This window comes from Alternaria infectoria (assembly GCF_024043175.1).
Source record: "Alternaria infectoria strain BMP 0036 chromosome Unknown scaffold_17, whole genome shotgun sequence".
NCBI classification, from domain to species: domain Eukaryota; kingdom Fungi; phylum Ascomycota; class Dothideomycetes; order Pleosporales; family Pleosporaceae; genus Alternaria; species Alternaria infectoria.
In genome coordinates, this window is record NW_026250706.1 from 235,818 (window position 1) to 339,892 (window position 104,075).

At 52.5% G+C, this 104,075-nt stretch overlaps 34 protein-coding genes and 1 non-coding gene across 35 annotated transcripts; 16 read left to right on the forward strand and 19 right to left on the reverse strand.

Moving 5' to 3' along the window:
- Positions 1–7,572: 7,572 nt before the first annotated feature.
- On the reverse strand, positions 7,573–9,567 carry J4E92_008519 (uncharacterized protein; the record flags this gene model as incomplete). The annotated part of the gene is made up of 2 exons (XM_051499871.1): positions 7,573–7,603; positions 7,895–9,567. 2 exons carry the CDS (start codon positions 9,565–9,567, stop codon positions 7,573–7,575), a joined length of 1,704 nt encoding a protein of 567 aa, XP_051349884.1.
- Positions 9,568–11,069: 1,502 nt separating this feature from the next.
- J4E92_008520 (uncharacterized protein) lies at positions 11,070–15,117 on the reverse strand (the record flags this gene model as incomplete). The annotated part of the gene is made up of 3 exons (XM_051499872.1): positions 11,070–11,319; positions 11,375–11,538; positions 11,590–15,117. 3 exons carry the CDS (start codon positions 15,115–15,117, stop codon positions 11,070–11,072), a joined length of 3,942 nt encoding a protein of 1,313 aa, XP_051349885.1.
- Positions 15,118–15,914: 797 nt separating this feature from the next.
- J4E92_008521 (uncharacterized protein) lies at positions 15,915–16,919 on the forward strand (the record flags this gene model as incomplete). Its single annotated transcript, XM_051499873.1, has 3 exons — positions 15,915–16,051; positions 16,102–16,742; positions 16,795–16,919. 3 exons carry the CDS (start codon positions 15,915–15,917, stop codon positions 16,917–16,919), a joined length of 903 nt encoding a protein of 300 aa, XP_051349886.1.
- A 373-nt stretch (positions 16,920–17,292) lies between these two features.
- J4E92_008522 (uncharacterized protein) lies at positions 17,293–17,916 on the reverse strand (the record flags this gene model as incomplete). The annotated part of the gene is made up of 2 exons (XM_051499874.1): positions 17,293–17,796; positions 17,896–17,916. The coding sequence occupies 2 exons, from the start codon at positions 17,914–17,916 to the stop codon at positions 17,293–17,295; spliced, it is 525 nt and encodes a 174-aa protein (XP_051349887.1).
- A 333-nt stretch (positions 17,917–18,249) lies between these two features.
- J4E92_008523 (uncharacterized protein) lies at positions 18,250–19,212 on the forward strand (the record flags this gene model as incomplete). The annotated part of the gene is made up of 5 exons (XM_051499875.1): positions 18,250–18,343; positions 18,391–18,525; positions 18,579–18,940; positions 18,989–19,052; positions 19,133–19,212. The coding sequence occupies 5 exons, from the start codon at positions 18,250–18,252 to the stop codon at positions 19,210–19,212; spliced, it is 735 nt and encodes a 244-aa protein (XP_051349888.1).
- A 1,075-nt stretch (positions 19,213–20,287) lies between these two features.
- Positions 20,288–21,958, forward strand: J4E92_008524 (uncharacterized protein; the record flags this gene model as incomplete). The annotated part of the gene is made up of 4 exons (XM_051499876.1): positions 20,288–20,291; positions 20,417–20,424; positions 20,447–21,883; positions 21,938–21,958. 4 exons carry the CDS (start codon positions 20,288–20,290, stop codon positions 21,956–21,958), a joined length of 1,470 nt encoding a protein of 489 aa, XP_051349889.1.
- Positions 21,959–24,356: 2,398 nt separating this feature from the next.
- Positions 24,357–26,297, reverse strand: J4E92_008525 (uncharacterized protein; the record flags this gene model as incomplete). Its single annotated transcript, XM_051499877.1, has 3 exons — positions 24,357–25,987; positions 26,036–26,167; positions 26,219–26,297. 3 exons carry the CDS (start codon positions 26,295–26,297, stop codon positions 24,357–24,359), a joined length of 1,842 nt encoding a protein of 613 aa, XP_051349890.1.
- A 1,325-nt stretch (positions 26,298–27,622) lies between these two features.
- On the forward strand, positions 27,623–29,385 carry J4E92_008526 (uncharacterized protein; the record flags this gene model as incomplete). The annotated part of the gene is made up of 3 exons (XM_051499878.1): positions 27,623–27,686; positions 27,746–27,785; positions 27,846–29,385. 3 exons carry the CDS (start codon positions 27,623–27,625, stop codon positions 29,383–29,385), a joined length of 1,644 nt encoding a protein of 547 aa, XP_051349891.1.
- A 265-nt stretch (positions 29,386–29,650) lies between these two features.
- Positions 29,651–30,163, reverse strand: RPB10 (DNA-directed RNA polymerase II subunit L; the record flags this gene model as incomplete). The annotated part of the gene is made up of 4 exons (XM_051499879.1): positions 29,651–29,702; positions 29,810–29,896; positions 30,019–30,077; positions 30,128–30,163. 4 exons carry the CDS (start codon positions 30,161–30,163, stop codon positions 29,651–29,653), a joined length of 234 nt encoding a protein of 77 aa, XP_051349892.1.
- A 275-nt stretch (positions 30,164–30,438) lies between these two features.
- Positions 30,439–33,531, forward strand: J4E92_008528 (uncharacterized protein; the record flags this gene model as incomplete). Its single annotated transcript, XM_051499880.1, has 2 exons — positions 30,439–32,277; positions 32,338–33,531. 2 exons carry the CDS (start codon positions 30,439–30,441, stop codon positions 33,529–33,531), a joined length of 3,033 nt encoding a protein of 1,010 aa, XP_051349893.1.
- A 520-nt stretch (positions 33,532–34,051) lies between these two features.
- Positions 34,052–34,141, reverse strand: J4E92_008529. The gene has a single exon. It is a non-coding gene; the product is annotated as a tRNA-Thr (tRNA).
- Positions 34,142–37,266: 3,125 nt separating this feature from the next.
- J4E92_008530 (uncharacterized protein) lies at positions 37,267–37,820 on the forward strand (the record flags this gene model as incomplete). Its single annotated transcript, XM_051499881.1, has 3 exons — positions 37,267–37,300; positions 37,399–37,497; positions 37,594–37,820. 3 exons carry the CDS (start codon positions 37,267–37,269, stop codon positions 37,818–37,820), a joined length of 360 nt encoding a protein of 119 aa, XP_051349894.1.
- A 3,708-nt stretch (positions 37,821–41,528) lies between these two features.
- J4E92_008531 (uncharacterized protein) lies at positions 41,529–42,581 on the reverse strand (the record flags this gene model as incomplete). The annotated part of the gene is made up of 2 exons (XM_051499882.1): positions 41,529–42,319; positions 42,395–42,581. 2 exons carry the CDS (start codon positions 42,579–42,581, stop codon positions 41,529–41,531), a joined length of 978 nt encoding a protein of 325 aa, XP_051349895.1.
- A 737-nt stretch (positions 42,582–43,318) lies between these two features.
- On the reverse strand, positions 43,319–47,089 carry SDS23 (cell separation during budding; the record flags this gene model as incomplete). Its single annotated transcript, XM_051499883.1, has 6 exons — positions 43,319–43,737; positions 43,796–43,912; positions 45,336–45,987; positions 46,040–46,157; positions 46,207–46,679; positions 46,727–47,089. The coding sequence occupies 6 exons, from the start codon at positions 47,087–47,089 to the stop codon at positions 43,319–43,321; spliced, it is 2,142 nt and encodes a 713-aa protein (XP_051349896.1).
- A 676-nt stretch (positions 47,090–47,765) lies between these two features.
- J4E92_008533 (uncharacterized protein) lies at positions 47,766–48,683 on the reverse strand (the record flags this gene model as incomplete). The annotated part of the gene is made up of 2 exons (XM_051499884.1): positions 47,766–48,549; positions 48,610–48,683. The coding sequence occupies 2 exons, from the start codon at positions 48,681–48,683 to the stop codon at positions 47,766–47,768; spliced, it is 858 nt and encodes a 285-aa protein (XP_051349897.1).
- Positions 48,684–50,230: 1,547 nt separating this feature from the next.
- J4E92_008534 (uncharacterized protein) lies at positions 50,231–50,775 on the reverse strand (the record flags this gene model as incomplete). The annotated part of the gene is made up of 3 exons (XM_051499885.1): positions 50,231–50,352; positions 50,400–50,499; positions 50,557–50,775. 3 exons carry the CDS (start codon positions 50,773–50,775, stop codon positions 50,231–50,233), a joined length of 441 nt encoding a protein of 146 aa, XP_051349898.1.
- Positions 50,776–50,937: 162 nt separating this feature from the next.
- J4E92_008535 (uncharacterized protein) lies at positions 50,938–51,702 on the forward strand (the record flags this gene model as incomplete). Its single annotated transcript, XM_051499886.1, has 1 exon — positions 50,938–51,702. One exon carries the CDS (start codon positions 50,938–50,940, stop codon positions 51,700–51,702), a length of 765 nt encoding a protein of 254 aa, XP_051349899.1.
- A 635-nt stretch (positions 51,703–52,337) lies between these two features.
- Positions 52,338–52,938, reverse strand: J4E92_008536 (uncharacterized protein; the record flags this gene model as incomplete). The annotated part of the gene is made up of 2 exons (XM_051499887.1): positions 52,338–52,615; positions 52,674–52,938. 2 exons carry the CDS (start codon positions 52,936–52,938, stop codon positions 52,338–52,340), a joined length of 543 nt encoding a protein of 180 aa, XP_051349900.1.
- A 454-nt stretch (positions 52,939–53,392) lies between these two features.
- POL2 (DNA polymerase epsilon catalytic subunit) lies at positions 53,393–60,141 on the forward strand (the record flags this gene model as incomplete). Its single annotated transcript, XM_051499888.1, has 2 exons — positions 53,393–54,003; positions 54,054–60,141. The coding sequence occupies 2 exons, from the start codon at positions 53,393–53,395 to the stop codon at positions 60,139–60,141; spliced, it is 6,699 nt and encodes a 2,232-aa protein (XP_051349901.1).
- Positions 60,142–60,852: 711 nt separating this feature from the next.
- Positions 60,853–62,208, forward strand: J4E92_008538 (uncharacterized protein; the record flags this gene model as incomplete). Its single annotated transcript, XM_051499889.1, has 3 exons — positions 60,853–61,524; positions 61,603–61,781; positions 61,845–62,208. 3 exons carry the CDS (start codon positions 60,853–60,855, stop codon positions 62,206–62,208), a joined length of 1,215 nt encoding a protein of 404 aa, XP_051349902.1.
- Positions 62,209–62,574: 366 nt separating this feature from the next.
- Positions 62,575–63,181, reverse strand: SMD1 (mRNA splicing protein smd1; the record flags this gene model as incomplete). Its single annotated transcript, XM_051499890.1, has 3 exons — positions 62,575–62,906; positions 63,067–63,116; positions 63,168–63,181. The coding sequence occupies 3 exons, from the start codon at positions 63,179–63,181 to the stop codon at positions 62,575–62,577; spliced, it is 396 nt and encodes a 131-aa protein (XP_051349903.1).
- Positions 63,182–63,520: 339 nt separating this feature from the next.
- J4E92_008540 (uncharacterized protein) lies at positions 63,521–65,314 on the reverse strand (the record flags this gene model as incomplete). Its single annotated transcript, XM_051499891.1, has 2 exons — positions 63,521–65,255; positions 65,310–65,314. The coding sequence occupies 2 exons, from the start codon at positions 65,312–65,314 to the stop codon at positions 63,521–63,523; spliced, it is 1,740 nt and encodes a 579-aa protein (XP_051349904.1).
- Positions 65,315–66,394: 1,080 nt separating this feature from the next.
- Positions 66,395–66,918, forward strand: J4E92_008541 (uncharacterized protein; the record flags this gene model as incomplete). Its single annotated transcript, XM_051499892.1, has 2 exons — positions 66,395–66,718; positions 66,781–66,918. The coding sequence occupies 2 exons, from the start codon at positions 66,395–66,397 to the stop codon at positions 66,916–66,918; spliced, it is 462 nt and encodes a 153-aa protein (XP_051349905.1).
- Positions 66,919–67,287: 369 nt separating this feature from the next.
- On the forward strand, positions 67,288–67,941 carry J4E92_008542 (uncharacterized protein; the record flags this gene model as incomplete). Its single annotated transcript, XM_051499893.1, has 1 exon — positions 67,288–67,941. One exon carries the CDS (start codon positions 67,288–67,290, stop codon positions 67,939–67,941), a length of 654 nt encoding a protein of 217 aa, XP_051349906.1.
- A 364-nt stretch (positions 67,942–68,305) lies between these two features.
- On the reverse strand, positions 68,306–69,154 carry J4E92_008543 (uncharacterized protein; the record flags this gene model as incomplete). Its single annotated transcript, XM_051499894.1, has 1 exon — positions 68,306–69,154. One exon carries the CDS (start codon positions 69,152–69,154, stop codon positions 68,306–68,308), a length of 849 nt encoding a protein of 282 aa, XP_051349907.1.
- Positions 69,155–71,139: 1,985 nt separating this feature from the next.
- J4E92_008544 (uncharacterized protein) lies at positions 71,140–72,760 on the reverse strand (the record flags this gene model as incomplete). Its single annotated transcript, XM_051499895.1, has 2 exons — positions 71,140–72,611; positions 72,661–72,760. 2 exons carry the CDS (start codon positions 72,758–72,760, stop codon positions 71,140–71,142), a joined length of 1,572 nt encoding a protein of 523 aa, XP_051349908.1.
- Positions 72,761–73,439: 679 nt separating this feature from the next.
- Positions 73,440–74,339, reverse strand: J4E92_008545 (uncharacterized protein; the record flags this gene model as incomplete). The annotated part of the gene is made up of 1 exon (XM_051499896.1): positions 73,440–74,339. The coding sequence occupies one exon, from the start codon at positions 74,337–74,339 to the stop codon at positions 73,440–73,442; it is 900 nt and encodes a 299-aa protein (XP_051349909.1).
- A 1,722-nt stretch (positions 74,340–76,061) lies between these two features.
- J4E92_008546 (uncharacterized protein) lies at positions 76,062–77,081 on the forward strand (the record flags this gene model as incomplete). The annotated part of the gene is made up of 1 exon (XM_051499897.1): positions 76,062–77,081. One exon carries the CDS (start codon positions 76,062–76,064, stop codon positions 77,079–77,081), a length of 1,020 nt encoding a protein of 339 aa, XP_051349910.1.
- Positions 77,082–77,438: 357 nt separating this feature from the next.
- Positions 77,439–79,856, reverse strand: J4E92_008547 (uncharacterized protein; the record flags this gene model as incomplete). The annotated part of the gene is made up of 2 exons (XM_051499898.1): positions 77,439–79,454; positions 79,506–79,856. 2 exons carry the CDS (start codon positions 79,854–79,856, stop codon positions 77,439–77,441), a joined length of 2,367 nt encoding a protein of 788 aa, XP_051349911.1.
- A 1,193-nt stretch (positions 79,857–81,049) lies between these two features.
- Positions 81,050–81,607, forward strand: J4E92_008548 (uncharacterized protein; the record flags this gene model as incomplete). The annotated part of the gene is made up of 3 exons (XM_051499899.1): positions 81,050–81,183; positions 81,234–81,374; positions 81,424–81,607. The coding sequence occupies 3 exons, from the start codon at positions 81,050–81,052 to the stop codon at positions 81,605–81,607; spliced, it is 459 nt and encodes a 152-aa protein (XP_051349912.1).
- Positions 81,608–81,971: 364 nt separating this feature from the next.
- J4E92_008549 (uncharacterized protein) lies at positions 81,972–84,267 on the forward strand (the record flags this gene model as incomplete). Its single annotated transcript, XM_051499900.1, has 8 exons — positions 81,972–82,059; positions 82,115–82,202; positions 82,254–82,329; positions 82,381–82,674; positions 82,725–82,997; positions 83,048–83,459; positions 83,507–84,018; positions 84,067–84,267. 8 exons carry the CDS (start codon positions 81,972–81,974, stop codon positions 84,265–84,267), a joined length of 1,944 nt encoding a protein of 647 aa, XP_051349913.1.
- Positions 84,268–84,543: 276 nt separating this feature from the next.
- On the forward strand, positions 84,544–85,734 carry J4E92_008550 (uncharacterized protein; the record flags this gene model as incomplete). The annotated part of the gene is made up of 1 exon (XM_051499901.1): positions 84,544–85,734. The coding sequence occupies one exon, from the start codon at positions 84,544–84,546 to the stop codon at positions 85,732–85,734; it is 1,191 nt and encodes a 396-aa protein (XP_051349914.1).
- Positions 85,735–86,754: 1,020 nt separating this feature from the next.
- On the forward strand, positions 86,755–88,638 carry J4E92_008551 (uncharacterized protein; the record flags this gene model as incomplete). The annotated part of the gene is made up of 3 exons (XM_051499902.1): positions 86,755–86,874; positions 86,929–87,622; positions 87,671–88,638. The coding sequence occupies 3 exons, from the start codon at positions 86,755–86,757 to the stop codon at positions 88,636–88,638; spliced, it is 1,782 nt and encodes a 593-aa protein (XP_051349915.1).
- Positions 88,639–88,963: 325 nt separating this feature from the next.
- PRF1 (peptide chain release factor 1) lies at positions 88,964–89,815 on the reverse strand (the record flags this gene model as incomplete). Its single annotated transcript, XM_051499903.1, has 6 exons — positions 88,964–89,077; positions 89,128–89,464; positions 89,525–89,592; positions 89,640–89,680; positions 89,733–89,743; positions 89,790–89,815. 6 exons carry the CDS (start codon positions 89,813–89,815, stop codon positions 88,964–88,966), a joined length of 597 nt encoding a protein of 198 aa, XP_051349916.1.
- A 3,537-nt stretch (positions 89,816–93,352) lies between these two features.
- Positions 93,353–99,934, reverse strand: PKS1 (Type I Iterative PKS; the record flags this gene model as incomplete). The annotated part of the gene is made up of 3 exons (XM_051499904.1): positions 93,353–93,397; positions 93,451–99,610; positions 99,657–99,934. The coding sequence occupies 3 exons, from the start codon at positions 99,932–99,934 to the stop codon at positions 93,353–93,355; spliced, it is 6,483 nt and encodes a 2,160-aa protein (XP_051349917.1).
- Between the last annotated feature and the right edge of the window lie 4,141 nt (positions 99,935–104,075).

Sequence of the window (104,075 nt, forward strand, 5' to 3'; positions counted from 1 at the left end):
GCGCTTAGCAAAGGCCGCGGGGCACGGCAACCAATGACGCACCTCGGCAGGCGGGCCCAAGCGTTTATCACAATAACGAACGCGCTGGAACGGCGTCACGCACTGGCTGCCAAGACAAGCTTCCACGCCAATTGCCGATTGCACCTCTCAGTGCGTCTAAATACCCGTCTTACTCAGATAGCGCCACTCTCTACTCTCGGAAGCCGCCTGCACCCTAAAAATATCCCGACATCTTCGCCCCATGAAACAGTGGCTGCATAGAGGTAGTACAGACAATGGCTCATTTCGCGCGCCCAGCGACTGTGGATTTGCGGCACGGTTGGGGGATGCCATAAACTGCGTGTTTCTTTGTGTCGCAGGTACCCGTATCTCTTCTTTCGTCTATTGCTCTACGCGTCGTCATTCGTTTCAACATTTCACTTTGAGAGATGTTCAGGTTGATCATCCTTGTCGTCTTGACCTCTATGGAGCTGGTTTCTCCAAGCCCTGCCATAATTCGCAGCCGAATCGGGCCCTTAGGACCAAACGCGACAGAGCTAGCATCTCACGCTCACGAACGGATGTTTGAACGACAAGCCTTCGCACCTATCACTACTTGTGGCTACGTTGACGGCGATGCCCAGAGTCCTCGAACTGCTGACCCCGGCTATGGATGCCGTGTCGACACCGCGAACGGCCTCTGGGGATTTTGTCCAACGAGTGTGATATCGGCCAAAGACTGCGGTTTAGCTGGCATGTGCGTAGATGAGCACTCTTGTACGGCTGGTTGTGGAAGGCTATCTGATCGATCAGATATCACCACCTTTTCTTGGTCAGTTGCTCCATGGCTTCAGAGATAGTGCAAGGAGGCCCTCTAACACAGTGTTCTAGCGAAGCCAAGCAGTTTTGTTCTACGGTGCTCTTGATTAATGGCCCAGATCAATCATTCGAATACATTGCCTGCGGAAATAAAGCGAGGACAGACAGTCTTCTCGCCGTCCCGAACGCGGTGGAAGCAACGACAACATCCGCTTCCAGCACGAGCAGCAGCATCTCCTCTGTTGCTTCAACATCGCCACCATCGAACTCCGCTATCCAGAGTACCACGCCCCTCACTTCGAGCGCCAGTATCTTATCCGACTTACCTTTACCGTCATCAACATCGAATCCGACAGCCCCGGCTTCCGAACAAAAGTCAACAAGCATTGGGCCGATAGTAGGAGGAGTGGTAGGAGGGCTCACAGTGATCTGTTTGACTATCCTTGGTGTCGTGCTCATTCGGAGGAAGCGTGGTGCTACAGAACCGACGGTACAGCCCCCAGGATACATCTACGATCCTCACGATGACCTCACACACAACGCTGAATTGAGCACACACAATTCGCGATATATACAGAAGGGGTATCAATGGGACAGCAGCCATGGTCCAGTTGAGATATCTGAAGGACATGCTGTGAATATGGTGCCTGCTGAGCTGCCGGGGAAGGTGTGATACCCACATCGTGTTAGGAACGTAATGGAGGGCCCCGAGAGATGATCAACCAGGCCGCGGTACGATAGTAACTGAAGATACTGAGAAATTCTTATAGTCAATAGATAACTAATGCTAACGATGGATGAGATCTTACGCTTGCTTAAAACAGGCCGCAAACTCATTCCAGTACACTCAAAAATATCATACAAAAGATTCCACGGTGAAGCTCTCAATCTGGAGTACGGAGGACCACACATCAATTGGGCGGGTTGATGTTCAAAGCGACTGGCACCTAGCATACTGGGTTGTCACTATCATGTCGTGATATTTGAATGCTGTCATGGAAGGTCAACATAGCGAGTACAAGATCGATGTGCGATTGATATGTAGACAGTATGCACTGTGGGAGTCTTAACCAAGAGACTTAGGCGCAATGGAAATCGGTCGTATGGACAGTCTGAGTTGAATGCGGGCCTTCTCGCGAAAGCCATCAGATTTGACCTCATTGTACTAGGATAATCCCAGACTAGCGACACCTAGAGGGGAAACGGAAAGCAATGCAACGGGCTGGCAAAGCGATCGCATGACTGTCAGTGTCGCTTTCAGTATGACTGCTTTAAACAGTCATAATAGAGGGCAGGTTGTTACTCTGCGGGAGTCAACGCTGGTGACATTGTGGTACATGCGGGACAATGAGGCTGTGCGAGAACACAAGTGACTGTGCCGCAACTTAGAGCTCAGGATACAGGGAGAACAATGGGGTTGCGTACCGCCTCTAAATAGAGAGCATGAGGATGAATTCCGAGTTCCTGTGCATATATACAGCATGCTAACACAGAGTACTTGTGCGTATCCCTAGACCTGCGCCTGGGGGTGAAGGCAATGGAAATCCAGGCGGCGTTAAACCACAGTTACCTACTGCAAACCAACCTTGGAATGGCCGAAACATATCCAAAGCCATTAGAGTAGTATTCCTGAACGCAAAGAGGGAAGTGTATTAAAACCGAAGGTATGGAAGGGCTGTCGGCCACATTTGTCGCGACCTCGGGAGTCTGCGGTTGGCGGTGGGTCCTGACGCTAGTGCACCCGAGCCAGGCCCCGGTTGGCCTGGTCATGAGCTCCTGATGTCGATCGCGTTTGTAAAGACCCTACATCCATGGAAGCGCCTACTCTTATGACTAACTCTACGGCTACAGTCAGTGATAAAAGCCTTCGCAATGTTGATAAGCTTGTTCTCTCGATCAGCTTTTCATACACGATTTTGCTTGCCTCGTCGCTTTGCATGCAACATATTCACTGCTTTACACACTACTTCTCGAAGGTACACATCGTCCGGCGATTATACAGAACCAATGTCGGATCACGAGCCTAACCCAGAGTCTTCCTTCCCGAGGTACAAGCCAATGGAAGATATCGAACCCTTCGAGCGTTACACTGTCGGAGATTACTATCCGGTGCGAATTGGCGAGCGTTTCTGCTCAGCCCGCTATCACATCGTGCATAAACTAGGCCATGGGTCTTATTCAACTATATGGCTAGCACGTGATGAGATTCTGGCAAAGTATGTTGCTATCAAGTTCTGTGTATCAGGGCTAGACCGTCCGTCCGAGAGTACCATCTTGAAGGCTTTGTGGGACGAGGGAAGACGCGGTAGCGAAGAACACATCGGTGCTACCCTGTTTCCAGAGCTTCTGGGTGAATTTGAAGTGGAAGGTCCAGAGATACGTGGTACGAAGAGAAAGCACCGCTGTCTTGTCACGACACCTGCAATGACAAGCATTGCCGAAGCGCGAGAGGCGTCCCCTTACCGTTATTATCAGCTCCCAGTAGCTCGAGCGATAGCTGCTCAGATTGTTCAGGCAGTCGCATTCATGCACTCTCGTGGGATAGTTCATGGAGGTATGTGATGGAATAGATAATATGGGTAGCTTATCAATTTGCTGACGGTGAATCTAGATCTGCATGAAGCAAATATCCTTCTGCGCCTTCCCAATACCATCGATAATCTTACACCAGATCAAATATACGAAAGATATGGAGAACCCACGCTCGAAGCGGTTGAACGGGTAGATGGACGACCTCTGGATCATTGGGTGCCTGACAATGGTGTCGTACCAATCTGGCTTGGGGGCCGCAGTGACAAGCTCTCGCTCGCCGACTCCCGGATTTTCCTGAACGACTTTGGCGAATCCTTCCAGCCAGGATCTCACGTGCAAAAATCGTCCCACACACCCTTGATGCTAAGGCCTCCAGAGATGCTGTTGGACCCAGTGTCGCAATTTTCATTCCCTGCAGAGATATGGAGTCTCGGATGCGCAGTGCTCAGCATCATGGGTCAACGTGCCCCGTTCTATGAATGGTTCCCGAGTAACGACCAAGTCTTAGAATATCAAGTCGCTGCTTTGGGACAGTTACCTCAAGACTTGTGGCTGAGATGGGCGAATCGCAGCCAGTATTTTGACGATCAACTGCGAAGCCTTAGAGGATTGAATTATCAATCATTGGAAGATCTTCTGGAGCAGTTAATACAAGAACCAAGAAACAAAAGAAAGGTGGTCGTGATGGACGAGGAGGAGAAGGAGTCTTTCGCCAAGCTCATGAGGTCAATGTTATCATTTCGACCACACGATCGACCTTCAGCGCAACAGGTCCTTGAGTCTCACTGGGTGCAAAATTGGGCGAAGCCGACCTACGAGTCTGCTGAGAGCTTACACATTACTTAGACACATCCTAGCCAGACAACCCACTGTTGTTTCCGACTCTTCTTATGAGAATTGTTGCATTGGATGGGTAAAGGGGGCCAATATTCTAGATGTCAACGATACGTATTCCACGATCGGGTTTGGAACTATGTGTATAGGCTTTTCAACTTAATGTGTATCGCGCCTACTAGCAATCGCGCCTACTAGCAACCACTTCTACTCCTTGAGAGGTAGCTAATCCCTAATTCAAGTCGATTTCTCGGCCTGATCGGCCTATAATGAGCCATCTTAGTGACATCGGTTAGCGACTGATGCCCATGTCTACAAAATCTCAGTAGGCTAGATCCATGTACATACCTATCGTTCGCTATCACAGTTCGGTGAATGTCGTACGTACACAATTTGCTTCGCAACGACCTTGTGGGAACCGCGCGTCAAAGGTCTGCTGTCACATTGTGAACCACACACCGAACGAGCTATCACTGCCGTCTCCGGTGACCAATTCATGAGTCCAGCAGATACACGTGTATCTGCATGAGCCATGTACGGATATGAGCCATATGTGGGTATGTACGTGTACATATGTATCTCTGAGCCATGTACGAGTGTTTATATGCATTCATACCTCTATGAGCCATACATGAGTGTGTAAATGCATATGTCTCCGTGAGTCACGTACACATATATATTCAGTGTATGCGAGTGTGTTGTACAGGCATATCCCTCGATTCCCGAACAGAACATCCTACATACACATCATCACCGTCTCCCTTCCATTGACTATAACAGCTTTCCGAGCGTCTAAAGCCCAAAAATGTCTGCCATCAACACAGTCAAGTTCTTCTTCCTGGAGGGGAACAAACCTACCAGTGAAAAACTAATCCAACAAATGACGACCCTCGCCTACCAAACTGCCACAAAACAAAATATATACCCCAAGCAAATTTTGCTCCGGTGCGTATATTCACTTCGCACCATACACTTCTATTGTCATGCTTATTTTGCTTACTTCGATCTCGTGGCTTTGGACACCATTCATATAACACCTCCTATCATCAAACAAGCGAAACCAAAGATAACACCTATCACTATACCTTTTGCTACAAAAGCGAGGAACATGTTGAATCCGGAACCAACGTTGCTTGTCATGGTTATACAGAGGGTCCTAACGACTACTCGCTCAGAAAAGCAACTTTCGCTAAAGCAAAGCCCGATTCGACCATAAAGAAAAATGGGCAGCCCGTATGGCCAGCTGAGGAGAAGCTTCTAGCTGGCCCGGAAATTTTTTACGACACGAAATAGCTGTCCAATTTCGACATGTTTCAGGTCAGGAGCTAAGTGTGGCAGTGGAGTTTGGGAAGTGTTGAAGCTATCGCGATTCCCGATCATGTATACTATGTATGGCTTTAGCAGTGTTCCAATTCATTCGTTTCCAGGACAGCGTAGCACTCAACCTACACTCGATGATTTCCGCAGGCCTGGTAATATGCTTGCTTCATACCAGGATCCTAGAGCACTTACATTCTGCGAGAAGTATACAATCGGTAGCAGCTTAAGGTTTGGCAGCAGATAAGGATCACGTGTAGCAAGTTCGAGGAAATGTCATCGATGTCTTGTCTAGCGAAAGTAAGGACTCGCGTAACCGCTTTCGCTGACGCAGTACATTGCAAGGACACCGAGAAATTCCTTCCTGAAGGTATGGAACCCTAGAGAGTCCGCTCGTGTGTTTCTACCCAAATAGATAACGGACTTGGAGGCTATAAGAAGCTGATAAGAATTTGAAGGGTTAGATATGACAGACAGCTCAAAGACGTAAGAGAAAGGATGTGATGGTATACCTACAGTGTGATCGATGACTGTAAGCTCTCGTGCGCTGCGATGTGACTTTCTCCATTTCGCACGATATGCGCAGCCCCCCCAAGAACCTTGCGACCGTTGCTGATGTGCAAGCAATCTCTTGACTTCCTCAATTCTGCCCTAGATATACCAAAGAGTGAGAATGTATAGTACCTACCTAGGTAGGTATGCTGTGCTTCACGCACTGTGTATACCTGCAGTGTGTGGTATGTTTGGGGTAGGACTTCAGAAAAATGAGCCTTTCGTGTACGCTTACAGCATTATCGATTTGGGTAACGCGAATAGTATGCGTGATTGAAACATCAATGAAGCGAAAGGTTGCACGTATATAGGCAGAGCTAAGGCAGACAAATCCAATAGTGCTTGGAGTGAAAATCATAGAGGGCGCTTACTTGATAAAGCGCGACATCAAAGGTTGGAAGTAGAACCGGGTTTAGAGGTGGGGGCAGAAGTAGTTCGGCTAGAAGCATCTTACTTAATGGTAAAAGTTCGAAACCCCGTGGCGACTGTCACAGCTAAGAACTGTAAGCTCGACCCATAATTAAGCTACAGTATACTATTACACTACGCAATGTCTCTGAGCAAAGGTCCGGACCACTGACTTGAGATCTCTTAAACCTACACAGGAATATAAACTTGAACTAAATTGTTATTAGTACCTAGTAAACATTGCACGCAGGATCGCTTTCTCAACTTGACGATGACGCTCGCTTGGCCGCGCTCTCACTGAGCTCGATAAGGGAAGCCATGGATGAGCCACAACAATCCAATGTCCAAGCGGTCTGAAAGTAAGGTGGTTCTGGGAGGCCATGTTATTGGTAATATATCGATCGCTAGTATGTGTACAGCTAGTGCTTTAACATGTTATCAGATAGATCCTATAGGTAATGCGGTCTCTTGAGAAGATCGCAACAGAGCGGGGATAGTATTGCGAATTTTCTCTAATACTTTTTGTGGCTTTAGATATATGGAGAATAAGTGCTTAGTCCTGGTCAGAGGGATACTATTCAGTCATTTCTCTCATTCGCAAATACTCTAGTATCTACAAAGCAATCTTCCCCTCATCTCTAGCAAAAGCAGCCCCGCTAAAATCGACACGATAGAAACAACGCCTGTCAAATGCAAAGTGTACTCCTCACCCTTCGTTACAGCATGCCTTTTTTTCGAAAACCGTCCTGAAGAAAAGTTTTCCCACAAAGGCCAGGCTGGCACCTGGGTCTAAAAAAGCCATTTGAACATGAACCGCGGCAAGCTCCGGGTCCTTCCTGAAAGGGGGTAATCGTTGAAGAAGCGAAAGAACAAATCATAGCAAACGAGATCTTCGTGACGTAAAATAGTGCAATACACATAAAGGAAATAGTGCCTCGTGATGCCGAAAGGCATGTAGACGTGAGGACTGGTATCAAATTCTGGCCATGAGCGAAGGGTATCTGGTGGTATTGGAAAGTCGTGAGCTTAATGTGATGTAAGCGTCTCGTCCTCCTAGTGGGAGTTGGTGGTAGGCTGAGGTGGAGGCGTAGACAGGATCGAGATGCCCATGGTAATTATAGCAATCAAGAGTCATAGGATACTGCATGCGCTGCCCGAAGACCTATCGATACGTTGTCAGCTACTGCACCGGATATATCTTTGCGTCGAAAGTATCCAAAGCCAATGGCATGGACGGGAATGTGTCACTGGACACTCATACGGTATCTCTATCGTCATAGTGATCAGCGCACAAGCAATGATCCACGTCTCTCCGCGGAAGCCATGCTGCACGACGGCGGGACGATCACCGTTTGTGATTGTGTCACCCAAGACTTAGTGCATGTGCCGGGTTCCTGGTGCCGAGAGCCGAGGGATTGGGGAGATGATTAGATAGGAAAAGGTAGATGCTTACCATCTTTGCCCGCGGATCCTGCCAATCCACGAGTAAACAATCTTCAGACGCTCGCGAACCCTTTCTGTTTGTAATAAAACATATTTCTCTTCTTCCACGATTGGGACGACAGAGGCAAACCAGTATGGAAATATCGCGGGGTCCTCAGGTGGTTCACCGTAGACTTGGATGATGCGCTCACGAAGCCAAGGCGCGCTAGCCTCTCTCATTTCCCGCACAAACGCTGTGCAACTGTCGAGTAGTTGTTGCGTAGAAAGGGTCTCAATCGCGACTTCCGCAGGGAGCTGGTTCTGCGGGTGGTCGCGGAAAAATGCTTCCGCATAGTCCCGTGCCATGGTGGTTTCGCGCTGCTCTAATATGGCTTCTTCGGCAAGAGAGACATCTTCAACGCGCTCGATGCGGCTGACGTTGTACCCATCAAGCAAGCCATGAGCCCTCACCTTGAAACGACCGATACCACGTGTCTCGATAAAGCTACGCCCATCACGGAGTAGCTCGTAGTTGACGATCTCGAGTAGCGTTCCGTATTCCAGAAACGGGGTCGGACCAAGATCGCCTTGTGGGGCGTGAGTGCGATTGTACATGACCATGCCGAATTGTCTGCTGCCTTCAATGACACGTCGCATCATGAGCCGATAGCGGGGCTCAAACACATGAAGGAAAGTCGGCATTGCAGGTAATGACAGAGTGCAAATGAAGAGCGGAACGTTCAAGACGTTGTCCCCGGCCTGTTCTTCCGCTTTGAGAGCATCGGCACGAGCACTGACCATATCTGGACAAAGCCCATTCAACAAGGAGTTGAGTATGACGTTGCTAGATTGATTCTGCAAGGACGCAGGCACATGCAGTCCTCTGCGACAGAAGGGGCAAATGCTACTGTGGTCCATGACACGACCGAGGCAGCGGCGGCAGAATGTATGACCGCACGAAGTCGTAGTCGGGTCGAGCATCAAGTTGTAACAGACAAGACAGTCTAACTCCTTGTGGGTTACGTCGCGCAAGCGTTCCAGCAGCGTGATGTCAAGATGGTCGTAGTTGTCCCCGCTTGCCGATAACGACTGGTAGTGGACTTCGGAAGTGTACCGAAGTTTGCCGATCTCAGCCATGGTGAACGTAGACACGAGACGTCCGCCATGCAGTTCCTCCTGGTGCCCAGGGTGACTAGGCTTTTCCTTCTCTTTCTCGTCCATGGGTGAATCTTCATGCTGGGGTATCTCGATCAGAAGCATCGGAGTATTTTCCGCAGATGGTCTATGCGCGACTATCTCGGCTTTTATCAAGTCCATCAACTTGGTCAACGTCACGTCGACAGAGCACTCAGCAGAAGCGTGTTCGGCCCCGCAGCCCATTAGCGGACACGCGATGCCCATGAGGCGATCCGGCGTGTTCGGGTAGGATATGTTGGTGCGAGGTTGCGGGGCAGGCAGGCAGCCGCGACAGACGGTGTGGCCGCAGGGCAGTGTGACGGGGACACTCAGAGGTTTCGAGCATCGCGGGCACTGGACCAGGCGGACCATCTGTCGGGCGTCGCGGTGGGCGTCGAGGGCGACCGCCTCCGAAGCCTCTGCCGAGCGCTCATTGTCGCACATGAAGGCCTGTGCAGATAATTGAGGCTCAAAGGAATGCTCAACGCTTTCGACGATAGAGCACCCTTTTGTCCGTTGGTGATTCATGTAGATTCGCTATGTTGTGCAATGACTGCGGCAGCCATGTACAGTCGCAGGCCCGTCGGTGGGTCAGGTCGCGGTTTTGGTTGGTTCCGAGGTGGTCAAGCGGATGCGCACTGCAGGTGTGCAGGGAGGGAGGGCGGTTATGTAGTCGATAGCGAGGCTGCGTACTTCAAAGATAGTCAAACCTTCGAAATAGGCAAGAGAGGGTTGAAACGTCTTTCACGGAAGGGTCGATGCTTTCGGACGCTGGGTCGAGGCGGATCAGCAACGCGCGTGCTGATGCAGGGACGGATGACGACAGAGGCTGCCGAGGGTGCTGATATTATCGGGGGCAGACAGTGTCGAGGTTTATAGGAGCACGCGGGGTGGCAACACGAGAGCTCGCGAGTGGGAGGAGGTGGTGCAGTCTAGCAGTAGAGCGCAGAGCGGACGAGGGCCATGTTCAAGAGAGAACAACTTGAAGTGGTCATCCATGCTGGACGGATAGTTAAAGATCGGCGATGTTGCTCTGCGCCCCGTATCAGTCATGGAAGGCTGCCACCCGATGTCTGTGTTCAACGCTGGGATGCTCGGATCGAGGCTAAGCCTATCCTGGCCCCATGAGAGAACGGCACGGTCCATACGCAGACAAATGTCCACGCAGCCAGAGACAACGCAAAGCCTTGCTTGTTCCCACACCAGACGCGCCTCGAACCGGTATCCCGAGCACTGGGATGACTGCCGCGGCCCATTGATTGCGCCGCGTATCCGGAGTGGACACGGTAAAGGCGGTGATCATGTAATTCCAGCCAAATCAATGCCTTTCGAGCGGCATGTCTTTGCCAGGCCCATCTTCGTTACCAGCAGCGTAGCCGCGCGAGCCCAGCGCAACAGCAGGTGCGTCTATCTGCAAGAATTCGTGTCTTTCTATCGTTGCTCGGCGGTAATACATGTAAGAAGCGAAAGTCGTCGTCGTCATGGATCACGTCTACGCAGCCAATCAACAGCGGGTCCGCTCGCTGTCATTTTCCCATGTGTCTCGCTCGGAAAAGACTAGCCGCCACAGAAGACCCTGTAAATCTGGCAAAGGACACCATGAGGGTCCGATTGTGGTGACGACTTGCATTTCACCATTGAGGGCAAACAATGCTTGTGCCTCGTGTCTCACCCACACTGCAAGCTACAACGTCTGTTAGTCGCGGCTACACAGACCGTGGATATCCAGGCCACCCATCAAGTCTGGACCTTTTTGTTGTTCAATTCAATATCGCTCGACGCTCTTGTCCCTGGCTGCGGTTCCACCAGCTTCGCCAGACACCTGGGCATAACCGAATGAAGCGCTAGACTAGTGGACAATCTTCGGCAAGCCTCCCAAAACGTACCAGGGAAACTCCATATGCAAAAGAAACCTCTCCACGCACGCTTTGGCTCGGCTCCACCAACACAGAACATGACTATTGTACATTGACATCCCTGTACATAACGCTCCTCAACGCCCGTTTCCGAAATCTCGGATTCGTACCAGTTCACGGTGCCCTGGGCCCACCGTTTGTCCCTGGCTGTTCCGCCTCTGAGTTGATGTCTGATTCAATGCTCGACTCCTCTTCCTCGTCGTCGTCTTCTTCCTCCAGCACAATTTGCTCGAGAACCCGTTTGTCGAACAAGTCTAGCATGAACCGGCACGCTGGGAGACGGAAGTGATGTGCTTCCAGAATCTGCATCACCTTGTGGAAGATCGCAGGCTTGCTGAAACCGGGTGCCTTTCTAGCTTTGATTCTAAGCCGCATACATTAGCTCGTAACTTTTAGCCCTCGAACAAGGGACTACTTACGCCTGCAAGTCGTTTGCTGCCTTTTTGGCAAGCACGGTATTGCCCAAGTCAGTCGCGAGCTTTAAGATGCGCGCGTTTATTGGATCCCTGTCGGTGACCGCAACCTTAATCTCTGCATTGGGGTTCCAGCTCATGTCTTCCGCCTGGGCAACCCAGGGTCTCATCTATAATGCATTAGATCATTGTCCGAGGCGAAAAAGAAATCAAGTACTGACCGCAAAGAGCTTGTTGAAGTTTAACGGCAGGCAAAACCCTAGTGCCTCGCCAGAGTCATTGACGACGCCGTCCCATCCATATTCCAGCAGGATTTCCTGGCCATGGAGACTTCGGGAGATCAGGCCCAGTACGTAGAAGGCTGTGCCTCTAAGTGACATGACTTCTGACTGCTCGGCAATCTGCACGACCCACTTGACCACATCTGAGCTCTCAAGGAATGGCGCCCCCAATTCCATTGAGCCCACGTTGCCAACCGCCCATAAGCAGCCCTTGACCTTGAGAATTATCTCAGGGTCGTCATTCTCCGACGCAAAGTCTCGAATGGTCGCGGCGAACTCGTCAAAATGACCTTTCTGCTTCAGTAGCTTGCATCCTTCCTTGGTTCTGGTCAGTTCCCGATAGAAGTGCGGTGGCACGAGGCCGTAGTCCGTTGGTTCAGGCGTGTCGTCGTACGTCAGTTGAGTCGACGGCTTTTCGGGTATGTCCGCGAGTGCGCGAGCCATGGAGGCTTCGATCAAAGCCACGTAAGTATCGTTTCTTCCCAGGAACCAGTCGTCCATCTCTCTCGTGATGTAATCCAACCCATCCAGGTAGTGGTAGCCTACCGAAGTTGAGAGGAACCGGAGCAAAAGTGGAGCACCAATTTCGCCCAGATGATCCAATGCCGGGCGGCATTTCACGACAAATTCCAACGACTCTTTCTGGTTGCAAGCCTCTTCCAATATCTTGATTGCCACTTCACACACTTCCACATCCGGGTCGTACAGCTGCGTCACAAGGAGCCTGATAGCCCATTCCGCTACACTGGTAGAGCTGCTCACTCCCATAGGCTTTGTCGCATACTTGCGCAACAATCTGGTTGCAAAAATACGAATCTCTTTGGAGCATGATGTCATGGCTTTGGAGATGATGATGCGTAGATGACCGTCCAAAGTGTAGTCCATATTGCTCAACAGAGTTCGGATCAGGTCGTCGCGGTCATTGAGCTCGATGATGTGGTAGAACATATTGATCACTCTCCATCTTTCTAGAATGTGGATTCCTCGAGAGTCTTTAGTCAAAGCACCCAGAAGCGCAAAGTAGCCGCCAGTGAGCGTTTCGTTCATCCGATCCGTCTGAAAGATAGGCGACTCAGATGTTAGCCCGCTCATCCGGTCGAAATGCGACAAACACTCGGCAAGCTGTCGGATAAATTTGCTCTCTGCCAGATACTTGACGCCTTCTGGGTTTTGCAGGAGACTTTGCATCAGGGCGCATCCGGCTCGCACGTATCGCTGGTTCGGTTTGGTATTTTTGATCTCAGAGAAACGGTACTTGAATGGACGATAGAACCCCAAGACACGATGGATGAACTTGGTTACTTTGATAGCCTCGTCCAGGCGTTTGGGATTGAGTAGAGGGCCTTCGATGATGTTCAGAATCAAATCCCACTTCCATTTCGTGAACGTGACCGTGTTCAATACTTGGGTCTCGACCATGAGGTTGCGAAAGTGGGCCTCGTCCACCTGCATGGCGGCTTGTAGCTTGGCCGCATGGTCAGATTGTCTGTTTGTCGATGTGCTATCGGAGAGCGCAGTGCTCTTAGTGGTATACAGAGACGTAGGTCCGGACCGATAAAGAGTCCTGTTGATGCTGTCCACTTGATATATGGTACCAATAGCGACAAAGCGGTCTTCTGAGTCGAACCGCGCCGCTGAGTGCAAAAGTTGTGGGAGTACTTGGATCTGCGCGCTCCACGATGGGGGTAGCAATTCATTGGCCATTTTCAAAACTTCCCCAATTAGAAGGGTTGTCTTGCGCTTCAACGGCAATGTCAGAGACTCTTCTTCAGCCTGTAGCAGTGCTGGCATCAAACCTGCATGTAGAAATGCAGCCAGAACTACAGAGACATAATGGTCTAGTAAGCTCCACTTGGTGGTGTCGTCCTCGGTGCTACTGGAGGTTGAAGTCTCTTTGATCTGCTGGTTTTTTAGATTCGTGACGCGGCCATAGGTAGTCAAACGCCGACCAGCAAGGAAGGAGGATGACCAGGAGGGAGGCTTGATCCTGAGAAGATCGAATAAAAGTTCCAAGATGATGTTCCGAACATGAGGAGTAGGAATCTGTAAGGACCAAAGTAAGGATCGAAGGGGCAGAAAATTGTTCATGGAAAGGGTAAGTAGTCCAGGCCAACTTCGGAGTAAGGATGCTATGACCTTGGCATTGACCTTCAGTTTCTCTTCGTGCAAATGTCCATGAGTGGTATTTGCGTCCGTGAACATGGCGAAGGGAGCTTCCAGCTCGCGCCCGGAGCGCAAAAAGCGGCGTCGCCTGGGAGTATCCAGTAGATAGAGGAACGAAGTGCCAACACTTTCGGCCGCGTGATAGCTTCCTTCCCCAAGAGCATCAGCCAAAGCGCCCATACCTCCGGCTGCAACCAGAAGAGATGGCTTCCGGACAAGAATCTCGGCCAAAGTCAGGGTCGCAATATTCCTCAGTCGGTCTTCTGCGTGCTCGGCCACTGCAACGATGATACGAACTACAGCGCGGGCGATTTCCTCAACGCCTCCCTTGACGTCGAGGAACGCTCGGACAAACTTTAGTGCTTGTTCACGTTCCACACTGGCTTTGGACTCTTTTACTAATGACAAGATGACAAGATGGTCTGTATGAAGAGCCCGTATGATCCGGAGAGATTTGCGATCAGTGAAGGAATAGCGCATGACTCGATATGCTGCTGCAACAACTTCGCGGCTGTCGCTCAGGAGCATGGTTTGCATTCGTAGTCCGAAAATGGACCAGGCTAGGTCGTACTTCAGCGTAGGGTGTCGCTTGAAGAGAAGGACCAGAGAGTTGGCTCTCTCTACATAGTATTCCGGTTGCAAGCCCTGAACTTCCAGGGCCTGCAATATCTCTGCCAGAACGAAGGTCGGCGATTCAGTTTCCTCCTCCTCTCCCACTTCTTTCTCAACGATATGCCGCGACGGTGAACGTGAGAGATTCCGTCGGAAGAGATATGAAAGTCTGCTCTGTGGGTCCGCTGGTGGTGACTTGACTTCCTTTGCTCTCTGTTTCTCCGCAGCCAATCCCGACTGCAACTGGGCCAATTTCCTGTTCGAAATATTGAGCTGTTCCTCGACCTGTAGCCTCTGGTTCTTGCTGTCTTTTGCGTTCTTAGCGTTCAATGCCTCCAGCAGGTTCTCCGAGCCAATCTTGATTTTGGTTTCCTTCTCGATCTGATCCTGCAGCTCTGCCTGCCTCTGCTCAGTGGTTGTGTTGTCATTGTCCCCCACGGTAATTGCGTGCATGTCGAAATCGGGACGTATCCGACCGTCTTGCGCCGTCGAGGGCCGTACCAAAGCGGTGTTGAAGCTGCCAGGGCCTGTGTTGGCGGTTGCATACGAGGCATACGAGGCCTGGCCTCCCCGCGAGCTGGCCATGCCGACCGACGACGCAGAGCGCCCATCTCTACTCGTCGTAGGTGCAAGGAGAGACGTCTGGTCGGCGGCATCGGCCTGTGTGTTTACGGAGCGAGCTGATGGCGTCATGAGCGCGCCTTAACCGTGTTCCCGCCAACCGCATCGCATATCTGTCTTTCGGCGGTGCCCTCCTCTTGCCTCATGAGCATTCGCGGGCCCAGGTGAAGTCGCTGTCGCTGCGGTGCCTAGCCAAAAACGGAAATGTGGCGGAGGTTCGGGGAAGGAGCGGCTGGGGCAGAGGCTAGGGAGTGTGGAGCTGGTGTAATGACAGTGTGAGTGAATGGTGCATGGCGCGCAGCATCGCCATCTCGACGTGTTGCGGGCAGCAGCCGCTGAGCGTGGGGACGTGCACATTTCCCTACCCACCTACCCTTGCAACGCTGAGCTCGCGTCCATCAGATCCACCGCCCTGCACCTCACCATCATGGCCTGACATGCCGCCGAAATCCATGTGCCGACAATTCAGGCCCCGTAGTCCCATGGCGCCTGCTGCATCTCCGGGCGGAGAGCGGTTCTGACGCCGTCACGTGCGCGCCCTGCGCCGCTATCCAGGGCCTCTTCTCTCGATCGGAGCTCGCCGATGGCCATCTCAACGAATGGAAACGCGTTCTGGCCGCCTCTTTGCCGACGCTCCATAGCTTGCTCGTGCCTCAATCGCAAACCGCTCCTGTACAGTTCGGTATCCTCCGTGTGCCGTCCATCAGATAAGGTGCCGTTTCATAAGTATATCTAGCTTGATCGCCCTTCTTGATAACTCTATCCACTCACCTTCAGCTTCCAACTGACCCTCGCCTAATCACATACACCTCGCGCCCTTATCTGAAGCATTCCAGGCTATTATCCTCATCTGCACAGCTTCGCTCGCAATGTCTCAGCTTACTCACGCCCGCTACGGCAAGGACAACGTCCGTCTCTACAAGGTCGACAAGGACCCCAACACCGGTGTCCACACCGTCGTTGAACAAACAGTCTGTGTCCTACTTGAGGGAGACATTGAGACTTCGTACGCTTCTCCACCGAGACTCTAGCATACCCTGTATTAACGATCTCCAGCTACACCAAAGCAGACAACTCTGTCATAGTCGCGACCGACACGCAAAAGCAAACAACCTACATACTCGCAAAACAAAACCCTATCGACCCGCCCGAGCAATTCGCTGCCATCATTGGCGACCACTTCGTTAAGACCTACCCTCACATTCACGCCGCGCACGTTAAGATTATCCAGCACCGATGGACGCGCATGACTATCGACGGAAAAGCACACCCACACTCGTTCTTCCGCGACGGCGAAGAGACTCGCGTGGTCGAATCCGTGACACGCGAGAACGAGGGTGTCTCTATTCGCTCCAAGATTGAGAAGCTCCTTGTTCTGAAGAGCACAGGGTCAGCATTCCATGGCTTCCACCGTGACGAATACACGCGTCTGCCCGAAACATGGGACCGCATTCTGAGTACAGAGGTTGAAGCTGGCTGGCAATGGAAGCTGTTCAAGAACTTGGATGAGGCCAAGGCCGTAGACTTCAACAGTGCCTGGACCGCGGCAAGGGATATCACCATGAAGGTCTTCGCCGAGGATGATAGCGCCAGTGTACAAGCAACTATGTACAAGATGTGCGACCTGATCTTGGCCGCTGTTCCTCAGGTGGATGCTGTCGACTATGCGCTGCCCAACAAGCACTACTTTGAAGTCGGTACGTGGGACCAATTGTCTTCTCCTGCATTCATTCGCTAACATGGCACTAGATCTTTCGTGGCACAAGGGCATCAAGAACACCGGCAAAGACGCCACTGTCTTTGCTCCTCAATCTGACCCCAACGGTCTGATTTTCTGCACTGTTACTCGCAAGGGTACCAAGTCGAAGTTGTAGATGCAGTAGCATCATGCCGTCGCACATTGGTTTTTTGTACATTTCTTTGGGTCATCGAGCGAGTTTTGGAGAGATTGTCAAAGGAGAGTAGAACATTATACCACCATTTCTTTTTGTTCGTTGGGGACGAGTGAGAGTAGTATACCATCTTACGAGTAGAGCGAATGCAACCGTTTTACTCACTCTCGCGGCATATGATGTGACAAATCAGAGATCCATGAGATTATCGAATCGACGTCAAACCCAGTAACCAAGTACATGTGGCCGTAGAATATGAAATACGGCTCAAGGACAATTATGTAGATTTACATGTCTTATACACGCACCCTGATGCTATGGTATATCTTCTCTTGACCCCTTTGACCACCTCTCGTCATGATACTGGTGCCTCCGCATTCTGTGCCTTGACCTCTGCAAACGTCTTCTTGACCTCATCGTGCTCCACTATACTCTGTCCACCACCGTTTCCCACCTTTAGGATATTCTCCTTGTAAGGGTGCGCTCTCCCCTCGAACGTCTTTAACCTCGCCAGCCTGTCCTTCCGTAACCTGTTCTTGGGCAACATGCCGCTGACCGCCTTCCTCAAAACCTCTCCTCCTCCCCACTTGGCGATCATCCTGTCCATGGAGAGTTCTTTGAGGGAGCCCGGACGAGTCGTGTGTGTGCGGTAGAGTTTCTGGAAGCGCTTCTTGCCAGTGGTGTGCAATTGTGAGCAGTTTGTGGCTACAACGTAGTCGCCGCAGTCGGTCGAGGGGTCGAAGATGGGCTTGTGTTTTCCCATGAGGGTCAGGGCTATAGCGGAGGCGACGCGGCCGAGCGCGCGTGGGTCGGAGCCGATGTCGAGATGGTGCCATGAGCGGGCGTAGGCCAGACGCGTCTAGATAACATATTAGCCCTAGAAATAGCACGTCTCGCGATGGTGACTTTGGCTGCGATCATGGAGTTCTGAGATGCGGAGGTCTGACAGAATACACACCTTTCCTATGACTTGCGACATGGCGGCTGCGAAGTCAATGACCTAATAGGCCAAGTATAGTCGGGCGTCGGTATTGACCTGGACTCCGGGGTTCTCGCTCGGGAGATACTGGCGAAGCTACGAGCGGCGTTGGCTTGTCGGCGTGGATGGAAGTCGATGCCAAGCCTGGGATCCAACGTGGATTGGCGATAAAATATGGCCCGGGGACGGCCGCCCGCCCTGCGCCACACCATGGTTAGGTGGGGCCTCGATTTCAAAGCGTCCCAAAGGCGAAGTGGCATGCTCGCAACTTGACCATTCTACCAATAGCACAGGGTTTCAAACAACATTACACTCGAATTCACAATTTTCAACATGACTGTCCCGTCGTTTGAAACCATCTTCGCGGTGCCTATGACCTGCCAGTCGTGCATCAACGACATCGAAGGCTCCCTCCAGCAATTGGGTGGTACGACTGATCCCGATGCACGTCATCCGGCTTCTAACAGCATGTAGGTGTCAACAAAATCACTGCCAACCTTAAAGATCAACTGGTATCTGTCGAGGGCACAGCAGCGCCATCGGCCATTGTTGAAGCTATTCAAGCAACTGGCCGCGATGCAATTCTAAGAGGATCTGGAAGATCAGACAGTATGCTCCATCTTGAATAGTCGGCATGTGCGTCGATTCTAACGTCCGAACAGGCGCCGCAGTATGCATCTTAGAATCGCACGCACCTAATGTAGAGAACAAAGTTCGAGGATTAGTGCGCATGGTTGAAGTAGCTCCGAGTATGACTATCATCGATCTGAGCATAAGGGGATTGTCGCCTGGAACGTACCAGGCCACAGTTCGCGAATCTGGCGACATATCCGACGGACCAGAATCTACCGGCGCCATCTGGGAGTATCTCAAGGCCAAAAAGGAAGACAAGCCGTGTCGGGGCATCTTTGGAACCGTCCAGGTAGGAAAGGGTGGAGTCGGATCTGTGTTCCTGGACAAGCCCATCCACATCTGGGAGATGATCGGACGTAGCATCGTGGTTGCGCGAGAGCAAGACGGCAAGGTATGCGAAACCGCTAGTTGATCTGAGATCTACTCTGACCTTGCACAGTTTGACAAGAACGATCCGGATACGCTAGTGGGTGTCATCGCACGTAGCGCTGGTGTTTGGGACAGTGAGTGCTCTTGGTACCCCACGTGTTCTGCGCATGGCGTGTGGTACTCTTCGCGTGCGTATGTGCTAACGGCTGTGCAGACGACAAGACGGTATGTTCATGTTCGGGCAAGACGGTCTGGCAGGAGAGGGAAGAGCAGCGCGATCGCGGTATGCTATGAGTTCAAGAGACACCAAGATAGACCAAGTAATAAAGTGCCGTCGAAATGCCGTGTTGGTTTGGTGACGAGAAATAGGGCTTGCACCTTGAAATCTAGGCCGAAACTAAGACTGCGCGAACACGGACTTTGCGAGGCCTGGAATCGTCATGCGTTCATGCCTGAAAACGCCAGGCGACGGGATGAGTGGCTGCGGAGAGGCTGCGTCACGTGGCTGTCTCAGTCGGCGGATTTGCACGTTACAGACCTCAAACGCCATCACTCGATGATCGCAGGGGGCCAGCAGTCCGATGTGCGCCGCGGTGGGTTGCTGGCAGTGAGCCTCACGAAGCGAGGCTATGGGGACTGCAGAGGCGCTTGGGAGAATCGCTAGGCTCTCGGAGCATCGCAGGACGGTGGTGTCATGCTCGAGTCGGCCGGGTTGAGGCGTCTTGGACAGGCGCGTAGCGCTGTGGCTCTCGGGCTTCACGGTGCAGGGATCCAATCACGGTGCCGGGTACCGTGTCGGCCAAGGCTTGTCTCTCAAACGCGCTGGACCTCAGAATTGGTCTCCCCACCGGTAGCCCTCCTGCAACCGCCCGCCAAATTCCCACCGTGTCCCTGTCTCTTCCGAGCATTGCCCTCGAAACCTCCTCCTCTCTCTCCCGGTTTCCCAACTGTGCCTTAATTCCCACACCTGTACGATCGTTAACTCCCCCGCGCAACCCACCGCATCTTGGTGTACCTCGACGACTTAATAGCGACACACACACCTACTGGACACTAATTCACCACGTCGCGCACACCCACAAGCCCCGGCGGCTACTCTGTAATCTGGTGGAATTGAGACGAACACATCCGGAAGTTTGCGCGTGAGAAGGAACACGACCCCTCGTCCAACGGTGGAGTGCTAGGAAAGGCACTACCTTGAGGCTTGACGACACCATACTGCCGGGTAACAAGTGAAGATCACTCGTCATGTCTCTGAAGCAGGTGCGCTCCTTCCTCCCGCGCGTCGCCGCTCCTGCCGAGTTCAATTACTGATAGGTGGGGTAGGAAATCGAAACCTGGGTGGCAGCCCTCGCCAGCTACGACAACAATGAGTTCGACGTCGCATTGAAGGTCTTTGACACAATCTCCGATACGTCCAAGATTCTGTTCAACTGCGGCGTAATCCATGCCACACTTGGCGAGCATGAGAAGGCGGTAAGTTGAACAATGGCTCCAGTAGTAGGAGTACGTGCTGATGGCTACACAGGTCGACTGCTACCAGCGCGCTGTGCGTCTGGACCAGTACCTCGCAGTGGCATACTTCCAGCAGGGTGTGTCAAACTTCCTTATGGGCGACTTCGAGGAAGCCCTCGCCAACTTCAACGACACACTCCTCTACCTACGCGGAAACAACAACATCGATTACGAACAATTGGGTCTCAAGTTCAAGCTATACTCCTGCGAGGTACTGTTCAATCGCGGTCTTTGCTACATCTACCTCCAGCAAAGAGACGCCGGTCTACAGGATCTGTCTTTCGCAGCCAAGGAGAAAGTGGTGCCCGACCATGATGTGATCGACGAGGCTATTCGGGAGGAAGCAGAAGGCTACACTGTCTTCTCCATTCCCGTCGGCATTGTCTACCGTCCCAACGAAGCCAAGGTCAAGAACCTGAAGACAAAGGACTATCTTGGAAAAGCCCGCCTGGTCGCTGCTTCAGACCGGGCCAATGCCTTTACTGGCTTCGCTGGCGCCGAAATCAAGAAGGGAGGCCAGGCCGCAAAAGATGACAGAACTGAGGATAAGATCTCGTACGCGGCGACCAACCTTGTCAAGCCAGAACTTCAGAGCAGAGCACGCCAGCAGTCAGAACCACCAATGAACCGTAACATGTTCCCACCCACACCGCCACCGGAGGCAGACAGAAGGTCTGGTGACAGGAGATCTGGTGGAGAGCGGAGACCTGCCGCCGATGCTCCCATGAGCCGCGCGCAATCCGTACGAGGCGGTGGCCCTAAGCCTCAGCCTCTGAACCTTGGACGAGCTGCCTTTGATCAGCAAAGCAACAACGAGCCGCCTCGTCGCCAGCCAACACAGCGCTCCGCCTCTGAACGTCCACCACCAAGTCGTTCAGAGTCAATGCGAGACCGAGGGCAACGTGATCAGCGGGATCAGCGAGACCAGCGAGACCGTGACTACAGGCCACGTCGCCGTGGGTCTGACGATGATATCATTGACGACTACTACGACAATGACCCCTACCCGCCTTCTCGTGGGAGCCGCGGGGCATACGCTCGCTCAAAACAGAGCAGGCGACCGGCTTACATTGAAGAAGAAGACGAAGACGACTACGATGGTAGTGATCTTGATGATGCCGAATTCGAGATGATGTCTCGCACAAAATCCAGGAGACGATCCCCCGCCCGCTCCGCCAGATCTGGTGGTAGCACCCGCGGTGCAGGCAGCAAAGTCAGAGTGAAGGTCCACTCTAGCGACACACGTTACGTCTTTATCAGTTCCGATCAGTTAATCACTGAATTCTGGCAACAGATTCGGGAGAAGTTCGGTGTACGAAATAAGTTCAAGGTGGAGTTCAAAGACGATGGCGACATGATCACCATGGCCGACCAGGACGATCTTGACATGGCCATTCAGACGGCGAAGAGTGTTGCAAGGAAGGAAGGCAGCGATATGGCCAAGATGGAGGTAAGTTCTTCGTTCACTTTCACCTTGAAGACTACGTACTAACTACTTTATCAGGTTTGGGTTAGAGAAGTATAGACTAGAGATACCCCAGCATCACGCATTATTACGATCCACATTACATTTCCTTTCATCCTCGCGAACGCATATTGACTGCTTCGGCGTACTTGCTTTGACAGCGCTCGATCTTGCTGTATTTGTAGCGAGCATAATTGCTGGTTTTTGCTGGCATGCATAAACACCTGTACACTCTTTTTTCACAGCCGGACTGTTGATCCGCTATTAGAGTCGGCTTTGCATGTATGAAAGGCGTAATTGAACCTTACGAATGAAGAACTACCACCAACAATTGTTTCTGCCGCAATGTGATATCGTGTAAATACCTGCATTGATACCCGGAGTACCTGCAGTAGATAGCTACCACGCAGTTTAGGCCTTCTGCATGCGCCACCAGCGCGTGGAAGTACCAACAACCAGGTTTTCAGACTACCATTCAAGTTACTTTCGCTGCGCCGCAGACCAACTAGTCCTTGACGCCACCGTGCCGTATGAAAGTAATCTACCGAGTACGAATCACCATCGTTGTTGCAATTTGCCAACAAACCCAAAGCCTGTCTCGGCGAACTGACTGGCGCGTGCAATGGCAACAGACAGCTCATGAGCGCCAAGGCACACTTCACGATAGCCAAACGATACCGTCCACCAACTTGTTCATCTCGACGTATGTGCATACGCCACGCGTGTGCTTCCGATACGTCCGATTACGCGCCCGAAACAGCTCGTGACAAACCCGCGGGAAATCCGGACGGCAAATAACAAATCCGCGTCTCCGATCTCGCCATCGTGCAAAAGAAAGGACGTCACACACCGTTCTGTCAAACTCAGCAGCCGACGCGCGTATTCTCGCCAATAACGTTAGTACTCGTAAAGGAAGCAGAGAAGAATCTCAACAAGGCGAAGTGAAACTCGAGCCAAGCTGAGACTGCGTCTCTGGAGACGTGAAAAGGAAGAAAGAAGAAAAGACGAACACGATGCGGTTCAATCCGAAAAGTCTTTTTTGCTAAGCATTTCTGTGACAGCAAGACAGTGCTTGGTATGTTCCAGTTGTGTGGGTTACAGAACCTTCATACGCGTCGGTGCGGGTGACGCGCATGGTGTTTCGGATCTTTGTGTGGAGAGAGCAGTGACGTACTGCGATGACTGATGGCGAAAGATGTGAGGTGGTGAGACGAACTGCCAAAAGTCTAATTGAAAGCACTGCAATGACAAACAGAAAGGACAGAGTATGTAGCCGTGTTCTCGTCATTGTTATACATAATGTTACAAGATCGTTATAAGACCGTTTTTAGAGAAGACTTTGGGGATATTGTTTCACACTACTGGTATGTGTGCTTTCGTGCCTGAACGCCTTCTTTTTCAACGCTCTTCCTCAAACCAGAGTTTGCTTCTTTGTACATGGCGTCGAGAATCGTTCGTTGCCCTGCGATGGCTACTCGCATTTCCGCCTAACTCGTTCGCCTGGCGCTGGCGCATTGTCTCCTTGTATGAGATCGATTCGGGTTTACGCGGGAAGTAGGATCTCGGCCCAGCTGCTGTGCAAAAAGGTTACGCCAATCTACACGCGGTCATTAGCATTTGCCCTTGCCTCTGTTTTCCTTCTCTATCGTGCTCTATCCTTCATCTGATATTTTCGAGAACCCAGGGCGACTTACAGCGAACATTCCCGCGGCAGTAACGATACTCCTGTTATCCTTGCTCGTAAAGGCTGAGATGGTGCTGGACGCGAAGCTGGGCTCGTTGAGGGTACGGCCCTTGCCTGTCATCTGCTTGGGTGGCATCGTTGCGGAGACGGGTGAGACGCTGCACAATCCGTCAGTCTCGAATAGTCTGGGTATTTATCTGCGGAGGGCGTACGGAGTTTGCGATCGCAGAATTGGGCTGTTGCGGGGTTGCTATCGATGCGCTTTGGACATTGGTGATGATGTTTTTTGGCTAAGAAGGGTCGAGCGTCATCGGTTGCTTATGTAAGGGTCCGTCTTTCAACAGTCCATCATGAGCCTTCCCTACGTCTTTCGTCTCATGGCACAACATGTCTGCGCAAGGTTTCTGAGATACGAGATATCACCGCATATATGTACAGGAAGTCGTCCTGAAAGATAGCATGGCATCGTACTATTACAAGTTATTCACAAGCACGGCTGAGCCTTCCTCCCAATCTACGCCTTCTACTATAGCCATGTCGTTTTCCAAGGCCTAACCCTCAGCCGCGCAATGAATACGTTGGATAACCCCGTGTGCAGAATCAGATATTCGCTATCCCAAAACGACCCGTGAAAGATTAGAACGCCGTGAATGCTGGTCTGAATGTCCCAAAAGTGAAACACAACAACTAAATGTGAAAAAATGGAAAGCATCCTGATGAAGAGTTGCTACCATCAATATTCCCAGCGTCAAGCTGAGATGAAGGCTGGACAGCCTATTCCTTCTTGCTTGCCAGGATACTGTATTGACCACCGCAACCAGCCCATGTAAGCTTCGTCTCACGTACAGCGGTGTTGTCGATCAAGGTAGGGACCTCAATGTCGTCGTCGGTACCCTGACCCGTTTGGAAGTTGACCGAGAAACCCCACGAGTAAGCCTTGCCGTCCTTGTCAACGACGATGGAGTGATCAGGACCGCATGCACCAGCGACAATGTTCTTGAGGTCGGGAAGCGGTGTCGGCTGCACGACGATCTTCGCCTTGCCGTTGTTCTTGAGAACCTTGTGCTCATCCGTCTCTGCATCAAGCTGGGACGGAGGAAGACCAGTCTGTGAGCCGTCGCAGCGACCCCAGACTAGCACCTGTCCATCCTTGGTGATGGCCAAGTTGTGATGCGAGCCTCCTGCCAATGATTGGACGCCCTTGCCTTCCAAACTGTGTATGATCTTGGGTTGGAGAACGCTAGCATCATCTGCACCAGCATTCTTGGTGTAACCAGTCTCACAGTAGTTGTTCGCACCCCAGCCCCAGACGTGCCCATCTTCTGCGATGGCAAGACCGTGGTAGTCGCCGGATGCGATGTGTGTTATGCGTTGGCTGTGCTTCTTGATGGAAGAGTCGTGGAAACCAATCTTGTTGGGCTGCAAACCTTGGATGAGATTGCGCTCAGTGACACGGCGTCCAAGCTGGTTTTGCTGCCCGTTGCCCCAAGCATATACGTGGTGGTCCTTGTCCAGGGCGTAGACGTGGTTGGTACCACACACGAGCTGAATGACCTTCTTTATGCTGTCGATGTAGACGGGTCGAGGCGCTGTATGATTGTCGCGTTCGAAACCCATGATACCTTCGTTCTTTCGGAATGTGCCCCATCCATAGACCGCGCCCTCAGTAGTGAGTGCGAAAGAGCAGCTATCGCCGGCAGCGACGTCGACAAAGGTGGTGTCTTCAGGGAAGAACTCGGATGGTACGGGCGTTGGTGTGGCCTCAGCGTCGTTCAAGCCGCCGGTCTCATCCTCAGAGTCGGAGTCAGAGTCGTCCGCGTCTAGATCACGCATCTTGACGGGTGCGTTCGACGTGTCGCGTCCAAGGGCATTGTTGTCGTTGACACCCCATGTCAGGATTTTGTTGTCTTTTGTGAGTGCGACAACGTGCATGCCGCCAGTAGCAATCTTGACAACGTTCAAGTTGGACAGAGGCTCGTTGTAGCGCGGCCGCTTCACGTCGATGGCCTTGCTTGTGGCGCCGAAGCCGAGCTCGCCAGAAGAGCCTTCACCAAAGACAAAAACCTTCAGAGGTTCCGTATAGCGGATCTCGTTGATCTCAGTCTTCTTGCCCTTGTTGCGACGCGGGCCCTTGGGGTTCGGGATCAGAGCCGGATCGACCTTCGCGGCTTCGGGCTCTGGCGTTGCGGTCTTTGACGCGGCTTTCGGGGCGGCTTTCGCTGCTGCTTTCGGGGCAGCCTTGGGGGCAGCTTTCGCTACCTTGGGCTTCTTCACGGCGGGCGCAGGCGCGTCTTCGACCTCCGGTTCGCTTTCATCGTCCTTCTTGCGCTTGGTCGTCTTCTTAGGCGCGGCCGCGGGTTCAGGTGCAGGAGTCTCTGTCTTCTTTGCGCGACTGCGTCCAGCAGCTGCTGTCTTCTTAGCGGTTGACCTTGTTTCGGACGCGTTGAGCTTACGCTTCGGTGGAGCTGCCTCGACTTCGTTGGTGTCTTCGTCGGCCATCTCGACGTCCTCAGTTTCCTCGGCTTCCTCAGCTATGCCGTTGGCGACAGGCGCGTCTTCGGCTTTCTTCGCGCCTCTTCGTGGGACTGCGAGGTTTGTCAGCGATAGCATGGTTACTGTGGGTGGACGTGACGTACGGGTGCCGTTCACCTTGACATCTTTGGCGTCTTTCTTCTCAGCGGGCTTTGCGCTCGCAGAACGGGAAGCTCTAGCCATTGCGCGCGACACAAACGAGAGTTGGCGACACGAACAAAGGTTGATGCGCGTAAAAGTGTTTGGATTGGAAGTTGTTGTGAGGTGGCTGGTGTTGTCGTGTACATAGAAAAATGTTGAACTGCATTTAGCAAGGCTGGCGCTAGACTTCACATGGACCAGCTCGCTGCAGCCACGGCCCGTCAACCATTCACCGCGTACGTCACTGCCTGATTGGCTACCTAGGCAGCCTGGCTACCATCGACTGACTGACCGTCCGACACTCGTTCGTAACATTTAATATCACATGTCTCGTTACCACTGCAAGCCTTTTGCTGCTTTGTCTCCTGTTTTCAGCACGTCACTGTGTCGATCCTCGGTGTCGGCGACCTTCACTCGTGGCCGTCTTATGAACCACGGCTGACCGAGAAGCTGTACCGCTCACACGTACGTTGTTCTTATGTAATCTACACAGTGTGGATATCCAGAATGGGTCTGGTTCATGCTATACGGAAATGGTTGCTGAGCTTACACACTTCAAGACAAGGGGATGTCGGCCACCCCACAGCATGCAGCTAGAGCTCAAAGAAGATTCTGCGATATATAATGTCTACGTTGAAAATTTGTCATCGAATCAGTCAGCGTGGCCGAGGTAAGCATTTCTCCTAGCTCCTGACATCTTCTCATCTAACATCCGATAGTGGTTATGGCGTGTGACTCAAGCGAAAGCTTGTCTTCTCCGGAAGACGCACTCTCAAGAGGTTTCTCATAGGGCAACCTGCGTGGGTTCGAATCCCACCGCTGACATTATCTTTTTGCACTTTTTTGCAGCTTGCTGGCGTCGTCGCGGGCGGCGGAGGCATCATGCCTTACCTTTTGGTGCTACTACTAGGCTAAATGCGGCCCGAGTGGCTGGCTATCGACCTACTGACCGCAACATCCAACATCACCTGTTCATCACCGCTGCAACCACTTTGCTGCTTTCGCTTCCTGCTCCTGCGCGTTCCATCTCGACCTTTGTCTTTCCCAAGGTTGTCATCAGACTACGTTCCAGCATCGCCAGTACCTTGATGGTTGCTTGAGACAACCTCATTTGCGACGGGGACGGGTAGTACAGCGCCATGTCTTTCACCATGTTTCACAAATCCCTTGTTGTTTTTGCCCTTCTCAAAGCGGCATCCTGTGTGCAACCTGAAGCGCCGCGTCCTAAAGCGGCTCCTCTGCGCGACCTACCGTGGGCACAGCTCAACTTCCTGCATACTACCGATGTGCATGGGTGGTGGGGCGGCCATCTCCAAGAGGCGTCTTTCTCTTCTGATTGGGGCGACTATGTCTCTTTTGCAAAGCACATGCGTGAGAAAGCAGATGCGGATGGCTCAGACTTGCTGCTCATCGATACTGGAGACCGTGTTGGTGAGTTGGGTGTAAAGATGCGTATGATATGTATACTAATCTCATGTTTCCCCCTGCAGAAGGAAACGCCATCTACGACTCCTCAAAGCCTCGTGGAAAGTTAGTACTCCCTTCAAAATGCAGGTGAGATGAGTACTGACTTCCCACACCAACATCTAGGTTTACCTACGAGATCGCCAAAGAACAGAACATCGATCTGATATGCTCAGGCAACCATGAGTTGTACAAAGCAAACACTGCTGAGGGCGAATACTTCCACACGGTTCCCGACTTCAAAGGAAACTACTTGGCCTCCAATCTAGACATCTACAACCCCGAGACTGGGAAGCGGGAGCCACTCGCACCCCGCTTCAAAAGATTCACTACTAAAAACCAAGGTATACGCATCCTGGCCTTCGGATTCCTATTCGATTTCACGGGCAACGCAAACAACACTGTCGTTCAGAGGGTTGAGGACACAGTGCACGAGGAGTGGTTCACAGAAGCCCTTAAAAGCCAGGACATCGACTTGATCATCGTCTTTGGCCATGTTGACATCCGTTCCGAAGAATATGCGCTTTTGTTCTCTACTATACGGTCGATGCATTGGGATACGCCCATCCAGTTCTTCGGAGGTCATAGCCACATCCGCGACTACAAGATCTTTGATAACAAAGCTGTCGCTCTTGAAAGTGGGCGATATATGGAGACGCTCGGCTTCATGTCTATTGACGGTCTCAGTACTGGCGGTACCAAAGACGCAACGCCTCTAGCTCAGAGTCCAAAGCTCACCTTCTCCCGTCGATACATTGACAACAATCTTTATTCGCTGCGTCACCACAGCGGAAAAGACGCCAAAGAGTTCGCGACCGATCACGGTAAGAAGGTCTCCAAGGCGATTGGTGATGCCAGAGCGTCTCTTGGGCTGGGCAAAGTATACGGCTGTGCTCCACAAGATCTTTGGATCAGCCGTCGCCCATACCCGCACAACGAGAGTATCTTTACCTGGATCGAGGAGCAACTGCTGCCGCAGACTATTGAAAAGTCTGATCGCATCCAGGGTGGAAAGAAGGCATTTGTGATTACCAACACTGGCGCTATCCGCTTTGACATCTTCAAGGGAGCTTTCACCAAGGACACAAAGTTCCTGGTCTCTCCGTTCACCAGTGGGATCCGATACATCAAGGATGTACCTTACAAGGCCGCTAGTCAGGTGCTCAAATTACTAAACAATGAGGGTCCCATTATGTTGGCCATGATGGAGAGCAATGCATTCCTGCAGCCACCAGAGGTTTCGGCAGCGCGGTCTCGACCACATCTGCTTACATCTGACTTCGCCTTCGCTAAACTCCCCGAAGGCCAGGCACCTCTCCATGGCATCGATGGGCCACAACCGTTCCCAGGTTACACCACCAAGGACGATGCTGGGGCAGACGGCGATGATACGATCCACGAGCCCATCGCTTTCTACAATGTTCCGAACTGTATTCAGTCAGCTGTCGGTTTCGACCAATCAGAGACAGACGTGGAGCCAGAGACCATTGATCTCATGTATAATCAGTTTATTGAGAAATGGATATTGCTGGCGCTCGAGTACCTGGGGGCAAAAAGAGGGCTGGAGGATACTGAGGCGTTTGACAACGAGAAGAGCTTTACAGATATTATGACCGAGTGGGTGGAGGAGCACTGGGGCAGTGAGGGTAAGGAGTGTGAGGAATGATCAGAAGTGAGGCTCTGTTATCGGTCCGAGTGGTAGATGTTGAGACTGCGCGTTTTGTACATATGCCCTACGCGTCGACCAAATTCCAAGACGGGCCCGCGGCTCTCACTATACTATACTCAAGCACTGCCTGATCTCACAAACCTCCAGATTGTGGGTGAAATGAGATCTAGTGCAACCCAATATGCTTTCGCCCGAATAACGCCTTGCCATGATAAAGTATGCCTTCCCAAACTCCAGATTCTCTGTTCGTATCGTCCTTTGACTATCGTCCGCCGCGAGCGGCGCGGGCTTGTTCTCGTTCGCTGGCGTTGTACCTGTGATAAGTGTCAGCCCCTGTCCGGGACGTAATCACCGCAATCGCCTCTTCTCCTCTTCCTTCTGGCGACGCAACACCTTGTCGGCATCGGCAGCGGGCACGTACTTGAGGAGCTTTTCGATCAGATCGACGTGGGTGAGAATCATGCGGCGGCAGCAGTAGCGTTGAAGACCGATCTCGTCGAGGGCCTCACTAGATGGAAGACGTATTAGTGAGGGTCTTGCTGCTATATAAGACTTGGAGTAGCAAAAGGTGGTCGGCTTTGGTTAGCGGGCAGGCGCGCGCGCGAATACAATCCCGAAAAGGCTTCTTACGCTTCTTCCTTTCCTTCGCTAAGGATGGTCATGTACTTCTCCCATAGGTCGCCGGTGACCTGAACATTGTGAGTGGGTGCGCGCATGAGCTGGAGAGTATGCCTATTACCTTTCCGCAAGAAAAGCAACGGATAGGAACAATCATCTTGGGGTTTCCGGAGTTTCGGTGTGATGTGAGAGATTATGCGACGACAGCCCAGTAGCTATGAGAGCGCGTAAAGTTAAGGTGAGGTTCTCGTGGTGTTGGACGTGGTGGACGCCAAAGAAAGTTGCGGGCGCGCTAGCGACGCGGGCGGTGAAAAGCTTGGGCCAAGGTCCATCAAAAAAGTTCGAAGCCTTCGACATGTCGACTCCAGACACTCTACGACAGTCGCCCACATTCGTGGTTTCTCACGCCAACACCACCAAGAATCAGCCAGTATGGCGGATGCGACTCCACAACTGAAGAGGAAGGCCGAGGAAGCTGCGGCGCAGAAGAAGGCCAAGAAGCAGAGAAAGAGCGATGCCGCCGCGCAACTTGACGGTCGCAACGGCGAACCTGTAAACGGCGCGACCAATGCAGTACCCAAATCCACGAGCACGCCTACGCCAAAGAAGCAATCGGCTGCAACCCCGATAACGAACGGCGCGATCCAAGATGCGACGACCGACACCCCAACGAAGCCGGCTGAAGTCAATGGCAAGCTCGCCAAGTCAGGACTATCCAAGTCAGCGCTGAAAAAGAAGGACAAGAAGGAGCGAAAGGAAAAGAACAGACAAGACCGCGATGGAATTATGGAGGCTGAAGTGACAGGCACCGCGACAGAAGCCATGGTAAAGAAGAGAAAGAACAAGAAGACAGAGAGATGGATTTCCTCACGAGTTCAAGGTGGATGGTTCATACCAGCCGATCCTGTCTTCTCTCCCGACGAAAAGTATCTGATAATAGCCGACTCCAATTCGCTACGCGTATATGCCACCGAAACCTCGTTGCTTGTCAACACGCTCTCCCAAGACGACACAGGAAACCTCACAACGTATGCCCTATCACCCGCGAACCCTCACCTCGTGTACGCCGCGTACTCGAACGGGCATATAATACTGTGGAACTGGGTGGCTGGCAAGACGGCTGGCCGTTGGAACATTGGTGCTACAGTCCAGCACATGACGGTCATTTCCCCACCTGGGTCTGATTCCAAGGCCAAGGCCGACGATGACCTCGTATACTGTCATGATGTTGATGAAGGCCGCCATACCATCAGTGTGCGCGTCCTTCGTACTCGGCGCCAAGAATCCCGGGAACTGAAGGAAGTCAAGCAAGTGCTGGGTGCAAGCTCTGCGATCCGCGGTCTCCAGGTGCTTTTACAAGGCAAATATGTTGTAGCTGCTACAACTGACTCTATCGTCGTTGGAAAGCGCGCAAAGGCCAGCAAGACGGCTCTTGAGGACTTTGAGTATGTTTGGCGCGAGTTCAAGTTCTCGAAGCAGATCACCACGTTCAGCGTTTACCACCGCGAGCAACAAGACAACGGCAACCAAAGAGATGTACTGGACATTGCTGTTGGTGAGGAGACTGGCGTGATTCTTCTTTTTGAAGACATTCTGGCCTCATTTGCTGCGATTGAGAAGAGCAACAAGGAAGGAGCGGACAACGCCGCGAGCTTCAGGCCCAAGAGACTCCATTGGCACAGGGACGCGGTAGGGTCTGTCAAGTGGTCTTTGGACGGCAACTACATCATCTCAGGTGGCGACGAGACTGTCCTTACGATATGGCAGCTTGCCACAGGACAACCTCAACACCTACCTCATCTTTCTGCAGCTATTGAGAATGTTGTAGTATCTCCTACTGGTTCAGCCTATGCATTGACACTGGCCAACAACTCCGTCATCGTTCTTTCTACCACCGAGCTCGAGGCCCGCACGAACATCATCGGCATCCAATCGCGTCGAATCGACTTCGAACAACAGCCTAAAGACACCAAGTCTGGCAAGTATCATGGCCTCTTTGATGCGGTACCCATGGCTGTAAATCCAGCCAATCCAGCCGAAGTCTTCTTTTCCGTACCTTCATCACAACCTCGTCGGAAGGAAGGTCTTAAGCCTGAGCCATACTTACAGACTTATGATATCGCGAACGAACGTGCTAAAGGGCGCCAGGCACTCACTCGCAACAACGCGACTGAACCAAATGTCTCGCCAGATGGAGGTCAGATCAAAGAACCCACAGTCATGCACATTCAAGTCAGCCACGATGGAGAATGGCTTGCCACAATCGATGAGGTAAGTTCTAACTGCACAAGACGCATTTGACACACACACTGACTTCTACTCCTTTCGCAGTGGGTTCCGCCACGATCAGATGCTCGCTATCTGAATGAAGGCATTCCAGAATTCAACGAGCAAGAACGTCTAAATCGTCGTGAAGTCTACCTCAAGATCTGGCGACGCGACAAGACCAGTGCGCAATGGAAGCTGGAAACTCGCATCGACGCTCCACACTTCTTTGAGGACGTATGCGGCAACGGACGAGTTTTCCATCTTGTCGCTGATCCGGCTGCTCCGGGCTTCGCGACTGTTGGTGAAGACCATGTCGTACGGATCTGGAGGCCCAAGACACGATCACGCGACGGAGTCATCGTTCGTGGGGCTCAACAGGAAGGTCTAGTCACCTGGTCACTCGATCGGGCAGTTGAGATCAATGACAAGCTCGACATTACCGAAGGCTCGCAACAATCTTTACCACCGCGCACTTCCCGACTAGCCTTCTCATCCGATGGCTCCGTCCTTGCTGTCTCAATCTCTTGGGATTTGGATGAAGATGCTGGTGTCACGCACCTGATCGACACTCACTCTGCAACCATTCGACGATCACTTACAGAGATCGATGTCACAGCTCTTTCTGGCCTTGGATTTGTTGGACAACATCTGGTAGTGATTGCTGATGCGATCACTGTCTGGGACATGGTTTCGGACGCACTCGCGTACAGTGCCCCGATAGAAACCCCTGGCATCGGACGGCTGGAGCGCGTACCGCTCGTTCGCCTAGCTTGCAACGAAGTCGATGGTACATTCGCCGTCTCACTTCCTCAATTCGAGAAGAGGACTTCGTCGAGGATCTCCATCCACAGTCCAGAGCACCAGAAGGCAATTTGGAAAGATACATGTTTCAGCATCACGCTCGGACTCGCGTCCCGAACAAGCGGGGGCTACGTTGTTCTTGACTCTAGATCGTACTTCAGGACAATCACTCCTAGCGCTGGATCGTTACAGCTGCCGACTCCCCCGCCAGAGGAACACGTCGGCAGGCGGTCCATCGCCTACCCAGTAGACGAAGAAGAAGAGGCCGGTAGACCTTTGGCGAACCTCTTGGTTTCTGGAGATCTTACTCAAGACATTGAGCGCGACGAGCATGTTTTCAATATGCAGGATCTGCAGAATGTGCTGCATGACGGCTCAGTCCCTCCGCCACCGCAGGGTCTGTTCGATAACATTTTGGCGCTGATTGGCGGGAAGCCGCAAAAGGCAGCAGCATAGGAGCTGTATTGCTGTACTATAGTCTTGATAAAATACCACGACATTGAGATGCGTTTGTTCATGCCGAGTGTACTGATGCGTTCGGTGCAGCTAGCACATAATCATGAGGACGAGGCCCGTCGGATAGGTGCACGAAGAGTCGTGACACTGCATGAGAAAGCAGAATGACTTTGGTAGCAAACTTTGACTACACATTTTCTCTTCTTTTCCCAAAAGCTGTACCTAAATACGCATGCCTCTTCCACCTTCGACTAGCCAGCGCCCCTGAGCGTGGCCGCAGCCGCGCTCGCCTCACCGCCACACCTCCATGCTTCCGACTGCCGCTTTCATCCTTTCCCTCTGCGTAGCACACCATTCTTGAGTCCAGTTGTTTCGACGGTATTGCCGAGCACCATGGAGCCTACGCGAACTTGTCTTGTCTAAAAAAATCGATTGCTGACTGCTCTAGGGGTACGCAAAAACAAATCGGAGGATACATCACGATGTACCAGGCATTGCAAACCTCAAAAACAATGAGGGTTGCCCGTTCACGGAATCGAACCGTGGATCTTCGCATATCGAACATATGCTGCGTTACGAGTGCGACGCAGTACCACTGTGCTAAACGGGCGGATGTGGTTGACGAAATTGAAAATTACGAAAGATATAGACATACGTTTGTGAGTTTAGAGGATGTGCCAGGCGGCTGAATGCATCAGCTGCGAACGATTTGATGGTGGGGCAATGCCGCAGCGGGGTTACGTATCTTTCAAGCAAGCTCGGTTGGGGGTTCCGCTGCTAATGCTGGTCTGGGTATGGCGTCTCGAGCATTGCAACACGACCTCGGAAATCAACCATCGAATCAATCGAAACCTTCATGCCACTAAAAAACTCGTGTTATGCTCACATCCAAGCTCTTCGTTGGAAACAAACTCGCGTTTACGCGTCTTTCTTCTCATATGTGTGCTCGATAGGGCAGACTTACGAAGATGGAGCAATGGAAGGTGGGGTGACCACGCCGCAAGCCTGCAGTTTCCTCTTCTACGAGATATAGGCAACTACAGAAGCGCTACAAGCACCGTTTTCAGACCCCCAGTGAACTCGCAATGTTCTGTGAGCTCTGTAGAAAGTCGTTATCGCAGTATCGCATACTATGGTGGTTTTCAAAGAACGCCGAGTCAAAGCATGACCCAGAGGTCGAATATGATTTCAGCGTGGGCCTGAGAAGCTTCAGCGTAAGTCTGACAAGCAATATACATTATGAGTCTTGAAAAGAAGCAACACTAATGTCTTCGTTATCAGGAACTTCATCATCGTACACGAGACTCACTTTTCAGGTCGGTAGCCAATGGATGCTATATATGTGTGTTGGTCTGGAGTCGGTTATCGAAGGCTGAACAGGAATACTTTCATGCCACGCAACCACGAACTCATGATGGAGTCTTAGTGGACGATACCGGCGCCGAGTCTTCGTGGGTCACTAAGATAGTTATGACTCCGCAATACCGAACGAACGGAGTTAGCTTCTGTGTAAGGTACGACTTGCCAAACTTTCCAAGGTTGTATCCAAAACATAGCCCTTTTTCGCTACAAAGAAAGATCGGTACGTTGATTAGCCGTTTACAATCCGGCAGAAACTAAGTTACCACAGATTACATACGCAGCCCGGAATTACCACCACTGGGCCGTGTCACCACTGACAATACAGGCTCAGATGCGTCCTTCCAGGTGGCTGCCAAATGGCTGCAAGATTGTAGTCAAAACCACAGAGACTGCAACGCAAGTAACGACAGGAACTCCTGGTATCCGACGCGACTGTTAGATCTAGGACACTGCAACAGTGAGATCAGCTGTGTATGGCTCATACATACAGCAGAAACGCCGCCGTCGGGCCCCTACGCCACCCTCAGTCATTGCTGGGGAAGCGCAAAGCTGATACAGCTGACCACTGCAATGGCGAAAAGCCATTGTCCAGTATACCAAATCGATGATCTACCAAGAACATTCCGAGAAGCAGTAGAAGCAGCCAAAAGACTTGGAATTCGGTATCTATGGGTGGACAGCCTTTGCATTATCCAGGGTGAAACTGAACACCAGGACTGGTACCGTGAAGCTAGCCTGATGGACAAAGTCTATTTCAATTCCTATTGTAATCTGTCTGCAGCGGATGCCAGCGACAGCACTGAAGGCCTTTTTCGGTTCCGTCAGCCTCAGTTCTGCGGGACCGTCAGCTTTAAGGCTGAAACTAGCCGTGCGGACCCGGATACCCAACCCGCGGATTATGTCTTGCACGAAGATATTTTGTGGAAACGTCACGTACTGGATGCAAAGCTTAATAGCAGGGGATGGGTTTTCCAGGAGAGGCTTCTCGCGCCACGGGTCCTTCACTTTTGTCGCTATCAGCTATTCTGGGAGTGTCGGGAACTTGGCGCTTGTGAAACGTCCCCAGAGGGGATTTCATCACGTGTAAGCCAAGGCCATGACATGAAGAAGCTCTGGCAAATAAAGGCCTCAAACGCCGCGGACTTCTATCTAAGTTTCTGGTATCGGCAGGTCCTTGGTCACTATACAAATATGGATTTGTCAGTACCAAGCGATAAGCTAATAGCGCTTTCCGGTATCGCCAAACATATAATGCCTCACACTGGGGACACTTACGTCGCTGGCATGTGGCGCAAGAGTCTCGGAACGCATCTATTTTGGATAACCCTGACTGATCCACGTACCTCCCGACCTCAGGTATACAGAGCACCTACGTGGAGCTGGGCTTCTCTTGATGGACGTATAGGGTTTAGGGATTGCTCAGAAGAAGAGTGTTTAGTGCAAGTCAAGGATGTTTCTCTCCAGTACGCGACGGAAGATATAACCGGTGCAGTGACGAGTGGATGGTTGGACTTGCGTGGCTCACTAAAGCCCATGAAACTGTGCCCAAAGGTCCATGTGTATAGGGCAGGTGAACAATTCGATTGTCCACCCGTAAATATGGCCGTGGTAGTCGACGGAGCATTGGTCTGTTCAAACGAGGTGAACGGTCAGGAGACTTGGCGAGATTTTCCTTCGCTACACTTTGACACTCCCCTGGTCACCGAGACTGCATTCAGCGATGACAGCGCGAGCGGCAATCTCTTCTTCATGCCATATCAATTACAGCGAGACGTGCCTGGTAAACCGAAAGAAAGGGATCCGGTCTCTTGCTTAATGGTAAGGCTTGTTAATGAGGAAAGAAAGTTGTTTGAGAGGATAGGGTTTGTCGAGGCTAGCTCGCATCAAGGCAGAGACCAGTTGCTGGTGGAGTTGGACGAAGAAACAAAAGCTCGTCTGCCTTGTCTCCGCTACGAGAACGGGCTCCATACGATCCGGATCATCTAGAACGCCGTCTAGCCCTAGCCAAGGCTATCAAATAATCCTTCCAGACATCCTCCTCTTTCCGCATAAAGAAATCCAGATCCCGAGGTCCCTTTCTAGATCTCGATAGCCCGCCTCTGACGAGCACTTGGCCCAAACCGTGCTGATGTTCAGGGTTCAGTCAGGGTCTGGAGCGCTAGAAGGCGGGATAAGTGGGGCGGCTGCGCCTCGGCCACTCCCAATCATCTGGGCACGCGACAGCCACGGCACGCACTGTCAGCCGGTGACGTAGCGCGAGCTTGTTGTATATCACGATGCCAGCCTCCCCGCGGATGCAAGTCCGATGCGCCAAAACATCACTCGAATTTCATAGTTTGTCGATCAAATTCTACCTAACCAATCACATCAACCATGGCCACTAGCAACCAGTCGGCACAATTCCAGGGTGTGTTTATCCAGTCTTGCGCTATTCTTCAACGGTCTCGTTGCTATTAGTTTGGCGATGAACAAGCGCGTATACCTATGTATGCTAACAACTTGTAGAGCCTCCTACGGATGGGCTTCCAGGGGCTACCAGCACCACCTCCCCTTCTGTCGACAGCACCGCACCCTCGCATGACAACATCGACCTTCAATTCCAAGGTTCGTGTCTCTCTACTCCATCATCCTGTTCGATTATATGGCCTACTAGGCCCACTCGTGTAGACACTCAACACACAAGCTAACACGTTCCTACAGAGCCAATTGCTCCAGAGACATCGACGTCCACCTCTACATCCACTGACGACAATGATAACTCGCTCCACAAGACCACGACCGACAAACTCAAAGACGCAGTGAAGAAGCCGTTTGGCAGTTCAGACGAATCCTCCGACCCGCACACGCTAGGCAAGAAGGAGATTACCAGTCCCGAGATGGCAGCTGCGAATGAGGTGCTTGCAGCCAAGGATCTCAAGTCGCCGTAAGGATGTAATGGCGGAGGCAAATGGAAAGAAACTAAGTCGGGCAAGTCAAATTGGTACCTGAAGATTATGAACGCCTTTGCAGAAGAAGTGATGGTGCTGCAGGGGCAGTAGACATCCTGTGTCCACGAGATGAATGCGCAACGGAGTTAAGGTACTTCATGACCTGGTTGGCAATAACCACTTAATAGCAAACTTCTATTACGTCAAATTTCCCCAGCACCCTTTAATGACATATATAAAGGTCTCATAGACCACATCTCGCATTTCATAACGCGAAGCAGTTGCATATGCGGACACGGGTACGTAGAATAACGACGTGTATTCGAAGTCAAAGTGGGTATGTACGAAGACGCAAACGTGTCTCGACCCTTCATCTTCCTCTTCACCAAAAACTTTCTACCCATCTTCTGAAATCCCTACCCATAGAACGAAGAACGAAAAATTGAACACCATCCTGATGCTAAAAAGAAGGACGCCCCACTTCTCAGACAGCGGGATTTTCGTGCAATACGGTCTGATCGAGATTCAGGTCACACTCATGTGGATGCTGAAGACAGTACTTGGGCATCAGCGGACTAGCCTGTACACCGGTCGCAACAAGGTACTCCCTGAAGTTGAGAATACGCTGCGTCAGTTCTGTGGTCCTCTTGTTGCCATTGTCATCCCTGTTTCCACTCCAGACAAGTTCGGCAAGCGCAGCAGCGCGCGGCCACATCTTCTGAGAAATGACGACTGAGTCGACTTGCTCGGACCAGAGAGGCGCGATGGCGCCTTGTACAAGCGCCTTTTGGGTGTCTGTGAGGTTGAGAGTGAAGTCATAGTCGTAGATGCGCTGCCATGTCTTGTATGGTGCGCACCAGGAGCCACCGCCGCCGCCCCAGTTGAAGTTCGCTGAACCGTCTGTCGCATTGGGGTTGACCATGACATTGTACCTCTGGTCGTTGCCGACCCAGCCTCCGTATCCACAGTCCAGGTACATGAAATCGGAGCTGGAAACAATGACGCGGTAGCCCTGTCCGGTAAGATTGCTGATGTGGTCGAGACCGTTGTTCCAAGCTTGTAGGACGACGTCTTTGGGTACGACACCTGTAGCGGCCACGTCAGCGGAAAGCTTGACGTCTTCCCACATGACGAAAGTCTTGTTGGCTTGTGCACGAAAGTTGGGGATTGCGCGATCAACCCAGACTTGGTAGAGGTCGCCCATTGATTTGCCGCTGTTGAAGAATGCGAGGGCTGCAGTGGAGAAGTTGTTGCAGTTTGCAAAGAGCTCGTCACCACCAATGTGGAACCAGTTGTCTGGGAAGACCTGTGTCATTTCCTTGTACACTTTGGCTGTCACCTCGTAGGTCTTGTTGTTGAGGATATCAAGTTGACCTGGGTTGGGCTCTACGCCTGTGTGGAGTGCGTAGTTGTCGTTCGACCACCAACTGTGTTGACTGCAGATTTAGGGATACGAAGTCAGTATATGTCTCACATGCACTTCGTACAGTCAGAACTTACCAGGTCAGTAGAGACTCGTCGATTTGCGCCCAGCCAGAGCTGGCGTGTCCTGGCATATCAATTTCCGGAATGATGCGTACGCCGCGTGCGGATGCATAGGCGATGACTTCCTTCAGCATATCTTGGGTGAAGACTTCATTGGCTGAATAGGCGTCCTCGGTCATCTCAGGATACGCATTGATCTCCACGGCCCAGGACTGCGAGTCGATGAGATGCCAGTGCAGAACATTGAGCTTCGAAAGAGCCATTCCGTCGATTTGCTCAAAGATTTTGGCCTTGGTAATGAAGTTGCGGCCTGTATCGATCATGATACCGCGCACCGGATAGAGTGGCGCATCCTTGACAGCGACGGGTTGTTCGATGATCATCTTACCTGAGCCATCGTTGATCACAATTTGCTGGAGCGTTGTGAGAGCGTGGAGGGCGCCGTAGACAGTTCCAGCGGTGATATCGACAGTATCCGAGCCAGCTACGACATCGAGCGTGTAGGATTCATCAACACCATGTTGAAGCTCAGCGTGGGCATTGGTGACGTCAATTTTGACCTTGGTGATACTGCCTGTGCAATTTCCTGGTGGTGCACTGTACTGCCTCTTGCGCTTTCTTGAGGCAGCGGTTGGGGTTGGAAAAGGCTGAAACGATGTGACCGATGCTTCGGTGGCTTGCGGAATCCACTTCAGCTCCGCGATGGTCTTAGTAACGCGGTCGAACGCAGCGGAGAGCACCTCATGGTCCGGCGCATCGAGAGCGACAGATCCGAAAGAGAAGCAGCCAGAGTCGCCCCAGGTAATGTTTGTGGGTTTCGGGAGAGGGTTTGCGGCGACAGCTTCAGCTTGTCTGGCGAACAAGGCTGAGGCTGTGACCACGGAGGCCAAGATGAAATCGCGCATGGTTATTCAGCTGTCAGGATGCTACTTTGTAATGAGAGTGGGAGCAACGACTGCGGGAAGTGAGTGGGTTCTTATGTTGTTGTTATAAATGGCCAACAACCATGAGTGGTGACGACGAACAGCGTTGACGGTGTACTCCGAAGTAAATTCACAACGTGAGGGAGGGAAGGAGGATGTCTATCAATTTCGCATTGAGTAATTCAGCTTTGCCATCCTGGTTAGGCTATTCGCATCCCAAGCTCACAGATCAGCGACTGGGCGGTGCACTAACCGGGAAGTGCCCCTTAGCTGATATATCAGGGCCAGTTAGTTGCTCAGCCTTGCTGCATATGCGAGCTCTCGACAGCCTCTGCTGCAACCCATTCCCGCTCTCACCAGACCGCGCCGCCCCCGCGCTCGCATCCGTACCGCATTTCTCTTGTGGCTGCTGCCGTGTTGCAACGTACCCCACCTGCTTTGCTCATCCTTGGGAGCATATACGAAGTGTGCGCCCCCAGGTTCGATACTACGTTCTGTGTCCACGCCTTGGAATATAGCCATGGTAACCCTGCACGCTGACAACCTGCACCGAGTGCTGGGGTTGGCGTGACGGCCCCCGAGCAGGAGGCTAGAGTAAAAGTGGGTTCCCCACCACCCGACCGCGAATGGAGCTCTCGGAATCCGCGCTAAAACAAACGGCTGGTACCCCAACATGCTTGCCTCGTGTTACCATGACCTGCTCTTTCTGTTGCGACAAATTTGGCTTGACATTCCGGGGTGAGTGTGCATGTGGGAAGTCTGGTGTAACAGTCTCATATACGAGTGCAGTGGTGGTCATGGTTGTCGTGAGGAATGCAGCGACGACTTGGAAGGGTGGCGCTTCGGAGGTTTTGGTGGATCCGCGAACGCGTGGCGCCGTCCTTCTTCCTTCGGAGCTGCGAGCCTGTGCGGGCTGATGCATGAGGCACAGCAATCGGCTGTCGACATGTCTTATCACTCAATCTGCGTTGTTGGTGCGTGGAGACAATGTGGTCACTTGTCTAAGCCTGTAGTCATGGGCTGTTTCAGTGTACCAATCATGACGCTTTTATTTCTAGCAATCAAATAAGCTTCAGCTTGCGCCCTGATGCGACAGCCACGGCTGGCGGCACTGCTACCGTCTCCTCCAAGATGACGCTACCATACCTATCCGCCATACCATTGCATAACTGTGCACCGTTTGCTCACCAGTTTCAGATTTTCCTCGGCATAGGCTGGCGAACACTACAATCGGGCCGTACGCGAGAGCCAAATGTAAGACAACATGCAGGTACACGGGTTTGCTGATGTTGATGGCTGGCTATTTCTCATGTGAAGGTGCACCAGGAGCAGGAGTAGAACCAGAACCAGACGCAGGCGCAGACGCAGCCTCACCTACCGGCGCAACACTACCAGACCCAGTCACAACCTCGTGATGAAGCTCGCTTTTGATCTTAGTCCAGTCCGGTGCTGCCACACTGAGCAACTTGCAAACGTCCTTCCGCCTCTTTCTGAAATCCTCATATAAGCCCTTCCATATCCGTCTCTCAGCGCAGGTTCCCTCGGGGCTGCCCCCACAATCGGGCTGCATCTCCTCTAACGCCTGTTCTGACCACATGACTGATGGGGGAGGCAGCGGCAGGTCGCTGAACTGGATGATCTTCCCCTCCTTGTAGACCTTCTCAGCGTCCCATGGCTCATCAGCGCTGCCCAGATACTCGGAATGATTGTGGCGCCTGAACTCTGCCGTACGAAGGGCGTAAGGTCGATGTGGAAGTACTAGCGCGCTCTCCTCAAAGCGTTCGTTGAGGATCTCCATGTCATATCTGTGCATTTCGACCAACATGCTATCACCACCCCCTTCCATGCGGTTCTTGAACTTCGCAAGCTCGTCGAGGCTAGGCTTGACTACCATGAGCGTCGTCGACAATGGCCACGGTTTGCTATCCGTCCAGTATGCCCGTGCCATCGCTATCGGCGTCTGAGGGAGGAGGAAGAGCTCATCGAGAGCGTCGAGGAGCGTGATCTGCGACTCCAAAGCGATTACGCGGTCGTAGTACTCTAGGCCAAAGGCCATGAGCTTCGTGACGGTCTTGTCCCATACCCAGTCACCTGAGAACAGTCAGCCATGTGCTTGTAGAGTCTCGCTTCATGTGCCGGGCGAATGGGCACTTGCGCAACGCATACCTTCTGTACGGCCTGCTACCTCAAGCAGCCTGATAGGATGAAGCTTTGCCTTGTATACATCGCGCGCTAAGTTGAGTAGTTGACTGTCTCGGTCCTGAGCGCTGTCTACTTTTGTGTCCCAAAACTCCGGGTAGAAGAGGACGCGGTCTGCCTTGCTACCGAATCGAGCGAGCGCGTCCAGGACCATCACGGCGTGGCATAGTTGGGTGCTGTCGGTCGCGTACACGCTGTACGCATAATTCGACCAATTGACCCTGATAGTATCTCCAGTATGAGGTGTCGTCTTGCGCGATGGATAGAGGATCCAGCAGATAAGGAAGAAGCCGAGGAAGTAGTACGCGTGGCGGCGTCGCAGGCGGAACGAGGGAGATTTAGCTTCGTCTACGAACCGCGGCAGCTCATCTGATCGTCGCCGACGCATTGTACGGTTGGCGTTGACGTTCGACCGACATGTTCGAGCGATTGTGTTGGTTGTTCAGGTGTCAGGAAGCGACTGGTGACGCGGAATCGCGGAAGTGTAGTGCGGAACTCCGAACTTCCAGGCTGCGACGCATTACGGCCTTGCATTGACAACTTTATATACTAGAGTGCGCACTATGTCCCTCTAGGTGTAGAAATTAACGACGGGTATCTTTCAGAAAGGGAGGAACATGGCATATGTGTAAGATCTGTCAAAGGATTATCACAACACGCATGAGACCGTTTTGATTCGGCAAGATGCATTGTATCATTGCCGTATGCCAGGGTCACTTTTTGTAGTATGGTATCAAACATCCCAAACGCCGCGGCTGTGCAAACTCCACCGGTCCCGGGACGGGTAACTCTGGGTGGGAGACGTTGTCCTCATTCAGCTATGTAGCACCCTCTATGGCATATATCGTTCCATCGTGATCGTGAACACTTCTTGGTGCAAACGCTTACTCCTCAGGAACTGCGCTCTGTTAGTGATTGATTTTCGCAAATTGCCAAGTATAACATACTCTCAATCTCGCCAGCCTTGATGTCATCAGAGACATCCTTGGGGCTGCGACCGTCAACCTTGCAGCCGGTGCTGAAGGCAGTTCCGAGGATCTCAAGAACGGTACCCTGGAGGGACTTGGCCATCGACTTGAAGCGCATGGTGCGGGCAATGCTGATGATCTCATCGAGGGGGACGCTCTTGGTGTGCTTGATGTTCTTCTCCTTCTTGCGGTCCCGGGGAGGCTCCTTGAGGGCCTTGATGACGAGGGAGGAAGCGGAGGGAACGACGGAAACGGCGGCTTGACGGTTTTGGATGGTCAACTTGACGGTGACACGGAGACCCTTCCAGTCACCTGTGGCCTTGGCGATATCTTCACCGACCTCTGCAGAACGAATTAGTATTTCCATCCATATGCGCTGGTCGATGGGTTCGTGGCGTACTCTTAGGCGAGAGACCGAGGGGACCGATCTTGGGGGCGAGCGCGGATGAGGCACCGACTTCACCACCGGTCGCACGGAGGTGAATGACCTTCACCTCGGAGGGATCGAACTTGGGAGCTTTGAGGATGTAAGCGCATGGCGATTTCTAGGAAAGCCTGGCTGTTGAAGATGATTGAATTCTCTGAGTGTCAAGAAACACCCTCCATTGGGTGTCCTAGCCACTCAGAAACTTCGCGCATCTTCGTAAGAGCCGACCAGAAGGATGATACTCACGCATGGCTAGTGCTTGAGGTAGTCAATCGGTTCTGGTTGTAAAGAGAGACTGCCGTTAATTTTGTCGGTTCGAAAGTTCGTGAGAAACGGATTCTCGGTGGGGAGCAATATTGGTCGACCTGTGAGAGAAGCGAGCCTTGGCAGCACCTTCCCCAATGGGCGATAGCATCTTTGCGTGCATCTCGGGCATCTCGGGCAACGCCGCATTGCTTCACATCATATTCCACCACTACGTGAGTTGGTCTTCCAAATGCATGGAGAGAAAATCCCTATGTCAATATATGATCGCTCTCTTGCTTCAACATCACACGTCCAAAATAGTGACCAACACGCTTCACACAACGCCATCCACGATGCCAGAACAATGTGACAATGTGAAGATGCCCTCATCATGATTATATTCTGCAGTGACAAGACCTTCTTCTGATACAGGTCGTTCATGTTCCTCAACCCCTTCATATACCAAACGTCCACCAGCCAGCAGCACGAGCACAGCCGACAGCAGCACGACAGCACAAACACCATGTACTTCACCTGATTGGCAATCAGTATGCACGAATACAAGACCTGGTATCATATTTCCTTTCAAATAACAATAGTCTTCTTACTTCCTCGCAACTGTATCTATATCTAATTTCCACGGGAACGATAGCACAACACAGCAAACCATGGTCATACAACCTCCCTACAGAAACATACACAGACGCTGCGAGAAAGCAATTCGAATGACGGATCAGGTCGACTTCCTTGTATGTGTGATTCAAAATGACTTTATACCTCGTGGAAACATTCTAAACACCGTGGAATAGAATCGAGCTGAAAACGACAAGGGCACTTCGAAGAAGAAGGATGACGAAACACCAGCGCCTGAATGTATTCAGGGAGAGTCAAAACCCGACGCTACCAAGTCTTCGCCTGATGTCGATACCATAACCCTTAAATGGCCTCTACCCCCGTCCGCCATACACGACGGTCTCTTATTCAGGAAAGTTGGATAACACAATGGGACATGCTGAGTTGCCTTGATACACTGTTTTTATTTCGTTTCTCGCACGCGCAAGCATGCGACTTCTATAAGCCTATGAGGGTCCCGATTGAGGGAAATGTGTGCCATAAGAAAGGCTGGCGATATTGACTCTATGACCACCTGAAATGACAACTCGCTGGTAACGCCCATCAATATCACAGAGCCAATAGTTATGTCCGAAATACCTCGGTAGTGATTTTCTCCAGAGCGTAATTCTTTCTCCAACAAAACATCACGCACCTCGTCCTCTGGAGATGCCCAGTCCCTGAGCTGCGGGAGCATTCTTTTCCCTCTCACTCACGCTGCTCCTTCTCCCAGCGATAGCCGACACACTTTCGCTCCTTGAACTATCCATGCTCTGCCTCATGCTACTGGAGCTAGACCTGCGCCTAGCACGTCTCGCCTCGTCGGGATCATGGGGATTCAGCCCGCTTGCTCTTGCGAACAAATTCAGGATATCCGTGAGACTGATGACGCCACTTAGTCTGCCAGATAAGCTAGCCCCTGGCATAGCAGAGATTGCTGATGCAGAGATAGCTGGGGCAACCGCTCCGGTACTAGCGAGGTGGGTCGGCGCAGTGGAATTGACGGGTGTTGGGCCTGCCATCCCTGGTAGTGGTGTGATTGGCGAAGGAGGAACAACAATCGCAGGTGTTATCGCTGGAGTCGATGGCCCTGATGAGGCCGGAGACGGCGCATCCACGACCCACATGCGATGCGAGCGGGTTGCGACTAGCTTGGCCACAGTGTGTGCGAGGGTACTGAATGGGTTGACGTGGAACACGGGGAAGGAGTCCTTGCCGTCATTCACTCCCCGTTCGGACAAGATGACAGATATGAAGTGAATACAGGATGAGCGAAGCAGTGGGAGCGATGTGGATTTGGTCAAGAGCTATGAGCCAGCCGTTAGTCGCGTAATATGAAACTGACCAGAGGAGACTTACCCGAACATCCACATGGGATATGTTGCCGATAACGTTGTTTTGCGCGTCCAAGACTGGGAGTGACGACACGCCTTCGTTGTTCATGAGCTCCAGAGCCGCTGCAAGAGGCTTATCTCCACTAACATCCAGTCAGCTGTGTGATTTCTGCGAACCCGCGCTGTACTCACTTGATGGCTAGAACGGTCTTGGATCCAAGATTCAGGTCTTTGATCAGCTGTGGGTACAGCTGGTTTACGCCTGGGAAGCTCGATCGGTTCTCCCAGAAGAATTGCACCAGTCTTAGCTGGGTAAGTATGCCCTTGACGTTCGATGTGCCTTCTTCTGCGACCAACACTCTATGTACGCCGCTTCCGAAGACTTCTATGGCCTTGGACAGATCCGTTGTCTCGTCGAGAGTAATCAACGGCTCCTTCCTGCCACCAACCTCTTTTACGTCTTTGAGCGGTATGGGTTTTCCTTCTCTTCCTTTCTGCGCAAGCTCGTCGAACGAGGCGATGTCGCCTTCTTCGGGGTGCGCGAGGCCGACTACGAGGAGGAGGTACGCGTTCAGGTCGCTGTAATCGAAGGTCCCGGTCGCATGCCGTGTGTTGGCGTCTTCGCGCAGGAGGACGACATTAGGGGCGCCATGTTTGACTAGTATCTATGCAAATCAGCCCATGCGCATGAAGATAGCTGTATATAACCCACGCTCGTCGCATCCTCAACGCTGGTATCGTACTCGACGAACCTCACCAGGTCAGGATCGACAATCTCTCCCAGTCTGACAGTCTTCCAATCGCGTCCCTGGAACTTTGGATCACCACCCTTGGTTGGTGGGTTGTTGAGGAGGTCCTGTAGCGCTTGCTGTGTCAGTGAAGGCTGCCGTGACGCGCGTGGTGATGTGGGCGTTCCTCGCATGTGCTCCGCGAAGCTCGAACGGTGGGACGATGCCGGGCTGGGGCTGGAGCCCAGTTTGAGCGCAGTCGGAGGTGTGCGGCCGATGGAAGATACGGAGCTGTTAAGGGACGTGTCCTTGACGTCAATAGCCTCCGTGGTGTCGTGGTCTGCCATGGTGACGGCGGCTATGTTTTGGCGTATGCGGGGCTCCACACAAAGTGTTTGTCGGAACGCGCGGGTGCGGAGGTACTTGTATGCGCGTGATGGCTAGATGCTCTGAATGGTCCTGTCGCAAGAAGATGAGCAGTCGCGCGTCTTGCAGCTTCAAGTTGGGCTGAGTGGTGTTTGCGGCATGTGAAGTGCAACGAGGTGGGAGGGCTTGCCTGCAGCTGCAGAGCCCAGAAGATCGTCTCCTGCCTGGCCAGGGCACTTGGGCCGCAAGCTGCAGCCAAAATGCGGGGTGTGATTCGCTGCATACCATTACTATCAACCGTGTCGCCCAAGATTGCGCATCGACTGACACAGCCTTGCGGGGTTACAGACGCGTCCGCGAGTGACGGCGGCGGACGGGCGCTCCAAGCCATTCAATCGCGTGCGCGACGTCATACTGAAGTATAGAGAAACCGGGGAAGCACGCCAATCGCGCAAGGGGTCCAAGGCTCTAAGCGGTGGTCAATCATAATAGCATTGCATTCATAAAAAAAAACTCTTGTTCGCAGCCCTCGGGCTGGTTGATTTCCGCCCATACTAACATCCTGAACAATTGTCAAGGAATAGCCTTCCGTGATTTATCAGGTTTTGCCCAACGCCCGCCTCAAAGCATGACTCGAGTGAAACAAGAAACATTTCCCTAAGCGTCCTTCTGCTGCTCATAGTCCATGCCAGCATCTTTGTCAGCTTGACGCTGCGCCATGCGCTCGCGAATGGCGTCTCCAGACGTAGAGTCTCCATCACGACCACTGGCGGGGGGCGCATGGCTCGCTGTGTCGACGACGTTGTCATCGTAGGTCATGCCGTTCATCATGCGTGCTTCCTTCTTCTGTTGCTCCGTGCTGGACATGGTCTGCGTCGAACCAGAACTGACAGGCACGCTGACGCCGGACATTGGACTGGTCGGCGTCTGTTCTCGCAAGTAGCCCGGCAGAGCGCTTGCCTTTCCAACAGCAGGGCTGCCGAGTTGACTATGCTGCCGAGCTGGTGTGCGCGCACCCTCGCCGAAGCCAACAAGAGAGGCGGCTTCGTCACTGAAGCCTCCGATGCTTGATGTGTCCATGTCCTGGTCCTCGCTCATGCGGTCCGGCTCGTAGACATCGCTGCCACTTGCCCACGTCGTGCGACCGCCAACGGATCCGGTTGCGCTGGCACTGCCAACCGTGCTGCGCTCACGGAAGAGCTGCGGCTGGTTGTTTGCGTCAAAGTAGCCTGGCGGAGGATTGGCTGCGCTGCCTGGGTTGAGTCCTTGGGGAGTGCGGCCCGAGACTGCAACGCGCTCCAGACCGGCCAGGCGCGAGATGCGGTCGGCACGCTCAGCTTCAGCAGGGTTCCGGTGGTGGGGGAAGTGGCCGCGATGTCCGTCTTTGATGGCGACAGTCGAGAGCTCAGACATGGTCGTGGTGACCGAGTTCGGGGTACCTCTGTGTATACAGCGTCAGTCCGACTATTTCAATGAACCCCACCAAGCGCATGTGCCTTACGGAGCATCACCAGGCGTCTCGTCGCCAGACGGCGGAGGCGGCAGGTTGATCAAGGTGGGCGCGTTGGTTGCCATTGTAGATGTGTGGTCTGGATTGGTTCTTGCTATGTGCTGTGAGTGGTGGATGGCTCAGGAGAAGTACAGTAATGTTTTAGGAAGTCTGGTAACAAGGAGCCCGGACCCCGTGACGAATGACGTAGCCGACGGACTGGTAGCGCTTCGAGCAAAGCAAGGGCAAAGGGGCTGATCACGCCTTCTTGTAACAGATTGAATGTCTTTACGCGATCGACACTCAGCTTAGATATGTAGTTTAGACCGACTTGAGTCAACTTGAGTTGAGAGATAGTCTCGCCGCCTCACTCTTGGGCCCCTTTGGCCGTTGGCTAGGCGTTTCTTGACGCAGGGTCTTCTTGCCCTAAAATTTACCGAGCCGCTGATTCGCTACCAGGGCAGCGGTTGCTTCACTATCGCCTCTTCACCTCGCTATCCAGCGAACTATCTAAGAAACGTGCTTCAATTCCGCTACCACGTTATGCATGCCCAGGTAATGAAACAGCTGCAATATCCTATATACACAGAGCCCCACCGCATTATGTCATACACTTTAACAACCCAACAATCTACATAACCGTACAATTGGTCGCGGGCTTGTCTGTATACTTGTACTTGTAATGGCTCTTGTGCCTCCTTCTCTTTCGCCTGCCATCGCAGTATCCATTGTAGTCGCTGGCATAGCCATCGTCGTAGGCACCAAATCCGTCGTCGTACATCATCGGTTCATGCATAACCATCCCTGAGCCGCCCATCATCGGTCCGTTCGTGATCATCGGAGCATGCGACATCATGCTTTGAGGGCCATAAGGGCCAGTGAGGCGGTGGTCATAGGTAAAGCCCTGATTCATGGGAATCATAGCACCAGACATGGGTCCAGAAGTGATCGCTGGGCCTCCCCACCCACCAGACATGAACGGCGCGCTGCCCCACTGACCCGGGATCGCGTAGTTGCCACCAACGTGGTTTCGAAGCATCTGGTTACAACCCCAAGGTCCTTGAACCATTTCAATCGTCTCTCGATCTGCAAATCCGCCGTTACAAATAGGACAGGTGTATGGCGGTGCAATTAGTGTCTGATAGGTTTGGCGGTTGGGGCAATTGAGGAGATCAGAAAGAAAGCCGCAAGGTTGGCTCATGGAGATCCAAGAATGACCGCATGTTGGCGAGTCGTATAGAGTGCAGCCGCACATGTCGGACGGACAGAGAAGTTGCACAAGGTGTAGGTCTCGGGTAGTCAGACGACACAGGTCGAGTGTCGATAGTCCACCACTCTCAGCAGGATACGATTAGGCCAAGAAGGGGTGTTGGTAGTTGCGATGGGCTGAAGAGGGCTTCAAATCGTGAAGCGAAGAGTCTTTGATGGAGTGCGATCATGGAGCGACAGACGTGGGCGTAGGGGATACTGGAGACTGATCTGATATTGCTGATATATATAGTACACCCTGGAGTGCGATGTGAAGTATGGAGGCTTTTCGTGTTTACGCATTCATCGTTGGGAGTGAAGTCTGCCACGTTTGCCCCTTGATCGTTGTTGGATTCCAGGTTGTGATTCACGCGTGGCGCGATCACTATTCTTTGGGATCCTTCTTGTCAAGCAAGTCAACCACACGCTTTTCTTCGGCATCGGCGTCCTCCTGAGCCTGGTTCTTGATTTGTTGCATGAGCTCGTACAGCTGACCAATTTGTTGATCTATGATCCAGTCAGTAGGCAACGTTTACACATGTTGGTAAACCTACCGCTCATCTTGTCAATCTTTGCTTTGTCCATCTTGGCTTCCTTCCATGAATCTCCTTCGAGCATTTGACAATATGTTTGCCATTCCGATAAAAATCCGATCTGTCCATGTCAGAAACTGTGATGCATAGCCACCACCCTGAATTGATCGCAACTCACTATTTGCACGGGGTTGTCGATGTCCCTGTGCGCTCTGAACTCGGCCTTGACGTACATGTCACCAAGTAGTCGCTCTTCCACGCCCAGCCTTTTCCTATGTGAGCGTAGCAGGCGACGGTAAAGCGGTATTGGCGGCAACAAGGCAGCAGGTGCTGGCCTAAAGGGTCTAGATGCTCCTGCATCTGTTGCTGTAGCTAGTAACCGCGTGTAGGCTCTCATACTGGCACAAAAATCCGATGAAGCTTCAAAATATTGCGACAGAGGAACTGTGGTGCATTCAAGAAGTGATGACCTCAGCCTCGGCTCTACTCTAGACTAGGGTGCTCCTTCCACTCCAATTGGCCCACACCGACACCTCCGATCTTGAACAAAATCGCAACCATGCTGCCAACACCATCAACAGCCCACGTCTGTTTTGATCGCGTGTACGAACCAGCCGAAGACTCATATCTGTTACTCGATACGCTCTCTTCTGCGTCGGAAACCGCATACCTGAAAGAGCGATTTGGCGATGCTTCAACGACCCCGCCATTGGTGCTTGAAGTGGGCGTAGGATCAGGCGTCGTGTTAGCCTTCGTCGCTGCGAATGCACGCACCATATTCAGTCGCCACGATGTGCTGACACTCGGGGTTGATATAAACAGCTTCGCCTGCAAAGCTGCTTCTCAAACAGTCCGCGATGCCATCAGAGAGCGGGAGAATGGACGCTCGGTCTTCATCGATGTCGTGAACGGCGACTTAGCAAGTGCTATCCGACCGCACTCTGTCGATGTCTTCATATTCAATCCACCATATGTCCCAGCTGAGTTGCCCGATCTGACGAGCCACGACAAGTACAACACTGTGCCGGAAGGAAAGACAGCGACGTCATTCGAACAGGATTCGTACCTTCTAGAGCTGTCGTACGCCGGAGGCGAGGATGGCATGGTGGTAACCGATAGAATGTTGGAGCAGCTACCGGAACTATTGAACTCGGATCGAGGTGTCGCATATGTGCTATTGTGCGCGCAGAACAAGCCGGAATCTGTCAAACAGCGGATAAGAGATTGGGGTCCGGGCTGGATGGCGGAGACGGTAGGATCGAGCGGAAAGAAGGCGGGTTGGGAAAAGTTGGTGATCGTAAGAATCTGGCGAGACACAGAGTGAGGAGGAAGCTGTGCCTGGCACCAAGAACGCGAGTGGACTTGGTTCAACTGAGGGTTGAAGCGTGGGCAGCGAACCTTGCGTCCCATCTTGACCAGAGTTGACCTTCGATCAGGATAGTGATTGTGGTGGGCCGACTTGACCACTCGATTTTGGTAGGGCAGGAGAGCGAGCGTCAGCCTTCGTTATTTTGGCGTCTTCTTGTCGTCCAGGTCAAGAGCCTTCGCGACGAGCAGCGATAGTTCGGTAGTGGTAACACGCTTGATCTCCCAGACGTTTGGCTTCCAGAAGAAGGCTTCGGTTTCGGTGCGTTCAACACAGTGATCAGCCTCAGCAGCTGTTGTTACTTTGCGCGTGGCCGTTGTTGTGATGGATGAGATACAGTGGAGATAATCCTGGCCAGCTGGAGGAAGAGTGGAGTAGGGTTGGGAGTTGACGCAGGAGTGTATGGGTAGATAAAGAAACCGAGCTCCCGGAGGAGGTGTTGTTGCGCGATATGTTGTCAAGATCAACAAAGCCAAATAGTAGCACATACATGGTTTCATACGATTTCGTGTCACATCAGGACATATCATACATATTCTTATACACAACTATACGTGAGATTGCCCGTTCCCCAGCGCCCTGACTGCGAAACACTACCAGAACTTGACGTTCTTCTGGTACCAATAACTCCAGCTCTTTCTCCTCTCCTCTTCTGCCTTGCGCTCCATTTCCAGTCGATCTTGCTCTTCCCTCGCCCTCCGCCGAGCCTCCTTCTTTGCCTCAATACTCGCACGCTTCTTCTCCATGAGCTCTTGTGCTTGTTTTATGCCGGCCTTTTCCTTGGATCGGTAGTACTGGCATACTTGGTAGGACACGACGGAGACGCCACACCAGGTTGCTACGGCCCAGTTGGAGGATGTGATGACGGGCTCTATGGTGCTGTCAGTACATTGCCCTAGAGTGCAATCTAGGGGTTTCTTGTCACGTACTCCCTATTATAGCGGCCAAACTTCCTCCTGCAAAGCCAGCTGCTAGTCCTTGCAATTGACTGTCTCGTACGCAAGGGCGTTTGTGAAAGTTCAAGTAGTACTCTGGCCCAAGACTTCGTACTGCGTCGATATATGTAGGGCCGCCATCTGATGTCTTTTCTCCGCCTGCTGTATGCGCTGTGCCTCCGGGCATAGTGTTTGCCGGCGCGCGGGGCTTTGGCGGCAGCGCATTCAAATCGACGGTATTCCGCGTATCGTCGGCCATGATGGTGTGATGGGTGGGTTAGTGGAGGACGGCGGGGAGGCAAAATTCGCGCGCGTTGTCTCTACTGGAGATTCGAGGAGAGTTTTCGTAGTCGTGGTTGCTGGTTGCTGGTATTCCGACTGTGGTAGGGTGAGTCGCAGTTGGTTCACTTTCTCAGGATGCGGAATAGGCCCGAAAATATCCAGCATGTATGATCCCACGAGATCGGGGACAGGATGTGGCTGTGCTCAGCCACATCAAAATCAATCTACCGAAACGGGGAAAGCGCACAACACGCTCGCGCGCGTCGCGTCCAGCATTTGCCGATCCACCCTTTAGGACTGCGAGACCCTCGACAAGACACTCCCACCGCCAATTGTCGATACCCCGTCTTTTCGCTCTTTCACTGTCCCAATGATACCCTGACCTGCATACTTAGCATTTAATACTCTTTTACCTTCTGCCACCACACACCATGGCGCCACGACGCGCAGGCCAACCCTTCCGCCGGGTGGGCAAGCTGGGCAACACATCCTACGGCCCACGGAAACCCAAGACGGTCGATGCCTCGTCACTCCGCAGTGGCGAGGGCACCTCGCAAAACGAGAAACTCGAATCTACGCGCCTCGCCCACCGCATCGATGAGACTATGGGCTTCGCACGCTTCGACTCGGGCAAGAAGAAAGTGGGATGGCTCGTCAACATGCATTCGACAACAATAGAGGACGAGGATGTACCGGGTGGCAGAGCCGGCGTAGACTTTTACTTCATTGGCGACGAAGGCGACACATTCAAAGCGACACTCGAATACGACCCATACTTTCTGCTGGCGATCAAGAAGGGCAGGGAACAAGACGTGGAAGAGTACTGCAAGAAATCATACGAGGGCTTGATCAAGTCGATCAAGACGGTCGAGAAGGAGGATCTAAGCATGCCAAATCATCTGACAGGATACCGGAGAAAGTTCTTGCAACTCACATTCGCCAACGTGAACGACCTCTTGGCTGTCAGGAAAGCGGTCGCACCAGTGGTAGAGAAGAACAAGAAGAACGTCAATGCGATGGATACATATGCCGAGGTTGCAAAGTGAGTCCAGCTCGTCCCCTCTGCGTATACGATGGCTAACACGCACACAGTGGCAACGGCGCATTTGACTTTTTTGATAACGACGAGTACGAATACGAGAAACGATTTACGACCACCGTTGACGCGAGCGATTTCATTTTAGACATTCGGGAATACGATGTTCCCTACCACGTGCGAGTGGCTATCGACAAGGACGTTCGGATCGGAAACTGGTACACTGTCGAGGCCAAGCATGGCGTAATAAGCATCAAGTGCATAGAGGATCGCCTTACACCAGCGGATCCCGTCGTCATGGCCTACGATATCGAAACAACGAAGCTCCCGCTGAAATTTCCCGACGCAGCTATCGATCAGATCATGATGATATCGTACATGATCGACGGTCAGGGATTTCTCATCACCAACCGCGAAATCGTATCAGAAGACATTTCGGACTTTGAGTACACGCCAAAACCAGAATATCAGGGTCCATTCATGATCTTCAACGAGCCGGACGAGAAGGGGGTGCTGGAACGTTTCTTCGAACACATCAAGGAAGCTAAGCCAACAGTCATGGTCACCTACAACGGAGACTTCTTCGATTGGCCGTTCGTCGAAGCAAGAGCTAGCGTACAGGGTATCGACATGTATCAAGAGATTGGGTTCAGAAAGAATAACGAGGACATCTATCAGTCAGACTATTGTGCTCATATGGATGCCTTCTCTTGGGTCAGTCGAGACAGTTACCTACCTCAAGGAAGTCGTGGTCTGAAGGCTGTTACTATGGCTAAGCTTGGATACGACCCCGACGAGCTCGATCCGGAACTCATGACACCTTATGCAGCTGAACGACCGCAAACACTTGCAGAGTACTCTGTCTCCGACGCTGTCGCGACCTACTACTTATACATGAAGTATGTGCACCCGTTCATCTTCGCTTTGTGCAAGATCCTACCACTCGGACCAGACGACGCGCTGCGCAAGGGTACAGGTACCCTTTGCGAGATGCTTTTGATGGTGCAGGCATACCAGAAAGGCATCGTCCTACCGAACAAGCATCAGGCGCCGAAGGAAGCTTTCTGGGAAGGCCATCTTCTGGAGTCCGAGACCTATGTTGGTGGTCACGTCGAAGCGCTGGAAGCCGGCGTGTTCCGAAGCGACATCGCATATAATTTCGCTGTCGATCCTACGGCTATTGATGAGTTGCTCCACGATCTCGATGCAGCGCTGAAGTTCAGCATCGAGGTTGAAGAGAAGAAGAAGATGGAGGACGTCGTCAACTACGATGAGATCAAGGCCGAGATCGTTGAGAAGCTCATGCAGCTCAAAACTACACCGAATCGTAACGAGCGACCCCTCATCTACCATTTGGACGTTGCATCTATGTATCCGAACATCATGACTACTAATCGTTTACAACCCGATTCCATGATTGACGAGTCAAATTGCGCGGCTTGCGACTTCAACCGCCCAGGAAAAACGTGCGATCGCCGAATGCCATGGGCTTGGAGAGGTGAGTACCTCCCAGCTAAACGCGACGAATACAACATGGTCCGAAATGCTTTGGAAAACGAGCAATTCCCTGGAAGATTTCCCAATTCGCCAAAGAGAACATTCCAAGAACTGTCGGAAGACGAACAGGCTACTCTGATTAGGAAGCGTCTGACCGACTACTCCAAGAAGATCTACCACAAGGTCCACGATGCTACGACAATCGAGCGAGAGGCCATCATCTGTCAGCGTGAGAATCCATTCTACGTCGACACCGTCAGTGGCTTCCGTGACCGACGTTACGATTTCAAGGGCAAACAGAAGGTCTGGAAGGGCAAGACGGAGGCACTCAAGGCAGCCGGCGCTCCTGCTACCGAAGTTGAGGATGCAAAGAAGATGATTGTTCTGTTTGACTCTATGCAGTTGGCTCACAAGGTCATTCTCAACTCCTTTTACGGATACGTCATGCGAAAAGGATCCCGTTGGTACTCCCTCGAGATGGCCGGTGTCACTTGCTTGACTGGTGCCCGCATCATCCAATTGGCCCGCTCTCTAGTCGAGCGCATTGGACGACCCCTGGAGCTTGACACCGACGGTATCTGGGCTATTCTACCAGCGACCTTTCCGGAAAACTTTGCTTTCAAACTCAGCAACGGCAAGAAGCTGACGATCTCGTATCCTTGCACGATGTTGAACCACTTGGTCCACGCGCAGTACACCAACCACCAGTACGAGACACTGGTAGACCCAGAAACCTTCCGGTACGAGAAGCATAGCGACAACTCCATCTTCTTCGAAGTCGATGGGCCGTACAAGGCCATGATCTTGCCGACATCGAAGGAAGAGGATAAGAACTTAAAGAAGCGTTATGCTGTGTTCAACCACGACGGTAGCTTGGCGGAACTGAAGGGTTTTGAGGTGAAGCGTCGTGGTGAGCTAAAGCTCATCAAGAATTTCCAGGCTCAGATCTTCAAGTTCTTCTTGGAAGGTACAACACTGGAAGAAACGTATGGAGCCGTCGCGACGGTCGCCAACCGATGGCTCGATATTCTCGACACTCGTGGAGCGACACTGGCAGATGAAGAGCTCATCGATCTCATTGTGGAGAACAAGAGTATGACGAAGACGTTGGAGGAGTATGGAGCGCAAAAGTCTACTGCTATCACAACTGCCAAACGTCTCGCTGAGTTTTTGGGCGAACAGATGGTGAAAGACAAGGGTCTAAACTGCAAGTACATCATCTCCAAGACGCCCAGGAACGCTCCCGTCACTGAACGTGCCGTACCTTTGGCGATCTTTTCGGCAGAGGAAACTGTCAAAAGGTACTTCTTGAGGAAATGGTTGCGAGACGATCCTGGAGAGATGGACCTTCGTTCTATCCTTGACTGGGATTATTACCGCGAACGTCTGGCATCTGTCATCCAAAAGCTCATTACCATCCCTGCAGCATACCAGAAAGTCCGAAACCCCGTTCCCAGGGTGCCGCATCCTGACTGGCTTGACCGCAGGATCCGTCAGAAGGAGGACAAGCTCCAACAGACAAAGATGACGGATATGTTCAGCAAAAAGGTGTTAACCAACGGCGACGCCAACGTTGCGAACAACAAGCTGTCTGGGGATTTCGAAGACTTCGGCTCTGCAAAGCTAACGCAGAATCAATCCCAGATGAAGAAGGGCATAGTCACTAAGATGGTGGCGAAGCGCAAGGAGCCCGAGCCTGCAGTACCTATTGTCGACCCATACGCCGCACTTCCCAAAGTCATGCCACGCATCGATAAGGACTATTCCGGATGGTTGATGTACCAGAAACAGAAGTGGAAGATTCAGCGAGAAGCACGGAAGCGCAGACGACAACTGTTCGGAGAGAAGGCTGTTGATGCGTCCGATGCGATCGGTAGCTTTTTCAGGAACCAGGCTCAATCTTTGTACATCAGTACATGGCAGCTTGTTCAGCTGCGACCGACCGAGACGCCAGGCGAGGTCAGAGCTTTCGTTCTGATCGACAAGAAGATACACGCCCTCAAGATCATCGTGCCTCGACAATTGTATCTGAACCTGAGGAGTGAAGATCTTCCAGATGTCTCGATTAGTGGGTGCTCTGTGGAGAAGGTCGTCAACCATTCTCTGCCGAACGGGCATCCATCGATCCATCTGTTCAAGCTCCAGATGTCGGAAGAGACATACGTCCAGGAAGCAAACAGTATTTCAGCATTGTTCAACCATTCCAGTGTCGAAGGCGTATACGAGAAGCATGTGCCACTCAATATACGAGCCATACTTGAGCTGGGTAGTACCTGCACATTCGACGAGTCGCAGAAGGGTGTGCTCGGAAAGGGTCTTGAACAAGGTTTCGATCTGTCGGCACTGCGAAAGGTGCCGACAAAAGAGCCATACCTGGCTGAGGCACCGTTCAACTATCTATACCTCTATCACGTCAGCAGCGGAGACCGCAACATCTACGGTATCTTCTCAACATCAAAGAATGAGGCGCACATTGTCATCCAGAACAAGTCCAAGGATTCTCAGGGTATGCCTAACGTCGACCGCATCTACCGGGATGCACTGCAACGACGGATGGAAGACAGCAATGGCGAACCGTGGCAGACTATGATCGAGTACCAGGATGACATTCATTTCAAGACAATGATGGTGACTACAAAGCGGAAGGCCCTTCTTGAGGTCGGGGACATTGTCAAAAAGATGAAGGCAGACGAAAGCGGGCCCATGATTGTGGTCATGCAGTCGCCAAACCAGGCTCTTCTCTCCCACGACATTCCTATCCTTAAGGAACTACCCATCTTACCGCTTCACCCTGATGAGACTGATAAGCAACTACCACCACTCGGCTGGCAGGCGTTCATTGCCAGGCGACTAGTAGGCCACTATCTTGATCTTGGGTCCTGGGTTGCCCATCTGCTGGAGCTTGCTCGCTATGGAGACGTCCCGCTCTGCAACCTGGAGAGCAACGACCCACGCTTCCTGATCGATATCGCATATGCACGACGCTTGCAGAAGGAACGAGTGATACTCTGGTGGTCTGGTCAGGCGAAGCCAGATCACGCTGGGTACGAGAAGGATGACATTCTTGGGCCCCTGGAGACGGTGGACATGCCGTCGGTAAACAACCCAGGTACATACTCGTCAGTATGCATCGACATCAACCTTCGTAACCTCGCTATCAACACCATCCTGTCGTCGTCTCTGGTCAACGAGCTTGAGGGTGCAGACTCTGTTTCCTTCAACCCATCTTATGATTCTACGGGTGACGGCTCCCACGTCATCGTGTCAGACAACGCTTTTGCAGGCGCCGGTATCACCGTCCTCCGAGAGATGGTAAAAGCATGGTGGGTTGAAGCTGTTCAAGCCGGGCACGGCTTTAGTATGGCCGATGTCATGGTCCAACATCTCGTCCGCTGGGTCAGCAGTCCGGGATCGTTCCTCTACGACCGCGCACTACACTACTATGTCCAGATGATGTCGAAGAAGACGCTACAGCAACTCATGACGGATTTCAAGCGTGTCGGTTCGCACATCGTATTTGCTAGTCCGAACCGCCTGCTTCTCCAGACGACTAAAGCTGAAGTGGGTAACGCTTATGCGTACAGTCAGTACATCATCAAGACGATCAAGTCGAAACCGCTCTTCCAGTTCATGGAGCTTGAGATCAAAGAATACTGGGACTACCTGGTCTGGTATGACGAGTTCAACTACGGAGGCAAAGGATGCAATGAAGTCACCGAGGACGAGACACAGCCGGTTGAGAACATCATGTGTTGGCAGCTTGCACAGTTCCTGCCGCCGAAGTTCCAGCCGACCTTCAACGATTGGGTCGTGGAGTTCATGGAACTCATGCACGCACGAAAACGCCCTGGGATTATGGAAGACGGCTCGACACCCAGAGTCACCCAGATCCCGCTCCGACCACTTACTGTCGATCCGAACGAGCAAACGCAGATCCTGCCGAAGCAGTTCACTAGACCTCTGTCGAAGCAGATGAACGTTTTCGCCAAGAAGCAACACGCAGAGGTCTTAGATCCCCTCTTCGCTTCCGACTATGTCTTCCCCGAGCTTCCAGGCTCGCATCTCAAGCTCACGAATCCGGTCTTGCAACTCGTCAAGAGCATCATGCAAGTGCTAAGTCTGGATCGTGCCATCTCGCTCGAAGCGCGTGCGCTGCGAAAGGAGTTACTGAACCTCTTCGACATTCGCGAGTTCAGCGCAGAAGCTAGCTTTACCAACCCTAGTGCCGCCCTCGTCGTCCGGGGCGTCATCTGTGATGATTGCACATCTTCGCGCGACCTGGATCTCTGCCGCGACTCCTCTCTCCTTCCAGTCGTCCTTCCCGACAGCGACGCCGCCCCCGTCCTTCCCAAATGGAAGTGCGACAACTGCGAGTCAACCTACGACAAGCGACGCATCGAAGAGCAACTCGTCGGCGAAGTGCAGAAGATGGTACTCGAATGGTGTACGCAAGATCTGAAGTGCGGCAAGTGCAAGAGGCTACGCAGCAATGAGTTTATGGAACACTGTGCTTGCGCAGGCGAATGGGTAGCTACGAAGAACAAGCAGGAGATCAAGAGGAAGATGAATGTGTACGGCAATGTTGCAAGATTCTATACGCTGGGTATGTTGGAAGCTGTTGTTGAGGAATGTTTGGAGAGTTTCTGAGGGGCATGGAAATTTGTGGTATGATGGCGATCGATCGGTACGGCGTTCTTGTCTTGGGCATGTGTGCGGAATCGGGGCGCGCGGCGTCCTCGGTCTTACTCCGCATGGGTTTTGATATCGATTTCCCGGGCTTTTCTGCCCTGTAGCATTTAGAGGCGTTTGGAGCGACTAAGTGGGGTAAAGGTCCTCCATTCGTCCACTTCGCGTCTTGTTTATCCCGACGTACATATATCAGCCAACCCTTGTAACAATCTTATCAGCTCATAAAATCACGACCCTTGCCCACTGCCGATTTCTGATCAACAGTGATGAGCAGCGATCCGAATGCAAAAAGCCAAGAAAGGATTACGTTTGAGACATGGGAGGTAGGAGCGGGGCTTGCGTCAACTTGGGCCTGGGATGCCGTGCGAGCACGCCATTTGGGGCTAAATGATCGCAAACAACAACATGGATTCAGATATGATGCGATAACATTGGAATGAGGGGATGAGGGGGAGACAAGGCTTAGGAAGGCAGGGATCGTTGGAAATAAAAGTATATATAGACAAATTAATCTTGCTTTTACGTGTTTTCAACGGCTTTTGTGTAACACTCTTGATCACATCCATTCGAGGAATTGAAGAGACACACATACCCAGCTCTTCGTAATTCCACTTATCCTTTTCAAGACCGAGCTCCTGCCGTCCAATTGGCTCGAGAACCTTCACCAGAATGGCGCCAGCACTCACTTCTCCCTCGCCTAGTGCACCACACACACTCTCCGACCCAACCACTACAACCACAAAGAAAGCCCCCAAATCCATCTTCCCAGATGGAATACGCACATCAGGCCAACACGAGCCCATCTACTCCCTCTTACAACCGTACTCTGCCTTCCCCAAAGAAATAACCGGCCCAACAGCATGGAGCAAAACAGATTACGCATCCAACCCAGAACGCTGGACGCACATCTTCTCCGCCGACGAAGTGCGCGAGATGAGCGAAGCAGCAGATGCCTTCATCGCCTCTGGAACACCTCTGACAGGCATCACCAAAGATCTATTCCCACTACCCAACTTCTCCAAGTTCCTTGAGCCGTTGCGGAAAGAATTGATCGATGGAAAGGGATTCATTCTCTTTAAAGGTATGCCTGTTGAGCAGTGGGGAAACCAGAAATCTGCTGTTGCGTACATGGGTCTCGGAACGTATCTGGGTTACTTTGTGAGCCAGAATAGTCGGGGTCATGTACTTGGGCATGTGAAGGATCTGGGTGAAGATGCCACGGCGATTGATAAAGTGCGGATTTACCGGACGAATGCCAGGCAGTTCTTCCATGCCGATGATTCGGATCTGGTGGGGCTGTTATGTGTGGCTAAGGCGTTGGAGGGTGGGGAGTCTGATCTTGTAAGTCATGTTGCGATTTCCCGAGTTCGCAAGACATCTCCAGAAGTATGCGGTTTTGCTAACTGGTTGCGTGTACAGGTCAGTAGCCATGAAGTGTGGAATGATCTTCAGAAATACCACCCTGATGTTGCCGAATTGCTCACCCAACCTGTCTGGTACTTTGACCGCAAAGGCGAGACAAGCGTGGGACAGAAGGAATGGATCAAAACCGCCGTGTTCTACCTCGAGACGGGAGAGAATCCAAGGGTCTACAGCAAGTAAGCAAGCGCCTGAGGAACCATGAAGTCCTCAGAATTTCAGACTGACAGAACCGTCGACAGATTCGACCCCTACTTTGTCCGTTCCTTGACCCGTTTCTCGGACGCAGGTCTCATCCCCGCTCTTTCCGACGCCCAAGAGCGCGCCATTACCATTCTCGAGGAGACATGCCAAAAGCATGCGCTGCACATGATTCTGGACGTGGGCGATATCCAGTTCCTGTCCAACAACCATATATTCCACGCCAGAACAGCGTACAAAGATTATGCGCCACCGGCGCCAAGGAGGCACTTGATGAGGTTGTGGCTGAGTACGCCGGAGGGAGAGGGTGGATGGAAATTGCCGTTCCATGACAGTAACGAGAAGAAGAGGGGTGGGATTCAGGTCAACGATACGGCACCCGTTGCACCGTATGATGCGGAGTAGTCGGTTATCGCGGGCGATTCGTATCTAGTTTTTGTAAGTAGCCTGCGAACGTTTGTATAGCAAAGAAAATCGGAGATTCGCAAAAGACCGTAAAGTGTTGCGATTCAATGTGGTATCATTCTTCTCTCGAGGCGCGACCTTTGCACCAACCCTTGTGTTTGACCGCCACACATGTTGGACTGTTCCTGTACGTGCAGCTGATCCAACAATGATCCTACTGCGCGTCAAACTTTGGTGTCGTGTGCAGTAATCCATAATCTCAATCTTCCAAATTTCATAGCGCAATTCCCTGCCCTCTTGCGACGCCGTGATGCGCATCTGCGGGTGATCTTCTTGGCCTTCAATCTCTGTTGTCTTTTTCTGCACCTAGAAACCCCGTCCGCGTCCCCTGCCACCGCCGCCTCTTCCGCGACCACCTCCACCACGTCCACGGCCTCCTCCGCGGCCACCGCCCCTTGCACCACGGTCACCACCGCCGACCTCTTTCCTTGCCTTGTTCTTGGGCTTGGGCGCGTCGTCGATGAGAAGTGTGTCGAGCGGTAATGAATCGGGGAGGATGATGTAACGGATTGTGGAACCGCGGACGGTCATTGTGTCGAGGGCTACGGTGTCGCGAGACTTGGGCGTGTACTTGACGGCTCTGAGCGCGACATTCATGAGCGGTGAGACGGAGGTGATTGTGCCGTTTACGATAGTGCCTGCGCTCCTGTCAGATCATGTTTCCAGGAAGTAGCTGAAGGTTTCGATGTAAAAGCGTGCTTGCGCAACCATAAGAAGACGCGCTCGCAACAGAGCTGCTGTCGCCAGACAACAACGCGATGAGAGTAGAAAACAGAAGGAAGCATGGGCTTTACTGACCATTCTTGAGCTCGACTGTGACCGTCTCATTCTGGCACTTCATAAGAAACCTGCGCGAAGCCGTTAGTTGCAAGTCTCGCAGAAGTTGAGGGCTAGCCTACCTGACGAGCTTCATGACTGCTGCTTTTCGACCTGGGCAGTAGTATAACTCGGAGTAGTTGTATGGGTATTATGCTATCGGCGATTGGATATGGTATAGCTGCTGCGGCGCGAAGATACTCGCGGGGAAGCTCCGACTAGGAAATTGCGATCGAGCTTCAGGCTGCACGGACCAAGGTTAATCCGTGACCGAAGTCACGTGCTCTGAAATTCACGCCCTCAAGATCAACATCAACATCACGACCTTGTACTACACAAGTTTTAAGATGAGTTTCGACTCAAAGCATGTGGCCTCATATCTCCTCTGAATTACGTACGCTAATTATAGTATACATACCGAACATACAATGGCACGTTACTCATTCCTTCCTTCAATAAAAGAGTAAGTGCCCCAAGGTCCCTCAGCCGATCCTTGGCCACCCTTGCGCTGCTTGCTTTTACTTTCGTGCTTGGTACGGGCTTCTGAAGTAGGCCGTGTAATCTTCAACGACCGGTCTGCTTTTATCTGCCGAACTTTTGGCGACCCGCCTGCCCTGCGAGAAGAGCTTATGCTGTCTGGTGTATAGAAGATCTGCTCAGATTGTGCCTCTTGTTGAGCAGTAACCGGAGCTGCGTGCAGAGCTTGTTGCATCTCATCACTCGAGGATTGATATGTAGGCGCTGCGGGTTCGTACTGTATCGGTCTGTGTGTGATGTCGAAGCTGTACGTCTCCTTCAAGTACCTGGCGATGGCATGGTTCTCTTCCTCAGTGCCACTGCCGTAGTAACTCTTCAGCTCCTTTGCTACGAGCGTGTCCAGAATAACGCCTCGGTTCAGCGGTTTCTCACCCGCCTGCTTAGAAGGATTGTTGCTCGGTAGCGCAACTGTGGCATCCCAGCGCAGGCCCATAGCGGCAAGTCTGTCTCTGCCTGACCATCCTGTAGCGCGCAGTGGGGTCTTCTGAACAAAGCTTCTGACGCGCTCCTCAAGGTCTTCCCAGCTAACTTGCTGAACAAACCAAGGTCGCAGCATCTCTTCAACGGCGCCAGAAAACCCACTGAACGATTTGTTCGAATAGTACAGATGCTGGATCTTGCCCATAAGAAAGCCCACGTCCATTCCCGTGATGGTAGGATTTACGCCGACTCGGCGCAAAAGCTCATGCCAGTCTTGGAAGATGTGCTTTCGAAGGCCCACTTCAGAGTCGACCTGTAGGGCTTTAATAAAGCGGCATAGAACTACACGAGCTTCTACTTGTGTCACCTCGCCAGCGATGTCGATGACTGAAGTATCGAATAGTTGAGGATGGGTCTGGGTGAGTAAGCGCGCTCGTGCTTTTTTGAAATATACAGCCGCTAATTTGCGTTCACTGATGGCTTCCATGGCCGCGTCTAGGGGCATTTTCAACGCAGCCTCGTATTTCATGTTCCGAAGATAACCTCGTAGGTGGAACTCAAGCTGTTCCACTTTTATGATATCCTCGATACCGCCACTGACATGTCCTCGGCGGGGGTCGAAAGGTGGTGCTAAGTTTGCTGCTCGTAGAGGCTCCATGATGTCGCTTGGTAGGAGATCTCTGCTACTAGGGTTGACGCCCAAGCTGTATAGGAGAGTGCGGTAATGTTGAGACAGAAAGCGCGCATCCAACGCAACGAGCCTTTTCGCTCGATCGACAATCTGTGTCCTCATTGCCGGCGTCAATGGCCCGTAGAAGTCACTCAAGACTTGTCGTCCTTCCGCTTCGGCACGCAAGCGCGCAGGGAGACCCATTTCTTTTCGGCACTCCGCGACAAGAATCTCTAGATCAATTCCGAAATTCCCTGTAGCGTACGGTAAACTCGATTCGATGTTCCTAAAGGTCTCGGCAGATGGCTTTTCGTAAAAGGCAGGGTTGTCTTTGATGAGGGTCTTGATTTTCCTCATGTAGTCCTGTCTTTCTTCTTCTCCGGGAAACAAAGGATAATCCCATACCGAGAAAACCCCTTCACCGGCTGCGGATTGTGTGGATCTTGTAGGAGTGTAGAGCTTTTCGCCCGCAGGGTTACGGTATTCACCATTGATATACATGATGCTTGGATCCTTGGAAGCCCTTTGCTCTATGCTGTTGATTCTGGCGACAAGGATAACATGATCTGCGATGGGAAATTCATGGGTGACCTTGCACTCCATCGCAGCCAACACCTGTTCCCCCAATACCTGCGGCGCAAGAGAAGGCATATCACTAGGGTTATAATGATGCCTGGGCTTATCGAGCTTAGGCTGATAGAGTCTAAGTTCCTTTGATCGCAGATTGTAGGCATCCGGATGGTTCCCTCTACAAAATAGATCGACGACTTTCGCACCGCCTCTGTCAGCGGAGGGGTAATGAACGCGAAAAAGGCCATTGGCTGCCCGGATAGCGTCTAAGGTCTTGGACGGTTGTTTGATGTTGAAGGAAATCGTAGGCGGATCGAGTGTGACGGTGCTAAGTGAAGAAACGGCAACGCCCATGGGAACGTGTTCTTGAGTATCGGGGTCGATACTTTTGACCGTGAGGACTGCGACCGAGCTCGGAACGTTACGCATCACTCTGCGTACCGAGTTCTTGAGTCGCTCTTCCCCCAGCTCCGCCTCAGAGAGCTCAAAGGCAGCATCTTGCTCTTCCACGGGCTCCTGCGTGTTTGCTATATCCTTCGATACACTTTCTGCCGGTCGTAATATGTGTACCCCTCCTCTTCCTGTTACCTTTGAATTCTCCTCCCCAGCTCCTATCGCTTCTTCCTCGTGCGATTGCGACGGGGAGTGACTTTGTTGTTGCAGCAGACGAGTCGTATTATAGTAGCGTGGGGCGCAGATGCCGTTGCAGGGATGTGTATCGCGACGAGGGTATTGAGAGGCAACTGCACATGGTCTTGACCGTTCTAAGAGGATATTTAGTATATATGTATCAATGCGCACTAAGGCACTAACGAGTGTGTTGATTCCATCTGTAGAAGGCTGCGAAAAAGCGCGAAGCCGGGCGCTGCGAGAGCGCCATGTTCAGATTAAAATCGTCCGGCTTGACCACATGCGCCGAGGAGCAGGAGCGCGCTATGTTTCGAGAAGACGCGACTGTTGGAGGGCAATTCGGTGCGAATGACAAAGTGCGCGGGTTGAAGATGCCAATGTTAGATCGGCCAAGGCTGACCTCCGCCTCTTCGCCGCAACTTTCCTCGCCAACTTCAACAGTCGACCCCAGCACAAGTCACTATGGCGTCTCCAATACCCTCAATGAGCGCACTGCGCGTCCTCCGACAATCGATACAGCCTCAAGTACGCCAGACGAACCAAGTACGACACGCGACGCTTCTCCGCCGACCCAAGCGACCCTACACCTTCACCCAACTCGTGACCCTCTCTGACGGCAGCTCCTTCACCCTACGAACCACAAACCCACAGCCCGTATACAAGAGCGCAAAGGACCAACGGAACTCTCCGCTGTGGAACCCGAGTTCACACAAACTGCTGAATGTCGAGGAGGATGAGGCTGGAAAATTGGCGGCTTTCAGAACAAAGTTCGGACGAGGATGGGATGCGGAGACTGATGCCGAGAAGGTACGTCACGAGAAGGAGGCTGAGAGAATATACTACGAGTGTTTTGGCTAACTCATGGACAGGGGAAGCAGACGGAAGACCATCTTCTCGATCTTATCAGTAGTCAGGGCAAGCCGCCAGGAAAACCGACCGATGCTACCAAGACACCACCTGCGAAAGCGCCTGCATCGACGCCTGCGAAACCAGCCGCGAAGAAATGAGGAATTTGTATACAAGACAACGAATGCCACAATACCATGGCACCATTGTGCAGCACGTTGCAAATGTGGATGGGGTTTCATTGCAGGGTTCGACGACAGGCGCACACTATTACAGTCATGCAATCCTTTCTGTTCCGCTAGTAAACAGTCAGAGTGCCTCGTGAGTTGTGTTGGTGTCACACAATGGGAAGACTCGTGCCCAGATGCGCCCATGTACCGCTCCACACTCCTCGCTCGACTCATACAGTCAAGTATCTTCAAAACCCACCCACCAACGAACAATGACTTACACACAAAACCTTCTTTCTTCACTCTCTCAATTGAAGTTCATATCTCAGTGATCGATTCTATTGAACACCGCACATCATCATGGCAAAGTCCAGCCACAGCAAGATAGTCTGTGCTACGCCTCACAACGACGCCCAGCGAAAAGTTACAAAGCCTCCAATAAAGGGCAAGGCGGCCCTGAAACCAACAAGCAATCGGCATATGAAGGGCTGGGTACATGAGGAGGATTCTCCCAACTTATCTAACATCATCATCGGTGACCCCAAGGACCCCAAGAACATCATCCATGGCAAAAGGACGCGGAATGGCTCTCACATGAGCGAGTCACAGCTAGGCAAAGCTACAAGTCCGATCACTCTACCAGACGACGACAATATATCAATTCAGACAGCAAACGCCCATGCAGCGTCTCCCACGGCGTCCCCCAAACACAAAGACAGAATATCTACTAGATCTCTCGAGGAGGCGGCGCCCGACACGGAAAGCGATAACGGGCCACTAGCGCATACCGAAGAGTACAATACAGAAGACAAGGTCTCAGCTGCAAAACTCCACAGTAGCATTCTGGCCCTCCTCAACCATTCTTTTCAGGTCACCGACGATGTGTTGGCATATATGCAACATGTTTTAGGTCATGAGGTACACGCACAGGAGCTACAACGCGACGTGGACGAGGTATTGACTGAGCGGGGGAAGAAGAAGAAGAGCAGTAAGAATGTCAGGTTTGCGGCCTGAGCTGAGGCTGTGGTGGTTTCATTGGGTAATCATGACTGGTAGACATGATGAAGGTGCATATGTTGATCAAGGTCTTTACGTGTTATGGAGTTAATACTCTTATGGTCTTGTGGATGTTTCACTGGCTAGTAATACAATTCTCGGGTCTTTGCGCTACCAGTATTGCAATCCATGATGTATCATTTTTGAATTCCAAGAGCTCGATGACATTCCTAGTACATCAAGTGCGACTATATACACGTGCCGGTTCAACACCCGCCCACAAAATCCAGACAAGAGGTATAAAACGCAAACGTCAAAACACAAATAGCCATGACATCCAAAGCATCCAGGCAAGCTTGCCACTAGCGACATACGCCAAAGATCAAACCACACCATCCCCAATGACCCTCCGCTCATGACCGACCCACTCGTCCCCCTCACTCCTCACACTCCCCGTCCGCTCCCTCCCCTCCTCATCGATCTCCACTTCCCTCGTATGGATAGTCTGCACCCTGATATTGTTCAACTCGACCTCGTCCCCGAACTCTTCTCGTGTGGGTGTGCGGTACATGCCGCGACTCGGGGCGCGGAATTTGCTAGGCGGCGACGAGGATTTGCACTCCGTTGTGACGCTGGAAAGCACTAAACGAGGTGATGTCTGCGGACGGTTGTTGTGATGTGGATTGTGTGTGTTGATTGAGCAAGGGAAAACGTTGAGGCTGGGTCTTCGGGAGTTTGCGCCGCTGTTGGTTCTGCTGCTGCTGATGCTGATGCTGTTGCCGCCGGTCGGCGACACGTCGGCCATGCCCTTGATGGTGATGATTTCACTGCGCAGCTTTTCTTCTGTGTTGTCTCCGTACATCAACTTGCTTTGCCGTCTTTGGTGTGATGTTGTACCGTGTCTTGAGCCAATGTTTTCGCCTCCCGTACCGCTCGTTGCGTCGGTAGTCATCATCGTCTTGTCTTTGGATGTGACCCAATGTAGAACCAGTGAACAGAACAGAATGTCGGCGTTGCAGCAGATGAAGCAGATCCAGGCTGGTTCACCTTGCAGTATCATGAGGACGGTCAGGTTGACGACGGACGTGGTGAGGGTGGCGAGGGAGCCCATGAGCGAGCGCTTGGCTATCCGACGGAGTGTAGGGTTTGTGTTGTTTTGATACGAGTAGAGACTGCGGAGGGGAACAACGAAGAGAGCAGTCAGGCAAATCTGGAGTTCGGTCAGTTTCATTTGTGTCGGAAAGAACCAGGGTAGGAAAATGGGAGATGTACGTTCACAACGACCTCGAAAATGATCAAGGGTAGCATGGCAATCCTCTGCATGCCAATAATGCATACGCCCTCGTCATCGATGTAGCTTATTCGGCTACGATGCGTCAGTACTCGATCTTCTTTCTCGATGCAAGGGTGGGAATTTGCGGCTTACTAGACGAAATTCAAGACAACCAAGACGGTATACGGCACTTTAGCATCATCAGCGCGGGTTCTCTGGACCTGTTGGTCGCAACGTACGTAGCATGAATAGGCAGTTGAAAAGCCACAGCTTAGTCTTCAAGCGAGGCTTTTGACTCCCCCGAACGACATACTAAATCCGATCAGTGACTGCTCGAACAAGAGAAAAAGGAGGAGCCTTGTACTCACAGCTTTCTCAACAAGGAAATAGTATGTCAGGATCTTCGTCGTCATGTAACATAGCAAACCTGTGCAAGAATCAGTTTCCGGTTCATGAAATCCGGTATCGTAGACTTACACAAGAAGACCCCGCTTTCACAGGCCTGCGGCGAGGAATTGATGCCAACCCCGTGAAGCATAATTGCTGTGGCAAAAACGAACAACGCCGAGTCGCAATATATAATGATGATTACTGATTCATTCCGTTAGGATGATGCGCATTAAAAGCCCCGAGAGCGTGCATTGCGTTGCACATACATATTGTGGCCAAAGGCAGCGCCATCCATTTCGTGATGGACTGAGTTCGTCGCACTGTCACATCTTGTTAGCATTCTCACTCTTTTGAAGAAGTACTAGAAGTTGAAAACATACTTATACAAACAGTGAGTGCACCAAAAGTAATGATCTCCAGCATGACACTGATTATCTGTCCCACTCGCGGCACCAGCGCGTTGGCAAGAGCATGACCTGCCATGGTCTCGGTGTCGTGTCGTATCTTTGGACTCGCCAGAAAAGGTTGTCGCACGTCCAAGTGACGAGGTATGAGGAAAGAGAGAAAGAAGTAAAGGTAGAATATTACAGATGATGAAATCAGAAAGAATGGCCACGATCAACCTCACGAATCCAGCTCTGGGTACTACAGCGAGAAGTAGGAAATCCCATGTGCAATTGACCCTTTACCGCAGAATCCGCACCCAAGTGCGTCGGGGCTGGAAAGTGCGCCATCGAACCTTGTACCCATAGTCCTGGCTAGCCAGGCCTCTGATCCTGTTGGGGCCAAGAGACTGTCGTACTTCGTATGCACAACGGTCAGTGCTGGGTTCGGAAGTTTGATGACTGCGACGGAAGCACGTCCGGGGGATCGCCTTTCGCTTCCTAGGGGTAGAACAGCACGCCTGACGCCAACGCCACTCGTAGGCCAGAAAGTCAGACTGCGGGTGAAGTCTTAGCTTCCTTGACTCATTTACATCCGAGCACAATATAAGTCTGATTGGATGGCTCGCTGTTAGCCTAGTGGGCTCATGAACATAATGAAGGGGAAGAGTGCATTAACGTGAATTGCATCTAGTACTTTGCGAGATATCGATGTGATCAAGCAAGACGTGCATGTCAAGGGAGGAATTCTCGAAAACCATTTATCCAGGGCCAGTACTCCACGCCGGGCTAAACAAGACGGCGGGTCCTCGCTAATCTCACGTGGTTGACGTAGCTTCGAGATCTCGAATTCCTTAGCGTCCCAGATGTTCCACAACGGTATCCAAGCCGATTGGACTGGAATGATCGTGCCATCTCAAATCAGTGTCGAAGAATCCCCCCAAGGATGTCAAACGTGGCTAGACTGAAGAGTAGCTTCGCCAAATGCAGAGCAAGAGACTAATGCCGCTCTTCCGAATACCAACAAGCCTGAAGCGTAGCGTCTGTGCTGCTACCTCGCCGAAGTGACCGCTTAATCAGTAATGGGGGCAGACTCGCGTAGCAATGTTCATGCAAGTCTTTTAAAGTTCAAACCACGTGGCTTGCCATAGTGCTCGGAAGACGCAATCCTCATAGCTCCTGTTGATACAGCTCTTCGTCGGTGCCATCTTTCCGAGCGTTCGCATAACTGTCATCAACGCCCTGGGCAACCCATTCATCCCTGATCAGTCTAGCAACGTTTTTCCCACTCAATGCACTCGTCTCCATGGTGCTGATAAAGCTCTCGATTCCGCTGGTATACCACAGTCCGTCGTCTAGCTTGATCTCCTCAAATGTTATGCGTGGGTATTCCCGTGGGTATGAGTACCATAGTTTGTGGTGTATCCAGCTCACCGTGCCATTCACGTCCCCGTGTTCGGCTTCCTCGTTCGAGACATGTTGGCCAAGGACGCGCGAGAGGAAGGTGGCGTTCACACGGGCGGGTGAGAAGATCTTGTAGATGTATTCCAACCGAAGCGGGGAAGATCCTGGGTTAATACCAGCATCGGATATGGATATGCTGAAGAAATTGGGCGACCCGACACCATCCACCGGGACCTCAGACGGGGGTAGCGTGGTAAGAACGTATTGCGGTACGGGTGTCTCAGGCCCAAGGTTGAAAGCTTCTTGGTCCAATCGGAAAGGCGACGCGAATAGTGTAGTGTACAGTTTCGCATAGGGGATCTCATCGGGAATGTGCTGTGGCGCAGGTTCGATAACAAGATCCGAATACTGAAGAGGGGATGCGAGGATGACATCGTCGAAGACCGATGTGTGGCCGGTACTTGTGGTAACTTCATAGCTGCCATCGTGCTGCTTCGAGATCTGGGCGATAGAAGTGTTGAGGTGGACATTGGCGCGAGAGGTTTTCAGCATGTGCGCAAAGATCTGCCAGTTGCCTCCTTCAATCTGCATTGCTCCATTTGTTGCCATGCAAACCATTGTCTCCAATCCGTGAATATAAGGCAAGTTCGAGGCGTAGTTGACCCGAGTGCTGGCCTGGATAATCTCTCTGGAGAACGCTTCCCCGATTCCATTCGTCCTGAGGTACTGTTCCCCTGTCACTCCAGTGGCTTCCAACAAGCCCACACGCTCGACGGCGTCACTCAAGCTCTTCCATGGAAACACCGGCTCATCATACATCTCGAAGAATTTGCCCACGGCACTCTTCATCAGCCTGTTGGTCCAGAGCGGCGCAGCGCCATATCTCCACAGCAGCTTCGCCTTGTCCCACCAAGTATCACCTGCTTTCGTCACTACAACGAATTCTTGTCCATTCCAGATGCCCAGATCAGGCATTTCCATTTGCGCTGCGAGATCTCGTGCTCCAGCAGTGGACAAGTTAAATTCCTCCTTGGCTTTCACCATTATTCGATTGCTCTGTACAAAGATGCTGCCGCCCAGCTCTACGGATATCGTCGGATCGTTCCATGGGTTCACAGTCGTTGTGCGGCCGCCGACGTAGTCGTTGCGTTCGAAGACGGTGATGTTTGTGGGGATGCCTGCTTCGGCGGCATATTGCGCGAGATGGTACGCAGCGGATGAGCCACCTGCACCTGCACCTTCTTGGAGTCAGCATTTGCGATGGATCTTCTGGGGATATGGATTCACCTATGATTGCTACCTGCTTTACGTGGTGAGCCGGATCATTGGGTGTGAGCGCAAGTGCAGAAGGTAGCACCGAGGCAAGGCGCAACCACCGCGTCATCATGTTTACTCCTTCAAAAAGGCTGTGCCGCTTATATGTATGTTTTGGATCAAGTGTGAGGAATGAAGAAGCGTCGTCAGGTTCAAGTGATGTCGCAGGTCATGGTGGTGCGAAGGACGAAGGTTGGTATGGAAGGGCGCGGCAACGGTGATGATGGTGACGCGGCATGGATCAGCCAGCGGCAGCTACGAATAAGCATCTGAATAGAACATCGTACCTGTGCAACAGGAGGATGTGGGTAAGGGAACATTCACAAGTGATTATCCGTCGCGAATTCGTGTATTCAGTCTTATTCAGTAAATGCGACAGATGAGGACCGGACGACGCGCAGGGGTTCGCGTTGACACGTGCTTGAGCTCGATAGGCACACTCCCGAGGTCGATCTTTAAGGCCGCGCTGTGCCCATAGTCATGTTGCGGCCAATTCAATCAGCAAAACGGTAAGAGGTAATCGAGAGTGGATTTCTTAACGCTATAGGTGAACAAAACGCCCGAAAAATGATGCTAACCGTATAGTAAACCGAAAGGATTCCTTGTTACGCCGTACTCCAAACGTGCCGCTAATTCAACGTGTACTTGCCCATGGCTCGTATCATAAGTATCGTGAGATGGTCATTATCCATGTTTGGGCTTACCCACCTTGTTACACTTCTCCGGAATTACGATTACTTCCCCTCGACAGTTCATACAGCAAACTTGACCGTCCGCTTTGTGGTCTCGATCTTGTTGACAGGCATAACTTCCCGTTCAACTATCACTTCCCGCGAAGGCGTGTCTCGCAAACCCCTTCGCCGTCTCTCACTACGTTTCGCTCTCGCCTCGCGAGTCTCACGTAGTTTCCATTCGGTCAACTGTTGTCGCCGCTTCTGCGACCTCGCATAGGCTAATGCTGGTGTAGGCTTGAAGCCAATCCCGTTGAGTCCAGTACCGTCATCATCTGGGTCAGTCGAAGGATCGACCAAGTGTCCCGTGATCTCGCTATCTCGCCACGTGAGAGCCGACATTGAGGGCGACGGCGATCTAGCCCGAGGGCGGGGTTGCGAAGAAGAGGGGTTTTGCGCGCGCGACTTCTGCTTTGCAGCTGCATTCGACTGCAGGGTCGTGGATATAGGCGATGAGACGAAGCTGGTGTGTTGGGCAAAAGAAGCGATATCTGGCAACAAGCGGGGTTGCGACGCCTGAGGGGTCTCTGGTATCACCCGAGAGAGGTCCAGCTCAGTCGTCACAGCGACAGTATCCAAGTCCTCCCCGTTTGTATAGCTGCTGAAACTCTCGCGGATGGTATATGTATCTGATGCAGTTCCGCTGTCTACCCTCATGGCATCGAGCTTCGGCTTCTTGCGTATCACATCGTCGGTTGGCGTGAGCGGGGACATGGGTATTGCCGCGAGTGCAGCGAGGTTCATACCTCGCAGCTGATCTGCGACTACATTTCGTGGGCTATCGGGACCTGATGAGGGCGCGGGACTGCCTCGTGGCGGTGCTGATGCGGGACGCAGGGCGAGGGCCGTGTTGAGCAGCGGGACAGGCGGGGGTTGATCGCGCTTGCGCTTCGGGGATGGGTTCGCCAGTTGCGTAGGCATGTCGCCGGTGAGCAGGGTGCCAGAATTACATCGGGGACTGCAGGTAAAGGATGTTGGTGGAGTCTACAACGGTATTGTTGTTGTGTGGAAGAGCAACAGCAAGCAAATCGCACATGATCGCCGGTTACGCGAATGTGGGGCAGACGCACTGGCCCGCTGTAGGGCTGAAAGACACCCTGGCGCGCACCACTGCACGCACATGTGCGTTGCGGTCCGACTCTTGTAGGCTCGCGCTCAAATTTAAAGTCTTATTACAAGAGACTTTAGGTATATACGTTAGTAAGTTAGTAAGTTAATAATAGTAGTTTACTAGAGCTATTTATTAGAATAGTTATCTCTATATTTAACTATAGTAGCTAAGATAACTCTATAATAAATACATAATAAGTCTTATAATAGCTTATACTACAGAACTAGAGTTAAAGCTTAAAGTACTTATAAAAGAGCGCCTTCTACTATTCTCTTCTTTTCTTTATTATAATTATAAGTAATTAAAACTTTTAAAACTCTCTTTATAATTAATAGTAAATTTAGTATTTTATTATTTTTTTAGTAGAAATAAATATACTTAGCTTTCTAAATTCTAACTAATTACTTTAAAGTAAACTTCTAAGCTATACTAATACTTTAATAAAAGCTATTTCTAATATTAAAGCTATTAGTAAATAAATATATAAGTACTTTAAGCTTATAAGTAGAGTAAAAATAAATATACTACTATTATAGAACTTTAGTAATAGTATATAATTTATTTAGGTATATAAGTGTATACTAATATTTACTATAGCTCTAAGCTAAACTTATTAAGTAAATAAGATTTACGCACTTAAGGCCTTACTTAAGAAGCTAAACTTAAAGCTATAGCTTATAAATTATAAAAAGTTAATTCTAGAAAACTTATATAAATATAAGAAAGAGATAATAAATTAGATAGTTACTAGCTTTAGCTTATAGTACGCGTAAAAGTAGAACTAGTAGAAATAGTAGTAATAGAGCTTTATAATAAAATTAGGTTAGTAGCTTTTATAGTACTTTTCTATTTAAGTAGGTAGTAGCGTTATAAAATTATAGAATAGAAAAAACTACTTCTAGACTAGTGCCTTAGCAAATAGGACATAGATTACATTAATATATTAAGGCGGTCCAACTCTTGCTGTCATTGCCATAGTTGTATGCAGGTGCACCTCTATCGCTGTATTTGGTTTGCTCGTTTCGTGGTCGTAACCTCCCATGTTGATTTGCACTCCAAAATAGGCCTAGCCAGTTTACGCTTCCCTTGCCTGCTGCTGCCTGATCCAGTTGCTTGCGCTGTCCGTTGTCAGCATCCCTCTTACTCGGTCCAAGTTCTGGTGTATATCTAGTCCTTGCCTTCACGGTGTTAATGTGATAGCGTCTGATCATTCAAAGCGTCCACTATCCGGTTCCCAGCACTCCGCACCAAAGGAGTAGTGGTGCAAACAACATTCACCTGGAAGTACATTGGGATAGCGGCGGCTTTCTGCTTAGACAACGCTGGTGGTAGTTCTTACCCTCATCTTTCACCTTCCTAAAATCATGGAACAAAGCTCAATCCTCGGCTTCCTCAAGAAGCCGGGGTCATCACGACCGGGTCCCTCTCGAACAGAAAACACTCGTCCCGGTGAACCTTACCAGCGTCACAACACCAATCGTCCAAAGCACAACATGTCTAACCACAACCGCGCACCTAACCGCCGACGCAATATGGCTCTCAAACAAGTCGCCGACGAGACCAAGTCGGTTCTCCCAAGTATCCTATCGAAAGTCCCGTCCAAGTTCAATGCCGAGTGGGCCACTCTCGAGACTATAAATCATCAAGATGGGTCTACTCTCCCTAAAGAACGGTGCCCGGGCATCAAGAAACCATGCATCATCGAAGTACTCAACATGGACTCGTTTGATGCAGCAATACAGCTTGAGCCCAACCATACCGTCCGTCAGCATTGTAGCATGAAGAAAACGGACGTGGATGTGGAGGACGACAAGCCTGCGATCGCTCCCAAGTCCGACATCGATGCCCCAATGCAGGACGCCACCACAGAGGACGCTCCTGGAAAACTTCAAGACCCCGAAATCGGGAAGCAAACCGGAGAAGTCACTGAGCCCATGCGAGCCCGTCCAGTTGCCGTCCTCAACCTCGCTTCTGAGCGATCACCCGGCGGCGGCTGGCAGAAAGGGGCTCTCGCTCAAGAAGAATGTCTCTGTTACCGTTCGTCGCTCTACCTCACGCTAGACGGAGAGCAATACTACCCAATCCCCGCTCTCGCCGCTATATACTCACCCAACGTTGTCATCATCCGTAACGCCATGTCCGACGGCCATGAACTGCTCGAGTCCACGCATCCCATGGATCTCCCTGCGCTTTCCGTCATCAGCGTTGCAGCCCTCCGTCAACCACCTCTGTCAGACGATGGTAGTACATTCAAGCACCTCGGCGCGAGGGCTCATACCAAGAACAACGTCCGCCTCACATTGCGCGTTGCTGCTCGACACGGACACACGAAGCTTGTGCTGGGCGCGTTGGGCTGTGGCGTGTATTCCAACCCACCAGGAGAGGTTGCCAATTGCTTTCTTGAGGTCCTACGCGAACCGGAGTTTCAGGGAGGATGGTTCGAGAAGATTGTGTTTGCCGTTCTGGACAATGTACGGGGACCGGATGGTGGCAAGGATGGAACCGGTAACTTCGGTATTTTCTATCGGACTTTGCATGGACAGGTTGTTTAATGAGTGATGGAGGAGGATAGCTTTGGATCATCAGCAACTTGTGTGCGCTTTCGTTACATGCGCATGAGTCGGAAGCAACACGCAAAGGTTATCGCTAGACCTGATGTGGATAGTTGACGGGAACGTATCCATGGAGGGCGTTGCGTGGCAACAACACGGATAACGGCAGAGCATTCACAGCGATTACAGTGTCAACATAGCATTAATCAAGTAGCAATGCATTGGCCCCATAGGGCAGATCTCTTTGAATTCTGATGACACCGGGAGAAATAGGTTGGTATCATGATGCAGGTATATGTACAAGAACGCAAAGATGCAAAGCACTCCATTACACTTCGACTGTTCAAGCTCCCACGTCTATGACTTGAAGGTTTTGCTACGTCCTGCGACTTCTTTCTGCGCCCTCGGCAGTCCCTTGGGTGCATCCGTCATACCTGAGAAGGGCGCAAAGCTCGAGTTCTTCTTTTTCTTGTCCTTTTTCTTCTTCTTCCCATCTCCGTCTTCGGCATGCAGTACTGATTTCGCGTTCGCGTAGTCAAAGGCAGGCTCGTCGCTGTGGTTGAGACCTGCGGTATGGGCAGCAGCATCGTCCTTCTTCTTTTGTTTGCGTGCCGCTTTCCTAGCGGCTTTCTCACGTACGCGGATAGCATCCGGTGTCTCTTCAGGTGCGTCTAGCATGATCTCGTCGTTGGTCATGGGATCAAGGGCCGGGGCAGTGGTCGACTCGTCTTCTACCGCGTCTCCTCGCTTTCGTTTGCGACCACCAAGATGCTTGACAACGAATGTGTCGGTTCGTTGGTCTTCGGCTGGTCTCTCTTCTTTCGGCACAAAGGTGTGCTGTGGCTTCTCTGCTTTTGGTGTAGCTTGGGCCGTTCCATTTGAATCAGCAAATACTTGGGCGGTGAGAGGTGGTAATGGTAGAGCAAGTCCGATGTCGATGGTTGGTATTTCCGGCTGTTGTGGCGCCTGGTTTGCCTTCCAAAGTTCGCCCCAAAATTCTGAAGAGGAAGCTCGGGTAGCTGGAACTGCTACAGTGCTTTGAGGCACAGAGGCCTCAACAGCTGGTGCTGCAGTCACCTCTGCTACCTTGATCGCAGCGTCTGACTCGGCCCTTTCCGCCCTCTGCATGTCGGCAATCGTCTGGAGCACGTTGTGCAGCTCCGGTCCATTGACACCCTCCTCTTTAGCCTTGGCAATGACAGCTACAAGCTCATCTGCATGCGCTCGAATGATATGCGATACGTGTTGGATTGCGTTGAAGAGCGCAACCTTGTCCGCAGGTATCATACGAGCTATGGTGAATACGGCGTGGTTGGGCATAATGAAAAGCGGGCTTTCATCTTCTTTCCGGCTGAGGTCGTCTCTCCATTTATGAACGGCGCGGAAGACAGAGAACTGTTGGGGGGTAAATTGCACAGGCGTGCGTGAGACGAGCTTGTACCAACCAGCAGTTCCAAGACCCATCTCGGTATCGTATACAGGGTGTTCGTAGCGTTGCAAGGCCGTCTCTTTCGACTTTTGAAGTACATCTTGGACCTTGTTCTTGTCTGGGTTAGAGAAGTCAGACTTCTCGACTAGCTCGTTGCGCATGTTGTCGTATATGTATAGGAGGAAGTGGGTATCAGCGCGTGCGTATTCGAAGAGTTCCTTGCTGAGCGGTCTCACGCGCCAATCTGCGAGCTGGTACTGTTTCTGGGCCGTAAACTGGACATGCCTTTCGAGTAGATATGCCAGACTGGCACCAGGGTAACCAAGGGCCCTAGCAGCATGGTACGTGTCAAAAAGACCAACGACATATAGTCCTAGGTCTCGCTGAAGCCAGACAATGTCCATGTATGCACCGTGTAGAACCTTCAGGATGCTGGGATCGGCGAACACCTCGTTCAGGCATTCGAGCTTCCGCCGCCAGGGCTTCAAAGTGTCGACTATCCAGTCCTTATCGCGTGTGCTTATCTGCATTAGTGAGACCATGCCGATGTATGAGCGGTTGTCGTGGTGTTCCAGATCGATGGCGATTTCCTTTGCAGTCTTTAGCTCGGAGAGCATCGTAGCTAATGCTTCAGGAGTATCGACCAAGGTTGCGGTGGTAGTTTCGAAGGGAGGGTACTGCTGCGGCTCGGAGTGCTCGTATACGGTCGAAGGATACTCGTAGGTTTCGATCTCGGCCTGGTATGGGTGGGGGTATTGTTCCCGTCCGCGCCTGTCCTTGAATGTCTGCAAGCATTCTTCTAGCGGGATCTTCGCATGCGGCTTGGATGTGACTAACGGGCGGAAGCCGCCAGTTTCGGTGTTGCTAGGCGCATGCTCGAACTTGAGCTGCGGCTTCGCGATGATCTTCTTGTCGGCAATGTTGGGGCGTGGTTTCACAGGTGCCTGCGGACGCGTTAGATGATGCGCCTCACTTTCCGTGTGCGCGCTCCTTACCTGCTCCGTCGCGGGACTCAAGCGCTTCACAACGCCCGTGTACTCATCGAGACTGGTGTCGGCCTTCTCAAGCAAGCTGTCGATGACATCAACAACCCCCCTCCAATTGGCGTCTATGGCTTCGACGTCGGGCAGCTTGGGACCTACAGCGTCCGAGCTCGCAGCAGCATTCTCGAGAAGCCGCTGCGCGAGATGAAGGAGGCGCGCATTCTGGGCGTCGAGCTGCGTGCCAGCGTCCGGGTTCAGCGATCGTTGGAAGGGAATGTCCGCGCCGCCTATGAGAGAGGCAGACTTGGTGGTCGACTTCAGGGCGGCCGCGATTTCTGTCTGGAGCGTCTTGAAGGAATCCATGGCGGGTTTAGTGTGCGCTCATCCTCCGAGGGGTGTTCGATGACGCGGTCTACGGTGGCGTCTCGCTTGGATGTCGTAGGTAGGGTTGGTGTGGAGAGGAAGCGCGTGTCGCAAGTGTTTAGAGAAAGAAACCTTCAATGATCTTCGCTAGCGCGCTTTCCCTATCGATAGCCGCGCGACCTTCACCAGACCCTCGGCCTCCAGTCATGCGGATCAGCGCCATTGCTCAACCACCATCTGTATTTTCACCAACATGTCCGCTTCCTTAGCACCGGAATGCAACGAAGTCAAAGAGTGAGCGTGCGCGTTGTTGGTGTTGTTGCTGCAACCCGCTGACACAGGCCAGACGCTACGATAACTGCTTCCTCAAGTGGTACAGCGAAAGTACGCAGAGCATCAACTAGGCACCAAGTACAACTACCTACGCATTCTGACAACGTGCAGAATTCTTGCGAGGCACTGCTACAACCGATGAATGTAAACCGATATTCGAGCAGTATGAGAAGTGTCTTTCGGTCAGTCACGCAGCCGGCTCGATGCTTGGCCTAGGACCTAGCTGACTTGTTACATAGCGAGCTTTGAACGAGCGAGGCATCGACAAAATGCTGAAGGAAGTGCGAGACGACAACAGGGAAAATGATGCTGAGCACATGAAGCCAGTACGGACGTTCTTCCCCGTGGCATAGACGTGAAGCTAACAACATCCAGAACCGATGATCCCTCAAACATGCTCTATCAAATTTCGTAGAAGTATAGACATATTCAGGCGCATCCACCTCATCAAGTGAGTTTGAAATCTTTGATCCCCATGCAGTGGGCATTCTGTGCAAAATCGAGGAAGAAAAGCTCATGGGCATGCAGAATTTCGCATTAGCGTCTCCATACCATACTATACCTTGCCGGAATAACCAATTGTCTTCATCCATATGTACTTTTATCATGTATAAATATTCCCGAATGTTCTCGAGGTTTACCGCATCAACAATGCACCAACATTGCTGGTCGGGCCGCTTCGTACATGTGCGCTAGGCCCCCAAATGACGACATAGTGCGAGATCCATGTATCTCGGGAATGCATCTCATCCGCTCTCCCTGCTCCACTGAGTCCACCCCGTGGTCCCACAACTTTATAAAGTCCTCTCCTTCGCTGGCTCAATTCGATGGTCAACTACCTCTCTGTCCCTGAATCAAGCATGGCTACCAAAGTTGGTCTCGGCGTCCCAATGCCGCTCCTCGCTCCTGCGACTGCTACATGGGCTTTCCCATTCGCGGCTTACTACCTTTTCCTCCAAAATCGCATTGTCTACCACCGTATCACCTCGAAAACGTAGGATAAGCTGCTCATTCGTAACAACCCTTCACTAACGTTGACGACAGCTTCATGGGTGACAAATCGGACGAGTCGAAAGGCACCACTGATCCACTCTACGTTGCCTCACGCGCGCAGCTAAACTTCACTGAGAACGTGCCCCTCGTCCTTGGTATCGCACTTCTCGCTGAGCTCAACGGAGCCAACAGGTAATCTCACCAGACCAGGACCACAGAACCCACCTAATTCGTTCATCAGGTCCTACATAAACTACGCACTTGGAGCTCTGTTTGCATTCCGTGTCAGTCACGCTGAGCTTGGCTTGATGATCAACGAAGCCAAGGGGCCCGGAAGAATTGTTGGTTTCTACGGCACCCAGGCTGTACTGGCAGGCATTGCTGGATACGCGACGTATCTGATCACGGATTACTGGATGATTTGAGCAAAAAGACGTGCATGTAGCGGAATAGTCGTCCTTCAGGGTTGGCAAAAACAGACGATGGAAATAGACACTACAAATGAAGTTTTGTGTCTAGTGAAACCCATTGACCATGCATGTGCGTACATAGGTCGACATAGAGACTCGAGGAAACATGTGAAATGAGGCGCATTACGTAGCAGCTGCGGTGGCGCCAAGGCATGCGAAGTAGGCGGACAGCTGCCGCGATCCCAATCCCCACCAATTCTTAAGAACATAGGTTACAGATACAACCAGCCTCGACGGACGCGTCCCTACCCTCTCGAACCTCGGAATCGTCCTCCTCTCCTAGCCTAGAGCCTCAGCAACCAAATCCTCCGGCGGCGCAATGGAGGCAGCGTCTGCGCGCATGGCCGCCCGGGATCGTTACGGCGCATTCGGAGAGGCACCCAGTTCACCACTGCAGCGCTACATACGTATGCACAACGTAGCCACGCCCGTGCAAGGCAGAACTGACCTGGCAAAAAATAGTACAAGCTTGCGATCCGCAAAACTTTGAGCCTAATCTGGCCCTGAACCTCGAGATCTCCGACCTGATTAACAGCAAGAAAGGCTCCGCGTAAGATCAGGCCACGCTACCACTACCGGCAGCAGACTAACTGCGTCTCAGGCCCCGGGAAGCAGCTGTTACCATCGTACACTATGTCAACCACCGCAACCAGAACGTGGCACTCCTCGCGCTCAATGTACGCCCACGCTGCCCCGCCTCAGACACCATATAGCTCACCACAAGATAGCTCCTAGACATCTGCGTCAAGAACTGCGGCTACCCATTCCACCTTCAGATCAGCACAAAGGAATTCCTCAATGAGCTCGTCCGCCGATTCCCCGAACGTCCACCTGTGCACTCGACGCGTGTGCAGAACAAGATCCTCGAGCTGATAGAAGAATGGCGGCAGACGATATGTCAGACATCGCGGTACAAGGACGACCTAGGCTTCATAAGGGATATGCACAGACTGCTGAGTTACAAGGGCTACATCTTTCCCGAAGTGCGCAAGGAAGATGCCGCCGTCTTAAACCCTAGCGATGTACGTACCCGCAATCCTGCCGGTCGAAGCATATGGCTGACAAAGCGCAGAATCTCCGATCAGCAGAAGAAATGGCCGAAGAAGAGCGAGAGGCACAGTCCGCGAAGCTTCAGGAGTTGATTCGTCGTGGTGGACCCGCGGATCTGCAAGAAGCGAACAAGCTCATGAAAGTCATGGCCGGATACGATACCAGGAACAAAACGGATTGGCGCGCAAAGGCTGCCGAAGAAGTAGGAAGAATACAGCAAAAGGCAAAGATACTCGAGGAGATGTTACAGGGCTACAAGCCGGGCGATCAGATCAAAGAGGGCGACGTCTTTGAGGTATGCCAAGTGAGGTAGTAGGCAAGCGACATTGGCTGACCAGATGACAGGAACTTGCCAACGCTCTCCAAAACGCGCAGCCGAAGATCCAGAAGATGTGCGAAGAGGACTCCGAAGACCACGAAGCTGTAGCGAAGCTCTTCGAAATCAACGATAGCATACACCGGACAATAGAGAGATACAAGCTTTTTAAGAAAGGCGACATCGAGGCGGCGAATAACATTCCTCAAGGTACACTTGGTCGCAGTGGTGCTGGTGTATCACAGGGTCCCAACAACACGTTGAACCTGATTGATTTCGGCGACCCAGAGCCCGCGCCTCAGACAGCAGGATCGTCGCAGACTTCCCAACAGCCAGCTGCGGCAGGCAATGCTCTCGAGGACGATTTGCTGGGCTTGTCTCTAAGCGGAGATACATATGGACAATCAGGCAGCATATCTTTGGGAGGCTCAAACGGCTCAGGTCAGTCATGTTATCACAATGAGTATCCGTCTACTAACGCTCACTAGTTTTGGGCATGTCTGGTATGGCTGTGCCACAATCGCAAAAGGCATCCAACCAAGCTATCACCGATCTCTTCACAGCAGCGCCAAAGCCTACGCAATCCCCAATCACGTCCCCTCCTCAATCTGCATTCTCTCCTCCCCCAGTGCAACCAGCTAGGACACCTGATCCTTTTGCGGCCCTAACTTCTACACCACGGCAAGGATCGCCTTTCCAATACCAACAGTCCATCAAACCACCACAACCTGCATCCGGTGCTGTCGACCTGTTAGGAGGCGGGGTGTCTGCACCGACGACTAACCTGGCACAAACCAGTGCTGCGAACGATGACGATGAGTGGGACTTTGCCTCATCTGTACCTGATACGTCCAAGGAGATCTCCGTTACCAACACGAGTATCAATGTCCTCTTCAACGTTTCGAGAGAATCGGACACCACGCTGCTGATTCAATCGCGGGTGTCGAATAATACACCACTTCCAATCTCCGGTTTGACCTTTCTGTTGGCGGCGTCTAAGGTAAGTTTTATAGCTACGAATGCAGGGTTATGAGTTAACAACCGCTAGGGCGCGCAACTACAGCTGGAGCCACAATCTGGTGTCAACCTTGGACCGAACCAAAAGTTTGGCATTACTCAGAACATCCGAGTAACTAACGTGCAAAGAGGGTCAGGGACCAGTGTCAAGATGAGGTGGAAGGCTGCGTATTCTCTTGGTGGACAGCAGAAGAACGAAATGGGGGAGATTTCGAGCCTTGGTGTTTCATAGCTTTCGCGACACAGCTGCCAGATCCACGAACTCGTAAAGCACAAATGAAGTACTTGCCGCGATCTGCACAATGAGTTCCATGCAGCGATACTTTATGGGCTAAGTGACGCGATCCACCTTTGGCGCGTAACTGATCAAACAACGTCATTGCACTAGCGCGCCTTATCGATTACGATGTTCAAATGTTATTCCACTCACTCTTGCCCCGCCACTCTGCAACTCACTCAGCCCCAAACCGCAAAACACCTTTATTTCAAGACCTACCAGCAAGTCACCATGGTCCGCCACAAGAAAGACTTCAAGGGCAACAACAAATTTCGAAACCCGGCGAAAGCACGCGCGCCTCCTCGCCCCCGCCGCGCATCAGATGCAGAAGAAGATGAGAACGACGGCGCCAACCCGAGACCTGCGAAGCCCGAGTTCAAAGCCGCATGCTGGGACCTCGGACACTGCGATGCGAAACGCTGCTCTGGCAAGAGGCTCATGCGCCTGGGCATGATGCGCGAGCTTCACGTAGGGCAGAAGTTTGCTGGTGTAGTGGTCAGTCCGAAGGCGAAGAAGATACTGAGTCGCGAAGACAAGGATCTGATGGAGCAATACGGCGCTGCGGTCGTAGAAGCCAGCTGGAAGAGGATAGACGAAGTCCCATTTGGCAGGATAGGTGGCAAATGCGAACGCCTACTTCCGTACCTCGTCGCCGCGAATCCAACAAACTACGGTCGTCCTTGGCGATTGAACTGTGTCGAAGCTCTGGCGGCTTGTTACTATATCACTGGACACCCTGAATGGGCCGAGTCGATCCTCTCGACTTTCTCCTATGGTCAAGCGTTCTTGGACATCAATGCCGCACTGCTCAAGCGTTACATGGCGTGTGAAAACGAAGAACAAATCAAGAAGGCTGAGGAAGTCTGGCTAGAGAAAATAGAACGCGAATACAACACGAGTCGCACAGAGAAAGAGGATGGCGTGGAAGAGGATGTCTGGGCGGGTGGAAACATGAATCGGCGGGTTATCGACGAATCAGATGAGGATGAGGATGAGGACGAAGATGATGATGGAGAGGAAGAAGACGAGGTTGACCCGCGAAACCCGTATAACATTCCAGAATCTTCAGACGATGAAGAGGAGATGGCTGAGCTAAGGCGCCGTGTCTTGGCATCGAAGCCCTTTACCAACCCTGCACCAAAGGATGATGAAGATGAAGGCGAGGGCGACAAGAAGGTACCCGAACGCATACCTCAAACGGAACCTGCACCGGAGAATGCCAAAGCCGAAGTGGAGGACGACAGCGAGCCCGCGGAAGGCGATGCAGATGATGATGAATTCGATAGCTTCATGGCAGCGCAACCTACCACGGACCGGACAGGCATAAGCAGCAAGCAGAGATCAAAGGCCATGGATGGTAAGTACAAGGCCACCTTCTCGAGTGGCAGTGTAAAGGCACCCAGTGGACGCGGCTACCAATAGTTCTCAGCCTCGTAGCTTCTACTATAGTAAGAAATGTGAACAATTCTGTCGGATTGGGAAACTGCTGCAAACGTTTACCTAACCGGTTATCGTTAGGTTATCGTTCTGGGACTAGTTCGAGCCTAGGCAGCCGAGGGCGATCGTTTCGTGCGACAAATTGCATTCGCGAAACACCACTCCAAACATCGTCGTTTGACGATGCGATGCGCGAGCGATAAACTTTGGACGTAATTACTCATAGTATTCTTCAAGCCTCACGAACGGTCGTTTGCGACTAGCCCCGCGGTTTGAAGCTGCATCGATAACACTGTGGCGGCACTTGCACCGGCTGCTGCAGGCAGCGCAGCGAAAGAGACGAAAACCAACAGTTCTCTCGACGCCATTGATTTTATACCGACTTGTGAGCATCGCATTGATTCCTCTCGTTGTTGTCACATGAATACAAATGTCCATATTAGTCTCACTACCCGAGCACCGTATCGCCACCAGTCGAGTTGTCTCGCAAGTCACTAGGGCTAAGCTTTCCGGCAAATCCGTCCCAGATGCGCAAACTAAACGTCCTGCCTGACGTTTGAAACCAGATTCGAAAAGAAGCATTGCCGTCAGTCGAGCAATCTCTTGGCCGACACCATACCTGTAAGGACACAGGTCTCGTCAAGTGACACGGGCGTATCAAGAAGCCATAGCAAGTTTTGTGTGGGCCTCCTCAGTCCGAAGGGGTTCAGAATGCCTGAAGGCTATGTTACTTCACACTCCGGAACATCTTGCCATCAATTCTTGGAGCACGACACGAAACCCCATTGACCGGATCGGGATACGCCGGACCAAAAGCCGAAGTCATGGTACGAGACGCGAAGTTCATAATAAGCTGCTGTGCCACAATTGACTGTTCGAGTACCTTTCTGCTGCAGCAAGTCTGGTCAGTTGCTCCGCCATTCTCTCGCTCTTCTTTTAGTAATCTCTCTTTCCATCTTATTACTTAATACTTTCCAAGCCCAGGTGGCTTTTGTTACTACAATCATGACGTCCGGCACTGTCTCTTCCATTGTTCTTCTCTTCTTGAGCTGTACACAGGTGTTCGCTCAAACGGGACAAACGCAACAAGTGTCCTACAACCAAGTCCTTAATCTCAATGGCGACGTAAGTAATCCATATTTGCGGATAGCCCCAATGGCATCAGACTAATGGACGTAGATGAAACTCAACTCATTCCAATTCCCCGACCGCTCCAGGGTCGAGACGTTCTCCCAGAAACAGCAACAGATAATCGTTAATCAACAAACACCCGCCATCCCCGCCAACCAGGTCACAGGAACGACTGGTCAGTCTTTCGTCGCTGTCTCACCGCAATCCATGATCATCAGCACAAATGGCGCTACCGATCTAGTTGGTGGCCAGATCGAGATGGCCATGACCATGCAGAACTTGCAGGGCGCTGCGGTGCAGCCGGACAACACCTACGTGGCTATGCTGTCGCCCGACCGTCAATCCTGGATGATTCAGGAGACTATGAGGAGTGTCAACACCACTGACATGACGGTCCGCATGGTCAAGCGTACTCAGATGGACGGTGAATATATGGTCGTTGGCCGCCAGACTGTTGAAACCAACACTCTGGTCACTCCTTTCGGTAGTGACGGCAGCACCTCAGTTGCAATCCAGGGTACCGGTCTGCAAGAGAACGAGTTCCAGGATGGCTTCAGGATGTCTACCCGTGCTACTCAGCCCATGACCATGAACGTCGATGTCAAAGATGGTGTTGACTCTGGTATGCTTGCTGCTCTTCAGGGACAGGCCCCAGTCAACGACTACCGTTACTCGGTCACAACCAACCTGGCTGCCGTCACTCCGGATCTGAACCAGCAAGTCACTGTCATTCAGATGCCCCGTAAGTCATTGTTCCTTTCATTCGCATCTGAGGCTAACAGAGATATAGTCAACCCTGTCCGTATCCAGAAGATGATGCAAGCCATGGGAGTCCCCCCTACTGGCCAGGTCGCTGTCGCCGTTGCCCAGCGCGGTGTTCTCCAGAACCCCGGAGGTGCAACAGGGAACCTCGGTGGAGCCGCTGGTGTAGCCGCTACCCAACGTCGTGGTCTCAGCCGCGACGAGTTCAGACAGGAGGTCGCCCGCCAGATCCAACAAGGCACACCGCAGACCGTACCGCAGGGCACACAGCAGGGCACACCTACCAACGGCAACAACCCTGTCGCAGCTCAGCTTCTTCTTGCGCCGACCTTCACCCCAATCCAGGCCAATGCCGTTCTCGACCAAACCAACATGCGCATTGCCGTTCCCGTCCGCCAAGTTGATGGAGAGTACATCCTTACGATGCAGATGATGGGCGGTGCGCAAGCCGCTCAGCCCGCCCAAGCCCCTCAAGCTGCCGCGCCTCAGCCCGCCGCTGCAGAGGGACAGACGCCCACTGCTGCAGAGCCTGCTACATCTTCTAGTCTGACGCCTGCCGGTGAGGCCCCCGCAGCCGCTGCTAGCCCAACCGAGCTCAAGCCTACACCTGAGGCCGAGAAGCCAACAGCCGAAGGCGCAAAGCCAGCTACTGAAGGAGCAAAGCCGTCCACTGAGGGTGAGAAGAAGCCATCGACCGAAGGTGAGAAGCCAGCCCTTGAAGGCTCCGCCTCAAACAGCACCTTGACCGCCAAACCGGAGCGCCGTGCGGAGACCAAAGCCTCCAGCACTGACAAATACGGTGATGTCAAGGCCCCCAAGGGTATGATCATTATGACCATGAAGGAGGTTGACAGCATGGTTGCCGCCGTTACTTGGGGTGGCCAGGTCGCCATTACCAAGATGATGAACGAGTACGTCAAGGAGCAGACTGGCAAAGGCATGGCACCTATGAATGCTACTGAGACTGCGGCGGGTGGTGTCAAGATTACCCTCTGAGCTGGATCGATGTATGGATACGCGGTAATGCATGGGTAATGGTGGCTGTGTTCCCATGTCGAAGAGGGAAGATGGTTGTTAATAGTATCGTTAGTTGGGGCTTGATGTCCTGTCTTCCGCATGGTCGGAAGGTTTATTAGTTGTACATAAAATTGACGAACAAAAAGCGTGCCTTCACGTTCTGCACGCATCTGGCTCGAAGCTGTTCATGAAGATTCTCATTGTCGCCATGGCCTTGTGTAACTGGCTTCTACATTTCGTCGCATGCGCCGCTCGGCTACATGAGCTCCCTTTCTGTGCAGTGAGAGAAGAGAGACTCTAACCCTCACTCTTTCGACGATGCACCCTTCTTCTCTTCTGTCGACTCGCCTCCCTCCCTCTCTTTCCTCCGTTGTGCAACATCCCAGTTGTAAACCCGCGCGAAGGCGACCTCGAGTGTCTGTAATTGTGTCAGCTGCATACTCTCCAGACCACTTGGAGAATACGTACTGTGATCTGTTCACGTAGAAAGTCCAAGTCCTCCTCACAAGTGCCCAGACTCTGTTTCGCGGTCGACAGTTTCGATTGCAACAGCTCTTCGGCTTCGGGTATGGAGTATGAGAGCATAACGTTGGCGCCGAGCCACAGGTAGACTTCGTCGGTAGGGGGAACTTCAGCTTTGGCGTAGAGTGTGTCGTTGAGTTCGAAGGTGGTCTCGAGAGGCTCTGCGTCGTCTTTCCGCGACTTCAGGAAGCGCACTGTCTCGAGTGTCTTTTGGATGTCGGGGATCTTGTCCTTGAGACCTGCGGCTCGCCGTTGGGTGTTTTGCTGCATGAATTGGTACTTTCTGGGGCGGCGTATTAGGTATCGCTATCTATAAGGAGGTGTCTGGCTGGGTTGGGCGTACGAGATCATCTCTTTGAAGTTGTTGATGGTCTTCTCCACATCTGCGCGGTCGGTGACATAGTCCTCAACCTGCTGATGTTAGATCCACGCATCCCAAAGGCGGAGGGACTTCGAACCCGGTCTATGAAGGGCGCAACGGGTATACCGCGAGGGTTCGCTGGGAGGCTGTCAGAGATGTGTGAGCGTATCGGCGAAGTTGGGAGGCATACTTTCGGGACCACTACCAGATGATTAGCTATAGTTTGAAGAGTTGCTGCAGTACTCACCTCCCACCTTTGGCTACATCAGCCATTGCGAATTGAAATTATATGCGTCAGCGTCGTTCGCGTTGCTCGCGTTCAAGGTTTCGCGTCTCGGAGAAAATGCCCCGCTATGCCCGCGTTCCTTGGCGGGACAGCTGCCCCCTCCGCCCCTCCGCCCCTTGAGACCCCAAATCCCTCCGCCCCGCCCCAGCGTTCTTCACATCTCGCCCGTCGCCCGACCTGGCTAGCCGGCTTATGCAAGCATACCGGCCGATCTGGCTAATAATATATGATCTCACCACCTAGCATCGCTTGCATGCCACGCCCCTGCCGTACGCCTGGTACACTACTGAACGCTACACGGGTAGCACCTCGTTATCATCAGCATCAGGATTACGAAAAGACTCCATTCTCCTGGGATTCGATGGGAGAGCACGGATCCCCCTATCCGCAGCTAGCCGCCACGATAATGAGGTCGTTGTACATACAGCACGGCAGCTCGACGGCCTCGGGTTCGGTCATAATCAAGCCAACTGCCACATCTGTGGCTGGAGCTCATGCAGTACGTACCTCATCCACTGGTATCCCATGCCTCTATCGCATACACGGATAGCAAAAGGTCTAGCGCAACGGGCGGCCATACTTTCTGCCCTATGGAGACAGCAATCCGCAGCCCTGGTCGTCTCATCGAGGACTATCGAAAACTACTGCAAGGCTAACATCATGTAAGATGCGACCATCGATGCCTGTGAACTATTCAGCCAGGCAAAACCGAACCAATCGCTCCCCGTCCCGCCAACTCCTCGTCGCGCCATAAGGCTGTCGTATCGTTACAAGCCACAAACTTAATCATCGTAAAGAAAATATGGGCTGTATTACGCTCAAGGCTGCGACCAGCGGTTGCAGCCGCCACTGTTGAGTGCGCTTCAGGAATAGCTGCTTACGGCCTTGCAGATGCGCGTTCGGACCTCCTCACTATTCTCCGAGCATATCATTCTGGCGTATCCTCGCCGACCAAGCGTTTCTGCCAGCGCATTGGACCATTGCCCGTATCCTCGATGCATGCCTCCGAGTCGAATCCATTGGTCAGCGAATACTGCTACACTGTACACTGGCTAACCATTGCTTTCTTTCGTCCCGAGCTGAATACGGATTGAACAACGCAAATCCGTTCAGGACACACGGCCTAGTAGCGTTCGGGTCTTCGCAGCATGAGATCTAGTCCTGTCTCGTTAAGGCCAAGGATAGCACTTATGCTTCATGCATCAGGGTCACATCCTAGAAGTGATTATAGATCGGCAGACATGTTTCGATCGTCCGCTTCTGGAAAGCTACTCTGCATCAGAGAAGGAATTCGATATTGATCATCGTGGTGATCATCATCATTCAGCCCGCGGCGCATGCGGCGATGCAGCTGTCAGACCGGTTCTCGGGACTGCAGGTCGGATTGGCTCTGATCGACATTCCTGCTCTGGGCGTGTCTTGACTTCATGTACCCACGTCACTCTTGGTACCGTTGCAAAAGAACATCTGCAGTGAGATGGCTGAGTAGCTGGTCAGCGAGGCGCCCTGCACATTACTGTGATGGCATGACGTGGCGGGCGCTCGCTTGCCAGCTGAGGAACGCGGGAGCGATGTGACAGCCAACTTTCCACTTGAAGCTTGACTCAGTGGCAGGGCTCAGGTAGCCCCGTAATGAATAACGTACGGTGAGATGCGGAAATCCTGCTGCCCCGCGATAGCGAACTTGAGCGCTTCCGGGGTTATACCCAGCCTGCTTGCGGAGTTTGGAGAGTGGCAGGCGCCCGGCAACTTCGCTCCAGATACCATGTTTCCGGAAATGCACCTTGGACGCTGTGCGACGCGTGAGATCAGGGTTTATGACTGCATACATTTACTTGTGATAACAGTGTTGCAGTCACGTGAACCGGAACAGCTGAGTAGATGCTTGGCTGTTTGCGGGCAACGGGAATCGGAAGAAGGGACCACTGAAATGTTCCCAATCCGTCGCACAGCACGGTTCAGTATGCCGAGAATTAACCTGTTCTGCTCAGCTTGAAGTACATCCCCACCACAAACCTCCAAGCGAAGACGGAGGGGTGCGCCGCATCCATTGAGAACAATGCGTAGGTCACCATGTGCGAAGCACGCATTTATCGGACGTCATCCACTTTGCACCGCGGCGATGCACGAAGGGTTAGCAACTCGCTAGCTTCTCGATCCGAGATGTGTAATGCGGTAGCCTATAGTGGTCCAAGTATGGAACTGCAGTTCGCGACTTTCCCGTTTCGGTACCGGGCCGAAAGAACGCTGAACAACAACATAGGCATCATCAAGCTCAGTATCTTTTGCGAACCCATATTGCATCTCAATTTATGCAGGGCGCCACGAACCAGGCCCCTGATGCAGAGTCGCCAACCAAACCACCGGCCAGTCATTCAGAGCCTCGCACGTCGGTCCCGAACTTCTTCATATCCAAAAACCATGTGCAGTAGTACTATAGGAACGCCCGCTATACGATGGCTGATCGTCCGGAGATGCAAAGACATGTTTGCAACCGCCCAACGGCGTTCCCGTCGGACCGCTGTTGCATTGCGCATGGGAAGAGACCCTTCACTGCGGACTGGGGCCATCTGGATCGTGCTAGACAAAGCTTAATCTATCTCGCATGAGCGGTTGTGTGGTTGACGGGATAACGGGTAGGTTATCGACATGTGCGATTTGAGGATCGAACATGCACGGATTTATCCGCGAGTCGGGTGGTTCGTTGTACCTGCAGCCACCTGGGTAAATAGATCAGAACACCCTTGGTCCCGGCGGAGAGAACTGTCAAAGGCGTGGCAAGACATGGATGTGGGTTGTTGGTGGGATCTGGGGTGGTTTCACGTCTACGCGGGTCTACGATCATGTACAGGGTTGATTCGGAGATGGCGCTGTCATGCAAGCAAGTAACTGGAGGTATTACATGTCGATTACATATAGGGTCGTGGGGGTGATATTTGGAATCCCAACAAATGCAGAGACCATGAGCCTGGGCTTGAGGCTCTTCATGAGACCATGGTTGTCGGACTGTGGAGCCGGAGGCAGTTCTCAGGGGTCAATGTCTTGACTGGGTGGCCGAATCTTGGGGCTATGATCAAGTCACCTATGCGAGAGCAAAGAAGGCAGAGTGTGGAAGTAGCACTGAGGAAGCAGGACAAGGCGAGCAAAGCAGCACTGCCATGGGGGTGAGGCGAGGCTGAGGGTCATGAAGGGCAGACGAGGCAATATCACGATGCAATGAAGACCAGATGTTATGAACAAACCCTTGCCATTATGGGTAAACCAAGCATTAAGTACAGTGTAAAATCATAACGTGCGTGAACATGAGAAAAAGCGCAGCGTGTGCGTAAAGTAAAAGACAAATGAAGCCACAAGAAGGTAAAATCCCAACGCCATCAAGTCATGACAGCTTCGCCAGCGCCATGCCAAAGACAAGTAACCGAGAGCCCAACGCCAACATCTCGATATTCAACACTTGAACAAAGGAGATGCATGCAATTTGCGATATACACAAAGTCTACGAGTGAATGAATGCGAGTCGAAGCTTATAGCTTGAGACCTTGCTGGATGAGCTTGCCTAGTGTGACACCCTGATATGCTGTTAGTATGTCGTTGAGGATATAGTAGGAGTGGAGTAACTTACGTGCTCACCCTTCATCATGGTGAAGTGGTTACCGCCCATGACGGCGTATTGGAAGTTCTCCTTGGGGAGAAGCTGTGCCCAACCGTTGTCGGAGAAATCGGTACGGTTGTTGAGCAGCCACTTCATGGGCGCTGGGTCCTCTCCCTCACCTGGGGGAGGGCGGGGGTCCTCAGGGTTGGGGCAGACACCGTCGGTGCACCAGATGGCGAGGACAGGAGGGGCGATTCTGGGGTTCATGGGCTTCGGGTCGTAGTCCTTGAGGTTCTGGATAGCGGACGCGAAGTGAGGAAGAAGCCAAGAGGGAGTACCGCCGGGCTTGCCAGTACCGAGAAGGCCTATCTGATCGAAGAAGATGTGGAGACGAGCGGGAAGAGGGTCAAGAGCGACAGGGCATGGGGCGTCGATGAGAACGAGGTTCTCAACTTGCTCTCCAGAGTTGACGAGTTGCTGAGCAACCTCGTAGGCCATGACACCACCAGCGGACCATCCACCGACGATGTACGGGCCCTGAGGCTGACGACGCTTGATCTCAGAGAGATACAGGCGAGAGACACCTTCAACACCACAGCTCCACTTCTCGGGGCACTTCATGAACGGGCAGTTGAGTCCGTACACAGCCATGTCGGTAGAGATGTTGGGGATGGAGATGTAACTGGTTGCGCTGCCGGAGCCATCAGGGACCAAGAAGAACTTCTTGGTGGCGATCTTGGGGTTACCCTGAAGGAGGACAGAGGTGGCCGGGGGAAGGTGGGAGACATCAGGAAGGGAAGCGAGCTTCTTGTTCACCTCAGCGAGTTGAGGGGGTTGGGCCGAAACCTTAGCAGCGGGTTTGGCAACCTTGGCCTGCTGCTGCGGCTTGGGGCGCATATCAAGAGCAGTCTCGATGTCTTTGATGGTGACATTGACAGTGAGAAAGTCAGCAGGAAGATCGCGACCGGTAGCCTCGCGCATGGAGCCGAGAATGGTGAGACTCATGAGGGAGTCCATGCCAATGTCAGTGAGGTCGAGGTCATCGGTGATCTCAGAGACATCAACACCCATCTCTTCGGCGACAAGCTTGCGCGCGAGACTGGCGCCAGCCTCGGTGGAGGTCTTGACTTCTTCCTCGCCATCCTCGCTACCTGCTGAGCTGGCGGGTGTGTCGTCATTCTCTTCGGCAGCCTCGAATGGGGTGGAGTCGGAAGGCTCATCGGAAGTATCGGAGGAGTCGTCCTCAACAACGACAGCGCCATCGTATTGAGAGAAGTGCTTCTTCAATTCTCCGACCGTGGAGCAGTCAGTGAAGAGAGTAGAAGGAATGTCCATGTCAAGGTCCTCGCGGAACCTGGCGGAGATGGTCAGAGACAGGAGGGAATCGACACCGAGGTTCTCGAATGCAGCCTCGTCGACCAGCTCAGACATGTCGACATCGATCTCTTCAGCCACGATCTTCATGACCTTGGAGGTGACACCAGCGGGTGCGGCAGTCTTGACAGCCTTCGCGGCCTTAGCAGGCTTAGCGGCGGCTTTAGCGACAGGCTTGGCTGCCTTGGTGGCCTTGACTGGTGCAGCAGCGGGAAGCGCCTTGGGGGCAGGCTTAGCGGCAGCCTTACCGGCGGGGGCAGCAGCGGCCTTGCCAGAAGGTGGCATCATGATGTTGAGAGCGCGACGGGGGATGTTCTGGAACTTGAGGCCCATGACCATACCGATGATCTCAGCGCCGTCCATGATGTAGACATCACCGACGGAGATGTTGCCAGGAGCAGGCTGCATGCGGACGTAGGAGCGGTACTTCTTCTGGGGCGAAAGCTTTCCTGCAATCTTGATCGATCCCCATCCGTGCGAGATGTAGACGGAGTTCTCAGAGTCAAGATGGTCGGAGGCATTGACAATGAATCCCGAAAGATGTGCCAGAGAGTCGATCCAGTATGGTGAGCACAAGAATTCTCCGTCGGCCGCAGTGGTCTGGAATTGGACCTGAGCGGTGGCTTCGGTCTCCTTACCGTCAAGGATGACTTCTTCCATGCCGCGGTAGTTGTCGGCGTAAGTTACAAGAGCCTTGAAGAGCTTGTAAGCCATGCCACGGAGAACCTTGTGGGCGGCACCAGTCTGGAGCTTCTGCTCGAGGCTGTTGATCTGAGCCTGCACCATGTACTGAATGCGACCCCACTCTTCCTTCCAGGCGTCGATGGACTCGTACTTGACGATACCGACAGCATGCTCAGCAAGGACCTTGGAGCCATCGGCAGAGACAGTGCGGAAGGTAATCTGGACTTGATCAGTCTCTAGATCTGCGTTACCCTCAATCTGCAAGTGCTGGCCACTGGCTGGAGGAGGGTACTGAGGGATGAGGGTCTTGGTGACCTCCATGGAGCAGACGTTGAGGCCAGGAGTGGCGGTGCCAGGACGAAGCTGCTGGTAGAGATAGTCCGCGACAGTCATGGCCTGGTCAGCGTAGAGAGAAGAAGGCGTAAGAGGTGTGCCATTGACCTGATGACCAGTGATGGTGGCCTTCAGCTTGGGGTCAGAAAGATCTGACTGTACGACAACAGTACCAGAGTTGGCGTGGAGCTCTTCCCGAACGATCTTGTGGCAGGAGGTAGTGGACAACTTGGATGGAGCATCCATAGCTGGCGCAGCCTCAATGGCCTTGACGGCGGTGGGAGCTTCAAGGACCTCGCCCTTGGTAAGGGTCCAGTTGTTGTGGTAGTCGAGCCAGTACTTCTTGGAGTCGAAAGCGTATGTGGGAAGAGTGTACATCTCATGTGCATCATTAAACTTCCTGTGGTACTCGTTGAAGTCGACGTAGACACCAGCAAGGTAGAGGGTAGTGATGCTGTTGGAGAGAGTCTTCCACGGGTCCTCGTTGCGGCGGAGAGATCCAGCTGCGACAGGTGCTCCACCAAGGGAAGACTTCACCATGCCACTGCAGACAGGATGAGCACCGACTTCGAGCCAGGCAGTCTTAGCATCGAAGAGCTTGTCATTCTGACCAGTCGTGAGAGCGGTCCAGAAGTTGACAGTCTCACGGGCGTGGCGGGCCAGGTAATCCGGACCAATGATACCAGCCTCGCGGATGATCTCGCCAGTGAGAGGCGACATGACCGGAACGACGGGGGCGTTGAAGGTGACAGATGCAGCTGCGGCCTTGAACTTCTCGAGGATGGGCTCGACCTGGGCTGAGTGGAACGCGAAAGGAACGTTCAGCTTCGTGGCCTTGAAGCCCTTGGATGCGAGCGCCTCGTTAGTGGAGTCTACCAGATCAACGGTACCACAGAGAACAGTCTCTTCGGGACCGTTCATGCAGGCGATCTCAGTCATCTTATCTCCGAGAGCGGCGGTGATAGCTTCAACGCTGCCCTTGACGGCAAGCATGCCGTGAGTGTTGGCAGTGCACTCCTGTTCGAGGAGTTGAGCACGACGACCGACGAGGAGAACCATGTCGCTGGCAGAGATGACGCCGGCAACGTGAAGAGCAGCGTATTCACCGAGACTGTGACCAATGACAGCTACTGGCTTGACGCCCCAAGAGGCCCACATGCGAGCGAGGGCAACCTGAATGCAAGCCATACCAAGCTGGACGACGACCGGAGAAAGAGTCGCGACGTCCGTACCTGTCAAGAGAGGAAGGATGGATGGAAGGTCATGCATGCGGGCAACCTTGTCGAGCTGATCGATGTCGATCCTGAAGGTCTCGAGATCTTCGTAAAGCTTTTGACCGAGACCTGTGTACTGGGATCCTTGACCAGTGAAGGTGAAGGCAGTCTTGGTGGGAACCATGGGAAGGGGGCTGTAGGTGTCCTTGATCTGAGCCTGGAGACCGTCCTTGACCTTGGAAATGTCGGACACACAGAATGCGACGCGGTAGTTGTGCTGAATGCGGCGAGCAGTGGTGGTGTATGCCAGGCTGGGGAGAGTGACAGAGGGAGTCTCATCGAGGAATTGCATCAGGTTGTTGATGTTCTTCTTGAGCGAGGAGATGGACCTGGCGCTGACAGTCACCATGTGCATGGTGCGGGGGTCAACACCCTTGGGGGCCTCAGGAAGAGGCGCATCCTCAAGGATGACGGCAGTGTTACCACCGGCAGCGGAGAAGTTGTTCAAGAAGATCTTGCGCTTCTCAGCACCGTTGCGGGGCCATGGAACTTGGGTGGTCGAGATGTGGACATTGCGCTGGCCGAGATCCTTGGGGAAAGTCTTGTTCATGACACCCTTGATACCAACATTGGCAGGAATGGCGTTCTTCTTCATCATCATCAAGACCTTGACCAAGGAGTTGATACCAGAGGCAGCTTCTCCGTGACCAATGTTAGCCTTGATCGCACCCAAATGGAGGGTTTGTTCAGGGCGACGCTGGCGGTGGCGGGGTGCAAAGGCGTTGGTGACGGAAGTCATCTCAATACCGTCACCGGCCTGAGTACCAGTTCCGTGCATCTCAACGTAGCTGATGTCATGAGCATCGACACCGGCGTTGGAGAGGACCTTGTTGTAAAGGTACTCCTGCGCTCCGGCGTGGGGGTGGGTGATGGACACAGCCTCAGCGCTGTGGTTGGTAGCGGCGCCAAGAATACATCCGAGGATGTTGTCCTTGTCGGCAATGGCGTCTTCGTAGCGCTTGAGCACCACTGAACCACAACCATCACCACGGCAGTAACCATCGGCGTCGTTGTCATAAGTCTTGCAGCTGCCAGTCTTCGACAAGAACTGGCCCTTGCTGAGACCGGAGAAAATGTCGGGGTTGGTAAGGACGTTCAGACCTCCAGCACAAGCGGTGTCGCAGTCACCAGCCCAAAGCGAAGTGCAGGCAAGCTGGATGGCAGCGAGCGAAGACGAACAGGCAGTGTCAACGCTGTAGGATGGGCCGGAGAACTTGAAGTAGTAGTTGATGCGACCGGGCGCGAAGGCGCGCACACCACCAGTGATGAAGTAGGTGTCAATGTTCTCAGCTGCGTTGATCTCACGCCAATCGTCGGAAGTCTGACCGTAGAAGGTACCGATGCGCTCGAGCTTCGTCGATGGGGTGCGGTTGGGAACGTATCCAGACATCTCGAGAGCCTCGTATGCGGTTGTAAGGGCAAGACGGCCCATAGGGTCAGTCTGGGCAGCCTCACGAGGAGACATGTTGAAGAAGCGGGGGTCGAATAGACCAGGCTCATCGATGAAGCAGCCGAAGGGCGTGTGGCTCTTGTTCTTGCCCTTGCCAGTAGGATCGCAGTGAGCCTTTGCGTCGAAACGATCCGAAGGCACCTCGCGATGGACGTCGAGACCCTTCTCGAGGAGGTCCCAGAGTGCATCAGGGTTGGCAGCACCGGGGAAACGACCCGACATGCCAACGATGGCGATCTTGTCATTTTGGGTGCGACCGCGGCTGTCATGCTCAGCGGCCACCCAGGAAGTGTGATCGCGGGCTGTGACCGATGACTGTCCACCACTCTTCAGCGCGGAAACAAGGCTGTTCGTGATGGAAGTGACACCGATAGCGGATACGGAGCAGTCTTGGCTAGATGTAGCAGTGACCTGAGACACAACCTCAGAGAGCAAGTTGTCCCATCGAACTGACTCGACAAGGATCTCGCTGAGCGCAGTTCGGATGAGGTCCAATGTGCTGGTGGCAGTGTGGCACTCTCCGGTAGAAGCGGAGTGCACCAGAGAAAGCGGACGGAATTGCTGCAAATGCCTGGTAGCATCCTTGTCGAGAATCTGGTCGATATCGGCCTCAGTGTAAAGGTGGGCAGCATGGTAGGGAGCGTAAACCGGGATGGATACCCGAGTGCAGCCCTTGAAGGCGTCACTCTGGAGCAGGCGCTTGGTGGTGGAGGGCGGGCCGCTGATGGTCAGAGCCATGGTGCTAACGGCGCTAATGTAGGCTTGCGCCAAGGTCGGTATCCGCTGCTCCTGGTGGAACGCAGTAATTGCGTCTTTGGCGGCCTTCTCGGAAATGCTAGTCACGATGGTGGACCATGTCTCCTTGGGAACAGGAGTCTGCTCTAGCGCCTCCTTTGCGGCACCAACGACGGTGCCGGTGCGGAAAGCGATGCGGACGGCCTCAATGGCGAGGGGAAGAAGCTCGCTCAGGGATCGCGCGGAGGCAACAACAGATCCTGCGAGCAGACCAGTGCAAAGACCGACTACTCGTGTGTTTGCCGGGTTCTTCAGGTCTGAGGGATTCTCGGCATAGTATCTAGACAGTTAGCAAAGTTGGCTATGATGCGCAGGTAGGTACTGACCCAATGTAGTGCGACAGCTGCGCAATGGTGACCATGCAGCTCTCTAGCTGAGGAACCTTCAGTCCCTTCGCATAGTATGCTTCGATAAGATCCCATGTTGTCAGAAAGTTGGGAATTTGGTCTCGCTGTGTTCGTGGCAGCTTCTGCACCTCTTCGCGGACTACTTGACTGACTCTGTCGAGAAAGCTCGTCAGGGTCGAGTTGTTCTTCCAGGTGCAGGCCTTCCGCAGGAGCGGGTACTGGTCGGCGGTTTGGTCTCCGAAGATGAGGACGTTCATGATGGCAAGGGTATAAAAGAATTAATAAAAGGTTGGAAAAATAGTAGAAGTTAGTGCCGTATAAGGCAAAAGATCCTCACTGAAGGAGGATGTGGTAGTTGATGGATGGACTTCAAGGTTGAAGTATGGCAAGGGTATTCGATGGAGAATGGAACTCTGATCCAGTAGAGGAGTATGGTACTTGGTGTCTGGGTAGTGGCCCAAGAAACTGGATGAGAATGGATGGGATTGAAAGTCTCTTGGGTCTCGAGGTGCTCCTATATGTATAGGACTAGGAGGGGATGATAGGCGTAAGATGTCAAGAAGGTGGTCAGGGCGTGAATCGCGCGATGACAAGCACAGTGGATGCCGGATCTGTAACATCCATGTATTGCGGAACGAAGTACTGCAGAAACATATTGACGTGAGAGCGAGAGTGGACCGCGGACCACTTCCTGTCTTGGATAGTCCAGCCATGCTCCGAGGGTTAATGGCGTGCAGGTGCCGGGTATGTCGCCGAGTGCCTCCATACCTATTGATAGATGGCGCATGCTAAGTGTGGAGACCAGCGGCTGAGGTATTGAGCCAATGCGTCGCGGATGATAGCAAACATGAGACGTGGGGACCTGGATAGTAGGGGCGCTGTCTCAAATTCGGGGTTAGTGTGTCGGATCCCCTCCCATAAGCCGGGGTCGATAGACATGGCGTCCGTGGGTTCTACTATCAATTACAGCATCTTCCAAGCGAGTTCAGGCTTAGGTGTATGCAGTCAGGATGAATTGATGATGGTAAAGTCGACATGTCGAAGCTGTTCGCAGCAAACCCTGTCGATGTCCATGCTCAGTACTACAGGCACCAAGCAACTGTTGGGTCTGTAAGTCTACCAGGTTCCTCGTGGTGCATCCGTGTCATGCCCTCGTGGCTAATTGTGTTGTTCGGGTCGTCGACACGTTGAACCGAAGTATACCAAGCGATGCTAGGCCAAACCATGGTGTTGATAAGCCAGGAGGCAATATGATACGGCTGCGGATACCAGAAGCTACCGAATCTCAGTCAGCGTCTCGTCAAGCATGCGCCAAATAGAGTGGTTCCACAGCGTTGCAGACGTCAATCAAGCTTCTGGAGTCCCCGCTCGGACTCGTACCTAGGTGGAGGTGCTTGCTGGTAAGGGCTAGCAGGAGGCAAGGCCCACGTCTCGGAAACTGGAAGTCGCATACTCGCACAGAGATCGTCGGAGCGCCAGCTCATCGGGCTGGCCTATTCGGGTTGGTCTGCGAATAAACACATAGGGCAAAACCATTCTTTGGGAGAAAAGTGGATGTTTGACCATGGTGGGGTCTAGGCGTCCAAGCCATCAGCCACACAGTGAGCGCCGTTGACGAACTGCTCGGTGTATCTGCATGGCGCTCTCCCAGTGCGGAATCAGATCGCTGTAGGCTGAGGGATCTTCTTCCTGCGTGTACTACAGTCAGCTCAACTCAGATTCCGGTGTCCCTGTTATCGGCGCCACAGGCGGTAGTCCGGGCGTATAAGGTAGAGCACCCAGTCTAGAGATTACTAGGGTATCTCTGAGCACATCACGGCAGATCCGGGCGGTCCTCGCTTGTTTCCGTGCGTCTCCTGGCGTTGGGTCGTGGTCGAAACGAACGGACTGCAAGCTCGGACGGACGTCGTGAGAACGCGGTCGCGAGGCGTGACGTCCCCTGTAGCATCAATGGGGACTGGCTGGAGGCTGTTGATGAGCTTCGTGGCGCGGCTGGGCCACCCGCGACAGCGTTATCGAGCGTGCTAGAGATGAGCGTGTTCGTGATTACGAGGTGACGTTCATCACGGAGAGCGGAGAACCGAATAAGCAAATCCGCCAACGATCGACGGTGCGTTTTCTGCCATCCCTCACCGCCGCCCACACGTGTCGCCCGCTACCCAGCCACACCTGGCCAACCGTCTGCCACGCCTGTCCCTGACAGCAGCCAGATGCATACCGTCGTGCGAGACTTCATGTTTGACGCTGAGAATAGAACCTCACTTTGTGGATCTCGTTTTGCTACTCTGCGAAACGCGACGGTATGTGGAGTTCGTTCGCGTCGCGAATCGCGTAGCCAATCGCATGTATTGCGAGGCGCAAAGTTAAATCGCCCTGGGTGCTTCGAGAAGCCCTGAAATGGTTCCTCTCGACTCGCGTTTCACACTCTCTTCGACGCCCAAAAGGACCATCGACTCTGTTTGGCACCATGTCGCAGATTATATCGAGTGGTGCTAGGCGCTCAGGTCACTTTTCCTTTTCTACAAGACGCTTTTTCCCCTTTCAGCACATACCCACCGCATCTCCTTCTCTTTTCTTCATTGGAGTTACTTTTCCCCCGCTGCATTGATAGCAGCACTCAGGAACGGCACGTACCCGCGTATAAACACCAACAGCATGAAAAAAGGGGTACAGTGCATGTGATGCAGTTCCACTTCCAATGGTACCTATACTATCAAGTGTCAAACCCAGCTACATACTCTTGATGCGCGCTGCTAGTCCGAGAACATTCCCTTCTGCTAGCGACCGAAGAGTCGCCAGGTGTATCCTGCAGAGCATGGACTTGGTCAACAGCTCTCTCAACAACTACAGGCGAGCATGTGATAGATGCCCGTGTGCTCGCAGGCTATCAGCCAGCTGTTCTACACATTAGCACCGTCGACAGATGCACCACGCACGCTGCAGCTGTAGCGCCGGCCCCACGTCGACCAAAGTTCTTGTCCGGATACATGCAGCGGTACATTGTTGAGAAGAAGGTCCCAACTTTACACGTATCTCTCCACCGTAGAACTAGTCTTGACTGTTAATTTCCCTACCGCCACTACTTCAAGATGCATGATGCTCACAGCAGCAGCCGGATGCTGCACCGATTATGCGTAGCGGGATCAGTATCCACCACAGCCCTTGTCGTGAAAGCAGACTACGGACTGCCATCAACCGATCCTGCAATGCAGCTTGTGGGTATATGCTTGACAGACTTTGCTTACAGCTGGCATCGACTCAATGCCGCAACAGTGATCAACGCGCTCGCCAAATCGTGGCCTCATACAATCATCATCTCGAAGATCGCGACCAGCTTAGACATCTCATATGGACAATTGGTGGGACAGTCCGGAACGTTTGTGTTAGCGTAACGGGAAACGTACAGGGCTCCGTCTGGCCTCATGTCAAGCTCAGCAAATCCCGAAGCAATATTGATGCACACGGGAAGTAAAGGCGGAAGTTAGGAAGAAGCTCGGAAAGGGGCAGTACATTGCGGTATTTGTCCATGTGCCAGTAAGCAAAACTCATCGCTTTGAGGTTAGAAAGTCTCGTGCTCAAAGATATCTTCATCTCGTGACCAGCCGTGGCGGAACCGACTCACTCTTCAAGCCTGTTCGACGACGACTCCAGATAGGCGTTAGATCCTTGCCGTAGCTGGCTAACCCCGCCACCACTGGGAGCATCATCGAAGACTTAGTGCTTCCTCGCTATCTCAACGCAACAAGTTCCCCAAGCGAGGCAATATTCGTCTAGTTCGACGACTAACGGGCCGTAGAGGTGACAAGGGCGGGCCGAAGGCAACGGCAAGATCGATGATGCGAGCATTTTGTGTGCAACCCATACAGTCGACACACGCATCTATCAGCCTGGCTGTTTTGGAGCCAGAAACCAGTCCAAATCACCGAAGCGTAAGCATCTGACGACAACAGGCATCATCAATGTCGAAGGATTCCATAATCCAGGTCTCGAAGGTCAGATCTGGCACAACGACACTCCGTAGTTTGTTCTAGCGCGCGGAGCTTTCTTCCGCGATCAGCGAACACCCCACGAGAAGACATGGGAACGAGCTGCAGCATCGTTAGCGCCCCTTTTATCCAAGTGCAGCAAGTGCCAGCGGCTAAAGCGATCGCTTAGGATCCGCTTGATCTTGGTTGGATCTTGAAACAATAGCGTGGCGGCGAATGACGACGAGGCTTAGCGCACCTTCGCGCCGGACCGTTGCTTCAATAGCAAGATCCAGAATCACCGATATCAGTAATTTTGCCTCAAACGCAGGGACGGTGTTAGGGCATGGTTTCCAAGGTTTGCTGTAGATTATTTTACTGCTGCGAGGCTGATCGTGTCTGCGACCATCGCTAACGACCTCGGGTAGCTCTG